This window comes from Bos javanicus, chromosome 6 (genome assembly GCF_032452875.1).
Source record: "Bos javanicus breed banteng chromosome 6, ARS-OSU_banteng_1.0, whole genome shotgun sequence".
Lineage (NCBI taxonomy): Eukaryota > Metazoa > Chordata > Mammalia > Artiodactyla > Bovidae > Bos > Bos javanicus.
In genome coordinates this window covers 21704932-21849110 of record NC_083873.1, presented here as the reverse complement: position 1 = coordinate 21849110, position 144179 = coordinate 21704932, and the positions used below count along the sequence as shown (strand labels likewise).

At 38.2% G+C, this 144179-nt stretch overlaps 1 protein-coding gene and 2 pseudogenes across 1 annotated transcript; 2 read left to right on the top strand and 1 right to left on the bottom strand.

Annotated features, from left to right (window-relative positions):
* The first annotated feature begins 35838 nt into the window (after positions 1 to 35838).
* LOC133250068 (ADP-ribosylation factor-like protein 2-binding protein) lies at positions 35839 to 36820 on the top strand (annotated as a pseudogene).
* Positions 36821 to 47257: 10437 nt separating this feature from the next.
* TACR3 (tachykinin receptor 3) lies at positions 47258 to 138425 on the bottom strand. Its single transcript, XM_061419531.1, has 5 exons — positions 136859 to 138425; positions 101787 to 101975; positions 99538 to 99688; positions 53278 to 53474; positions 47258 to 51650 (listed from the first exon to the last, which is right to left on the bottom strand). The coding sequence occupies exons 1-5, from the start codon at positions 137398 to 137400 to the stop codon at positions 51338 to 51340; spliced, it is 1392 nt and encodes a 463-aa protein (XP_061275515.1). The 5' UTR covers positions 137401 to 138425; the 3' UTR covers positions 47258 to 51337.
* Positions 102435 to 108924, top strand: LOC133250010 (14-3-3 protein epsilon-like; annotated as a pseudogene).
* Positions 138426 to 144179: the final 5754 nt, after the last annotated feature.

The window sequence follows — 144179 nt, the reverse complement described above, 5'->3', positions numbered from 1 at the left end:
AGAAGAGGTGGCAAGAATACACAGAAGAACTGTACAAAAAAGATCTTCATGACCAAGATAATCATGATGGTGTGATCACTGACCTAGAGCCAGACATCTTGGAATGTGAAGTCAAGTGGGCCTTAGAAACTACGAACAAAGCTAGTGGAGGTGATGGAATTCTAGTCGAGCTATTCCAAATCCTGAAGGATGATGCTGTGAAAGTGCTGCACTCAATATGACAGCAAATTTGGAAAACTCAGCAGTGGCCACAGGACTGGAAAAGGTCAGTTTTCAACACAATCCAAAAGAAAGGCAATGCCAAATAATGCTCAAACTACTGCACAATTGCACTCATCTCACATGCTAGTAAAGTAATGCTCAAAATTCTCCAAGCCAGGCTTCAGCAATATGTGAACCGTGAACTTCCAGATGTTCAAGCTGGTTTTAGAGAAGGGAGAGGAGCCAGAGATCAAATTGCCAACATCCACTGGTTCATGGAAAAAGCAAGACAGTTCCAGAACAACATCGATTTCTGCTTTATTGACTATGCCAAAGCCTTTGACTGTGTGGATCACAATAAACTGTGGAAAACTCTGAAAGAGGTGGGAATACCAGAGCACCTGACCTGCCTCTTGAGAAACCTATATGCAGTTCAGGAAGCAACAGTTAGAACTGGACATGGAACAACAGACTGGTTCCAAATAGGAAAAGGAGTATGTCAAAGCTGTATATTGTCACCCTGCTTATTTAACTTCTATGCAGAGTACATCATGAGAAACACCGGGCTGGAAGAAGCACAAGCTGGAATGAAGATTGCCGGGAGAAATATCAATAACCTCAGATATGCAGATGACACCACCCTTATGGCAGAAAGTGAAGAAGAACTAAAGAGCCTCTTGATGAAAGTGAAAGTGGAGAGTGAAAAAGGGCTTAAAGCTCAACATTCAGAAAACGAAGATCATGGCATCTGGTCCCATCACTTCATGGGAAATAGATGGGGAAACAGTGGAAACGGTGTCAGACTTTATTTTTGGGGGCTCCAAAATTACTGCAGATGGTGATTGCAGCCATGAAATTAAAAGATGCTTACTCCTTGGAAGGAAAATTATTACCAACCTAGATACCATATTCAAAAGCAGAGGCATTACTTTGCCAACAAAGGTCTGTCTAGTCAAGGCTATGGTTTTTCTAGTAGTCATGTATGGATGTGAGAGTTGGACTGTGAAGAAAGCTGAGAACTGAAGAATTGATGCTTTTGAACTGTGGTGTTGGAGAAGACTCTTGAGAGTCCCTTGGACTGCAAGGAGATCCAACCAGTCCATTCTAAAGGAGATCAGTCCTGGGTGTTCTTTGGAAGGACTTATGCTGAAGCTGAAACTCCAATACTTTGGCCACCACATGGGAGGAGTTGACTCATTGGAAAAGACTCTGATGCTAGGAGGGATTGGGGGCAGGAGGAGAAGGGGACGGCGGGATTAGATTTTTGGATGGCATCATTGACTAGATGGATGTGAGTTTGAGTGATCTCCAGGAGTTGGTGATGGACAGGGAGGCCTGGCATGCTGCAATTCATGGCATTGCAAAGAGTCGGACACGACTGAGAGACTGAACTGAACTGAACTGTGCACCAGATACCCTCTCCCCTCTTTACCCCTCTCTTCACACTAGGCAGCTGTCTTCTGTCTGTGGGCTCCTTTGCTCTCTGGCCTCAACTGGGAGCTTGAGTAGGGGATTGCTGCTGCCAAGTCGCTTCAGTCGTGTCCGACTCTGTGCGACCCCATGGACTGCAGCCTACCAGACTTCTCCGTCCATGGAATTCTCCAGGCAAGAACACTGGAGTGGGTTGCCATTTGCTTCTCCAATGCATGAAAGTGGAAAGTGAAAGTGAAGTCACTGAATCATGTCTGACTCTTAGGGACCCCATGGACTGCAGCCTACTAGGCTCCTCCATCCATGGGATTTTCCGGGCAACAGTACTGGTGTGGGGTGCCATTGCCTTCTCCTGAGTAGGAGATTAGGAGAAGGGAAAGTGAACGAGGTGTTGGCCTGGGAGAACTCTTGCTCAGCCACAGTGGGCTGGCTGCTTGTCTCCACCACAGTCCTGTTGGGCAGCCTGGCACACACTGTCTTCTCTGCTTACTCTTTAGGACTGAGGTCAGTGGTAGCAGTTTTCTGCTGTTACCATCCCTGGAGGTACTACACCATATGTTCTGATTTCCCTATACCCTGTACCAACTTTTGTAAATAGTCCTTTATTACCCGGCTGTGGTGAGCTGTCTGTCTTTTGCTGGGACCAGGGCTTTTTAAGCTTTCAGAGAACGTCTTTATGATACTTGTTTTGTTCTATCTCTGCTCCTGTCCTTGGTCTACTGCCCCTGTTTTGAGTCAGGAAGACTTGCCCATAAAGAAAGGAAAGTATGGAAAGAGACCAAAAAATAGACTCTTTCCTTGGGTATAATACCAAATTAGAAAGATAAACAGCTTGTAAAGAGGGTTAAATCATAGGTAATGATATTTTGGAGAAGGAAATGGCAACCCACTCCAGTGTTCTTGCCTGGAGAATCCCAGGGATAGGGGAGCCTGGTGGGCTGCCGTCTATGAGGTCGCACAGAGTCGGACATGACTGAAGCGACTTAGCAGTAGCAGCAGCAGCAATGACATTTTAGCCCTCAAAGTCTTTAAAAGAATTTATTATACCCTATCTATATAAAAAAAATATCCAAATCCTTACCTTCCCCCTTTTAAAATGACCTGTCATTATGGATCACATTTTTTGATAAAATGTATTTTCCGTTTTTTTAGCCTTTTTTCTCAATAGAATTTTCACATACATTTCTTCAAGTTTGCTTTTCAGAAAAGAGATTACTGCTTACATTTTTCTTTGTAGGTGGTATAATTCTCAGAACAATGAGATTCTTAAAAATTGCACATCCATGAAATTTGGTAATAAAATTTTATTTAATTAAGCATGCATTTTGGCCATGTAAATATCCTTATTTAAAGTATCTGTTCGAATCTTCCCATTTTAATAGAGTTGTTGCCCTAATAATTTTATTGCATCCTTGTCTTTTTATTCTTATTAATGTGAAAGAAGTATATATGTATTTTAGAAACTACCATTTTGTTTATTTTATATAGTCTCCTCCCAGTTTGTGGCTTCTTTTTTTTAGCAGTTGTTCCAGCACTGGGTATTTATTTATTGGACTTGGCAGTACCAAGTCTGTGGAACAATGGATTTCCATAAAGGTTTGAGTATGTCTCTAGATTCTCAGCTGTCTTTTCCAATTAAGACAAGGCTGTCTTAATTACTGAAGCTTTATTATTAGTCTCAATGTCTAGGAAGAAAATCCATGCTATTTTTGGTCCCTTGTTCTTCCATATAAATTTTAGAATTTGTTTGTCAAGATCTAAAAAATAATATTGGAGAAGGAAATGGCAACCCACTCCAGTATTCTTGCATGGAGAATCCCAGGGATGGGGGAGCCTGGTGGGCTGCCATCCATTGGGTCGCACAGAGTCAGACACAACTGAAGTGACTTAGCAGCAGCAGCAGCAAAAAATAATAGGAATTTTAATTGGAGTTGTATTGATTCTAATAATCATTTTAGAGAAAAATAGATATTTTTGCAGTTTTCTGTCTCTCAGCCATGAATTTATTTTGTCTCTATTTATTTAGGACTCCTTTAATTTCTTTCAATAAAGTTTCTTAATTTTCTTCATTAAGTTATTACACCTTCAATTTTGTTTATTTTCATTTTTGTATTTTTGTTACTTCTGTTAATATGAGTCATATTTATTATGTGTTAAATTTTATAGTTTGATTTTTCATGCCTTAGGTAAAATAATAGTAAAATTTTTGCTATCAAATTGATTAAAAATTAGCATATTAATTAAAGTTAAGCAGTTACTGAAACTTCCTATATGTAACATTTTCTTAAACTAAAATATCAGTAAAATAAATATTAATAACACTAAAAATTCTTATAAAAGGATTTCTCATGATATCCGTTAAAGACTTAATAAAGAAAGTGTGAATTAACACAAAGATTTTTGTACAATTTTTTTTCTTTAGTATGTTAAGTGTCAAAGGATGTTGGAGGTTTCAGAACATTTAAAAGTAATTTTTTTCTACATACTTCTTTCATTCTTCTTCATACTCTTTTATGGAAATCCATATTCCTTAAAAGGTACCCAAAGAAGTTAGAATTGGCTCTTTAATCTGTGGACTAATTATTGGTTCCATTGTTTAAATTTTTTTTTTTCATTTACAATCAATTTCAATAGCACACAGCACATTTGACAGAGTTGACTTTTTTTTTTTTTTTGAGTTCTATATTTAGCATATTGTTAAAGCTCAAGGTTGCTGTATTTCATCTTGACGTTGCCTCAGAAATCTTATCAGATATCAATATCACTTTGCTTCTGGATTGATTCCTAACATTATGTTTCCAGATAACTACTTTATGCATTAGTTTGCTCAAATGTTATTTTAAGTTTTCTACACTAAAATCATAGCTGTAGCCACCCTACATCTTCCTTACCTAAGCCTAACTGGTTCCTAGAGATAGATAACTATTTTTTTCTCGGTGACTTCAGTCATTCCACAAGTGCTTTACAAGGCACTCACATTTTGCTGGTTGGAAAAATGCCTATCTTCTTATCTGTTATGGCTTAGGTCTTGTCTGTCACAGGAATACTATACTCTGATTATTTGATTACAATTGGGTTTTTATGAAAAACTCAACACAGAATTATTTCTAAAGCGCATGCCTTTTTAGTGTTATTTATTATTAGCTCTTCCTATTACATTCTGGTACTACACTCTAGAAATGATATTAGAATTTTTTATTAAGACAGAAAAATCAGAAATTGCATTCTAAGTTTCTGATAATGGAATAGATACTTGTGAACACAATGAGCAAAACCAAATATTTAGGCTTTTGTATATTAAGAATTTAATAATAAAAGATTTCCACTGAAGAAATTGAAGCATTATATATTTTTGCATAACTTAATATGCTATCAAAATTTTCTCTGATTAGTAAATAATATTTTTAATGAGGACAGTGATATAGTTAGAAAGTGTCATGTTAAATGTTCAATGACAAAAACCAAAATAAAACATGCTGGAATGGACATTGCTCTAGAATGTAAACCATTTTCAGGTTATAATATATTCTACATAGCTAGTCAAAGATAAAATAAGATGAAATAAAATTTTTATTTGTATACAAATTTCTTTATTAGAACACATTTTTAATTTTCAAAAATACCTAAAACCTCTGGATATTAGCAAGTTTACTAATGCTAAATTAATTTATAGTTAATATAGATAACAAGAGAGCTGTCTCTAATTAGTGCTCAGTGGTTTAGTAAAAATTGTCAGTAGGATATCCTGGAAAAAAGAATCATTTACATTTTCAGTTAGCTATAGACTAGTCTTTCACAAAAGCAGTAAAGTTTTACTTATAAAACATTAGGCTCAGTTATAAGGATTTTGCCTATCTCATTTTATCTTATGAACCAAAGAGAAATAGAAATTGTTTGCAGCTATTTGACAAATTTTTACCAACCCATGGTGTACTAGAGTCATCTTATAATGAGAGTTGATGGTGCTCATCTCTAATTCTGTGTTTAGTGGCATTATATTGGTAATTTGAGATCAACCATGGTGGGAGGATTTATATCCCAGAAATTTATAAGTGCTACAAATCATGTTTTTTTTGAATCAACTAGAATGCTGTTTGTTAAACATTATTAGCACCTCTGATAATAATCCACATTTTATTAATTTAACCTTCATAATAAACTAACAGTGTGGGTTGTTATCACCATTTTGTAAAAGAGAAAATTGACAGAATAATTTTCTGAGGATTTTATGCACAGTAGAGTCAGGATTCAAACCCAAGTCTCTCTGATCCCATGGATAATTAATGTGTAAATGTAATTATTTATTAGTAAAATGAATAAATCAATAAAAAATTTATCCTATTTCCTTGTTGAGATGGATGTTTAGGCCATATTTTAATATTACTCAGGTAGTAGCAGTAGTAGTACTTTAGTTGCTAAGTTGTGTCTGACTCTTTGCAACCCCATGGAGTTCTCCAGGCTCCTCTGTCCATGGGATTTTCCAGGCAAGAATACTGGAGTGGGTTGCCATTATTTGCAGGATGGCTTGAAGAAAAGAGGAAACTAGAAGAAGAATACAGCATGAGGTTTATTTTGGTAAATCTATATGAGAAAGAAAAAGATGAGTGAAGAGCTGGCAGAGAACACATAGATCGTATCTCTTGATTGTTTGGAATATCCTTCTTGTTACTCAGCACTGGATGAATGATTTAGCAATCCAATGTAAAAGAAATCAATATTAATATTGAATTATGACTAACATAAGTATCAGTATTAATGCTAACATCACTATCATTGCTATTACTACTTCTACCATGTTTTGGGTGTTTACTGTGGCCCAGGCTTGTGCAAAATTTTTTTTTGGGGGGTTTGTATTTTGGATTTTGTTTTATTTATTGAGGTAAAATTGACAGCAGTGTATTGATTTCAGGTATGCTGCTGCTGCTGCTGCTAAGTTGCTTTAATTGTGTCCAATTCTGTGCGACCCCATAGATGGTAGCCCACCAGGCTCCCCCGTCCCTGGGATTCTCCAGGCAAGAACACTAGAGTGGGTTGCCATTACCTTCTCCAGTGCATGAAAGTGAAAGTGAAGTCGCTCAGTCGTGTCTGACTCCTAGCGACCCCATGGACCGCAGCCCACCAGGCTCCTCCGTCCATGGGATTTTCCAGGCAAGAGTACTGGAGTGGGGTGCCAGTGCTTTCTCCATATTTCAGGTATACCACATAGTAATTCCATATTTGTATACATTGCAAAATGATCACTACAATAAGTCTACTTATCACCCGTGACCAGTGGCCAAAAAATGTTTTTCTTGTGATGAGAAGTTTTAAGATTAACTCTCGTAGGTCTTTCAAATGTACAATAGAGTATTATTATTTTTATTTATTTATTTATTATTATTTTTTAAATTTAATTTTATTTTTTAACTTTACAATATTGTATTGGTTTTGCCATATATCAACATGAATCCGCCACAGGTATACATGTGTTCCCCATCTTGAACCCTTCTCCCTCTTCCCTCCCCATACCATCCCTCTGGGTCATCCCAGTGCACCAGCCCCAAGCATCCAGTATTGTGCATCGAACCTGGACTGGCGACTCGTTTCTTATATGATATTATACATGTTTCAATGTCATTCTCCCAAATCATCCCACCCTCTCCCTCTCCCACAGAGTCCAAAAGACTGTTCTATACATCTGTGTCTCTTTTGCTGTCTCGTATATAGGGTTATTGTTACCATCTTTCTAAATTCCATATATATGTGTTAGTATACTGTATTGGTATTTTTCTTTCTGGCTTACTTCACTCTGTATAATAGGCTCCAGTTTCATCCATCTCATTAGAACTGATTCAAATGTATTCTTTTTAATGGCTGAGTAATACTCCATTGTGTATATGTACCACTGCTTTCTTTATCCATTCATCTGCTGATGGACATCTAGGTTGCTTCCATGTCTTAGCTATTATAAACAGTGCTGTGATGAACATCGGGGTACATGTGTCTCTTTCCCTTCTGGTTTCCTTGGTGTGTATGCCCAGCAGTGGGATTGCTGGATCATAAGGCAGTTCTATTTCCAGTTTTTTAAGGAATCTCCACACTGTTCTCCATAGTGACTGTACTAGTTTGCATTCCCACCAACAGTGTAAGAGGCTTCCCTTTTCTCCACACCCTCTCCAGCATTTATTGCTTGTAGACTTTTGGATCACAGCCATTCTGACTGGCGTGAAATGGTACCTCATAGTGGTCTTGATTTGCATTTCTCTGATAATGAGTGATGTTGAGCTTGTTTTCATGTGTTTGTTAGCCATCTGTGTCTTTTTTGGAGGAATGTCTATTTAGTTGTTTGGCCCACTTTTTGATTGGTCATTTATTTTTCTGGAATTGAGCTGTAGGGGTTGCTTGTATATTTTTGAGATTAGTTGTTTGTCAGTTGCTTCATTTGCTATTATTTTCTCCCATTCTGAAGGCTGTCTTTTCACCTTGCTTATAGTTTCCTTTGTTGTGCAGAAGCTTTTCATTTTAATTAGGTCCCATTTGTTTATTTTTGCTTTTATTTCCAATGTTCTGGGAGGTGGGTCATAGAGGATCCTGCTGTGATGTATGTCAGAGAGTGTTTTGCCTATGTTCTCCTCTAGGAGTTTTATAGTTTCTGGTCTTGTGTTTAGATCTTTAATCCATTTTGAGTTTATTTTTGTGTATGGTGTTAAAAAATGTTTTTCTTGTGATGAGAAGTTTTAAGATCTACTCTCGTAGCTCTTTCAAATGTACAATAGAGTATTATTATTTTTTTAATTAAAATTTTTTTAATTTTAATTGGAAGCTAATTACTTTACAATATTGTGGTGGTTTTTGCCATACATTCACATGAATCAGCCATGGGTGTGTATGTGTTCCCCATCCTGAACCCCCCTCCCACCTCCCTTCCCATCCCATCCCTCTGGGTCATCCCAGCACACCAGCCCTGAGCACCCTGTCTCATGCATCAAACTTGGAATAGCAATATTTCATTTGAATCAACCATGTATTTAGCACCTGCTCTATGTAAAGCATTGTTAAAATCTGAAAACTTCATGAAGAGGTGTTAGGGACTGAATGTTTGTATCACACCCAAATTCTCTAGTTGAGATGGTAATCCCCCAATGTGATGATATTGGGAGATGGGGCCTTTGGAAGGTGTTTAGGTCATAAGGGTTGAGCCTTATGAATGGAATTAGTGCCCCTCCAAAACTGACCAGAGCAGTCTCTCTCTCTCCCTTTCTAAGATATGAGGACACAGTCAGGATGGCTGTCTATGAATCAGGAACTGTGAGAAACAAATATTTGTTGTTAAGCTACCTAGTTTATGGTATTTTTGTTATAGGAGTCCTAAATGACTAAAACAGTATGTATTATTGTACTGTTGTAAAATGGGACTCTAGTTTGTAAGTGAGAAAAACAAGCTTTAGAGAAACTTCCCAATTTGTTTAATATTGAATGGTCTAGACTTTCTTTTTTTGTGTGTGTGTGTAAAAAAAAAAAATACTTTTTTTTTACATTTATTATATATATATATATTTAAATTTATTTATTTTAATTGGAGGCTAATTACTTTACAATATTGTAGTGGTTTTTGCCATACATTGACATGAATCAGCCATGGGTGTACATGTGTTCCCCATCCTGAACCCCTCTCCCACCTCCCACCTCCCTCTCCATCCCATCCCTCTAGACTCTCTCTTAACCTTATCTTGATAATGTGTGATTTACTAAACTGCTAGAATTCCCTTGCAGTTTTCTCTAAGACAATGCAACTGTGCATGACTAATATGACATACTGACCTTATAGGTCTTGAAATGATACGGGGAGTACCATCCTGCCCACTTAACTTCTGAGAGGAGGATTTATAAATCCATGACCAAAGGGTGACATATTATAATACAAAACCTTCTCCTTTGGCTATATGAAGCCAAGATGCAAATAAAAATTCACCTTGACAAAATCCATAGCTTTTTAATCTCTGTCTCTACAGAGAATGAAAGGGACCACAAGGAGAAGATGACAAGGGGTTCAACACACGGGAAATGATTTAACAGCTACTGAACAGTTCTAATTGTTCTAAGAGCTGCAATGGAAATCAATATTTTAAACACTAAGAAGTACAGTAGGCATTTCCATTTCTAATTTTGATGGGATTCTGAATTGGAGTTTCGACTTCACTCTTTGGCACTATAGAAAATGCATTTCATCCAATGAAATTACACAAGATATAAGATTTTTATTATTTTTCTTTTGGTTTCTCATAATAAAAATGCCATATTTATTTCAAAACATGTGTTGTTACTTCAGCCAATACATACTAAATGTAAGGTTTTTGAGCAACACAGTAATGACAAACCAGGCAATTTAGTGGTCTCATGATTCAGACTTGAAGCAGCCCAGAGTGAATGCTATATAACACCACATCCTCAAACTATGGAAGACCATAATTAAATTGTCAATTCTAGGTTGATTTTCTTTCTCTCGGTATATGTCTCAAAAAATAATTGCAGTTTTGACTTTCAGAGGAGTTTTGATTGCTCTGTATCTATTGGAAAGCATACAATTCTTCATTGTTTCACAGCTCCATTAGAGATAAAGGGGAGAATGCAAGGCAATGATTTGAGAACAACATACAAGATTGGATGGAGCTGGTAGCATGATGTACTTACACTTTATAATACAAAAGGCATTGCAGACATCATTGTCCTTCTTTTGAAGCTCTGCATAATACTTATAAAATAACTTCAAAAACAAGCTAGAATAAACTAAAAGAAAACCAGAAAATGATTATTTTAAAGTTTCCTTTTTTTGTTATTAGTCAAAAGTATTAGGGCACATAAAACCAAAAATATGTCTTGAGTGCTTTTGAGTTTTAAAGTGTTATTTCTATTATTCAATAATTATGACAATTAGTATGTGTTAAATGATCATTACTTGTCAGATGCTGTTTTAAATAGTCTACGTAGATTTTCTCGCTTGGAATTTCAGTTGTTATTAGCAGAAGCCTCCATACTTATTTCTGTAAGAATATTATCATGAAACAGATAAAATAGATATTTTGAGTCAGAATTTATTTTTTCAACAAACGTTTATTGAATGTTAGCTATATAGGATATCCTATTTAAATTCTAGGTAATAAGAGAGAAGAAACTTCTGTCCTTAGGTACCATGTGTTCTAGAAAGTAAGACAGAAAATAAATAAATACATAATATTATAGGTAGCAAGACATAAAATAAGAGAAAATAGAATGGAGTGATGGGATAGTGAGTGATGTGGTTGCTATTCCAGGTAAATTAATGAGGGACTTTTTCCCCAGAGAGGTTCCTTTTGAGTAGAGGTGTAGATGAATATTTAGGGTGAGAGTGTTCAGGGAAGAAGGCTCAGCAAGTCCAAAGACTTAAGAAATTGGAATATACAAGGAAACTGGATGTCTGGAAGGGAATGGGCAGGGAGAAAGTGGGAGGAAATTAGGTCAGAGAGGCAGCCAGGAGTCAGTTGATCAAACACTTTGCAGGTCAGGATCACACAGACACATGCACTTTTAACTGTCTGGTCTCTCTTTTGTTTCTTTGCAATTGTTTGGAAACATCACATTCTAATTAAATAAAAATGTCTGTCTACTCTAAGACTGAATTATTTGAGCTGAAATTTGGAGAAAAACAAAAAAAACATTATTCTGACTGATCTCATTTTAAATCCATGGTCACCAGCTACAGGTGAGTGGGATCAAGAATTCTGATATGAACTTATTAACTATGAGATGCTTATTATAAATTCAGGTAGAGGTGCAGAATTGGATAAAAAGTAAGGAGTGTAGGGTTGGAGATGTGGGGTGATGGTAAAAATTTGAGATATTTCTATGTAAATGGCAGGTGAGGGGATTAAACATGGCTAGAAAATAGTCCAAAGACTGAGTCCTCAGGGACAGCAAAATTTAGAATGTAAATAGAAAATGTGCTTCCCTGGTAGTTCAGTAGTAAAGAATCCACCTGCCAATGTAGGAGACGTGGGTTCGATCCCTGGATCGGAAAGATTCCTGGAGAAAGAAATGCCTGGGATTTCCCATTGACAGAAGAGCGTGGCGGGCTACAGTCCATGGGGTGACAGAAGAGTTGGACATGACTTAGCCTCTAAACAACAACAAACAGAAGATGCAGCAAAGGAGGCTAACAGGGTGATGAGTTGAGTAGGAAATAATTCAGAGGTTTGTGGCATCCTCAATGTCAAGTGAAGACTTTTGAGTAAAATGAAGTGATTAACTATGTCATATACTGTGGGATAGTTGGGTAAGAAGGAATTGATCGTTAGATTTGGCAATGTGGATGTCTTTACAGGGGCCAGGTTTGAGAGGATATGCAAAGTGGTGAAGTAGTTTAGAATTTGGGCAACACTGAAGGAATAGTGTTAGAAAGGGGATTGAAAACAGAATGGCAGTTAGAACAACGTAGAGAATTCAGGAGGGAGAAGGCAATGGCAACCCACTCCAGTACTGTTGACCGGAAAATCCCATGGATGGAGGAGCCTGGTAGGCTGCAGTCCATGGGGTCGCTAAGAGTCAGACACGATTGAGCAACTTCACTTTCACTTTCCACTTTCATGCATTGGAGAAGGCAATGGCAACCCACTCCAGTACTGTTGCCTGGAAAATCCCATGGATGGAGAAGCCTGGTGGGCTGCAGTCCATGGGGTCGTACAGAGTCGGACACGACTGAAGCGACTTAGCAGCAGTAGCAGCAGAGAATTCAGGAAGGATGTTTTTTAATGGGAAACATTATAGCATATTTGTGTGATAATTGTAATAAGTCAGTTCAGTTCAGTTCAGTTCAGTTGCTCAGTCGTGTCTGACTCTGCAACCCCATGGACTGCAGCATGCCAGGCTTCCTTGTCCATCACCAACTCCTGGAGCTTGCTCAAATTCATGTCCATCAAATCAGTGATGCTATCCAATCATATCCTCTGTCGTCCCCTTCTCCCACCTGCAGCACGCCAGCCTCCCTGTCCATCACCAATTCCTGGAGTTTACCCAAACTCATGTCCATCGAGTCAATGATGCCATCCAGCCATCTCATCCTCTGTCGTCACCTTCTCCTGCTGCCCCCAATCCCTCCCAGCATCAGGGTCTTTTTCAGTGAGTCAACTCTTTGCGTGAGGTGGCCAAAGTATTGGAGTTTCAGCTTCAGCATCAGTCCTTTCAATGAATACCCGGGACTGATCTCCTTTAGGATGGACTGATTGGATCTCCTTGCAGTCCAAGGGACTCTCAAGAGTCTTCACAGTTCAAAAGCATCAATTCTTCAGCGTTCAGCTTTCTTCACAGTCCAACTCTCACATCCATACATGACCACAGGAAAAACCATAGCCTTGACTAAATGGACCATTGTTGGCAAAGTTATGTCTGCTTTTGAATATGCTATCTAGGTTTGTCATAACTTTCCTTCCAAGGAGTAAGTGTCTTTTAATTTTATGGCTGCAATCACCATCTGCAGTGATTTTGGAGCCCCCCAAAATAAAGTCTGACACTGTTTCCACTGTTTTCCCATCTATTTCCCATGAAGTGATGGGACAAGATGCCATGATCTTCATTTTCTGAATGTTGAGCTTTAAGCCAACTTTTTCACTCTCCTCTTTCACTTTCATCAAGAGGCTTTTTAGTTCCTCTTTGCTTTCTGCCATAAGGGTGGTGTCATCTGCATATCTGAGGTGATTGATATTTCTCCCGGCAGTCCTGATCCCAGCTTGTGCTTCCTCCAGCCCAGCGTTTCTCATGATGTACTCTTCACATGAGTTAAATAAGCAGGGTGACAATATACAGCCTTGATGTACTCCTTTTCCTATTTGGAACCAGTCTGTTGTTCCATGTCCAGTTCGAACTGTTGCTTCCTGACCTGCATATAGGTTTCTCAAGAGGCAGGTCAGGTGGTCTGGTATTCCCATCTCTTTCAGAATTTTCCACAGTTTATTGTGATCCACACAGTCAAAGGCTTTGGCATAGTCAATAAAGCAAAAATAGATGTTTTTCTGGAACTCTCTTGCTTTTACGATGATCCAGCGGATGTTGGCAATTTGATCTCTGGTTCCTCTGCCTTTTCTAAAACTAGCTATAGAGAGTATGAAAAAAGTGATGATGAGAGAGAAGGTATAATCATAGAAGCAAGTTCTTTGAGTAGGTGAAAGGAGGTGGGATCCAGTGCCCAAGTGGAGAAGTTGGCCTTACACAGAATCCCAGAGTTTGCCTTTGTAATTGGACATTCCTGATAAAGAGAATAGTGTGATCAAAGACCTTGTGTAATGGGAATGAACATGATCTGTTTGAGAAACTGAGAGAAGATTGTGTGGTAGGAACACAGAGAGAAAGGGAGCAAATCATTGGTGCTGAACTTGGACTGGCAGGTGTGGAACAGGTTATACAGGGTGCAGGTGTCTAAGGTGAGTTTTTTGGGCTTAATTCTAATATCAGTGAAAATCACTGAAGGGATTAACCATCCCAGCAGTCTGTGTGATGTAATCGGATCTGGCTGTTTTGTAAACAGATTGAAGGCAGAGGAGTGAATGAATGCAATGAGAAACAGTGGTGTGCTGTTGCACTGGTTTAGGTGAGAGAGTATGGTAACCTGGGAGTGTGGTCAGACTGGAGATGGTGAGAAGTGGAATACTCTAGCTGTATTTAGGAGGTAAAAATCAAGACCTGTTGATGAACTGGATTTGGAAAATGTCAGAGAAGAAGGAAAATTCCTTCTTCCTTATAGGTCAAACTGCTTCTTACCTATTAAAACTCAGTTCAAATATCTCCATTCATATTAGTATTTTCTGACTATCCCAGGAGCATTAAAAACAGGCTCATGTCCTTTAGGTTCTTTTGGGACAATATTTAGATCTCTTAATGGCACATAAAGTGATTTTTCTGCTGAAGTAACTGTATCTTCAGTTAACAGTGAGCTGCATGGGGGAGGTAGATGGTAAGATGAATTGAGAAAGTAGTGTTGACTTATATATGATGTTTAAAATGATAGCTAGTGGGAAGCTGCTCTACACCACAGAGAGCCCAGCCTGGTGCTCTGTTACAACCTAGAAGGGTGGGATGGGAGAAGGGAGGCTCAAGAGGGAGGCCTTATGTATAGAATTATGGCTGATTCACGTTGTTGTCGGAGAAGGCAATGGCAGCCCACTCCAGTACTCTTGCCTGGAAAATCCCATGGATGGAGTAGCCTGGTGGTCTGCAGTCCATGGGGTCGCTAGAGTCGGACACGACTGAGCAACTTCACTTTCACTTTTCTTTCATGCATTGGAGAAGGAAATGGCAAGCCACTCCAGTGTTCTTGCCTGGAGAATCCAAGGGATGGGAAGCCTGGTGGGCTGCCATCTATGGGGTCGCACAGAGTCGGACACGACTAAAGCGACGCAGCAGCAGCAGCAGCTGCAGCAGCAGCATGTTGTTGCACGGCAGAAACCAGCACAACGCTGTAAAACAACTATCCAATTAAAAAATAAAAATATAAAATAAAATGAATAGTGACCACTTAAAAAGTGGCTTCTTAAAAGCAATGACCACACTTCTTTATTTGTATTCCAACATGTGACATCATACCTTTCAAATAATAGATGTTTATTGAAATTGCTATGACTAGATGATAGAATAAATTAAAATGTCATAGATAAATAAAGCTAAAATTCATTAAGTAAGCACATATATATTTAATAACAAATAAAGTTTTTTTTTTTTTTTGGTAGACATATCTACAAAGACGGCTTAATCCACTAAAGGAAGATCTTTAAATCTGAATTCTTAGAAAAAAAAATTGGTAGTGTACATTTGCTATAATTATGGAAGACAGCAAATTCATAATTTTCAGTTTTCATTCATTATCCTATATCTTTTCCAGTTCATTTCAAAGAATTTTTTTGGTTAACTGCACAAATGGTTATTAATAGATATACTAAAGCAATTGTTTTAGAAATATATTAATAGAATTTATTCCACTGAAAAGTGATGTATAAAGTTTTAGTAGAAATATATCTTGAACATGCTTTGGGAATTCTATTAAAACTATGAAAAATGAAATATATGAGTGAATATTTTGTAATGATACTTAGTTTTTCCAATATTCATATTCCACTTAATTGTTTTTCATGTAAATTAATTATATCCCCTTTAAATATTAATTTTTATGCTCATAATTTTGTGAGGAATTATTATGTAATTTTGTCTAGCTTTCCATGTTGTATAAAATACAAGTTATTGAATATATTATGATAGATATTTTCTTGTTATTTGATATTTACTAGTTTGAATTTTATTCCCCCAAATTTATTGAGTGCCTGTTGTGTACAAGGTAGTATTTAGGTGCTAGAAGTTCCAAAGCTTGGAATCTCCAGGGCCAGGAAAGAGAGCCTTCCCAGCCAAAGGTCAGATATTAGAGCAAAGCATGAAGGAAGTGCTGTAGGAACATATAGGAGGGGCTGGCTGACTTGCTCTTCCTAGCGAAATCAGAGAAGCTGTCTCAAAGAGGTAACTCTTGAAATGTCATGAAGGAAGAGAGGTCTAGGAAGGAACACATATAGAAGGAGCAGCGTGGTCAAAGGCCTGAGCATGAACTGTGTCTGCTCAAGTAATTAGGAAATGCTAAGTATGACAAGAACAAAATGTTCATTTGGCTTAGTGTCAGAAGATGAGGCTGTGTATTATTTTGGGCTTCCCAATAAAATAAGCAACACACAACAATACTCATTGTTTATGAAATGGGATTTGTCCTTATCATTCAAAGACTTAATAGTAACAACAAAGATTGTCTCAACTCCACACCATTGACGATCTGCTGAACACTGTGAAAATAATTAAGATGTTATAGATAGAATATGCCAACATTCATTAAACATGCACTCATTTTTAGGATTAGTGAATATGGATATATATGAAAGGAGATCCTAAAAGATGATTCATAACTTCTTAGATCCTAAGTATGGTGATGTCTCTAAGAGGAGGTTCTTCAGTTCTAAAAGATTAATACTTCTTTTCCTAGTTTGGATCAACAAGATCTAAAGCATAAAAAGGGCTGTGGAAACCTGGTAATGTCTCTAAAGAGACTTAGCTCTACACCACAGAAACCACAACAACATTGCTGGGGATGTAAAGGGGAGGGACCATGTCCCCAGCACACCATTGCTGTTATCTTTAACATAGCCTGCACTGAAGGAAGATAAGCAGCGTCACTACATTGAACATGAGCAGAATGTGATGTGAGGAACTTCCCTGAAGTTGACCTCCTAAATTCTGAAAATCAAGGTAAGTTCTATTCCCAGGAAGAAGATGAAAGAAGTATGGTAGTACTAGGCCATTCCTGACTTCAGAACTACAGAAGAGAAATGTAGCTGCACTGTTTCCAGGCAACAATTCACCCCTCCTGCCTAATCCCACATTTGTAGAAATAGCCAAACAGATGTCTAGATGGAACAGGCCCTATTCAAAGAAAAAAAAAGATGAAAAATAAACAGAAAAGCACTCCCATAGAATCTATAAAAGCCAAAGAGAAAGTAAAATGAAGGAACATAAGCAGAAGGGACATTGAAATTTAAAGGTAATGATTTTGTTGTCTAGTTTTTAAAAAGTGATAATACTATAAGCAGATCTCATTAACAGTGTTTGAGTATTAAAATTAGACTTTAGGGTAGGGAACAGTTTTTGCTACTTGTTCTCATCTATACTTATAGTCCATTTTTGTATATTAAAAAGACAAGTCCTATCTAAATTGAAACCTCAGTCTCCCATTTCAAACCCCCACTGTGCCCCCAACTCAGCTCAGGCCAGACTGTGTAGTCCAGCAGAGAAAGAGGGTGTGATCTGTCCTTTCCCCCTTTGCACCTGTTCTATTCCCTCATCACCGCTGCTCTCACCTCCAGCATTGGGACAGGGAGGGGCTGAAGAGGAAATGATACGTTGTTATTTGTCTTTAGGCCTTCTGTCTGCCAGATGCATTAAAGTTAGCTTTTGTGGGTTCTTGGAGAACTCTACCCACCCAGCTTGGACCCCTCATACTCTACTTTCTTATGCATTGCCCTCTACCAGCTTCTCATTGCTCTAGCTCAGCAGCTGTTGGGGTGGCATCAGCTATGCTGCTTCTTTCTGCAGGTTGTTATCCACAGCAGATTATTATCCTAGAAGGGTATCCTTTGAAAACTGATCAAGCCTGGCTAAATTCTAGAGTATCTGTTTTGATTTGTGGAAGTTAAGCATTTTTCATGTTCCTCTACCAAGTCCTGGAAGTTCAAGCCTCTTCTCTATATAAGAGAATGTTTGTTGCAGAGGATATTATTAGGTTTGGGACTTTGAAAATTGCAATATATTAAAGTTATAATCTCTATTATATTTTCATAATTATGCCCTTTTTTATAATTTGAGAAACATTTTCTCTGGGTTTGTGAGAGGTACGATTAGCCCACTCAAAGCATCCACTGCAGAAAGTAAATAACTTCAGACGAGGCCAATACTAAGAAGCAGTCTTTTTTTCACACGCTTGGGAGAAGAGAATGCAATTTGGGAAGTTTGCAATTCTTATTAAAACTAAGCCCCAATATGTACTAAACTGCAGAGCAGAGGATGTAAAAAGCAGAGTAGGAAAACATTTTCTGTCAATGTATTTAGCAAAATTTAAGGAGAAAGAGCTTGGTGAACAAAGAAGAAAGTTTCTTGATCTATAGGAGTGTCTATTGGGTCACATGTATTAATTATCAAGCCAACAAATATGTAAATAAGTGGCAGTTCCCAATTTATGATCCACTTAGGAGCAATTAATGATAAAAAGAGAGAATTAATTGAACTACTATTTCTGTAATTACAGACAATTCACTGCTGTATATGTGCTTGCAGCAGGCTTTGCATACTTTGGCAGGCAACAGAAGGGTGCCAGAAGGACATCTCCAAAATATCTCTACCACCCAGATCATATAATGCCTAGAATTTCACTATCATGTGGTTTCTTCTTTTGAAGTCTTGCTCTCTCCAGGGAGAGAATAGAACTCTAAACTTTGCTGACTTCTTTCACTGGAAATAAGAATAGCCAATAATACCGTGAATTCACAAGGGGAAAACTCTGCAAGGGGAAATAACATAAAAAGAAAAGTTGGAAATTACTAACAACTCCGCTTTCTTTCTTATAAGTGGGACGGACATGCCCTGTGCTCCTAGCCATTCAAATTTTCTCATCATGCAAGACTGAGAGCCATGAAAACTCCAGGGAGTATAGACTCAAACAGTCTTCATGTTCTTTCTTAAAGCTAGAAAACTACTGGAATATGGGGCATTGTACTGGACTTAAAAGTATACCCAAATACTAGCTGAAACAAATAGGCAATAAGAACAGAGGTGGATAATTTATAACATGACATTTTCCCACTATTTAAAGTATGAATGCATATGGACCACAATAAGAACATAACATGGAAAAAGAAAGATATTAAGATAAAGCTAATAATTTTACTTTTCAAAAACAGTTTTTTTAACAGTAAAGCAAGTAAAAATATCTGAGGGATGCATAAGAAAAACTGAAATTCTCAAAAAATTCAGTTTCAGAGCAAAAAACCATCTATATTGAATTCAGTTGTATAAAGCAAAAGGCAGAAGGACAATTAAAAACTTCTCAATAAAATTCAGTTCTTGTTTTTTTCTGAACTGTAAGAGCATAAATATGAAAAATAAAAAAGGGACTGTTTCAGTGTATTCATGACTTATTATAGAAACCACTTAGAAGAATAAATATTTTGAAATATCTGCTGCTGCTGGAGTTCTGTTTTCGTTTGCCGTAATGAGCATCTTTTCATATGTCTGTTTGCTGTGCATGTATCTTCTTTGGTGAGGTGTCTGCTCAGATCTTTTGCCTATTTTTAAATTTGGTTGTTTCTGTATTGTTGAGTTTTAAGAGTTTATTTTTTAATTTTGGGTACAAGAGTTCTTTTCGACTTTGGGTATAAATCCTTTATTAGATATGTGTTTTGCAATATTTCCTCTCAGCCTGTGGCTTATATTCTCATTCTCTTTATAGTGTCTTTGCAGGGCAGACTTTTATTTATTTATTCAATAAAAGTAAATAAATAATTGGCTGCGCTATGTCTTAATTGTGGTGAACAAGCTCTTCATGGCGGGGCACAGGCTCTCTAGTGGTGGTGTGTGGGCTTCTCTAGTTGAAGCCGGTGGGTTTAGTTGTCCTGTAGCGTGTGAGATCTTAGTTCCTCGACCAAGGATCAAACATGCCTCCCCTGCATTGGAAGATGAATTCTTAACCACCGGACTGCCAGGAAAGTCCCCAGACTTTTAAACTTGATAAAATCTAATGTCAGTTTCTTCTTTCATGGATTATATTTTTGGTAGTTGCAAAACTTATCACCAAACTCAGGGTCATGCAGATTTTCTTCAATGTTTTCTTCTAGAAATTTTATAATCATGCATTGAACATTTAAATCTAAGATTGACTTGAGGTTAACTTTTGCATACAGTGTAAACTTGTAAGTTTTTACTTGAGCAACTAAGTATATAATGGTAGCATTTACTAAGATGGGAAGACCGAGAGAAAAGTCAGTTTGGGAGTTTGAGATCAGAATCAAGAAGTTCAGGTATACATATGTTATACTACCCTGTTTGACAAACATACAGTTATGTCAAGTAGGAAGTTGAATAGAGGAGTCTAATTTTCAGATGCCATTCTTAATATTAGGAAGTTCAGAAATCTGGTTTATACCTTAACCAGGACCTTGAACTCTATTCCTTCTTGTCTCTTCTCCTTCCTAAAGTATATTGAGACAAAGTACCAACTTTCTGCTTTCAAAAATTTTGTTGCTTATATGAAGTATGCAATAGGACTCCCATTCAAGCCCTATTTTTGTGTTTAGTATGTGATAGCATGCTTACCTGCCTCCTGCAAAACTTGTATGCAGGTTAAGAAACAACACGGAACAATGGACTGGTTCTAAATTGGGAAAGGAGTACGTCAAGGCTGTGTATTGTCACCTGTTTATTTAACTTATATGCAGAGTACATCATGCAAAATGCCAAGGTGGATTAATCACAAGCTGGAATGAAGATTTCTGGGACAAATATCAATAACCTCAGATATGCAGATGACACCACCCTTATGGCAGAAAGTGAAGAAGAACTAAAAAGCCTCTTGATGAAAGTGAAAGAGGAGAGTGAAAAAAGTTGACTTAAAAAACTCAACATTCAGAAAACTAAGATCATGGCATCTGGTCCCATCACTTCATGGCAAATAGATGGGGAGACATTGGAAACAGTGACAGACTTTATTTTTTGGGGCTCCAAAATCACTGCAGATGGTGACTACAGCCATGAAATTAAAAGAAGGTTGCTCCTTGGAAGAAAAGTTATGACAAACCTAGACAGCATATTAAAAAGCAGAGACATTACTTTGCCAACAAAGGTCCGTCTAGCCAAAGCTATGGTTTTTCCAGTAGTCATGTAGGGAGGTGAGATTTGGACGATAAAGAAAGCTGAGCACCAAAGAATTGATGCTTTTTACCTGTGGTGTTGGAGAGGACTCTTAAGATTGCAAGGAGATCCAACCAGTCATCCTAAAGGAAATCAGTCCTGGGTGTTCATTGGAAGGACTGATGCTGAAGCTTAAACTCCAATACTTTGGCCACCTGATGCAAAGAACTGCCTCCTTGGAAAAGACCCTGATGCTGGGAAAGATTGAAGGTAGGAGGAGAAGGGGATGACGGAGGATGACATGGTTGGATGGCGTCACTGACTCAATGGACTTGAGATTGAGTAAACTCCGGGAGTTGATGATGGGCAGGGAGGCCTGGCATGTTGCAGTCCATGGGGTCGCAAAGAGTCAGACATGACTGAGTGACTGAACTGAGCTGAACTGTATGGAAATCATTCCTGAATATGCATTGAAGGGGCTGATGCTGAGGCTGAAGCTCCAATACTTTGGTCACCTGACGGGAAGTGCTGACTCATTGGAAAAGACCCTGTTGCCGGGAAAGGTTGAAGGCAAGAGGAGAAGGGGTGACAGAGATGAGATGGTTGAATGGTATCACTGATTCAGTGGACATGAGTTTGAGCAAGCTCTGGGAGATTGTGGAGGACAGGGAATCCTGGCGTGCTGCAGTCCGCGTGGTTGCAGAGTCAGACATGACTGAGCAACTGCACAACATGTAATAGGGAAGCACTGGCTCATTGGTGAAATTTTACCAGTATTGTATAGTTTCAGAGACAAGGCATTTTTGACAATGATAATACTTAATAATGGCTACAATTTATTTATACAGGAATGAGTTTAGCACTTTATATGTAATGATTCATCTAATCTTTTCAACATTTTCCTTATTTATAGATGAGGACACTTAGGATTAGGAAATTTAAGGCCTAAGCACATGTAATTATCTATTAGAGAAGCTTTTTGATTGCACTCACATCTGCCATACCTCCAGGACAGAGATTTACAAAGCAGGCTGGCAGAGGAGTGACTGTCACAGGAAAGCAGTAACGGTGCTGTGAGGACGCCCTGGAAGTGCTGGTTCCTAGGGTCAGTTTGAGTTAAGAAGATATAAGTCCTCATGGATGCTTAGTGGGAACAGGTAGTGGTAAACGTAGGTATGAGCATTATATTTTCACATTTTAGATCAGAAGATGAATTTGGGAAAATGACAAGACTGGAAATATAGACCTTAATAATGTTTTGTCAGAGGGGAATGGGAGTGAAGATTGTTAAATGGCTGTCCACACGGGCATTGTCTTTCAGATTAATAACAGGAGTTGGTGGAATAAAAGACTATGATCAGGATACTAAAGGTGGCATAAGAAAATGGAGGACAGTTAATGGCTGTGATGAAAATGAGAAGCACAGAGTACAGTTGAATCTCTAGGGGCTCAAATAAGGAGGGATTTTGGGGTGAACAGCAAATATAATGAGAATGAAATTGCAGTGGATAAACAGGAGAAAGAGGAATGTATCTTCTCACTATAAAATATTGTACAAGGAGAATTAACAACTTCTGTGCAGGACCTTTATATCATTAGAAGAGAGCTGGGGTATAGTTAGGGCCAAGAGGTGAAGGGAATTGTTAGGATATTGTGCATTATAGAGAAGTTCTTTGAAACAGAATGGGATTCAATGTGGTTCCAGTAAAAAGAGGTAGAAGTAGAATCAGCAAGATAATGATAGCTCTGGGAGGGAGAAGAGATAAATTAGATGGAGGGCTTTGCAATGTGGATTATAGATCAAGGGCACTAGAAAGGCAAGGAATACAGAGGAAGATGGGATATACTTGAAAGTAACTAACTAGCCTCAGGGTTCCAGCTGGGGCTTTGATGGTAAGTTGTTTTGTTGCCACTGTAATTTCAGATCCAAGCTTTCTGGGGGAGCTAAAGAACAAGAGGTGAATTGCAAAATAATATTAAGGGCTACTAGATTGAGAAGAAGCTAGGATAAAAATAGAGAATAAAGTTTATCTAGGTGGAATACATTTTAAAAGGGTGTGGTGATTTGAGGGAAAAACAAGAAAAATAACACAATTTCTTTATTTTAAAAATTTATCTTTTGTGTTGCTCATTTACTTTTTAGTGGACGAGGTGGTCTGAGTGTTCTCCTCAGCTTGACCAAGTTTTAGACAATTGCTTTCTGCCTATGTATGTGGCTCAGTGGTAAAGAATCCGCCTGCAATGGCAGGAGACCCCGGTTTGATTCCTGGGTTGGGAAGATCTCCTGGAGAAGGGATAGGCTACCCACTCAATTATTCTTGCGCTTCCCTGTGGCTCAGCTGGTAAAGAATCCAGCCGCAATGCGGGAGACCTGGGTTCGATCTCTGTTGGGAAGATCCCCTGGATGAAGGGAAAGGCTACCCACTCCAGTATTCTGACCTGGAGACTCTCTTTGGAGGGTCACAAAGAGTCGGACACGACTGAGCGAGTTTCACTTCACTTCCTGCCTATAAGCTCCCTCTCTCTCATCCCTCCCTTTTAGGGAATCCACATGGCCTCACCCCCGGGGTCCCCCCTCTTCCTTTCTCTAGAGCATTTAATTTAGAACACGTGTAATTGTACATTCTTTTTCTGCTCTATTGAGACGTAAATCTTTAAAAATCCCTCTTGCCAGTTTTGACAGTTTCCAGTACTATCTTTTTCAAGGACCTGGAAGCTATGTCTTTGAAATATAATCATCATAAAAGATAGTGCTCCCACCTCCCTGTTTCTCTGGGAGGGCAAGAGCCTAATTTCAGTTGCCCCAAGTTGAAGAACTATCTCCTGTCATAAACATAGGAGAAAGTTTGCTTTTTCTCTGGGTGAGGTCAATTAGCAAACACAAATGGCTGATGTTCTCCTCTCACCCCAGTGATGAAAACGGTCTGACCCTGTGTTGCTGCGAGTTGAGCATAGCCGACTTCTGGTCGCTCTTTCCTATTGCAGTAGACTTGAGTGAAGACTTACACTGTTTAACTTTGCTCCAGCTTTTGCTTTGACAGTAGTTTGAGAGTATTTTCTGTCATTTTCTTAAAGACAGACTTTTCAAAAGTAGACTGTTTCCTAACCAAGGGCAGGGAAATAACAACTTGAAATAGCTTAGGAGATTTGATCATTCACAAAAAGTTTCCAAGCCTGCTAAAATTTCTGGAGACAATTTTCACAGAAAACCTCGAGAAGTATATATTAAAGTATTCTTCTTTCCCTGGGATAGAAGAATGACACAGAATATTTTCAAAGTTAAGAGGAATAGAAGTTTGCCTTTGCATTACTAGTATTGACCTCTATCTAATCTGGGCTTTCAATGAGTCTTGCAATGGGATGATTAAACCTTCTGCCAAGTGGGTCTCTGAGAACTTCAGTTGTATTTTCCAAAAGGCACCGCTGACCACACATTATTTCCTCCACGAATCACCCTCTCATTTATGCTTAGTCATCAATGGCACACTCGTGTGCCGCAGTCCATAGGGTCCATGAAGTCGTAAAGAGTCACATGACTTAGTGACTGAACAACAGCAACAATAAATGACAAATCAGGTGCTTAGCCAGTGCTTGATTGTGACAGTCTTTACCCTGTTTATAAAAGCAGGTGTTGGGGTACCGTATATTAGAAAACTTACTAATAGTATGCTCAGTGAGACTTGAGGTGGTGATTAGGAAGCATCTCCTTGAAATTCTTGTCTTGGAATACATGCTTAAAGGTGTGGTTTAGATATTTTAGACCATAACTGCTGCTGCTGCTGCTGCTAAGTCGCTTCAGTCGTGTCCGACTCTGTGCGACCCAATAGATGGTAGCCCACCAGGCTCCCCTGTCCCTGGGATTCTCCAAGCAAGAACACTGGAGTGGGTTGCCATTTCCTTCTCCAATAACTGCTACTAATACAATCTTTATCAATAGATATTAATTCCCTTTCCAAATATTTTTTCTTCTATTGAGAGAATATACATATGTACTGGGTGTTAGTTTGAAAAAATAATATAAGAATCAAATATCTGTGAACATGTGAGTGGATACTATTATATTTACATGAACCCTCCTTAAAGAAACAATAACAGCAACAACAGCAATAATACTTATAGAAAAATAATTATGCATTATCTGTTGCAAAGAGTCGGACACGACTGAGCGACTAAACAGCACTAATCTTTTGCTAAGAGTTTTGCACGCATTATTTAATTTGTACAACAACCAGATATTTAAATTATGTACATAATATGCATGCATGCTCAGTCACTCAGTCATGTCCAACTCTTTGTGACCCTTTGGACTGTAGCCCGCCAGGATCCTCTGTCCATAGGATTTTTCAGGCAAGAATACTGTAGTGGGTTGCCATTTCCTCCTCTGGGGGATCTTCCCAACCCAGGGACCAAACCTGCCTCCTGTATCCCCTGCATTGCAGGTGGATTCCATGGTGGTTGTAAATTCTGAGTTTCTTTTCCCTTTTCCAGCTCAGCTTGAGGGAGAAGGATAAACACCCCTTCCACTCTCCCTCAGGAGAGGAACCATCACAATGTCTCTATATGGATTTCCTTCATTTTTATCTAGTTTGAATTTGTCAAAGGATTCATTTTGATAGCTCTTATTAAGTTCAATGTGTTTATCATAATGTATCACCCATTTTCTCCAGCTTTGAAGTATTAGGTAAAATTTTGAGACAACAGAAAAAGTTCTATTCTCTTTTCTCAATAGCAAATTTGATTATAAATTTGTTCCTCCTTATCTTCTGAATGTACAAACATGCTTAATTTTCATTTCAGTGTAAGTAACTCACAAAGGGAAAAATCAGAAAAGATAAAAGAGTGATTAGAAGACAAACACATTAAAACAAAACAAAAACAAATTTAAAACTAAGTCTACTGCTCTGCTTGAATAAAATGTCATAGAACTGGATAAATGTCTAAGAATCAAGGATTAGGTTATATAATCTCCAAAAGGCATTCAGGTATTATTTTAATTATCTTTAAATCCTTTCTATCTTTATTTCACAAGGGTTGAGTTTCATAGAATTCTCCTACAAATCAGAGAGATTAATGTACTCAGAGAGGCTAAAAAAAATCAACTTCTGGGTGTCATCTCCCCAGGAAATCATTGGAGAAAACTAATGGGCTATTCTGTCCTAACTGAGAGTTTGTTTTGCAGGGAAACACTTCACTAGGTCAATTTCTGAGGCAAATCTGATTTAAAACCTATCTGGGGACATTAGCTGCTTTTTGAGTCTCCTAAGAAGCAACTAGAAAAGCCACATTTATTTTCTTTAACTGCAATGAATTTATGACATTTCTATTCTAGTGTTTCCAGTGTTCTATGAGCTAGATTACATTGGGCAATGGACCCAAGTTAGGACTTCTTGAAACCGATTGCTGCTTAGAATGAGATTTGTATGTGTGTGTGTATAAACGTGTTTATTTCTCTTGCATAAATAGTCAAAAGTGGGATTTTTGAGCCATACAGTAAGTGTGTTTTAACTTTATGAGAACCTGCCAACTGTTTTCCAGAGTGACTATGCCTCATGCATATTCTCCTTTACTTGGATTTTTTTCTCTATACCAACGGTACACTGATAACAAGGACCTCCTTTGTGGCTCAGCTGGTAAAGGATCCACCTGCAATGTGGGAGACCTGGGTTCAATCTCTGGGTTGGGAAGATCCTCTGGAGAAGGGAAGGATACCCACTCCATTATTCTGGCCTGGAGAATTCCATAGACTGTATAGTCCGTGGAGTTGCAAAGAGTCAGACACAACTGAGCGACTTTCACTTTCACAAGAATAAAAGAATTATGACAATGGGAACTATGCTATCTGTAGGATAGAATTAGAAGGGAAAACAGCTTTCTAGAGGTGGAAATAGTATAGCAATGGAAAATATATGCTCCTGATTTTCAGATTAGTTCAGACTTCAAGCATGAACCCAGGTCCTGATTTTGGCATTCAAAAGGACTCTGCTAAATTTTCTTTCATAATAATAAGTAGTACAAGAATTATAAAGTTATGTACATTTAATTTTTTGCTGTGGAAGACTATTTTATTTTTTAATTTAATGTCTTGAGGTCTGGTTCAAGATCCTGCAATATACATTTAGCCATAGTGAGGGTTTGTCTTGGGACTTATTAACTCAAAGTACTCAAAATGTGTAGTTATATAAGTATGCTTCATCTATACTAGAGTTCCATTGCATGGAGCTCCTTTATCTTGATTTAATGAACATTTATATAATGCTTAACAGTTTTACCCCTCAAAACACTCATTTTGTTATTATCTCTCATAAGAAAAGTAAAATTTTGGCTCAAGGTAGCTTCTGCTTGGAAGTCTTTAGCTGCAGGATCTAAGGAGGTCCAAAAGGAGGCCCTGACAAATGAGAACTAAAGCATCATTTGTTCACGTTGTGCTCTCGTTTCTTTGACCTTTAATGGGAAAAGGACGATTGCTGATTTCTGTTAGATTCAAACAAGGTCATCCATTTAAGACATCAGATTAGGGACTAAGGCACAAAATCAAGCCGTTCCCATGCTTAAACCCTTTACTCAAAGAAAACAATTGCAATTTTCTTCAAATTCTCCATTTTCATTTGAGTTTTCAAATCATCTTATTTTTGCTGCGGTGCTGCCTTCCCCTGTTCTCTGTGGCTAATTCCTTATTTGAAGGCAGAACCCAAGCTAAGGTTCATGGTGAAGCCGTAACTCCTCTGCAGATTGACCATATGCTGATTCATATTGTGCTCTAACTTTGATTTCCACTTGGTGAGATTAAGATTCCATGTAGTATTGAGCCAGCCATTATCTGTATGTAGAATTCACGAAAAAATATCACCCCCAAGACAGTCTCCAGCCCTTCCTCCTTTGCTGAATAGCAGCAACTTCAAGTTGTAGGAAAACAAAACAACAACAAAAGAAAAGGCTGGGCGGTAGGATCTGTGTCATTCCTACTTTCAAGCACTGATGAAGGATATGGGTATTTAATTTTAACAGCTTTCTATAATTTGACTCATTATATTTCGTAAATACCTTTATTGTATCCATGAATATCTATGGTTAGTCTGGAAAAGCTGCTGACTAGGAATGAGATAGTATTTAAATCTTTATTCCAAATTCAGGTTTACCATGGGTACCTTGGCTGCCTGGCTTTTATCTCTCTTAAAGGCTGTTCGTAAACTACATCTTTCCTTCAGTCTCTTTATTTACACTATATTAAAAATGACAAAATACTCTTTTCCCTAGCAATTATCTTCTTATCTCAAATTACATCTTTTGCAGAATGAAATTATCTAAGGAAGCAATTGTAATGTGTATCAGCTCAGATCAGTATGTAAGCTTATTAGTAACTTTACTAAAAGTTTTAATTTCCTAAATTAAAGTACAACTTTTAAATTTCTGTGAAGAAATTAATTATTGAGATAAGTTGGTTAAATGCAAAGAAATAGTTGTTTCTGCAGTTACTAAAATTTTAATTTTGAAATGTTAATCTCCATGTAGTGAAACTATTATTGACCAGATCTGCTTAAAAGGCTGTCATATAATTATTTTTGCTAGAAATTGCTTTAGTATAGCTTTAGTATAATACTGGTCAGAGAGAAATGCAATAAATTAGCCTATAAAGACTATAAAGCCTTAATTCAGTTTGGGGGCATCCTCAGTTAGATGACTTTGTTTAATGAGTATCAGTTCATTGGAGATAGGAGCTCTGGAATTTAATGCTTTGAATTTTACATGCTTATAATTTTGTGATTTTTGAAGTATCTATTTTCTCTGAAGCTACTTACTCTTTTATTTTAGATGTTTTTCTGGAGGATAAATTAATTGATATGTTTATAACCTTTGAAAATTATTTTCTCCAATAAGTGGTTCCTCTGCACTGAAACTGAGATTGATATTATCATTTTTCCTACCTTGTTGCAAAAAGCAGAATTTCATTCTTTTTTAATGACTAATAATTCATTGTATGCATATATACCACATCTTCTTTATATATTTATCTGCTGATAGGCATTTATGTTGCTTCAGTGTCTTAGGTACTGTAAATAGCGCTGCTGTGAATATTTGGGCACATATATCTTTCTGAATAAGTATTTTCTTTTTCTTTGGATATATTTCCAGCAGTAGAATTACTGGATCATATGTAGTTCTATTATTAGTTTTTGAAGAGTCTTCATACTATTTTCTGTAACAGCTGTACCACTTTATATCTGCACCTACAGTGTAGGAGGGTTCCCTTTTCTCTACATCTTTGCTGACATTTGTTATTTGTGTTTTTCTTGGTGATAGCCATTCTAACAGGTAATCACAATCTCACTGTGATGTTGATTTGCATTTCTCTGATGATCAGTGATGTTGAGCATCTTTTCATGTGCCTATTAGCCATCTGTAAGTCTTCTTCAAAAAATGTCTGTTCAGGTCTTCTGACCATTTTTAAAATAATTTGTTTTTTGATAATGAGGTGTATGAGTCTTTTACATATTTTGGATATTAACTCCTTATCAGTCATATTATTTGTGAGATTTTCTCCCATTCTTTTTTTTTTTTTCATATTGTCCATGGTTTCCTTTGCTATGCAAACTTTAAAGTTTAATGAAGTTTCACTTGTTTAGTTTTGCTTTCATTTCCTTTGTCTTAAGTTGTTGTTGTTGTTCACCTGCTAAGTCATGTCCAACTCTTTGCGACCCCCTGGACTGCAACATGCCAGGCTTTCCTGTCCTCAACTATCTCCTGGAGTTTGCTCAAATTCATGTCCATTGAGTCGGTGATGCCATCCAACCATCTCATCCTCTGTTGTCCCCTTCTCCTCCTGCCTTCAATCTTTCTCAGCATCAGGGGCTTTTCCAATGAGTCAGCTCTTTGCATCAGGTGGCCAAAGTATTGGAGCTGCAGCTTCAGTCTCAGTCCTTTCAGTGAATATTCAGGGTTGATTTCCTTTAGGATTGACTGCTTTGATCTTCTTACTGTCCAGTGGACTCTCAGGTGTCTTTTCCAGCACCACAATGTGAAAGCATCAATTATTCGGCTCTCAGACTTTTTGTTGTTCACCTCTAACATCTGTACATGACTATTGGAAAAACCATAGCTTTGACTATATGGACCTTTGTCAGCAGTGATGGCTCTGCTTTTTAATACACTGTCTAGGTTTGTCATAACTTTTCTTCGAAGGAGCAAGCATCTTTTAATTTCATAGCTGCAATCACCATCTGCAGTAATTTTGGAGCCCAAGAAAATAAAATGTGTCACTGCTTCCACTTTCTCCCCTTCTATTTGTCATGAAGTAATGGGACCAAGATCTGTTTTAGGTGGTGGTGTTTTGGTCGCTAAGTTCTGTCCAGCTCTTGCAACCCCATGAACTGTAACCTGACAGACTCCTCTGTCTATGGGATTTCCCAGGCAGGAATACTGGAGATGGTTGCCATTTACTTCTCCAGGGGATCTTTCAAACCCAGGGATTGAACCTGGATCTCCTGCATTGCAGTTGGATTCTTTACTGACTGAGCTACAAGGGAAGTCCCTCTGTCTTAGGAGACAGATGCAAAAAAAAAAAAAAAAATGCTGTGATTTACGTGTGTCCTACCTGTGTTTTCCTCTATAGGTTTTGAGCAAAAGACTCAAGCCAGCACTTACAAGAAGAATAGATCTATACAACCAATATATTTTTAAAAGGGTACTCAGCTTCACTGGTCATCAATGAAACACAAATTAAAACAATAAAGGATAGGACAGCTAATGTGAAAAACAGTCTCAAAGTGGTTGAGGACATGCAATAAATGGAATATTTGTAGACTGCCCAAGAGAGTATCAATTACTGCGACCACTTTTGACAGTACCTACTAAAACTGAACTTGCATATGCCCTAAAACTTATGACTAAGGCACCTAGAAACAAATATAAGAATATTTCATAGCATCACTGTTTGTAATGTCCCAACACTGAAAGTATCCAGTGTTCAAACATAGAACAAGGGAGTACCAAACAGAATTAACAAATTTCAAACCCCATGCAGCTAAAGAAGGTCAGTAGTTGCTTTCAAATGTTACTTAAATCTTTAGTTCACTGTTGGATTTTATTTTTGGTGGTGACCTATTGGACTTGACATAGTCATATAACCTAAAATAGAACTTCCTATCATCAAATGGTATATTATATGTTATATGTTGGAGTTTTCACTTTCATGCATTGAAGAAGGAAATGGCAACCCACTCCAGTGTTCTTGCCTGGAGAATCCCAGGGACGGGGGAGCCTGGTGGGCTGCCATCTATGGGGTCGCACAGAGTCGGACACGACTGAAGCGACTTAGCATAGCATAGCACTATAACTTTTGTATATTTCTATATAATTGTACTGAGGCTTAAACAGAGTTTGGGAGACATGACTTAAAAATAAACAAGACTAGAGCTCAGCCTAATAAAGTATAAAGGGCAAACTGTCTCTCTTACATGCTTATTTACAGCTTATTTATTTTGCTATAATTTTAAGAATGGATTTTGACTAGATGCTCACAAGGAAGTTATATGAGTTCTATTCAATCCCGTTTAAAACTGTCTAACAGTTGAGAAATCTGAGTAAATTAGAATTTCATAATTCCAATTTTACTTCCTTCTATGTGCTGTCTCAGAAGTTATTAGAGGCTGACTGCAGTTGACCATGTCTGTTTAATACTGGTTTTTATTATTATGTAGGTACTGCATTTTAGGAATTGTTTAGAAACATGAAACTTGTGATATGAGTTTCACAGGAAACACCTGTGAAACAGTTATTTTCCCCATTCTACAGAAGAAAATTAAGATTCAGAAAGATCACAAAGCTAACGGGATTGGAACAATGGCCTGTATTAATCCAAATTTTATGCTTTAACAGCTGCGTTCCTTTGCTTCCTTCATTTGTTCGTTTAACCATTTTATATTAATTTTCCTTATATGTCAGACATGGCCCTGGATACTGAGATTCCCTTGGTACGTAAGCCAGTCAAGGTACAGCTCCCAGTCTGATATGGGAGACAGTTATCAAGTAAATGAGTAAATAAATAAACAAGAAAGTATCAGATCAAAAAATGTATGAGTTGATAAGGTGGAAACTGAGAAATCAGGAAATATATCTAAGAAGAAATATTTTAACTGAGATCTGATGGACGATAATTAACCAGCCATGACAAGATCAGAAGGAAGGTATTGCTTGGCAGAAAGAAACTAACTTAAAAGCCCAAAGGCAAGAATTCTAGGGAGAGAAGAAGAATTTAGTTCTGTTGTTGAAACAGAGTGGATGATGTGAAGCATAAGGCCAGATGAATCAAGGAGGCAAGCGGAATGAAATCATGTAAGACTTTGTAAGTCAGGAGAAGAATTTATATTTTGTTTTACGTATGATGGCAAACTACTAGAATTTTTAAACTGGCTATTGCGTGAATCATGAATTTTTCATAGTAAGAGTTAAGGCTAAGAGTCCAGATAGGGGATCACTGTGTTGATATAGGTGAGAGATGCTGTGCTGTGCTGTGCTTAGTCTCTCTGTCGTGTCTGGCTCTTTGTAACTCCATGGACTGTAGCCCGCCAGGCTCCTCTATCCACAGGGATTCTCCCAGTAAGAATACTGGAGTGGATTGCCATGCCCTCCTGCAGGGGATCTTCCTAACTCAGGGATTGAACCCAGGTCTTCTTCATTGCAGGTGGATTCTTTACCATTTGAGCCACCAGGGAAGCCCTAGGTGAGAGATAATGCTAGCTAAATATGAGAGGCAATGCAGGTGGAAAGTAACAGATAGTTTTGGGTTACATTTCTGAGGCAAAGTTGATAAGACTTGCAAACAGATTAAATGTAAGAGGGAAAGAAAACTGTAGAAGTTAGCTTATTGACTTAAGCAACTTGTTGGATGGTGCACTATATATTAAAATGTGGAACAGAAGGAATTCATTTTGGAGATGTTATGACCATGTCCTATTCATTCCATGGCTGAAGGAGAGCTCCTATGTCCCAAATCATAGAAGATGGTAAAATAACAATACTGACACTAGATAGATGCGATTGACAACTTATCAGTCATGCATTCTCACAGCTCAGCGGAAGAGGATACCACATGCCATGCCAGGTCTAACAGGTGTTGCACTCTGGGCCACAGTGAACCAGAAGGGGCTGTGGAAGTAGGTCGTATAGTAACAAGAGGGTGAGTTGCCCATGGTTCCTGCCCTCTGGTTCCTGCAGTAGGATATGATTAGCTTGCTTAAATAATTTCATAAGTTGATAGGCAGGTGATTTTGTTAGCTTGAGAACCAGGTGGAGGCAACTGGTTCAGCTGATAGGGAACTAGTAAGATGGGAAACATTTTCTATTGGGTAGGAGCATTTCTGGCAAGAGCATGGAACTCACAGCTAGAACTTTGGGACCCTGTGAAGCTCGGAGATGTCATGGCAGCACTTAAGATATCAGATCTTATAATACAGCAGGAAAATAAAGTTCTCTTTGGTCATATTATGTTTTAGATGCTTGTGTGAAGATTCTATTCAAGTAGAGCTGTCAAACTGTATATACACATCTAGAACTATGAGAGGTCAAAGCTGGAAGCAATGATTTAGGAGATAGAAATATTTAAAATGATGAATCTGGATGGGAGAATATATTGATAGGGAAGAGAAAGGGGCCTAGGACTTAGCTTTGGATATATTTTCAAAGGTATCCAAATGTACACTGAGAGAAAGAGTGTCAAGCAGACTAGGAAGTGTAGATGGTGAGATTGGATGAAAACCAAATGGCTGAAGTTTCTTGATCCAAAAGAAGCATTCCAAGAAGGAAGGGATCATATATGACAAATGCTCCTGAGTTGTCTTGTAAGATATGTAGTCATTAGAATTAAAACATGATAACCACAACAAGAGTCTCTGTGGAGTTGTGGAAAATGGAGAGGATATTGGAGATTCTTTGTTGATCCTCATTTAGAGTTCATCTCTCTTTCAGAGACCGATGTAAGAATTTGTGAGTTGGGTTTTACATAAGTACTTAACACCTGAGAAGTCACAAAAAACAGGTAGAGCAGCCAGCTCACGGTGCTGCCTTCCTCTCATGTCATACTCCCTCAGTATTTACCTTTGGAGCCTTGATAACCTTCTTTTAGTTTCACAAGCAGGACAAGTTTCTGCTCCAGAGAATTTGTATACACTTTTTTTCTCTGCCTGAAAAAAGAAACTCCCATTTTCTTAAGGATAATCTAAATCAGGATCAACTTAGGTTTCTGTTTAAATGTCTCTTTTTTCAGGAATCCTCCATGTGCTTTCAAATGAGGTTATGTTTCTCCAATTGCATTCTCACTGTGAATTCTTCCTTCACAACTCTTCCATGGTAATCATTAAATGCATATCCATGTAATTATTTCAGTATTGTCTCCTTCACTTGACTATAGGTTCTATGATGTCTCAGACTCTATTTTGTTCTTAATGGTATTTCATGTGCTTGACACAAGTGCTGGTATGAGAATGAACAATAAATATTTCGATTATTGTCTTCCCAGTCATAAGTAAAAATGGAAGAGCTTCATTCAATAGGAAGGATAAGGACAGAACCCATTCTTTTATTTTTTTTATTTTTTTATCTTATGTCTAGGATAGCTTTTTAGAAAATTGAAGTATAGTTAGTTTACAGTGTTGTGCTAGTTTCAAGTATACAGCAAAGCAATTCAGTTATACATATATATCTGTTCTTTTCAGATTCTCTTCTAGTTATTACAAGATATTGAATATAGTTTTCTGTGCCATACAGAAGGTCCTTGTTGTTTATCTTTTTTATATATAGTAGTGTGTATATGTTAATTCCAAACTTCTAATTTTAGGATAGCTTATTGGAATAATTTTATTGAAAGTATTAGTATGTGGTGTGGAATTTCCATGCTGAACTTCATCCTTTAAAAATCTATTCAAAGTTTTAACTGTAATATTGAATTAAAAAATAATAATTCCAAGGAAGACTACCCTAGTTAATATATTTTATTATTATTATAAGTTATTTTATCTATCTTTGTAGCTATTTTTATATTGCATATATCTGTTAAATATTAGTAAATGACAAATATGGGAAAATTTTGTTGGTATTGGAATAGTGCCTTGGAATTATTTTTTTTTGTTATCTCATGGACATAAGTGTTAGTAATCTACTCAGGAGCAGTAGAAAAGGTTCTGAGGAAGGGCACTCTGACATGGATTCATTACCTTTACTTCATGTGTGATCTTCATCTCATTCTGAACTTGATGTCATTACATTCTTAATCTCTGTATCTTTCTTCCCCCCTCCACCTTAAGTCCTTGATCTCTTTACTCATACCTGACTCTCATGTCTTCCTTTATTTCATCCCTAATCTTAAGAAATTAGTCTCAGACATGCAGTAAGTTCATCTGTTTTACATTAAAGTCTTCCTGAAGCAAAAATGACTTTATTAATGTTGCTGGGTTAAAATAAAATGTTATGTATCCAGTAGCTCCGATAGTTTGTACAAATAGTGTAAAATAATTAAAAAAATTTTTTTGGAGCTTAATGAGGCCTTGCAGGGTAGGGAGGCCCAGCCCGCGTGTGGCCGCAGCCAGGGACACTGAAGCTGGGGGATTGCCCTCAGGCGCTACCCGGCTGGGCTGTGAGTTGGCTGCAGCATTGACAGTGAGGCCTCCGGGATGCCAGTTGGAGCTCTGCAGCGCAAAACAGAGGCTGTGCCCCGGTTACAGGCAGGGGTAGAAGGCCAGCGGGTGGGCTCTCCCATGCACAGTGGATGCAGATGCGACAGCGGCGATGGATGTCCTAGAGGAAGACAGCTTTGCTCTGTCCTCCTCTTGTGCCTCTGATGCAGAATTTGATGCTATGGTTGGATATTTAGAGGGCATTATCATGGATGATGAGTTCCAGTTATTACAGAGGAATTTCATGGACAAGTACTACCAGGAGTTTACAAGCCTTTTTAAAATAAATATATTTCTTTGGTAGAAAAGTATGTAGAAGAACAGCTGTTGGAGTGGATTCCTGGATTTAACATGGCAGCTTTCACTACAACTTTCAGTTCAGTTCAGTCGCTCACTCGTGTCCGACTCGTTGTGACCCCACGAATCGCAGCACACCAGGCCTCCCTGTCCATCATCAACTCCTGGAGTTCACTCAGACTCACGTCCATCGAGTCAGTGATGCCATCCAGCCATCTCATCCTATGTTGTCCCCTTCTCCTCCTGGCCCCAATCCCTCCCAGCATCAGAGTCTTTTCCAATGAGTCAACTCTTCGCATGAGGTGGCCAAAGTACTGGAGTTTCAGCTTTAGCATCATTCCTTCCAAAGAACACCCAGGGCTGATCTCTTCCAGAATGGACTGGTTGGATCTCTTTGCAGTCCAGGGACTCTCAAGAGTCTTCTCCAACACCACAGTTCAAAAGCATCAATTCTTCAGGGCTCAGCTTTCTTTTCTTTCTCAACTCTCACATCCATACATGACCACTGGAAAAACCATAGCCTTGACCAGATGGACCTTTGTTGGCAAAGTAATGTCTCCGGTTTTCAATACGCTAAACTTTACAGCACCATAAAAATGAAGTGGCTGGTGACATTTTCAACATGCTGCTCACATTTACGGATTTACTGGCTTTTAAAGAAATGTTTCTGGATTACTGAGCAGAAAAAGAGGGCCGGGCACTGGACTTGAACAGCGGTTTAATGGTGACTTCACTGTGCAAATCATCTTCTGTGCCAGCCTCCCAGAACAATCTGTGGCCCTAGGCCCCACCTCTAGGCTGTGGGCTCTTCCTGGAGGTCACCAACTCAATAGAGTGGGAGAGGCTTTGGCTAATGACGTCAGAAGAATACATGCTAACTCTGTTCTGCAACTCATTAATTTTAAGTATTGATGGGTCAGAAGAAAATTACTTGACCTTCCTGGGACAAGATGTTCTTGTTTTTGGTAACCCTAGTACTCCTCCCTGAGTAGACCCCTCTCTCAGACGTCGGAGTCTGGCTCCTGCAGCAAACCCAAGTCCAGCATTCCACCTGGGATTCCCATCCCCAGCATTCACGTCGGGGTGTCTGTGTTGGGAAAATCCACCATCACCAACTCTCTTGGCTGAGCTGGCCTTACATATCCCATCAGGCTTTTCGTGCACTCACAGCTCTTTATATGGATCATAGTCCTGCAGCCTCAGTGGGCGTTTTGACTGGGAGTAATTACCTAGGGGTTAACTTAAGTTAGCTGCCCATCTCAAGATTTCTGAAAATCCTACCATCATAGCTAGTAGGAATCAACTTGCAGAGATTTCCTTTACCTAAAAGCTAATGTGAAAATGAATTCCTAGTCTTACATGTGCAGTCTTTGTATCACTGTCTTCTACAGGTCCAGATGTTGTCCCATTGTTTCTATAACCCTCGTTTATATGTTTTTGAAAAAATATTTTCGTAGGTGTATACTCAGGCTAACCTAGTGGATACAGTCTTGGAACTTCTGTGATTACCTATTTCAAGATCAAAGTATTATATGCTGTGTGCTTTTTAGCTGTTAGTGTTGTGAAAGCTAAAATGCTTTCTACCTTGGTGGTCCATTTTACTGGGTGCCAATGAATGTATGCTGGAAGTAGTCTAAAAGATATCCTTTTCTTAGATCATGTTCGTGTTTGTGCAGGTTTGCTTAATACCCTTTCTATGTAAATCAGCTCCTTAGGTTTGGGGTAGGGACTCTGCATTTCCTTCTTGGCTGTCAAAATAATCCCACCAAGATAGTGTTCCATGGTCTAGCTTAGCATGAGTAGGAGATAACACACAGCTTTACTGGTCATCTGCTTAGATTCAGTACATTGTCTTATTACAATGTTTGATAGAATGTTGCTGGCCAGAAAACATGGGTGAAAGAAAAAATATAGTAGTTCAATTCCCAATGTATAATTTTTTTGTTTTTATTTTTCAAGTAAAAGAATCTCTAAAAAAAATTTTTTTTAATTGCCTTTACTGACCTAGGAAACACACTGGACTCTGAGTTTGATCTGAAATGTTACAGAGGAGAAAGGCCTTGATCATTTGTAATCAGATTAGCATCCGTTCTTATGATGTTGATGCATGGTTGGAAGAACCTAAGGAGAATGTGAGAGGGCACTTTGTGTGAATCTAAATTGATGTTATAAAAGGTAACTGGCTCTGCCTAGTGGAAGTGATTTATTATTTGGCATAGTCAAGCCTCAAAATAATTTTAGGGTTGCCTAATGATGTACTGTTAGCTTCCTTTATTTTTAACTTTAAAAGTAATTTAAAAGCTAGTGGGGAAAATGTAGATTATTTAGGCCTCCTTGGCCCTGTACACTCTGCTTTCTGTGCTTCACTTCTTCTCCTTGGAGAAGAGATTTATCCTTGAGGATTCAGCTCAAGCATCACCTCTCCTGTGAAAATTTTTTTCTCTATACATCTCCTTTTTTTCTTCCCAATTTTCCCACACAGACAGAGGTGCTCTTTCCAAGGCACCTTATAAATATATTCTTTAATCCTTTGCTATATTGTAGTGAAATTATTTGTTGGCAAATGAAACTGGGACATAGCATTTTGAGGATTCAACAAGAGAGATTCAAAAGAACAGGTGTTATGTTCGTCAACAGTGTCTTAGTCATAGTTAAAGAATTGTCCAAGGAGAAACATACAGAGAAAACTAATAAAAGAAAATGACTATAACTCTTGTTCTGATTCCATTCTCAATAAATTTCCTGAATAATTGTTTTTCCATGTAGGAAGCTAATATGCTAGTTAACTAGTATTCTGATATCTTCTCCAGTTGCTTGTGAGATTTGCTAATATTACTCAACTACTGAATTTGGAGTTAACTCTGGGATGCTGCAAGCTTAGACTAAGAACCAGGACTGACATTTATTTATTGAGGTAACCAGACCTCATAAGATGTTTCAGCATCTAACTGGTCAGGATCGTCTTTGAAAATTCTACATGTTTTGAAATGTTTGATGGTAGTAGTTCATCTACTTCAAAACCACCAAATGCAATATATACTATCCATTCTTTAAAGATTACAATATCAGAATGTGTCAGGATTCTTTGCTTCCTAAGATTATTAGCAGAGTCAGAGACAGACATACATAACCTTTATTTCATTTTATGTAGCTGGATCTCACAAATTACTAGTCAAAGGTATAGATAGCTTCTGGAGTCAAATACTCTGGATTCAGAGCTTTATTTTCACCAAAAGCAAGCTGCATAATTTGGGCAAGATGCTTAAAATATTTGTGTTTTCATTTATTTACTAAATTAGTAAATAAATACAAGTATAATATTTCACCTTATAAAGCTGTATAAAAATTAATGAGCTATGCATGATTTAAAAATAGAGTCTAAGTGCTTCAATTGGTAATAAAGAGGGTGAAGCTGATCGAAGATGAATTTTATTTGTTGAAATAAATATGTGAACTTTAAAAATATTTTAGTAAATTGGGCATGATTTTCTCTTGCCTTCACATAAGTGTTTTTTTGTTGAAAACAGACAAAATAAACTGAGCAATCTCTATGTCTACATGGCAAGGAAATCCTTATGTCTTTGGCATAAGATTATGGATTATTGTGAATGTTCTGTACCCTCACAGTCGGTATATACTCACAGTTTCTGAGGATGAGCATAACAATAAATTTAAAAATTATGGTTGTCTCAACCCTGTACTGAACAATGAAAGTTTGTATGATCATTGAGAAGTATTAGTACCAAAGCAATTATATAATGTTTAGATAATTTTTAGCTGCTTTCACCTTTATCCATACATGGCTATCCTTAATAGTCTGCTCTTCTGTTATTATGTGAGATAAGTAGACTACATTTTAAACTTGACCTGATCTTCGTGGACTCTGATGGGAAAAAAGGGAAATGATTGACTCATGTTTGCTGGAGGTCCTTTGATTACCGAGAGAAATTAGGAGGTGAAATCTAAGAGAAGTTAAGCCATGGGGAGGAGGCACTCATCTCTTTGAACTTGAGGTAGTTGGGGTGATAGGTTTTTCAGCTTGAGGAGAGCAGCTAGCTAGCACGAGTACTATAATTGTCATATCAGGCTCAAAAGAACTTTCCAAACAGTTGCTTAATTTTGGTTTACTATGAACTTGGAGCTCCAAGTCTGAAAGAAGGTTTCCAATAATCCAAGAACAAAAAGGAAAACTGCCTAAAAAATTCCTTCTTATATTCATACTTATAAAACCTAAAAACACAATTTTCTGAAATATTTAAATCTTCTAAATTAAAAGTTTTATTTTCAACAACTTAGGCAGAATGTTAAAATATATGTTAACCTAAGAAGATACAGTACCTTTCAGTATGTTAACATAAGCAATTAAATTGCCAAGCAGAAAATAAGTATAATTATTTATTTTGTATACTTATAATCTTAAGAGGTATTTTTACTTATCTTGTGTCTTAAAGACCATAGTCAATAGTAAAGGGAGCTGATAACATCTTGTTTTTACATTTGATTCTATACACGTATTTGTGAAGCATGTATTTTTAGATATGACAGTCATTAAAATCAGCTACTAAAATACTCCACTGCCAGGTAGACACAATACTTTTCCTCTAGAATTTTATCATTGCTAAAACCAGTGCCTGCTGCTTACTTCTATTTTTTCCCTTTTTTGAATTTAAGTTTGTAGTTATATTTGTTCTGTTCTTTTCCCACCACTGTACATTGGATGTGGGGTGGGACAGATGCTTGTCTTTTAGATTGTAGATTGCTGTGCCAGGAGTAACTCCAATCAGGTAGATGGAGAGGGCTGCACACCACCAGGATATCCTAATCTTTGTACTGGATGAAGTAACTGGGTATCACTTTCTGATGTCTACAATGGGGTGTGTGGGGAGTCTATTCCATTTTGAGCACAAATGGTGCTCATAGACATTTAGAGGTCAGATGGATCATCTGTGGCAGGGGCTAAATTTCCATGAAAGAGTTAGGCTATCCTCCCATAGTGCAAAGTTGTTGCTGAGGAGTGGCTGCCTAGCCAAGGTTGATATTTCTTTGGCTTCCTTGCATTTAGATGGTGCCATGTAGATTAGGAATCAGACATACCTAAACTCATTTCCCTCATGCTTTGATTCAAGATAATGAACTCACTTTGGAAGCTGGGTTTTGAAAATACTGATGCTGCAGAGGAAAAGAGCTCGGTTCATTCACTCAGCTTGGAGGAGAACCACATCTTCCTTCTCAAAGACAGAAATTCCATCTTTGAACTTTGTGTGAAAAATAAACTGTTAAATATATTTAATGATTATTTTATAATATACATTTTTTGGTTTCGTGCACTTAATTGATCATTACTTGTACTAATGCCAATATATGTTTGATATTTAGAAGTCAAATTCTTCAAATACAATATTTCGTGACTTTAAATTGGCTATGTTTGTGAGGACTATTTTTAGTTTTTGTTTCTCAAGGAATGCACATCTGATTTCTGAAACTATTGTTCATTTTTAATTTGAGGTAGTTAAGCTATTAGCTTTAATGCATCACAGGTCTGTGTTTTCCATAATATCACCTTGTTCTTTACATTTTAGAGGACTAACAGTCTTTCTAAAGTTTTTGAGTTTGCAGACAGCTATCTCTTTGCCATTTCCACTATTGGTATTGCAAACCCAACCTTGGGATAATGTAAAGGTAGGATAAAAGCAGAGCACTGACTTGCCCAGCGGTGGTACAGGATAACTGGGTTGAGGAGATGCAACATAAAAGGATAAAGTGAGATAAAATGGAATTCTTGTGTAGCAGCAGGGTCTACTTTGGTGAGTTGGGAGGTAAATTGCACAAGTTTTTTGAGCATATTAGCCTGGATGACTATTATTTAGTAAATAAACTGTTATTCTGTACCCGTACTTGCAAGGCTTTGGAATGAAAAAGGTAAAGAATATTGGCCAAGAATATATGTTCTTCTTTTCATACCTTTATTGTGTATGCAGAAAAAGTTTAATTTCAGTCAGATCCCTCATTCTTTAGTAATTAGACATATTTGTCAAGATTTGCATTTTAGCATTAATTCTTTGAATATATAAACTATTTTTAAGCATGCAACATTGTTTTTGAGATGCCTGTATTCCTTACCTTTGTGGTGTTAGTCACTCAGTCATGTTTGACTCTTTGTGACCCCATGGACTGTAGCCTGCCAGGCTCCTCTGTCCATAGGATTCTCTAAGCAATAATACTGAAGTAGGTTGCCAATCACTTCTTCATGGGATCTTCCTGACCCAGGGATCAAACCTGCATCTCCTACATTCCAGGCAGATTCTTTTCCATCTGAGCCACCAAGGAAGCCCATTCTTTCCCTAATACCCAACATTTTTGAGCCTGTTTCTCTTACTTAAAACCCTCATACAGCTCTCATTGATCCAAGGTCCCCACTGGACTCCCCCTTAATCTGTTGCACTTAGTTCCAACTTGCCTAATTTAGGTTCTTGGTGGCTTCTTGAGTGCTAAGAATTTGTTGCTAACATCAGTGCATATTAATCAGTTCATTCATCCGTGCATCTTGCAAACTATCTCTATCCCCTACACTTGCGTATTTTATTAATGGTGCTCTGCCAAATGAAGAGTCTTGTACTTTGAAGCTCTGCCTAAATTTTAGGAACACAAAGCTGAGGCTTTACATATTTTAGTGCTTCTTTAGTCTAGTGCATAAACATATGCTCAATGGTTAAATTCATTTAAAATTCATTTATCCTCTCAGGCTAACTAGGACTTCCCACCCAGATCAACTCAGAGTATTTGGAGGTTGGAGGAAGATGGAATCTAACAATTGAAACCTCTGGTATAGATAATGATTCTGATTTAGAACGTAGGACAAATTTCTGATACCTTTTATTTTATTTTTTTCAAAATGTTTTGTTTTATTTTATTTTTTTAAATATAAATTTATTTATTTTAATTGGAGGCTAATTCCTTTACAATATTGTATTGGTTTTGCCATACATCAACATGAATCCGCCATGGGTGTACACGTGTTCCCCAAATTGGAGTTAGTTGCTTTACAAGGTTATGCTGGTTTCTGCTGTAAAATGAAGTCATTCAGCTATTTGTATTCATATATCCCTTTCTTCTTGGACTTCGCTCTCACCCCTTCCACATCCATCCCACCCCTCTAGGTCATCAAAGGGCATGGAGCTGGACTCCCTGTGCTGTACAGCAGGCTCCCACTGGCTGTCTATTTTGCACATGATAGTCAATCCCAGTCTCCCAATTCATCCCACTCTTCCTTCCCCCTGCCCCATGCATCCATACATCTGTTCTCTATATCTATATGTCTATTCCTGCCCTGCAAATAAGTTCATCTGTAGCATTTTTCTAGATTCCACATACATGGGTTAATATACAATAATTTGTTTTCCTCTTTCTGACTTACTTCACTCTGTGTGATGCCTTTTTGATTCATACACTAGAATCCTTTTCTACATCCTTTCCAATGCATTTTAGAATGGGCTGTGGGCATCTTGTTATAAACTGAAAAGAATATTTCATTGCTAAAACAATGTAAAGTTAATTAAAAGAGGTCTTCATATCATCCTCCTGAAATCTCAGACCAGGCAGAAGTTCAAATTCTTCAGGAGGAGATTGGGCCATTCATCACTGCTTGTTTGGCTTGTCAGAGTCACGGGAGTTCCTTTCTAATTTATACCATTTCTTTAGGAATGTGACATTATATTTAGAGAGTAGTTATGTTAATTTCCCCTAATCGTGATATCATCTGCCTATCAATAGCCAAATATTCTGACCTGTAAAAACCTGTAGCAATTGTTTTTCAAGTTTGCAAGGTATGGTAACCTTGAAAAAATGGAGAGATTTCCTGTGAATTCCACTTAAATAGTTTTACTCTTCTCCTAATAATACTCTTAAGATTTTTATTACTTGTGCAGCATATGCTTATTAAGGAAAATATGATTAACACAGGAAAAAGAAAAATTGTAAACTGTGTCTTCAGATGAGGGAATGTGGTATGGTTGATATCTGATTGTTAAAGGGGTGTAGCATGGTTTTTACTGTTATCTTGGTGGCTGCATGGAAAGCTTGTGCTGGAGTTGTTGAAAGATGGTAGTGGTAGGTGTCAACTGTTTGCTGCTGCTAGAACGCAGCTGCCCAGAATCTTTCGCCTTCTATGTTCTGAGTTCCTTCTACTGACTCCCATTACAGACCCTAACAAATTCAGGCAATAAGACAATGTATACTTTTACCAAGAATTAGTCTTGGTTTCACAGTGAACAGCATACAGAAGAGGGGGCTTGGTGGTGAGAGACAGCTGGAAAATGTCATCTGACATACTCTTATTTGAGAAATGGTGGCTATATGAAGAAATGATGGCTTCAATCTCCACTATACTTTGTATCAAAGCTTTTATATTCACTCATTAATTTAACAATTATTTAGTGAGTCCATTCCCTAGTAGAGTTTATATTGATCTATTTGGGGGTAGGTAATAAATATAATGAATAAGTAAATTATATGGTATTCTAAACAATGATTAATGCAGGCTAATGTTAGCTCAGCTGGTAAAGAAGCTACCTGCAATGCAGGAGACTCCGGTTTAATTCCTGGGTCGGGAAGATGTGCTGGAGAAGGGATAGACTACCCACTCCAGTATTCTAGGGCTTCCCTTGTGGCTCAGCTGGTAAAGAATCTGCCTGCAATGTGGGAGACCTGGGTTCGATCCCTGAGTTGGGAAGATTCCCTGGAGAAGGGAACGGCTACTCACTCCAATATTCTGGCCTGGAGAATTCCATGGACTGTATAGTCAATGAGATTGCAAAGAGTCAGACACGACTGAGCGAGTTTCACTTTACTTCTATGAAAAAATAAAGAGCAAGGTGGATAATTGGGAGGAAACGGAGTAGGGGTGAAGATTTGTTGTTTTAAATGAGCTGATCAGGATTAACCTCACTGGGCAAAGATTAAAAAAAAAAACGATGGAGTTTGTCACGTGGTTATCTTGGTGGAAAACATACTGGACAAAGGAATATTCTGAGTAGAAAGCAGGAGCAGATTAACTGGACCATAGACTCAAAAGCCAGTTCCAGAGTCCTGAGGTTGTATCATGCTTGACACATTCCAGGAAAGAAGTTGATGTAGATGGCCCTGTGGATCCCATGGGATATGGGAGAGAAAAGCAGAAAAACTAAGAAGGGTCATATCACGAAGGGCCTTGCAGGCCATTGTGAAGATTTTGGCTTTTATTCTGAGTGGAATGGGAAGACATGAGATGATTTTAAGCAGAGATGTGAGATGATGTGATGCAGTTTTAAAAGAATCACTCTGGTCGCTTTCTTGAGAATAAGCTTTAAGGAGGGCATGGGATGGAGATTGTTGAGATAATCCAGGCAGGAGGTAATGGCGACATGGATCAGGTTAGTAGTGGTTGATGTAATGTGACTCTATAGAACATTGGATACCTTTTAAGAGCTTAGAAGATTTCTTGATGCTTTGGATATGTGGTGGCTGGTGAAGATATCTTGCTTTTTTCTCTCCTTCCTTCTTCATGATAAATTGTTGGGATAGGTAGCAATTGCTTGTATCTAAATGAGGTTGAGAGACTAAATCAAAAAAGATGTTCTTGCAGCTGGTGGAAATAGAATCAGTGTGGGTCACTGCTGTCCCCTGACCTGAAATTGTCCCAAAGCACTCTTCCTTGGAGCAGTCAGTGATGCTGCCAAGGAAACTGGAAAGGAAAAATTTCTGCTTTTCCTCCCTCATCTCTTATCTCCTGAAGTTTAACATTTTCATTATTCAACCTAAAAGGGTTGCACCATTCCTAAGAACTGAGTTTAGTTCTGTGTGTCTGAAGCTACTCCTTCTATTAATTGGCCATTTCTAACCCTTCACCTGTATAGCTTTCCATACTCAGGACCTACAGCCAGATGGCTAATTTCCAGAACACTCAGGTAATCTCTGAAATTTTGTGCAGACTCTGTAAACAGCCCAGAGCTCAGAGATAGGAGGCTATAAGCTACTTATGTCCCTCAGGATCTTTGGATGAAGGCAGAATGATACAGGCAACAAGGGTTTCTTTAATCCCCCCATAAACACAATGACACCAATGATGTTTTCGAACATTTATTTAATGTTTGACTCTGCCTTATTCATGTACTAGCTCATTCAAGCCTCACATTAGCACTTTGAAGAAATTACTGTTTTTTCACTGATGAATTAAGTGATGCTCAGAACAGACAATCACTTGCCCCAGGTCCCCTAGCTAGCAGATGGTGAGGCTTAGGTATAAACTCGAGTCTGTCACTTGTTACAGCTCTGATGCCATGGCTCTAAGATGCTCTGCTCCATACTCAGCTGCATGCACTTGTTTTATTGGAGTTGAATTGCTTTACAATGTTGGGTTAGTTTCTGCTGTACAGCATCATGAATCACCCGTATGTACACGTATATCCCCTCCCTCTTGAGCTGTCCTCCCCGCACCCTTGCATCGCACCCCTGTAGGTCGTCACAGAGCACCAAGCTGAGCTCCCTGTATAACAGCTTCCCACCAGCTCTCTGTTTTGCTCATGGTAGTGTATCTACATCAGTGCTACTCTCTCGGGTCATGCCACCTCTCTTTCCCCACTGTGTCTACAAGTCCACTGTCCATGTCTGTGGCTCTATTCTTGCCCTCCAGCTATAGGCACTTTTGAGTCTATGTTCCAGTTAATCTGCTCCTGCTTTCTACTCAGAATATTATTCTACAGTTTAATATCTTTGCTCCCCATAGATGCTTTTTCTGAACCAAAGTAATTTAGGAAAACTAGACCTTTATGGGCTTTCCTAGCTGGCATTAGTAGTAAAGAACTTGCCTGCCAATGCAGGAGACACAGGAGACATAGGTTCAGTCCCTGGGTTGGGAAGATCCCCTGAAGGAGGAAATGGCAACCCACTCCAGTATTCTTGCCTAAAAAATTCCATGGACAAAGGAGCCTGGCAGGCTACAGTCCATGGGCTCACACAGAATCGGACACGAGTGAAGCAGCTTAGCAGTAGCATTAGACATTTTATGAGGAAAAATAAGGGAGGAAGCACAAAATAGCATTGAGGGATGTTACGTATGTTTAGAGAAGATAGAACTTTCCATAACATATGTTTTGCTAACCAGTAGGAAAATATTGACTGCTTTTATTTTTAATATTATTTTTAATGATTTTAAAGGAAAATAAAAATAAATCAAATCTGTTACACATACCACACATACAAAGGGTAATGAACGTATTAAATCTATTAATGCTCAGTATAATTATCGCAACTTGAAAATACTTTATTCACTAGCTACAAACCGTATATACATTTATTTCTTATGTACACAGAATTTTTGCCAAGCTATTTACAACACACAGTTACTATTGGACATTATTCTCCACTGATGCTTGGCCCGAAGGAAAATCTCACAACCTGGCCGATGTCATGCTTGAATTTTCTTAACTTTTGGCACACTGTCAACAATAAGTGGTATCTCAGATTGTTACTTTTAAAAGTGTGAGAAATCGCTATAATTCTCCTGCCTTTATAGTTGATGGAATAATTTGCCAGACACTAATCAGAAGTTTTCTGATGGAATTCTGCATTGACAAAAATCAAATTCAGATTCTGAGCTAGCTAGCATTGATTTTTCACATTTATTTTGTGCTTCTGAGGTTTGATACTAAGCTTCTTGGCATTCTTCTGTGTGCTTTGTAAGGATGGAGCTCACTGTGAAGTACCTAGGATCTCTGTTTATGAGATTGGGCAGATCTGGAAAAGAATATGAATTTGGCTGCTGGGTCAGAAATGTCATCATCATGAATTTGGAAGACAGAATAATACAGCAGCATACTGAGCTTGCTAAAAAAATGAAAGCTGTTAGCTTGTATTCTGTAGTAATCACATTTGCTTTAATTTTTTTCCCATGCAGGTAATTTAAAAAACATTTTGTCCAGATGCAAAATAATGAAAATACAATGTTAGTTATTTTTTGTCTTTAAGAAGAATATTTTAATTGAATCTTTTCTTGAGAACTTTTAGAGTGCTCTCAAAATAGTTTGTATTTTTCTGCTGCTGATCTAGGTACAAAAAAATCTAGAATGTTTTGACCATCTGCTGGTATTTCCAGTCAGTGTTTGCCTACAAACAATGAAAAAGATTCACAGTGAACTTGAACATCAGAGAGTAGAGTGAACTTTGGAGGCCAATTCTTCCAAACCCTGACAAATATGAAAACACTGGCACAGCTTTATTTAAAATGACATCTACTAAAGCTGGTTTCCATGTGGTATTCTACAGTTCTCAGTGTGAAGATTCAGACAAAAGGACTAAAATCTTATCTCTTTCATTCTTTCATATTGTACTCATTTGTTTTATTATTATTACTTTTCAAATTTTTGAACTTAAAATATTCTGCTTTATAAGGTCTTGGTTTAAGAGTCATGAGCATTGAGTTAATGATGTCAGTTTTCTGTAAAAAGTATTAAGGATACTGTCTGGACCTCAGGTACTTCCATCATGCCAGAAGGATGATCCTTGGCAAGCAAAGCAACAACAACAAGAAAACATATAAAACAGCTGATTGGAGCAATATTTTCCCTTAGATGTCCTATGAAATTATGTTGAGTTTCTGTAATGTGTGAAGGCAGGAGCTATGTTTTTCAGATGTATTAATGTGCTTTGGTAATGGCTGATTACATTGAATTTGAGGGCGAGATTTCACATTCAAATCTACAGCTGAATATGGTCCCATGTATGAGAACATTCATTAATGCTGGTCTCACAATCATTCATAACTTTAAGAAGAAGAAATGTTTGCTTTAAAATGTTAGTGATAAGCATTTACATGTTTTGGAATGAACACTTAAACACTATATTCAATGATTAGGGACTAAATAATAATACATTTGCTTATCTAAAGCATGCATACAAGCTTCACAGACTTTATTGAGCTGTTTGTGGTAACTCTGTAATGGCCACTTACTATTTCAGCATTCAATTTTGAATTTAATTCCTTGAGGTTTTTTTTTTGCATGCATTAAACCAATTGTATGTGTCTGCACACTTGCATGTTTATGTATATATGTGTATCTGTTTGTTTATTAGTGTAATTAAAATAAATTTAGCTTAAACACTTATGATAGGGGTGTTTAGACATTTAAAACTTTGTAACAATTAGATACTTCTGATGCTGGATCCAAAACAGGGGAGGAAGATTGGAAAATTTAATGTTCTGGCGGCAAACACCATATATTCTCTTGAAATAATTGTTTTTGATCTTGTTCTTAAGAAAAATGGTTCTATATTGATGGAGGCATAACAATCCAGTACAGTGTCGCAGGTAATTGTAGTTGGATACCTTTAAAAATCTAACTGAATGTTTTGAATGAGAAGTTTGTCCTACACATCCACATTCTCAGAAGGTTACTGCTTTCTTGAGCCGGATTGATGATATCTCTAATTCAAGAAAAGATGGCTTTTGAGCACTGAGTCTGGAAGATAAATTCCACACTTAATGGTGTGCCTTGATTTGTTATAGCTCTCAGAAATGTGTCCGTATATTTTTTTCTTATAGTAAAACAGATTCTTCTTTAGGACTATTAGCTCATTTCTTTCTGGGGGAATTTCTGAATTATCTCAGCAGATAAAGGAAGGCTCTTTCTGTATAAATAGGTATATTATACTCCTGTTTGCCCGGTATTAGTTCACATGTATCCACATTTTGTCCAGCTTTTTATTCTAACAGTTGATTCCGTTTTCTACATCTTACTTGATTTACCTAGATGTATACTAGTATGTCCTGTGGAGGAGGGCATGGCAACCCACTCCAGTATTCTTGCCCGGAGAATCCCATGGACAGAGGGCATGGCAGGCTACAGTCCTTAGGATCACAAAGAGTTGGACATGACTGAAACAACTTAGCATACACTCAAACAAGTACTTATAAGTAGTACATAGACTTTTGTCCTAAGGCTTTGCATTTAAGTGTATTTTCTGGTACCTTCTCCTAGTCCTTACTCTTTTTTTTTTTCCAGTGGGGGAAGGGGAGAGAATAAGGGCACTGTACAGTTGTTAATACTCACCTTAAACTTTTCCCTTGGGTTATGAAGGAAAAATACATTTTCCTTTGGAGCTAATAGATGCTCTTGTCTGCTATCATAGCTATAAATTAGTGTCTTTAATTCTTGCCTAAAAATTGGTAGTCAGTTTCAGAGATAAATGAGATTCTTCCCTTCTTCATTAGAAAGCCTCTTTACTATTATGTAATCTATTTTTTTCTTAAACCTACAAATATTTGTGAAAAATAAAATAAGGAGGCACTTTGGCCACCTCATGCGAAGAGTTGACTCATTGGAAAAGACTCTGATGCTGGGAGGGATTGGGGGCAGGAGGAGAAGGGGACAACAGAGGATGAGATGGCTGGATGGCATCACCAACTCGATGGACGTGAATTTGAGTGAACTCCGGGAGATGGTGATGGACAGGGAGGCCTGGCGTGTTGCGGTTCATGGGGTTGCAAAGAGTCGGACATGACTGAGTGACTGAACTGAACTGAGGGATTTGCTTTGTCATTTTAAAGTTCTATCTTTGACTATTTCTTAGTTTGGCTCTTTAAAATATGTAATAGTCAAAAACTAAATGATTATGTTTTTCTTTTGAAAACACTTTCCCAGAAAAATAAAGAGAATAATGTGTGCAGCTACCTAATAATTTGATCAGGTTTCTTTTTCAATTATATTTCATGGCGAATATCTTTAAATCTCAAAAAACTTTTATCCTACAGAGTTAATTCTCTTTAGCAAAGATTTTCATCAATTTTTACTCTAAGAGGTTAATTTCCCATCATTTTAGTTGTAAAATAAGTCATATAACTTTTTTCTTTAATAGCTATAGATGAAAATTTTCATTTTATATAGATTTTATTTTTATTCACTCACATCATTGTATTTTTATGGTTCTTTAATCTTTTGGGGAAATCATATGTCACCTTAATGTCATAAATATATATTGCAATTTTTCAATGAGAAAAATGAAACTCTTTACAAATACTTGTCAGAAATATTTTTCTGTTACATACAATTACTAAATTTTTCAAAGAATAAATTTAAAGCCCATTTTATTTTTGAGGGGGCAAATTCCTTAATAGTGTCTTTGCTAAACTCAAATGCTACCTTTCTCAGTTGAAACACAGTTGCCTAAAAATTGCCCTCTATTTTACAGAGACTATGTAGGACAGGGCTGACAATCAGGAGAGTGTGGACACTATGGTGACGCCTTGATGGCCTCACTCTACTCTTTCTGCTCAAGAAATGAATTTAAGAATATTCATCCACAGAAGTATAGGGTGAGCTTATGAAACTTGAAGTGGTGGAGCCAGATTTGGAATTCTGGCGGGAGCAACCATTGAAGCTTGGGTCTCTTGGAGGCACTCTCTTCTTCCGACTGGATCTGGTGTTATCTACATCACTGGGGTCAAACACCACCGTCATGGACTCCATCCTGGTCACAGTGTACAGGCTGCTTTGCCGAGTCGGGTGAAACCTGGTAGTCTTGAGCTCCAGCTCATCATAGCTAGAAACTTCAATGAAAGGACACCAGCGGAATGCTCTCTTGAAGCCTGCTCGAAATCTGAGGAGAAGCAGGCCACAAGAAGAAAAAGTCATATTTTCAAGTGGACATTTCCTTCAACTTCTACAGAAAGCTCTGCTTAATGCAATTAAGCCCACTCATTTTTTATATTTAATTTTCTAGTCTAACTTTTAGAATTTATGCCACAGTATTGGTACTAGTTTTCTAAGTCCTTTTTGTTTGAATTGAATCTTAATTTCTCATTGATCAAAAGCAAGTTGTCAAAGAGTAAAAGTGCAGTATCAGTAATCAATATGCCAAAGAAGCAGTGTAGGTTTCTTCAATAATTTTATACATTTGCATAAGTGAATTAAGCTTTCTGGGTACCGCCCTGAAAAATGACATAGTTTGAAATAGATTCTTATGGTAATAATAACACATTTATAAATTAGTCTCATTTAATATTAAAATTAATTGCTCAGCTGGATGTTTTTATCTAATTGCATATGAAAGTGAAAAATCCTTGGCTTTGTAAGCCATTAAATGAAGTTGATTAAAAACATATGCTCTGCTTTTGGGTTATTTGAATTGATATATGGCTTGTGCAATTAGTGAAAAAAAGTAAGAATTAAATAATATTTTTAAGAAACTTAAGGAATGGTGTGGTAGAGGTCTAACTTTAAATAGAGCTGAGAATTTAGGTTGAGTAGTTACTTACACGAAGTCCCGTTTCTACTTGTGTACCATATTGGTTTATTAAGGAAATTATTCACCTTATGAAATTTAACACTACCCCCTCCATGTGCTGACCTTACAACTAAGGTGTTTTTAATCTGGAAACCAAAGTTTACCTTTTTTTTCCCAGTCTTAAATTTAATTGTGAATATTTCTCCTTTTCTTTCCAACTTCACTTAAACACTAGCTTCCCCTCTTCCAGAGGTTGCACCCTGTCTTACTCACTGACTTCATCATACTGGAGGGAGGTTTGGGATTCTTCTCCTTAGTGTTGCTTCTGTTACTCTTATGACACTTTCTATTTTGAAGTCTATTTACAAAACACCCTTCTTAATAGAGTCCACTCACATATGCCATCATCTCTCCATCTGTGCATTTTTACAAAGTGTCTTCATTTCTTTGAGGACTTGAGCACACCTTCACCTCACCTCCTTTAATAATAGGACATTTCTTTTTCTTTGACAAGTAAAATTCTGAAGGATTTGAAGAGAGAATTTGGCCTATATAGAAATCAGCCGTTTAGAACCCCCAAGAGCATTGTTTTGAGGGGGGAATTGTTAAGGTGAGATAGTTCATTAAATAGGGAGGAGTTGGGCTTCCCTGGTGTCTCAGCTGGTAAAGAATCTGCCAGCAATGCAGGAGCCCTGGGTTCGATTCCTGGGTTGGAAAGATCCCCTGGAAAAGGGAATGGCTACCCACTCCAGTATTCTGGCCTGGAGAATTCCATGGACTATGTAGTCCACAGGGTTGCAAAGAGTCAGATATGACTGAGTGACTTCCACTTTCACTTTTTCACTAGAAAAATACCTAGCTCTGTGCTTCTCTCAGTGAATTTTTCAATTTTCCATTCCTTTTGAATTTTAACTGGTTACCAAGAAGCTTAAACAATATTATATGCTTTCAGTGAAGCCAAAAGTGACACAGAACTTGCATTTGGTAATCTTGTTTTTACCTCTTATTCAGACAGCAGTAGATGATGGGGTTGTACATGGTTGAGCTCATTGCCAGCCAAAAGCTAGCCAGATAGACCTGCTGAATGTATTTCCACCTGTTTAGTTGTTGATAGATTGCAGTGAGGATGAAATAAATATGATAAGGCAGCCAGCAGATGGCAAATGTCACCACAACAATAATCATCATTTTTACAACCTGGAAAGAAAGAAAGAGGTCATTTTTGGCAAATATGGAAGTCATTATATTAGTTCTGATAGCTTACTGCAAATCATATTTTGCTACCGATACAGTTAAATATATGGCTTGCCTAAGAAATAGTCAATAAGTTAAAAAATGGCAAGGTAATATCGGGAGAGTTACCTAAGTTTCAAGAAAGCATTCTTGTGTCACCTTGTGAATGGGTGGCACTCACTCAAATATAAATATATTTTAATTGGCTTGAAGAAAATAAGTGTTTATAAAACAACAAAGAGCCTGGGAGCAGAAAGGAGAAAGAACTAGGATTTGGCTGTGCTAGCCCACACTATAAAAGAGTGAAGACATTCTATCTAGAGAAACAGACTGTTGAGTGACAGTTGGGGTGTATCAGACTGTAGGGGTTGAGCAAGTTCCTCCGTATTTATTATTGCCTGAGTATAGCTCATGACTATTCAGATTTCTTTACTTTAATGCCATGCCCACTGGGAAACCTTCAGAATGTTAATTTGGTTTCTTTTGTAATCGGATATTGGGAGAGGTTTCTCTCGATAGTGATAAAGGATATTCACGTTAGTCTGAGAAAATATCACTAACTTTAAATTTGTAAGTAGGCAGTTGGCTTATACACCTGGTCTATATATCGACTTCTGTGATTTTGGAAAGCATGGATTATTTCCTCTTTCCACACTTTTGAACTACAATATGTTTGAAAGCTCCTGTCAAAGTAGAATGCAATCTCTCCTCCGCTAGTCTTTAAATTCCTAAAAGGCATAGAGAATTCTTAATTATCTTAATATCCCTAGCATCTAGCACAGTGTCTAGTATATTGCTAGAGATAGATAATTAGATATAAGATGAATGAATAAGGAATGACTATACAGGAATTTGTAACAGGAAGTTGAGTGGGAGGATGTTTTGTATGTCTCCAAATCGGATAAAATAGGATAAAATTTGCTAGACTCAAAGTAATCAACACAGTGATTACTGTGATCACAGTGATCAATACAGTGATTAAGTGCATAGAAAGCCAAGTGGCTTGGCTTGGCTTTCTCAGTGAAAGGGAAAAATTAGTAACAACGTTCTAGAATAACCTCATTTAATATTTCTCACTTACTCAACCAATTTGTTGAGTAAATTTGTTCATACTTCTTTTGGGAATTTGTAAAAAGTTTAAAATAATACATATTAAACAAAATAATTTTGAGGTTTATCCAGGTTTATTTAGAACACAAATCAGAGAAAGTCCTGATGTAAATGACCTATGTAGCATCTTGAAACTATGAAAATACATTATTTAAGTACTGGGTTCATCATTTGATTGCAAGTGGGGTTCAGATGAAAGTTGACAAGGTTAAAAATCATGAGAGACAGGATTCTAGAAATAGACAAAGCATGAAATGGGTCAGGGTGGAAGGCAAAGCTTTCCCAAGGGTCTAATCATGGTAACATCTAGGTATCTAGTATTAGGTGATAAAAATTGGCCATCAGAGCTGAAAATCCAGATCAGTTCAGTCAGTTCAGCTGCTCAGTCATGTCCAACTCATTGCGACCCCATGAACCACAGCATGCCAGGCCTCCCTGTCCATCACCAGCTCCCAGAGTCCACCCAAACCCATGTCCATCGAGTTGGTGATGCCATCCAGCCATCTCATCCTCTGTCGTCACCTTCTCCTTCTGCCCTCAATCTTTCCCAACGTCAGGGTCTTTTCCAATGAGTCAGCTCTTCACATCAGGTGGCCAAAGTATTGGAGTTTCAGCTTCAACATCAGTCCTTCCAATGAACACCCAGGACTGATCTCCTTTAGGACGGACTGGATAGATCTCCTTGAAGTCCAAGGGACTCTCAAGAGTCTTCTCCAACACCACAGTTCAAAAGCATCCATTCTTTGGCGCACAGCTTTCTTCACAGTCCAACTCTCACATCCATACATGACCACTGGAAAAACCATAGTCTTGACTAGATGAACCTTTGTTGGTAAAGTAATGTCTCTGCTTTGTAATATACTGTCTAGGTTGGTCATAACTTTCCTTCCAAGGAGCAAGCATCTTTTAATTTCATCTTTTAATCACCATCTGTGGTGATTTTGGAGCCCCCAAAATAAAGTCTGATACTGTTTCCATGGTTTCCCCATCTATTTGCCATGAAGTGATGGGCCCAGATGCCATGATCTTCGTTTTCTGAATGTTGAGCTTTAAGCCAAAATTTTCACTCTCCTCTTTCACTTTCATCAAGAGGCTCATCAGTTCTTCTTCACTTTCTGCCATAAGGGTGGTGTCATCTGCATATCTGAGGTTACTGATATTTCTCCTGGCAATCTTGATTCCAGCTTGTGCTTCCTCCAGCCCAGTGTTTCTCATGATGTACTCTGCATAGAAGTTAAATAAACAGGGTAACAATATACAGCCCTGACGAACTCCTTTTCCTATTTGGAACCAGTCTGTTGTTCCATGTCCAGTTCTAACTGTTGCTTCCTGACCTGCATATAGGTTTCTTAAGAGGCAGGTCAGGTGCTCTGGTATTCCCATCTCTTTCAGAATTTTCCACAGTTTATTGTGATCCACACAGTCAAAGGCTTTGGCATAGTCAATAAAGCAGAAATAGATGTTTTTCTGGAACTCTCTTGCTTTTTCCATGATCCAGCAGATGTTGGCAATTTGATCTCTGGTTCCTCTGCCTTTTCTAAATACAGCTTGAACATCTGGAAGTGGGCAGTTCACGTATTGCTGAAGCCTGGCTTAGAAAATTTTAAGCATTACTTTATTAGTGTGTGAGATGAGTGCAATTGTGTGGTAGTTTGAGCATTCTTTGGCATTGCCTTTCTTTGGGATTGGAATGAAAACTGACCTTTTCCAGTCCTGTGGCCACTGCTGAGTTTTCCAAATGTGCTGGCATATTGAGTGCAGCACTTTCACAGCATCGTCTTTCAGGATTTGAAATAGCTCAACTGGAATTCTATCACCTCCACTAGCTTTGTTCATAGTGATGGTTCCTAAGGCCCATTTGACTTCACATTCCAAGATGTCAGGCTCTAGGTCAGTGATCACACCATCGTGATTATCTGGGTCATGAAGATCTTTTTTGTACAGTTCTTCTGTGTATTCTTGCCACCTCTTCCTAATATGCTTCTGTTAGGTCCATACATTTCTGTCCTTTATCAAGCCCATCTTTGCATGAAATGTTCCCTTGGTATCTCTAATTTTCTTGGAGAGATCTCTGGTCTTTCCCATTCTGTTGTTTTCCTCTATTTCTTTGCATTGATCGCTGAGGAAGGCTTTCTTATCTCTCCTTGCTAGTCTTTGGAACTCTGCATTCAAATGGGTATTATCTTTCCTTTTCTCCTTTGCTTTTTGCTTCCCTTCTTTTCACGGCTATTTGTAAGGCCTCCTCAGACAGCCATTTTGCTTTTCCAGATCAGTAGCTCACAAAATGTCATCATTAGCTACATTATGTAAAATGTTTTTATTTTTTCCTATGTTTTTCAATTGCATTTTTTTTTCTGAATAACTGTGTTCAGAATCTGCATTTTATCTCTCTCATTTTAATTTATATATTTGTAGAATACAAGTAAGGGGCATATTTAAATATAATTTACATTTATACAATGCTTCACACATCTAACAACTTACTAACTGGTTTTCAGTTGGACTTTAGGAAACTAAGGCAAAGGCCAAAAGACTTGACCACTGTGATTCATGAAATCTAAGTTATATTTTTTAAAACCCAGACTCTTAAGTCTGTTTTTTCTGCTTGCAATTAATAACACTTACTGAATGTCTACTGGGTCTAAAAAAACATAATAGAGAAAGATAATGGGTAGAGAACCAATTCCTTATCCTGAAATAGATTATGATATAATGAAAAATATTGAAATATAAATTAAAGTACTTAGAAATCTGAATACAAACATGTGTAAATAAAGTAAAAAATAATATTTATGAGACCTTGAGAGTGAAAGTCGCTCAGTCCTGTCGGACTCTTTGCGACCCCATGGACTATACAGTCCATGGAATTCTTCAGGCCAGAATACTGGAGTAGGTAGCCTTTCTCTTCTCCAGGGGATATTCAATCCAGGGATTGAACCCAGGTCTCCCATATTGCAAGCAGATTCTTTATCAGCTGAGCCACAAGGGAAGCCCAAGAATACTGGTGTGGGTAGCCTATCCCTTCTCCAGCGGATCTTCCTGACTCAGGAATTGAACTGGGGTCGCCTGCATTGCAGGCAGATTCTTTACCAACTGAGCTATCAGGGAAGCCCATTTAATCATTTATTATAAGCAGGAATGACTCAATGCATGTTACCTGTAGATTAGGGGAGATTAGGCTGAATGACATGGGTTTGGTTGATTTTTTTTCGTTCTTGAGTATGTGAACGTCATACTGTTCTTCCAACATGGTGCACAGAAGTCCTGTCCAAGATTATTCTCCCTAGCTCCTCCCTCTCCCTAGTTTTCCCCACTCTCCCTAGCTCCTCCCTTCCCTCTTGCCCCAGTTATTCTCATTGACTAACAACCTCTTCTCCCACAAACTTTTGCACAATTATCACTTTTTCTATGACCAGCCTATTCAAAATTGCAATCTGTCCTCCCAACACTCCCTAAACCCCTTAGCCTGTTCTTTATTTTCAGTGTATGTGTCATGTATATTCTTTACTTTGTGTCTCCTTATGCTAGAATACTAAAAAAAAAAAAAAAAGCAAGTATTTTCTGCTTGTCTTATTTACTTACATATTTCAGTCATGTAGACTAGATTGCACACAAAATTGGTGTTCAGAGTTTTGAAAAATAAGTTAATTAAACTGAATAAAAAAAGAAAGAAACTAAAAGACATATAGTTGATTAGGTGATGCTCATGATTTTACTCCATCATGAATTACTCGTATCATTTGTCCTCCAACTTTAGATGATCATATGTAATATATGTAATAAAATGAGTTATTTCCTTTTCCAGGCAAACAAATTCAAGTAATGTGTATGAGTACACAAGTAATATTATCAATATATTATTTTTGATGCATGAATGCATTGCATTTCATTCTGAATAAATGTTAAGAGCAAGAAAAACTATTTATGACAGTGTGAACATGGTTCAAGCTACTATGTTAAATACAGTATCAGCAAATATACATAAAATTGCTTTTATACAGATTAACCGAAAACTCCCTTTGCATGAAATTGTTTTCCAACAATAGCTGAAGAGCTGCAAAGGCTATCAGAATCTTTTAATGTAACTGCCAACCATCAATGCAGAAGTCCAAAAAGAAGGAAAATTAAAGTGCATGTGTAGAAACAGTATCAGATAACTTATAATTCACATACACATGGCCTTAAGGATTCTGTTGCAAGACATTTAGAAGCTTATTTGAAGATTTTTAGGAAAAATCTAAAAGAATCTAAGAGAATGGATCTTTTACAGTGAAACAACTGCTATATTTTATTTATTGCTATACAATGTTTCAATCATTACTGTGGGTTTCTGCTCATAAAATTTTGTGAAATGATTTCAGATATCAAACTCTCAGTCCTCCAGGTTTGATGTAAATGCAAAAGTAGTCTCTCAGGTGGACAGAATTATTTTGCTTTATGAAATACTGAAATCATGAAACTGTAATCATCTCCCTCATAAAAAGGCAAGGGAAAGAGCACTTGGAAGCACAAACCTTGAGCAATGATAGATGTGTAACTGCTCAGTTCCCCCCATGTCTCATGGTTAGAGAGTGGCACTAGCTCAGATAGGCTCTAAATGCTCTTCAGGAAAGTTGGTAGACTTAATATGTTTTAGGCAAGATAAGAGACTGGGATGGAGATTACTCAAATCTCTCACCATGTCTTAACAAATTTTATTGTGACTTGATACAAAGATGGGTTGGTGTGGGTATTTCTTGAAGCGGAAAGACATATCCAGCTTCTGAGGCAATGGGATTTATTTTCCATGGCAACATGGACACTTGTGGCCACCCTGTCCTTGGTACGGGCACTTACTAGCAGAAGAAAAAGGGAGGTGGGACAAGTAGCTCTTGTAACAACACTGCCCCTCTTTAATAGTTTAGAATCCACTTGACTCACATAGGCAGGATTGAATGCATATCAAAAGTTAGTGAGAATAAGCTTTGGGCACCTTTTATTCATGTATCTAAGGGAAAAATATTCTTTGATTTTCATATCTTGTGCAGTTTAGACTGGAATGCCTGCAGCTGTTCTTATCTATCATATTAAATTAATGCAGGATGGATGATTTTGAGGTTTTTAGTTGTAAAAGAAAAATGGATCAGGCTAGGAGATTAAATGAAATATTGCCAATGTTAAAAAAATCTGGGAATTATACTCTTCAAGGCAGAATTTATTCTTTGTAAATGTCTAGATTGGAAATGGTCAACCTGTAGTGAGAAGAAACATCCTGTTTTGATTAAAATCTCAGAGCATGTTTTAAAGAACCATCCCATGACTATACCCTACTACTTCTCTGTAACTTTTGTCTGCACAAATGTTCTTAAATTACAAATGTATCTCTTTAGGTCAAAATTACATGCTTGCTTATTCTAGCTTCATATTAGCAAATTATAATATTCTCAAGAATAATATACGGAAAAAATTAATGACAAACATCAAAATATAAAGTACTGCATCTTGGATTATTTAGGTGGGCTTTTCTGTGATTTCAGTTTCAAAGAACACATTTTAAAATGTCAATCCCAAGTGAGAAAATAAAACTAAGTAGTAACACTTGTGAAAAAAGTTGAGGGTAGTCCAGAAGATGAGTTGAATTTTCTCAATAATTTCAGAATTAAATGAGAATATTGTGTTAGTGTCATCCAAGAAATTTGACACTGTTGCCAAATCCAGCTATGTGACTATCCAGTTAACATTAGCTTAGAGCAATGATTGTATGGAATTATGTTGAGGCCAAACAAAAACCATATATGTATATGCATGCAAATGTGTAAAATGCTTCTCTGTGTGTGTGTATGTTTGTGTGTATGTGTGGTATTGTGTTTAGATTCCACTTCTTTACATTTCATTGGTTGTTTCACTTTTAATGTAATTTTAGTTTTCCAATGGAAACAGCCTTTTAAAGTATTATTAATTTCAGGTTAATGATGTTCTGAAGCCAAAACAAAAGGGAATGTCACATAAAGGAAGGCAAGAAGACATTAGAGAATAAAGTAAATTAAGGCAAGAGGGATAAAGACTGATGTTATGGGATCATGGCTAGAGATAGAACTTATAGAGGCTTACTAGGGACTGAATTATGTCCCCACCCCCACATTTTTAAAGTTTACTTATCCTTTAATTTATTAAATTTTATTGAGATATAATTAGCTCATAACATTATGCAAGTTAAATTGTACAGCGTGATGATTTGATGCATGTACATATTGTGTCACCTCACACAGTTACTTGTGTGTATATGTGTGTATGTGTGTGTGTGTGTGCTTGTTGAGAACATTTAATATCTACTCTGGTGTAACATCTATGAGGCATCCCCAGTGGCTTGTGAACTGGCTTCCTGATGGGATCCATGATGGGTTGGTAGGATCTGAATGGCTTTGACATGTTCAGTTTGGAGCCCTGCCTACTTCTCTCCCAGCTCTCTCCATCCCCTAGTTGTGCAGATCTCCACAGTCCTCTGGATAGAGGGAGACAGAGATGGGCTCTTTGGCAGGGCTCCGCACATCTGAGGAAGCTGAGAACTCATCCCTGACATCCTCTTATCACCACCACCCCCTCCCGCAGGGAGAAATCACAGCTCAGAAGACCCTCTTGGTACCAAGTTGCCTTGCCATGGGAAGGATGTGATGTGTACAAAGTCAGTTTGTTCCTCTTACTCTTTCCAGGACATCCAATCTCAGATTTTTTTTTTTTTTTGTACTGCAACTTCTCTATTGGAATCCTGGACTTCCACAAAGGTTCTCTGATCCATGGGTGACCATCTAAGTCAGTTTTTTCGAGGGACTCCTGGTTCACAGCTAAGGGCCACTCCAGGGTTCATGGAGTGAACAGGGTGCGAGGTCTGTATGTTTATTATCTGACTCCCAGTGGGCAAGACTCTTCCCAGGTTTGGTGCTGGTGACAGAACCAAAGCCAGATGGGGATATGGCCAAGTCCTCTGAGGTGTGGAGTTGTTTCTGGGTCTATAGCTGGGACCATGGTAGGTAAGCCATCCTCCAGGGTGTAGGTCTAACTTCTCAAAGTGATTCTGCTCATTCTTGTACCGCACTGTGGTTTTAGTCTCCTACCTGGATCCCCCAGCTACCAGAAAGGCACTATTGTTTATGGATAGATTTCCAATTGTTGTTGTTGAGGGGGGTATGATGAGGGACATCTTATTTGGCCATCTTTCGGATGTCACTCCCCCAAATTCATATGTTGAAGTCCTAATCCTCAGTACCTCAGTGTGTGACTGTATGTGGAGACAGGTCTTCTTTAAAGAGATAATTAAGTTAAAATAAGGTCATTAGGGCGGGACTTAAACCGATATAACTGGTGTTCTAAAAGGAAAAGACAATTAGAACACAGACACACAGAATGAAGACCATGTAAAGACAGAGGTTTGCAGCCATCTTCAAACATGGCTGACAGGTCTTAGAAAAACCACTCTTGATGACACTTGAACTTATACTTCTAGCCCCTGAATTGTGAGAAAATATTTCTGTTGTTTAAATAGCAGTCTATGTTATTTTGTTATGGCAACCTGAGCAGATTAATATTATGTTTGAAATGCTGAGGACAGTTTAATATGTATGGCTTCATTCCAGCAAAGTAGGAGGCAAAATACTATACATTTTCCCAGTGAAAATAGAGATTTCCAGAGAGATTCTGATTGCCTGAGAATTGCTTTCAGGGAAGTAAAGGACAGATCAGGATCTTTATTTCCATCAGTTGAGCCTCTCTTAGGTTATATATGGCCTTCCTCACAAGCGCTGTTTTCCATGATAATTCCTTTGCAACAGAAATGACAAGCACACAGAAAGCTTACTTGCTGGGCAAGGTGATGGGTTTTTCGTGGTTGTTATACAAATCAAAAATCCAATTGAATCTGTCACTTGAGCTTAGACTGAAGAGTGATTCCTTTGTTTAAGGCAAAAGGCTTCTTTGTTATACACTTAGATATTCTCTTCTGAAGGAGCAGATCTGGCTTGTTAGTATTTAGAGGAAAATAATCAAAATAGAAAATAGCCATAAAAAATTCTATGGTTTATAAAACAATAGAAGTAGATCTATTTGCCAGTATTTCAGCTATTCAATTAAGCAAGATGAATTTCAACAGGGATTAACAAAAAACAAATTGTCACCTATTATGAATATTGGGGCCAAGTCATGTTTTTGAGGCTTCTTTTATGGTAGAATAGGGAAGAATGTTAAAATATGGTTTAAAATGTGGTTTACTTTAAAGGCATACATCCAGCAAATAACACAAAAATGTAATGAAATTAAAAGTGTGTGTGTGCTCGGTCTGTCCAATTCTTTGAGGCCCCATGGACTGTAGACTGCAGTGCTTCTCTGTCCATTGAATTTCCCAAGAATACTGCAGTGGGTTGCCATTTCCTGCTCCAGTAAATGTTTAGGATCTTTTGACAAACAGAAGGGGAGAGACTCAAGAAAATTTCTGCCTCAATTACCCTTCTATGGAAGAGGAAAGAACTGAAATCAACTGCCAGGTCACCTCATCTTTCTGTGTTCTAGAAGTTGCAAGGAGAGATCTGTTTTCTTGAGAATGGGCCTGGCCAGAAAAAGGACTAGGCTGATATCATTTGCAAAAAAAAAAAAAAAAAAAACACAGATTTCATGTCTTGTTATGTGTTGACATAGCTTGTCCTTTAAAATATATTATTAATATGTTATTATTAATATATTGTGGTCCAAAATGTTGAGCCAGCCAGTGTCTTTTGCAGTTGACTTTTTATCTTGAAGGTGTGCATACTTTGTTTTTGTGAAATGGCATAAATCTGGAATATTTGAGATTACTCTTTTCTGTATTTCTGTAGAAAATATGATCAGTCACTGAAAATTAATTTTTTTTCTACAGTATATGACACTAAAAAATATGATTTGTAAATGATGCTGTCCTTATTTGTAGTTACCTTGAAATAAATCTGCATGATTTGTACATGCTTACCCCTGGAAAGTCCCAATCCAGTTTCTTTCCCTGTAAAAATTTCTACTGAACCTTTGGGAGAGTAGTACCTCAAGCTCACTCTTGGAGTAGCTTCCCTCATATTTCTTCATGCAGGTAGGGTTTAGATACTTCCTAATTAGACCTAGTGAGCTTCCCAGGTGGCACTAGTGGTAACGAACCTGTCTGCCAATGCAGGAGGTGTAAGAGAGGCAGGTTCGATCCCTGGGTCAGGAAGATCCCTTGAGAGGACATGGCAGCCCACTCCAATATTCTTATCTGGAGAATCCCATGGACAGAGGAGCCTGGTGGGCTACAGTCCATAGGGTTGCAAAGAGTTGAACACAACTGAAGCGACTTAGCACACATACATGCAGTTAATCCTAGCATATTATATCTTATAACACAGATACATATTATAGTCAAGCCTGTTTCTATTTCCTTCTCTCTGGATATGGGCACGTACATTATTAATCTTTGTGTCTCCAAAACTTAACATAGTTCTTGACATTCAATAAATACCTTTTGATTGAGGATATCTTAACTTTACCATCCATGTTATGAAAATTTTGATTGCAAGAAATATCATTTATCTTTTTCTTACCAGTGTTTTGCCCTATCATGCACATAATAAGAATTCAAAAATAGTATTTAAGTAAACTTAAAAGCAAAAATTATTTCAAATGTTTTAAACCTAATTAAAATAATTGTTATTGCCTTTGGTCTTGATATTTAGCTGGAATTTGGAAAGAACAGTTATAAGAACCATGTAAAGGTAGAACCTTAAGAAAGAAGTTCAGTTATCTTTGTTTACTTAATCAATTATATCCTTAAATTACAATTGTTCTACAATAATGCCATTTTTTCTAGAGAAACCTAGGCCCTACGCTCTAGAGATACAGTGCTAAATTAAAAAGAAAATATATTTTCTATTTTCACAACACTTACATTATACTAAGTTCAGTTCAGTTGCTCAGTCGTGTCCGACTCTTTGTGATCCCATGAATCGCAGCACGCCAGGCCTCCCTTCCATCACCAACTCCCGGAGTTTACCCAAACTCATGTCCATCAAGTTGGCGGTGCCATCCAGCCATCTCATCCTCTGTTGTCCCCTTCTCCTGCCCCCAATCCCTCCCAGCATCAGAGTCTTTTCCAATGAGTCAACTCTTCGCATGAGGTGGCCAAAGTATTGGAGTTTCAGCTTCAGCATCAGTCCTTCCAATGAACACCCAGGACTGATCTCCTTTAGGATGGACTGGTTGGATCTCCTTGCAGTCCAAGGGACTCTCAAGAGTCTTCTCCAACACCACAGTTCAAAAGCATCAATTCTTCAGTTCTCAGCTTTCTTCACAGTCCAACTCTCACATCCATACATGACCACTGGAAAAACCATAGCCTTGACTAGATGGACCTTTGTTGTCAAAGTAATGTCTCTGCTTTTGAAAATGATATCTAGGTTGGTCATAACTTTCCTTCCAAGGAGTAAACATCAATTTCATGGCTGCAATCACCACCTGCAGTGATTTTGGAACCCCCCAAAATAAAGTCTGACACTGTTTCCATTGTTTCCACATCTATTTCCCATGAAGTGATGGGACCAGATGCCATGATCTTCGTTTTCTGAATGTTGAGCTTTAAGCCAACTTTTTCACTCTTCATTTTCACTTTCATCAAGAAGCTTTTTAGTTCCTCTTCACTTTCTTCCGTAAGGGTGGTATCATCTGCATATCTGACGTTATTAATATTTCTCCCGGCAATCTTAATTCCATCTTATGCTTCCTCCAGCCCAGTGTTTCTCAAGATGTACTCTGCATATAAGTTAAACAACCAGGGTGACAATATACAGCCTTGACGTACTCCTTTTCCTATTTGGAACCAGTCTGTTGTTCCATGTCCAGTTCTAACTGTTGCTTCCTGACCTGCATATAGGTTTCTCAAGAGGCAGTACAGGTGGTCTGGTATTCCCATCTCTTTCAGAATTTTCCTCAGTTTATTGTGATCCACACAGTCAAAGGCTTTGGCATAGTCAATAAAGCAGAAATAGGTGTTTTTCTGGAACTCTCTTGCTTTTTCCATGGTCCAGAGGATGTTGGCAATTTGATTTCTGGTTCCTCTGCCTTTTCTAAAACCAGATTGAACATCTGGAAGTTCACGGTTCACATATTGCTGAAGCCTGGCTTGGAGAATTTTGAGCATTACTTTACGAGCATGTGAAATGAGTGCAATTGTGCGGTAGTTTGAGCATTCTTTGGCATTGCCTTTCTTTGGGATTGGAATGGCGGAGCATGTAGGAAGCATGGCCGAGAGGACCTACCCCATGCCCAGAATCAGGGGTGGTGACCCAGACTGCCAGGCTGGGAAGGCACAGGGGTGGCTGAGAGGAGCTACCCCACGCCCCAGGAGTGGTGGCTGTTATGGCGCAGGAGGGCTGAGAGGAGCTACTTCACATTTAGGTCAGGAGGGGTGGTGACTCCTCCAAGGTAAGGAGCAGCAGCTGTGCTTTGCTGGAGCAGCCGTGAAGAGATACACGTCCAAGGTAAGAGAAATCCAAGTAAGATGGTAGGTGTTGCAAGAGGGCATCAGAGGGCAGACACACTGAAACCATAATCACAGAAAACTAGCCAATCTGATCATATGGACCACAGCCTTGTCTAACTCAGTGAAACTAAGCCAAGCCATGTGGGACTACCCAAGACGAACGGGTCATGGTGGAGAGGTCTGACAGAATATGGTCCACTGGAGAAGGGAATGGCAAACCACTTCAGTATTCTTGCCTTGAGAACCCCATGAACAGTATGAAAAGGCAAAATGATAGGATACTGAAAGAGGAACTCCCCAGGTCGGTAAGTGCCCAATATGCTCCTGGAGATCAGTGGAGAAATAACTCCAGAAAGAATGAAGGGATGGAGCCAAAGCAAAAACAATACCCAGCTGTGGATGTGACTGGTGATAGAAGCAAGGTCCAATGCTGTAAAGAGCAATATTGCATAGGAACCTGGAATGTTAGGTCCATGAATCAAGGCAAATTGGAAGTGGTTGAAAAGGAGATGGCAAGAGTGAACATTGACATTCTAGGAATCAGCAAACTAAAATGGACTGGAATGGGTGAATTTAACTTAGATGACCATTGTATCTACTACTGTGGGCAGGAATACCTTAGAAGAAATGGAGTAGCCATCATGGTCAACAAAAGAGTCCAAAATGCAGTACTTGGATGCAATCTCAAAAACGACAGAATGATCTCTGTTCATTTCCAAGGCAAACCATTCAATATAACAGTAATCCAAGTCTATGCCCCAACCAGTAACGCTGAAGAAACTGAAGTTGAATGGTTCTATGAAGTCCTACAAGACCTTTTAGAACTAATATGCAAAAAAGATGTCTTTTTCATTATAGGGGCCTGGAATGCAAAAATAGGAATTCGAGAAACACCTGGAGTAACAGGCAAATCTGGCCTTGGAGTACAGAATGAAGCAGGGCAAAGGCTAATAGAGTTTTGCCAAGAGAACGCACCAGTCATAGCAAACACCCTCTTCCAACAACACAAGAGAAGACTCTACACATGGACATCGCCAGATGGTCAACACCAAAATCAGATTGAGTATATTCTTTGCAGCCAAAGATGGAGAAGCTCTATACAGTCAGCAAAAACAAGACCAGGAGTTGACTGTGGCTCAGACCATGAACTCCTTATTGCCAAATTCAGACTTAAATTGAAGAAAGTAGGGAAAACCACTAGATCATTCAGGTATGACCTAAAACAAATGCCTTATGATTATACAGGGGAAGTGATAAATAGATTTAAGGGACTAGATCTGATAGAGTGCCTGATGAACTATGGATGGAGGTTCATGACATTGTACAGGAGACAGGGATCAAGACCATCCCCAAGACAGAGAAATGCAAAAAAGCAAAATGGCTGTCTGGGGAGGTCTTACAGATAGCTGTGAAAAGAAGAGAAGCAAAAAGCAAAGGAGAAAAGGAAAGATATACCCATCTGAATGCAGAGTTCCAAAGAATAGCAAGGAGAGATAAGAAAACCTTCCTCAGTGATCAATGCAAATAAATAGAGGAAAACAACAGAATGGGAAAGACTAGAGACCTCTTCAAGAAAATCAGAGATACTAAGGGAACATTTCATGCAAAGATGGGCTCGATAAAGGACAGAAATGGTATGGACCTAACGGATCAGATCAGATCAGATCAGTCGCTCAGTTGTGTCCGACTCTTTGCTTCCCCATGAATCGCAGCGGGCCAGGCCTCCCTGTCCATCACCAACTCCCGGAGTTCACTCAGACTCACGTCCATCAAGTCAGTGATGCCATCCAGCCATCTCATCCTCTGTCGTCCCCTTCTCCTCCTACCCCCAATCCCTCCCAGCATCAGAGTCTTTTCCAATGAGTCAACTCTTCGCATGAGGTGGCCAAAGTACTGGAGTTTCAGCTTTAGCATCGTTCCTTCCAAAGAAATCCCAGGGCTGATCTCCTTCAGAATGGACTGGTTGGATCTCCTTGCAGTCCAAGGGACTCTCAAGAGTCTTCTCCAACACCACAGTTCAAAAGCATCAATTCTTCGGCACTCAGCCTTCTTCACAGTCCAACTCTCACATCCATACATGACCACAGGAAAAACCATAGCCTTGACTAGACGAGCCTTTGTTGGCAAAGTAATGTCTCTGCTTTTGAACATGCTATCTAGGTTGGTCATAACTTTCCTTCCAAGGAGTAAGCGTCTTTTAATTTCATGGCTGCAGTCACCATCTGTAGTGATTTTGGAGCCCCCAAAATAAAGTCTGACACTGTTTCCACTGTTTCCCCATCTATTTCCCATGAGCTGAAGATATTAGGAAGAGGTGGCAAGAATATACAGAAGAACTCTACAAAAAAGATCTTCACAACCCAGATAATCACGATGGTGTGATCATTGACCTAGAGCCAGACATCCTGGAATGTGAAGTCAAGTGGGCCTTAGAAAGCATCACTATGAACAAAGCTAGTGGAGGTGATAGAATTCCAGTTGAACTATTCCAAATCCTGAAAGATGATATTGTGAAAGTGCTGCACTCAATATGCCAGCAAATTTGGAAAACTCAGCAGTGACCACAGGACTGGAAAAGGTCAGTTTTCATTCCAATCCCAAAGAAAGGCAATGCCAAAGAATGCTCAAACTACTGCACAATTGCACACTATACTAAAGAGGTAGTTATTAAATAATAAATAGACATATATGTATAAAACTACAAATTATGATGAATTCTATAGAGAAAAAGAATGTCTAGGTTATAGAATACAATGGAAACTCTATTTGAAGAAGTAATATTTCATCTGGAATCCAGAAGATGTGCAGAGAGAAGTATCAAGTATCTATGTCCTGATAACAGTGTGAATGAAGGAAAGGGCAGCTGAAAGCAAGCATCATTGGAACATACTATGGGAATAATGCAGCTGCATAGGATTAGAATGAGAATAAATAGTAAGATTTGCAAGATTCTGCAGGACCCCATAAATTGTTTTTGGAGTTCGCAATTTTTTAAATCTATTTTTCTTAAATACATTGGGGAACCACTATAAAGCTAAGCAGATTGCAAGAGTTGATTTAGAATTTTAAAACATCATTTTTCACAGCATGATGACTACTGTTAATAATACTGTATTGAATATTTAAAAACTGCTAGGAGAGTAGGATCTTTGAGATTCCCATAAAAAGAAAAAATTATATGTATCAATGGACTTATTGTGGTATCATATAGTGATATATACAAATATTGAATTTTATGTTGTACACCTGAAACTAATATAATGTTATATTATAAATTACATCTCAATAAAAATTCTTGGATGTTGAATAGAGAATAAATCTGAAGAGAACAGGTGGAGATCTGGGGAAATGTTGGAAAGGCTGCTCTAGTGGACCTAGTGGCTGTTGTAGTGATAGTATCTTGGAGAGTTTCAGTGGAAGTAGAGAGAAGTACAGAGATGGGAGATATTTTTAGGGAGGAGAATCAATAGGATTTAGTGATGCATTAGGTGACAGTGAGAGGGATAGGGAAGTTTCAAGGATGACTCTTTGCAGAATTTAACATCTGGGTAAATGGAAGTAACAAGTACTAATATTTGGATGACTGGAGGAAGACTCTCCTTTATGCCAGATATGAAGACAAACTCAAAGATCAGTTTTGTATACTATAATTTAAAAATAGCTCAGAAATAACAAAAGCAAGGACATCAATTACGCAGCTGATTATTGTATAAACTTAGAGCTAATGGAGGAAGAACTGACTTGGAATAGACACATCAGAGTCAGTGATCTACAGATGATATTTAATGTCATGGAAATGAATGAGTATAGGAATGAATATAAAAATAGAATAATGAATATATTTTATATAATTGGTTCTCTTTCTATGGAGAACTCTAATATAGCTATAATATACTTCACAGTTCCCTATTATATACTCTATATGTTTTGCCATTCTAGAAGTAGTCCAATTTTTGGGCACTTTCATTTTAATATAAAAATATATTTGATCTAGGGGAGAATATATAATTTTCTGATCATCTATTCTATTGCTCATCAGTAGCTAATGCCATTTAGTTACTGCCTTTATAGCATTGCTTCATACTTTGTTAATCCATTGATTCTGCAAATATTTATTGAGCATTATATATATATATAGTATTGCCTCAAACAATTAGGAAGCCTGAGAATTTCCACAATTTGCCATCTGCAAGGTGGAGACCCAAGAAGGCTGGTGGGGAAAATTGATATAGCAACTCAAGTAGTCAGAGAGAGAGCAAATTCAACCTTCTTCTGCTTTTTAGTTGTATTCAGGCTCAATATGATGTCCACCTACACTGGGAAGGACCATCTGCTTTACTTAGTCTACCAATTCAAATGCTAATCTCTTCTGGAAATATCCTCACAGACACACCTAGAAATAATATTTAACCAACTCTCTGGGTACCCAGTGTCCCAGTCAAACTGACACATAAAATTAACCATTGCAATAGCATAGGGTTCCTTTATGCCATTGAATTGAATTTTAGTATATTACTGATCAGTTCAGTTTAGGCTCTCAGTCTTGTCTGACTTTTTCTGACCCCATAGACTGCAGCATACCAGGCTTTCCTGTCCATCACCAACTCCCAGAGTTTACTCAAACTCATGTTCATCACATCAGTGATGCCATGCAACCATCTCATCCTCTGTCGTCACCTTCTCCTCCCAACTTCGATATTTCCAAGCATCAGGGTCTTTTCCAATGAGTCAGTTCTTCACGTCAGGTGGCCAAAGTATTGGAGCTTCAGCTTCAGCATCAGTCTTTCCAGTGAATATTCAGGACTGATTTCCTTTAGGATGGACTGCAGTCCAAGGGACTCTCAAGAGTCTTCTCCAACACCACAGTTCAAAAGCATCAATTCTTTGGTGCTCAGCTTTCTTTATAGTCCAACTCTCACATCCAACCATGACTACTGGAAAAACCATAGCTTTGACTAGACAGACCTTTGTTGGCAAAGTAATGTCTCTGCTTTTTAATATGCTGTCTAGGTTGGTCATAGCTTTTCTTCCAAGGAGCAAGTGTCTTTTAATTTCATGGGTGCAGTCACCATCTGCAGTGATTTTGGAGCCCCCCCCCCCCAAAAAAAATAAAGTCTGCCACTATTTCCACTGTTTCTCCATCCATTTGCTATGAAATGATGGGACTGGATGCCATGATCTTAGTTTTCTGAATGTTGAGCTTTAAGCCAACTTTTTCAGTCTCCTCCTTCACTTTTTATCAAGAGGCTCTTTGGTTCTTCTTCACCTTCTGTCATAAGAGTGGTGTCATCTGCATAACTGAGGTTACTGATATTTCTCCTGGCAATCTTGATTCCATCTTGTGCTTCATCCAGCCTGGCATTTCGTATGATGTACTCTGCATATACATTAAATAAGCAGGGTGACAATATACAGCCTTGACGTACTCCTTTTCCTATTTGGAACCAGTCTGTTGTTCCATGTCCAGTTCTGACTGTTGCTCCTTGACCTGCATACAGATTTCTCAGGAGGCAGGTCAGGTGGTCTGGTATTCCCATCTTTTTAAGGATTTTCCATAGTTTGTTTTGATTCACACAGTCAAAGGCTTTGGCGTAGTCAATAAAGCAGAAGTAGATATTTTTCGGGAACTCTTGCTTTTTCGATGATCCAACGGATGTTGGCAATTTGATCTCTGGTTCCTCTGCCTTTTCTAAATCCAGCTGGAATATCTAGAAGGTCATACTTCATGTACTGTTGAATCCTGGCTTGTAGAATTTTGAGCATTACTTTGCTAGAGTGTGAGATGAGTGCAACTGTGTGGTAGTTTGAACATTCTTTGCCATTATCTTTATTTGGGATTGGAATGAAAACTGATCTTTTCCAGTTCTGTGGCCGTAAGATAGATATTTGTCTGCATTGCTCATTGCATTCTATTTCAATGGTGGCCAGAGAAACTATTTCCATACACAAACTTACTTTTATAACATGTGTGATTGTGTCAGTGAAGATTTATTTATACCCTAGGGTAAATATAAGTCAAAAATACATTTTCTAGAAGCTTGTACTTTCTTCTCTTAATAGAAGCAATGGTAAAAAAGAAAGAACTTGCTTTTTTATTTTTTAATTTTTGCAATGCTGTGTTGGTTTCTGATTGCAAATCAAAACTACAGTGAGGTATCAGCTCACAGCAGTCAGAATGGCCATCATCAAAAAATCTACAAACAGTAGATGCCGGAGAGGATGTGGAGAAAAGGGAATCCTGCTGCACGGTTGGTGGGAATGTAAACTGATACAGCCATTACAGAGAAGATTATGGAAATTCCTCAAAAAACTAGACCTTGCTTTTTATTGAAAGGAGTAACTCAGAAAAGAATAACACTATGTAGGTACATTTATTGTTATAAGACTATTTAAGAAAGAGGATGACCGATAGATAAATAAATAAATGATAAATAAAACCTCAAAAAGTAAAAGTAAGGGACAAACACTTGCTTCCTGAAGCAGAAGGGAAACTAAAACTTGTTGAGGCCCTTTTATGTGCAAGATGCTCTGCTTGCATTGTATGCATTATATGCTCATTTTAATTAATGCTACTGGTATATATTAGCAGTGCCTAGCTAGCCATGTTTTAATTAAATTGAAATGTCTAGTAGGTACAAATTTATTTTCTAATAGAGAGTGTTGTCAAGGAGTTGCAGAGGCTGATTCTGGCGGTAAAGGTAAATAGAGCATTTTTCTGTACATGAAATTCTATTCAAGTGAGTGACTCCACATTGCTAAGCTAGACCTCTCTTCTAACCTGTTATTTTTTGCCTTGTGATCCTTAGATACTTTGCAAATCTGTTTGTGTTTTGAAGTATTTCTTCACTTTTCCATGGTAACATCTTTCAACAACTGGAATTTTAAATTTGAAAATGATACATGTAATCTCCTTATTTTCATGCCATAATTAAGAGATCTTATCTTTTCTGTTTTAGTCCATGAAGTAAACTTAATCTAGGTACTCTGGTTCTTTGTCTTGTTTCTAGCAGGTAGATTCCTCAAGGCTTGTTTTTATTTCCTTTTTGTAAGTCCAGGCTCTATCACTCTTTGCCTGTAAAGATAAACTGAAAGTGTTCTTAAATTTGGACATCATAGAAGGAGCACAGGCTTCTCTCCTGCTGGACAGCTATGTGTCCTCAGAAGACTGAGCAATCTGCCCCATCTGTTCCTGCTGCTGCTGCTGCTAAGTCGCTTCAGTCGTGTCCGACTCTGTGCGACCCCATAGACGGCAGCCCACCAGGCTCTCCTGTCCCTGGGATTCTCCAGGCAAGAACACTGGAGTGGGTTGCCATTTCCGTCTCCACATGTGTCCCTAGTGGATGCATCAGCCCTGTCACAGTCTCAGGAATAATGAGGTTGTTGTATAAAACCCTCTACTTTTCTCCCCTTGATTGCAGCACCCACTTGGCTTTACATGCTCCTCTGAGCTCTGCCCACTGTCCCATCACAGTTGCTGTTTCACTCAGGAGATCTGGCAAGTGGCAGATGAGAAGGTAGAATTCAGGCCACCGTCTTCCCCAAAGACATCAAAGTTTTATGTATTAAAGACATCAAAGTTTTATGTATTTAAAAAGCTCCCTTGATTCTCCTGTCCCCCTCCACCCCACCTCCAAAGCTGTTCTTTCCGTGAACTTCCCTATCTTAGTAAATGGCACCACCACCCATCTAGACACTTAGAAGTCATGCTTGTTTCTTTGCATCAGCTCATTTTCACTGCCCCTCTCAATACCTAGGAAAATCCTGTAGGCCATGTCACCAAAATATCTCAGCCTTTTGTCTTAGCTCTATTACAATAACCTCTGACAAAAATCATTATCTTTCTCCTGGACAAATGCAATAACCAGCAAATTGGATTTTACTGAAAGCGTGAACTTTCGCTTCAATTTGAAGCAAACTTTGAAGTCTGCATTGCACAGTGGTATACAGCAGTGTCAAGAGCACTGGACTCAAATACTTTGATTTAAGTCTAGGCCCTGATTGTAAATAGCTATGTAAAATTGGGTAAATGACTTAAATCTTTCTGAACGTCAATAATCTTGTTAGTAAAGAAGAGATAAGAACACTCATCACACAGGGGATTGTGAGGATTAAGTGGAAATGAGACTGCCAGGCTCATAAAATACTCAGGGCATGCTGAGGTATTCATTTTTACTTCATTCCTGAGAACTGACTAACTTATAAGCATATTTTAAAGTTATTGGTACTATGGCCTAAACTGATTATGAATTTTGTAAAGGCAAAGGAGGGCTCTGGTGATGGGCTGGGGGACAAGAGGTAAAGTGAAGACTGGGTATCGAAGAACTCAGGTTTTCTCTTAAATTTTGTGATAGAAGGTATACAGACAGTAGGAGTTTTAAAAACAGCTCTTTTTAAGAATCATAATTCCTGCTCTCTGTGTTTATATGATTGTGACTAAAAGTAGAGATATATAGAGATGGCATCAAATCCATGTTTTAAGCCCAGTCATTTTATAGTTACAATGGCTTTATCACTTCTTTAATACAGCATATTTCTATAAAAGAGCAAGATAACTGATATTCCTTGAAAAGCATTTCTATAAGAAAAATGATTAAGATTTTTATAAGAGGCGGAAAAAGGAAAAATAAATATTCTCTTCTTGATATATATTTTAGTTTTATATTAGATAATTAACAAATTGAAATTTATTTAATAAAATATTAATTTAACAACAAAAAGATTAACCATAAATTAACCATGAATATTTTTAAAAGTTAAAAATACTTAGATTTACCTGGCCATTTATTTATTATCTATAATATTTACAGCATAAAATTAATCCAAGGCATATAATCTCAGTATCTTTTTATTGGTATTTAAGATTTCAATTTGTTTGCAAATTTATCGAACAAAAATAAAAATTAATCTGTCTATATATATATTCTTTTAGATACATGAATAATTTCTGGACAGAGAAATGTCCTATATTCTAACAATTCCAGAAATATATTTTAAAACATCAAATTTAAGTCCACGGGATATGACAGGAAAATTGGGGATGTTCCAGAAAATTAGCTTCTTAATCCTTAACTGCTCCTGCAATATGCAGGACAAAACTATGAGCAGTTAATTAGGTGAAAAACAGTTGAAACCTTTGAAGAGTGGAGATATTTTAGCAGCTACCCCTCATAAGGGAGATAGTATTTAGAGTTTGAGTCTCATCAGACTAGAGTCTCAGGAAACAACTTGAGTTTTCCTAGAAGTTCTCGGCCTTAGGAATAAATACTGTGCCAAGGATTAAGAGATTAACCTTAATACCAAGGGCAAAAGTAAAATTGATTCATCCTAAAAAAGTACCAAACCTCTGCAAATTTGAATGATGAACTGGCAATTTAAATGCCTGCTAAGAGAAAGCACTGCATTTTTCAGATGAACAGCAGTCTGTGTCTTATCATGTCTCATAGTATTCAGTATACCACCTCAGATGGGCATATATGCAAAGGAATTAAAAATGTGACCATAATCAAGAAAAAATGAGTCAGTAGGTTTTGCAGTTAATAGGTAAAGCCTTTAAATAACTATGCTAAATATGTTAAGTGAAGTATTTACAGAAACAGATGGTTATAGTGAATTAAAAGGTGGAGAATTTCAGGAGATAAGTGAAAATTGGAAAACTAAAAAATTCATGTGGAAATATTAGAACAATATCTTAAGTCATCTAATAAAGTCCTAGATGTTTCATTTCAATTCTGACTATGTAAATATTGGATAATACATACTAGATAATGCTTGATTCATTTTGTCAGTATCTCTTATCACTGTCCAAGATTGTACTCCCAGAAAAAGACATTACTTTTGTTTCCACTACTATTAGAAGAGAAAAACACTTTTTTAGGATCACTGAAGTGCTAAGTTCACATTAATTGATTCTCTTTCTGGCCAGCGTCTATTCTTGCTAGCAAGTCACAAAACTTGGTACATTAATCAAAAATAATTGCTTCTTCTCAGGAAAGCTATGGTAAACCTAGACAGGGTATAAAAAGCAAAGACATCACTTTGCCAACAAAGGTCTGTATAATGGAGGCATTGGTATTTCCAGTGCCTGCACTTGGATTGCTGCCATTTGAAGTGCAGAGTGACTGCCCAGTTGGGTGGGAACAAAACTCAGGTGATCGTGGCTGCAGTAGAATCGTGCCGGCAGGTTCATCTCATGGCCTTGGACACTAAGGCAGAGTGCCAAAGAATTGATGCCTTTGAACTATGGTGCTGGAGAAGATTCTTGAGAGTCCCCTGGACTGCAAGTAGATCAAACCAGTCAATAGCTCCAATACTTTGACCACCTGATACAAAGAGCAGACTCATTGGAAAAGACCCTGATGCTGGGAGAGATTGAAGGCAGGAGGAGAAAGGGATGATGTTTGGATGGCATCACTGATTCAACAGACATGAACTTGGGCAAACTCTGGGAGAGTTTGGAAGGACAGGGTGAAGGTGAAGGGAAGCCTGGTGAAGGACAGGGAAGCCTGGCATGCTGCAGCCCATGGGGTTGTAAAGAGCTGGACACGACTTGGCGACTGAACAATAACAACAACAAAAATGAAAACCAGATTTGGAGAGCCAAAATGAGTCATGATCTTTTAATATTTTGAGTCATAGATGTTAGAAGATCATGAATCATTTGAGTTGTGGTTTAAGACAAGCAAACAAAGAAACTTAGAAAACTTTCATTCATTTTGAAATATTCCATCCTTCATAATAAGTGTGACCTTTCACATGCAATAATAATTCTTTTTAAAGTAATGATTCACTTGAGCCCTTAGGCTTTGTAAAATTTGTTGGAAGAGCTAGTTAAGCAAATTGATGTTTCCTGTATAATGTTGTAAGTTGCATGCTAGAGTTTGCCATGTGATATAATAGAAGCACATAGACAAACACTGAATGCAGATTGGGGGTGGAAGTTTGAAAGAGGCTTTCTAAAGGAAGAAGTGCCTGTGATACAGTTTTAAAGACAAATAGGAAATAGCCAGGTGAGAGAACCAGAAAAGGAGTGGAAGAAAGGGGAGAGGAGTGCCCTAGTCACCGAAATAAAATATGCAAAGCTCAGGCCTCCCTAAGTACTACAAAGTTTGACGGTGATTTAGTGCGTAATATTATTATGAGATATGCTGATGGAGAAAGTGAGAGAGATAGAGTTAGACCAGGGAGGGCTAGAGAAGTTACTAAAGGACTTTTAAGGAGAGTATTAATAAATTTGGGGCTTCCTCGTAGCTCAGATGGTAAAGAATCTACCTGCAATGAAGGAGATCCTGGTTCAATCCCTGGGTCGAGGAGATTCCCTGGAGAAGGGAATGGCAACCCACTCCAGTATTCTTGCTTGGAGAATCCAATGGACAGAGGAGCCTGGTATTCTACAGTTCATGGGGTCGCAAAGAGACACGACTGAGCAACTAAACACACACGCATATTAATAAATTCAGATTTCAGAAAGATTACATTGAAGACAGTGTAGTATCATCAATTTTATTTGATCAGATTTAATGGATGCAGGAAGATCTTTAGTTGAAAAGCATATTAATCTAGGCAAGAAACTGTGGGTGTGTGCAAGTTGTGTCTGATGCTTTGCAACCCTATGGACTGTAGCCCACCAGGCTCCTCTGCCTATGGAATTTTTCAGGCAAGAATATTGGAGTGGGTTATCATTTCCTACTCCAAGGGATCTTCCTGATCTAGGAATTGAACCCATATCACTTGTGTCTCTTCCATTAACAGGCAGATTTTTTACCACTAGTGCCACCTGGGAAGGCCACTTTACTAGGCAAGAAACTATGTAGGTCTAAACATAAGTGAAGCAGGAGCTTAGGAAAGAAAAATATATATATTTGAGTGCTTTTAGAGTTAATTTAAAGGACTTTGTAATTAACTGGATTTCAGCCGAGGAAAGAGAGATGTTATAGATCATTTCCAGTTTCTTTTGTCTTTGGCTACTCTATGGAGTATTACTCACAGTGATATTACTCACAGTAATATTCTGTGAAATGTGAAGAGTTTCAAAGAATTTTTAAAAAATTTTATTATTATTATTACTTTTTACTTTACAATATTGTATTGGTTTTGCCATACATCAACATGCATCCGCCATGGGTGTACACATGTTCCCAATCCTGAACCCCCCTCTCACCTCCCTCCCCATACCATCCCTCTGGGTCATCCCAGTGCAACAGCCCCAAGCTTCCTGTATCCTGCATCCAACCTGGACTGGTGATTCATTTCTCATATGATATTATACATGTTTTAATGCCATTCTCCCAAATCATCCCCCCTTTCCTCTCCCACAGAGTCCAAAAGACTATTCTATACATCTGTGTCTCTTTTGCTGTCTTGCATACAGGGTTGTTGTTATCATCTTTCTAAATTCCATATATATGCATTAGTATACTGTATTGATGTTTTTCTTTCTGGCTTACTTCACTCTGTATAATTGGCTCCAGTTTCATCCACCTCATTAGAACTGACTCAAATGTAGTCTTTTTAATGGCTGAGTAATACTCCATTGTGTATATGTACCACTGCTTTCTTATCCATTCATCTGCTGATGGACATCTAGGTTGCTTCCATGTCCTGGCTATTATAAACAGTGCTGCGATGAATATTGGGGTACACGTGTCTCTTTCAATTCTGGTTTCCTCGGTGTGTATGCCCAGCAGTGGGATTGCTGGGTCATAAGGCAGTTCTATTCCCAGTTTTTTAAGGAATCTCCACACTGTTCTCCATAGTGGCTGTACTAGTTTGCATTTCCACCAACAGTGTAAGAAGGGTCCCTTTTCTCCACATCCTCTCCAGCATTTATTGCTTGTAGACTTTTGGATCACAGCCATTCTGACTGGTGTGAAATGGTATCTCATTGTGGTTTTGATTTGCATTTCTCTGATAATGAGTGATGTTGAGCATCTTTTCATGTGTTTGTTAGCTATCTGTATGTCTTCTTTGGAGAACTGTCTATTTAGTTCTTTGGCCCATTTTTTGATTGGGTCGTTTATTTTTCTGGAATTGAGCTGTAGGAGTTGCCTGTATATTTTTGAAATTAGTTGTTTGTCAGTTGCTTCACTTGCTATTTTCTCCCATTCTGAAGGCTGTCTTTTCACCTTGCTTATAGTTTCTTTTGTTGTGCAGAAGCTTTTAATTTTAATTAGATCCCATTTATTTATTTTTGCTTTTATTTCCAATATTCTGGGAGGTGGGTCATAGAGGATACTGCTGTTGACAAGCTTATTTTGAAGTGTCTGTTATACATATCCCTGGTGTGAGAGATGGTTAATAGGACTTAAATCTGGAGCTCAGAGCCTGAATCTTAGAAGTCTAGATAGGAACAGAATGCTAATGTCAATTTGGAAGTAATTTTCCGAAGGTGTTAATGTCCTGGGAGTGGATGAATTTATCCAAATAAGGCTGTATTTGAAAGCTATAAAAATGTGGAGAATTGGCTTCTGTGGTAAAGAACAGCATTTATGTGGTAGAGGAAGGAAAGTGAGTAAAGGATACTAAAGAGGAGTGGCCTGAGGAGAGAAAGGAGGTAAATAACACGGGAGGAGAGACTTCTGAAGTGGAGAGTGATGAGAAGGTTTCTATTGTGCCAGTCTGGTCAAGGACTGAATATATCCAGTGAGATTAGCAACAAAGAAGGCAAAGGTAACTTTGGCAAGACTGGTCTCAGCAGAATGGTATGTTGGAAGTCACCAGGCATTAACCAGAGGAGTAAAAGATTGGTAAACAGGAGAGAGCAAATGTGAGCAAAACAAGCTGGAAGAGCCGTGCTTACATTTTGAAACGGAAGTACAGTGAAATGAAAGAGGTCATGGTTCAGAAGAGAAATGGCTTAATTGAGGGATGACTGCTCTTGAGAAGGAGGTGCTAAGGATCTGGAACATAGGTAATGTGTGAAGGTAATGGATGAAGAACATAAGAAGACAGTGACAGAGGAAGAAGGCAGCCACTTGACGAGGTGTGTGGACAGTGAGCCTCGTCAGCAGTCCATGACCACTTGAACCCCCATCCCCACGCTGAAGGGAATCCAAATATAATACTGCAGAAGAGCTGTGTTGTCATGAAGATGTGGAGCTTAGTTGCAACGAGCGATCAGACCCAGAAGAGACCAGTGTCAAGGTGCCCGGATAAGGGTATTCATTAGCTTTAAGGAATCACACTTCCAAAAATAAAATGAAGCACATAGTTTTAACCAAAATGAATGGTAAGGAAAAATGATCAATGGGCATGTTGTGAATTCATTTGCTATATCTGTTGCTGCTGCTGCTGCTAAGTTGCTTCAGTCGTGTCCGACTCTGTGTGACCCCCTAGACGGCAGCCCACCAGGCTCCCCCGTCCCTGGATTCTCCAGGCAAGAACACTGGAGTGGGTTGCCATTTCCTTCTCCAATGCATGAAAGTGAAAAGTTAAAGGGAAGTCACTCATTCGTGTAGGACTCTTCGTGACCCCATGGGCTGCAGCCTACCAGGCTCCTCCGTCCATGGGATTTTCCAGGCAAGAGTACTGGAGTGGGGTGCCATCACCTTCTCCAATTTGCTATATCTACCTGCTCTGAAACAAATACCTACAATCTCAGGATAAAGGATTCAAACTGAATAGATTAATTATTTTTCCTAATACTTAAAGCTAATATAAATAAAGCTATCAATATAAGCTTTTCCCCACTCAACTAGTATAACCTGGTACTTTAGTTTGGATGAAAAAAATGACTGTGTGTGAAGCAATCCATTTCAGAGAAGTGAGAATCTGATAAGTGCTGTTAAGTCACCCAAAGACACAGACTCTGTGACTTTCCTCTAAAACTTTAAAATGCTATTAACAAATTCATGTGTGGAAAATAGTTCCTTTTGTGTATGATTTTTTTTTTGTTTTATTATCACAGAATATAATAGAGCAGCCATTGCTATACCTTTTATGTATTTAGAAATGAAATCATGTAGCAAAACTCTCCTAAACTATGCTTCTCATCTCAGGCTGTGAGACTTGCTGCTGCTGCTGCTAAGTTGCTTCAGTCGTGTCCGACTCTGTGTGACCCCCTAGACAGCAGCCCACCAGGCTCCCCCGTCCCTGGGATTCTCCAGGCAAGAACAGTGGAGTGGTTTGCTATTTCCTTCTCCAATGCATGAAAGTGGAAAGTGAAAGTGAAGTCGCTCAGTTGTGTCCAACTCTTAGCGACCCCATGGACTGCAGCCCACCAGGCTCCTCTGTCCATGGGATTTTCCAGGTGAGAGTACTGGAGTGGGGTGCCATTGCCTTCTCCAATGAGACTTGAAGAAGGTATAGGTAAACACCTTTCCCTTTGAATCATTTGCTCGAAACTGCCTAAATTCTCAGATATAGGAAACAGATAAGAAAGCAAAAGAAATGGCATTGTAAGGTATAGTGTCTCTCATTCATTGTATTATAGGTGATACTTAAGCAAATGTGTCTCTTTTATTTATTTATTAACTCAAAGCACCAGAGTTTGTGCTTATTGTACTGAATACTTCCTAGTGAAAATATGTGGTCTGGTAATGAGATGTTCCAGGAGATGCCTCATGAAATCTTATGTCTAGAAGATAGACTGTGATGTTCCAGGTATTGTAATGATGGAGATCTGGTTTGTATTTTCAATCAAGTTAAGGATCTTCTAGTTCTCCATAAAGCCTTGTCTAAAACAAAATACTCTCCCTTGTTCAAGCTGGATTAACTGTGGTATACAAATTTATGGTCACCGATCATTGGTTTTCAATTTCCAAATGATGCACTGTGTATGTAGGGAATTACTATCACTTGATTTTCTGCTTTTTAATCAGCATGGGTGGCATTTGAAGGATGTTTATTCTAATGAATACTGGGGTTCCTATTCCCTTTGGTATGCAACTACTATTCTGTCCATTGTTTTCAGTTCTTTTAGGATGCTGTTTTCCTTTACAAATTTAATATATGAAACATATTCCTTTAAGGTATCAGTGAAAATCCTTGTTTTCATCTGGGCTTAGATGGCTGTGGCAAAAAGGCTTTAGAAATCCCTATTTCAGAGGCTTATGTAATTTGTATGATTTATATTTCAGAGCATGTTGGAGGATGATGAAATAATGAGGGTAATACCTGAGAACCCAAAGTTAAGAAGTATCCATGATATATTACTTCACCAGTTCTAAATATTTCCATTTCTCTGATAATGAGTGATGTTGAGCATCTTTTCATGTGTTTGTTAGCCATCTGTATGTCTTCTTTAGAGAAATGTCTATTTAGTTCTTTGGCCCATTTTTTGATTGGGCCATTTATTTTTCTGGAATTGAGCTGTAGGAGTTGCTTGTATATTTTTGAGATTAGTTGTTTGTCAGTTGCTTCATTTGCTATTATTTTCTCCCATTCTGAAGTCTGTCTTTTCACCTTGCTTATAGTTTCTTTTGTTGTGCAGAAGCTTTTAAGTTTAATCAGGTCCCATTTGTTTATTTTTGCTTTTACATCACTCATTATCAGAGAAATGCAAATCAAAACCACTATGAGGTACCATTTCACGCCAGTCAGAGTGGCTGTGATCCAAAAGTCTACAAGCAATAAATGCTGGAGAGGGTGTGGAGAAAAGGGAACCCTCTTACACTGTTGGTGGGAATGCAAACTAGTACAGCCACTATGGAGAACAGTGTGGAGATTCCTTAAAAAACTGGAAATAGAACTGCCTTATGATCCAGCAATCCCACTGCTGGGCGTACACACTGAGGAAACCAGAAGGGAAAGAGACACGTGTACCCCAATGTTCATCGCAGCACTGTTTATAATAGCCAGGACATGGAAACAACCTAGATGCCCATCAGCAGATGAATGGATAAGAAAGCAGTGGTACATATACACAATGGAGTATTACTCAGCCATTAAAAACAATACATTTGAGTCAGTTCTAATGAGGTGGATGAAACTGGAGCTGATTATACAGAGTGAAGTAAGCCAGAAAGAAAAACACCAATACAGTATACTAATGCATATATATGGAATTTAGAAAGATGGTAACAATAACCCTGTGTACGAGACAGCAAAAGAGACACTGATGTATAGAACAGTGTTTTGGACTCTGTGGGAGAGGGAGAGGGTGGGATGATCTGGGAGAATGGCATTGAGACATGTATAATATCATATATGAAATGAGTCGCCAGTCCAGGTTCGATGCAGGATACAGGATTCTTGGGGCTGGTGCACTGGGATGACCCAGAGGGATGGTATGGGGAGGGAGTTGGGAGGTGGGTTCAGGATGGGGAACACATGTATACCTGTGGCGGATTCATTTTGATACATGGCAAAACCAATACAATATTGTAAAGTTAAAAAATAAAATAAAATTAAATTAAAAAGATAAAGATTTCCAAATAGAAACAGATTAAAGAAATGTTTGGGAGAAGTACAAATGTACAAATTTGAAAATCTGTAAGTTTGGAAATATACTGAGTGAAGCATATAGAAGAACAGAGAATCATAGTCCTTTGGGGATCTACTGCTTAAGCAAAGTAGTAGAAGAGGGTCTCTATGAAATCTTTTCATAAGTGAAATGAAAATGAAAACAGTAGAAGAAAAACCTATGGAAAGACTTGGAGCAAGTAGTTAGAATTACATCCATAAAGGGTTCACGTGCTACCTGGTATGACAGAAACAGTAACAACAGCGACGCCAGCATTAGTTTTCTATTCATAGTCCTCTCCTGACTTCAAGGAGAGTGAAAGTGGGTCTATGAAGATTATCTTGTTTGCTGAGAAGGGTAGTGGATATAGATGGGGATTGTAAGTTTGGAATCCTTTGAATTACAGGATCTGTGCTACTGTTTGAATTGTAGGAACTGTGCTGGATTTGTTTGGAAAATTATGGGTGAATGGTCTTTCTGAGGCAGAGAAATAGATCAAGGAGAGACTACAAGAAGGAAGTGTAAAGAGGGAGAAGGAAAGTGGGAAGGAGAAGAAGGGGGAAAGAGAGACATACATATTAATACAGTCGCCCAGGAGCTGACTAGAGAAGAAATGCCAGAGGAGTTTTGTGTTCTGAGAGGCAAATTCTTTGGACTAACATACAAAATCCTCAGTAAAATTTACATCTCTCATTCAGGTTACGTGAAAATGAAAAAAAAAAAAAGTGATAGACATGAAGTTAGTTAAAATTTGGGTCATATAAATAAAGGTAAGTGAAAATAGGTTATTGGGAACTAGCTATCCTACAAAATTAAGGGTAAGACTCACATAGAGCACTATGTGGAGGCAGACAGGTGTGAGTCTAGGCTCTTCTAAAGACTGCACTGTCCCCTGATGCAAAAAATAAGGAAAGATGGAAAGGCAGAATAATTTCAAAAAGAACTGTCTCCTTTAAGGCAGGAATGAAGAAAGAGGGGTCAAGGAGAAAGGGGAAATAGAACAGCTCTCAAAAGTAAATTGCCCACTGGGAATGAGATAAAGAAGTAAAACCTTCAAGTCAAACAAACAGAAAAGCAGTTTCGTCATTTTCTTTCTGCTCAAGGATATGCTGTTAGAATGAAGTGGAGAGGAGTGATACTGGTCTCTTGTTAAAGAGCGCTTGTGCAGGCCAAGGATCATGTACCTTTGTCGCAGAGCAGAAGTCCTCCTTGGTGGCCAGAAGCCCTTGACTCTATCAAACCCTGTGTCCTCGCGGTCAACCAGGGGGACACTAAGAAAGAAATGTACTCATGTATTCTTTACGTTTAGAAAGGAGTTTTGTTTTCAGGAAAATTATTTACACCAGATGTTACCAGCTGAGGGGCTGGAGTAGAATGGGAGGCTCGTGGAAATATTTGCTAGGCTACTAAAACTGTTTTGGGGATACTCACCACTTAAGCCCAAATGTATAACCCCTGCGATCCATTATTCTGTTAACTGAACCTCTCAATTATTTTCTCAACTCAGATCAGATCAGTCGCTCAGTCGTGTCCCACTCTTTGTGACCCCATGAATCGCAGCACGCCAGGCCTCCCTGTCCATCACCAACTCCCGGAGTTCACTCAGACTCACGTCCATTGAGTCAGTGATGCCATCCAGCCATCTCATCCTCTGTCATCCCCTTCTCCTCTTGCCCCTAATCCCTCCCAGCATCAGAGTCTTTTCCAATGAGTCAACTCTTCGCATGAGGTGGCCAAAGTACTGGAGTTTCAGCTTTAGCATCATTCCTTCCAAAGAAATCCCAGGGCTGATCTCCTTCAGAATGGACTGGTTGGATCTCCTTGCAGTCCAAGGGACTCTCAAGAGTCTTCTCCAACATCACAGTTCAAAAGCATCAATTCTTCAGCATTCAGCCTTCTTCACAGTCCAACTCTCACATCCATACATGACCACAGGAAAAACCATAGCCTTGACTAGACAAACCTTTGTTGGCAAAGTAATGTCTCTGCTTTTGAATATGCTATCTAGGTTGGTCATAATTTTCCTTCCAAGGAGTAAGTGTCTTTTAATTTCATGGGTGCAGTCACCATCTGCAGTGATTTTGGAGCCCAGAAAAATAAAGTCTGCCACTGTTTCCACTGTTTCCCCATCTATTTCCCATGAAGTGGTGGGACCAGATGCCATGATCTTCATTTTCTGAATGTTGAGCTTTAAGCCAACTTTTTCACTCTCCACTTTTACTTTCATCAAGAAGCTCTTTAGTTCCTCTTCACTTTCTGCCATAAGGGTGGTGTCATCTGCATATCTGAGGTGATTGATATTTCTCCTGGCAATCTTGATTCCAGCTTGTGCTTCTTCCAGCCCGGCGTTTCTCATGATGTACTCTGCATATAAGTTAAATAAGCAGGGTGACAATATACAGCTTTGATGTACTCCTTTTCCTATTTGGAACCAGTCTGTTGTTCCATGTCCAGTTCTAACTGTTGCTTCCTGACCTGCATATAGGTTTCTCAAGAGGCAGGTCAGGTGGTCTGGGATTCCCATCTCTTTCAGAATTTTCCACAGTTTATTGTGATTCACACAGTCAAAGGCTTTGGCATAGTCAATAAAGCAGAAATAGATGTTTTTTCTGGAACTCTCTTGCTTTTTCCATGATCCAGTGGATGTTGGCAAGTTGATCTCTGGTTCCTCTGCCTTTTCTAAAACCAGCTTGAACATCTGGAAGTTCACGGTTCACATATTGCTGAAGCCTGGCTTGGAGAATTTTGAGCATTACTTTACTAGCGTGTGAGATGAGTGCAATTGTGCAGTAGTTTGAGCATTCTTTGGCATTGCCTTTCTTTGGGATTGGAATGAAAACTGACCTTTTCCAGTCCTGTGGCCACTGCTGAGTTTTCCAAATTTGCTGGCATATTGAGTGCAGCTCTTTCACAGCATCATCTTTCAGGATTTGGAATAGCTCAACTGGAATTCCATTACCTCCACTAGCTTTGTTCCTAGTGATGCTTTCTAAGGCCCACTTGACTTCACATTCCAGGATGTCTGGCTCTAGGTCAGTGATCATACCATCGTGATTATCTGTGTCGTGAAAATCTTTTTTGTACAGTTCTTCTGTGTATTCTTGCCACCTCTTCTTAATATCTTCTGCTTCTGTTAGGTCCATGCCATTTCTGTCCTTTATTGAGCCCATCTTTGCATGAAATGTTCCTTTGGTATCTCTGATTTTCTTGAAGAGATCTCTAGTCTTTCCCATTCTGTTGTTTTCCTCTATTTCTTCGCACTGATTGCTGAAGAAGGCTTTCTTACCTCTTCTTGCTATTCTTTGGAACTCTGCATTCAGACATTTATATCTTTCCTTTTTTCCTTTGCTTTTTGCTTCTCTTCTTTTCACAGCTATTTGTAAGGCCTCCCCAGACAGCCATTTTGCATTTTTGCATTTCTTTTCCATGGGGATGGTCTTGATCCCTGTCTCCTGTACAATGTCACGAACCTCATTCCGTAGTTCATCAGGCACTCTATCCATCGGATCTAGGCCCTTAAATCTATTTCTCATTTCCACTGTATAATCATAAGGGATTTGATTTAGGTCATACCTGAATGGTCTAGTGGTTTTCCCTACTTTCTTCAATTTAAGTCTGAATTTGGCAATAAGGAGTTCATGGTCTGAGCCATTAGTCAGCTCCTGGTCTTGTTTTTGCTGACTATATAGAGCTTCTCCATCTTTGGCTGCAAAGAATATAATCAATCTGATTTCGGTGTTGACCATCTGGTGGTGTCCATGTATAGAGTCTTCTCTTGTGTTGTTGGAAGAGGGTGTTTGTTATGACCAGTGCATTTTATTGGCAAAACTCTATTAGTCTTTGCCCTGCTTCATTCTGTATTCCAAGGCCAAATTTTCCTGTTACTCCAGGTAAAAGGAAACAAGAGGGCATCGGAGGGCAAACACATTGAAACCATACTCACAGAAAACTAGTCAATGTAATCATACTAGGACCACAGCCTTGTCTAACTCAATGAAACTAAGCCATGCCTGTGGGGCAACCCAAGATGGGCGGGTCATGGTGGAGAGATCTGACAGAAGATGGTCCACTGGAGAAGGGAATGGCAAACCACCTCCAGGTGTTTTTTGACTTCCTACTTTTGCATTCCAGTCCCCTATAATGAAAAGGACATCTTTTTTGGGTGTTAGTTCTAAAAGGTCTTGTAGGTCTTCATAGAACCGTTCAACTTCAGCTTCTTCAGTGTTACTGGTTGGGGCATAGACTTGGATTACTGTGATATTGAATGGTTTGCCTTGGAAACGAACAGAGATCATTCTGTCGTTTTTGAGATTGCATCCAAGTACTGCATTTCGGACTCTTTTGTTGACCATGATGGCCACTCCATTTCTTCTGAGGGATTCCTGCCCGCAGTAGTAGATATAATGGTCATCTGAGTTAAATACACCCATTCCAGTCCATTTTAGTTCGCTGATTCCTGGAATGTCAATGTTCACTCTTGCCATCTCTTGTTTGACCACTTCCTATTTGCCTTGACTCATGGACCTAACATTCCAGGTTCCTATGCAATATTGCTCTTTACAGCATCAGACCTTGCTTCTATCACCAGTCACATCCACAGCTGGGTATTGTTTTTGCTTTGGCTCCATCCCTTCATTCTTTCTGGAGTTATTTCTCCACTGATCTCCAGTAGCATATTGGGCACCTACTGACCTGGGGAGTTCCTCTTTCAGTATCCTATCATTTTGCCTTTTCATACTGTTCATGGGGTTCTCAAGGCAAGAATACTGAAGTGGTTTGCCATTCCCTTCTCCAGTGGACCATATTCTGTCAGACCTCTCCACCATGACCCGCCCATCTTGGGTTTCCCCATGGGCATGGCTTAGTTTCATTGAGTTAGACAAGACTGTGGTCCTAGTGTGATTAGATTGACTAGTTTTCTGTGAGTATGGTTTCAGTGTTTTTGCCCTCTTGCAACACCTACTGTCTTACTTGGGTTTCTCTTACCTTGGGCGTGGAGTATCTCTTCATGGCTGTTCCAGCAAAGCGCAGCCATTGCTCCTTACCTTGGACGAGGGGTATATTTGATGTTGATAAAGTTAGTCTTGCAGAATTCTGAAGTGTTTTTTCCCCTCTAAGAAAGAAAGAGGCAAATTTTTTTCCCCCAATGTAGTTTGATGTTAAGGGAATTCGGAATTTTACAGTGACAAGTATATGCATGGTATAAATTCTTTTTACTAACTTAAATTTTCAGGTTACTGGAATACTATATCAAAAATTGTGTACAATGGGGGAGGTCCTATATATTGTTTTACTTGTGGCAGGCCTAAGAAATGTTTTTATTTAATGAAATATAGAAAACTTTCAAGAACAGTTTAATTTATTCAGCAATAGATGAGTAAACCTCATTTTTAGTTCTGAGGATATTAATATAATCCTGAAGACATGCATTTTGTCCTGAAGATTTAGACCAAAATCTTTCCTCTGTGTGCTGGGTCTAGGGGTAGAGCATCAGGTTAGAACTCAGGAGAGTTAGTTCTCCTCCTAATAATTTTTGACCTTTAGCAAATCATATTACATGCCTACATTTTCTCATGTATAAAATGAGAAAGTAGCTGATTCACAAAACTTCATTCTTTCAATCATTTATTAATTCACCATCCATCCATCCATCCAGAAAGCATTATGCTAGGCACCAAGGAAACCAAGGTGAGTACAGCATATCTCTTGATCAGTAGTCTACAACAGATCTGAGAATTTACCTGTGATAAAATGCCCCACATTTCTTAGGGGTATTACCAAGCATCATTTTAATTTAACCTAATTTTAAAGTACCTTATTCTTTCCTCCTCTATTTTTTGTATACTGTAACAGTACTTGAACTTACTTGAAAATGAGGTTTAATTATAAACTGAAGAAGTGTCGATGGTTATTAAATGATATATTATTGTTGACATAGTGAAATTTCAATCATTCACACATAATCTAGTTAAAACTATTTAAATTTACTTTAAGAACTACTCAAGCAAGGCAAAATAGGAGAATATGATTAACACTTAGCAATGGGCATTAGTTTTAAGAGCAGGGAAAAGACATCATGTTCGAGGAGATTTACTTTTATCAGATTAGAAGTGGAAAACATTGAAATGCATTGTCAAGAAGAGACTCAGAAGACCTTCACACTGCTGGGTTTCAAGGAAGATTTTCACATGGCCGTTTTTAAGGTCTTGGCAGCCATCCTATATCTGGGCAATGTACAGATTGCAGCAGTGGGCAACGAGAGATCGGTGATCAGCATAAGATATGTGACCTAAGTCAAGAATCTTGTCAACCGAAAACCTGCACTAAAAGCTCGATGAAAGAACATGAACAAAGAAAACCACACATTAAAGTACAAAGACCAATCTATTCCCATATAAGAGGTGCCATTGGAAAGGCAGAAAAGCGTTTTAGCCTTAAGTACAAATCTAACAATTGGGCTTCCTGGGTGGTGCTAGTGGTAAAGACTCTGCCTCTTTCCACCTTGCTAGATTCTCCTCAAGTAAATTTATCTTCTTCATCCAAAACCGCTATATTTTCTCACAGGCTTCATAATTCTTGTCAATAATGTCCTAATTTTCTCAGTGATTGAGTCTTTAAATAGAATCTGTCAATTTCCTCTCCCTCAGTCTTCTGATCAAACTGATTATTTTAAAAGTTTTTTTTTCACATAGTTCTTCAGTTGCTAAGTTGTGTCCTACTCTTTGACACCCCATGGACTGCAGCACGCCAGGATTCCCCGTCCTTCGTTATTTCCCGGAGTTTGCTCAGATTCATGTCCACTGAGTTGGTGATGCTCTCCAACCATGTCATCCTCTGCCACCTCCTTCCCCTTTTGCTTTCAGTCTTTCCCAGCAGCAGGGTCTTCCAGTGAGTGGGCTCTTCACATCAGGTGGCTGAAGTATTGGAGATTCAGCTTCAGTATCAGTCCTTCCAATGAATATTCAGGGTTTTCCAGACTGATCCCTTCTATTTTGCCATGAGCTTCTCTAGCTTCAACATTTCTGCTTATCTGTCTTTAAAATAAAACATTTTCCATCTATTCCAAAATATTATTATGAGGTAAAATAAAAAAATGTGTATAGATTGCATTCTATAAAAAATAGAATTGGCAAAAAAAAAAAAAGAGGAAAAAATTTTCCTCACAGATTCTGAGCTAGTTTTGGACTCCATGATTGCTCTCTTGCTTTGTCATCTAGGGCACATATATTTATTATGTGTATTTTACATGCATTCATATATACACATTTATAAAAGTAATGGATAGAGAACTACTATATGTAAACAACATGACATTGCACTATAAATTGATGCTCTACATATTAATATTTCCTGTGATTTTACTTCCTGTTTATGTCCCACTAGTGTGCCTATGAAACACCTATCTAAGCATAGATCAAAGCATGTATTTTTTTCTTTCCTCAAACTAGATAGGGCTAGAGGTAGGATAAGAAGGATGTGGAGGGGTGGCTGAGACTGGAGAGAAAAAGTGTAGGAACTGAAGTCCAACAAAGTAGAAGAAGAACAAATTTTATTTTTGAGTAGGGGGTGCTTCATGCTAAACTGACCTTAAGTGTTGATCTTCCCATCCCAATCTCTGCACAGTATCCTTGCAAACAACAGTATAATGAGTGACTGGTTACTTCAGTCAGTTCAGTTTGGTCTCTCAGTCATGTCTGACTCTGCAACCCCATGAACTGCAGCATGCCAGGCCTCCCTGTCCATCACCAACTCCCAGAGTCCACCCAAACCCATATCCATTGAGTCGGTGATGCCATCCAAAAATCTCATCCTCTGTCGTTCCCTTCTCCTCCTGCCCTCAATCTTTCCCAGCATCAGGATCTTTTCAAATAAGTCAGCTCTTCACATCAGGTGACCAAAGTATGGGGTTTCAGCTTCAGCATCAGTCCTTCCAGTGAACACCCAGGACGATCTCTTTTAGGATGGACTGGTTGGATCTCCTTGCAGTCCAAGGGACTCTCAAGAGTCTTATCCATCACCACACTTTAAAAGCATCCATTCTTTGGCATTCAGCTTTCTTTATAGTCCAACTCTCACATCCATACATGACCACTGGAAAAACCATAGCCTTGACTAGACGAACCTTTGTTGGCAAAGTAATGTCTCTGCTTTTCAGTATGCTATCTAGATTGGTCATAACTTTCCTTCCAAGGAGCAAGCATCTTTTAATTTCATGGCTGCAATCACCATCTGCAGTGATTTTGGAGCCCAAAAAAATAAAGTCAGCCAGTTTCCACTGTTTCCCCATCTATTTCCCATGAAGTGATGGGACCGGATGTCATGATCTTCATTTTCTGAATGTTGAGCTTTAAGCCAACTTTTTCACTCTCATCTTTCACTTTCATCAAGAGGCTTTTTAGTTCTTCTTCACCTTCTGTCATAAGAGTGGTGTCATCTGCATATCTGAGGTTATTGATATTTCTCCTGGCAATCTTGATTCCAGCTTGTGCTTCTTCCAGTCCAGCGTTTCTCATGATGTACTCTGCATAGAAGTTAAATAAGCAGGGTGACAATATACAGCCTTGATGTATTCCTTTTCCTATTTGGAACCAGTCTGTTGTTCCATGTCCAGTTCTAACTGTTGCTTCCTGACCTGCATACAGGTTTCTTAAACTTATGTTGGGTCAAAGGTGTGAAGGAAAATTTTGCCTCCAAGTTAAATCAACTATACAGAACCCGTTAGAAAATTTTCTGTAAGCTTTGCTCACTAATATTTATGACCTGAAATATATCCTCTTTTATAGGATTTTATAAAGTTTAAATAAAATCACTTGTGCACAATGCCTGGTCCACATTATATGTTAAATAAATATTTGATGATCTCAATCGTGGATATGTATAGCTGAAAGAGAACTTGGAAGTGATCTGCTTCAATCTTCTCATTTTACAAATATGACAATGAGCCCAGAGAAAAGTGATGATTCAAACAAAGTAAGTCTGAAATAAAATATCATGTCTGGAACTCAACTGTCCAGAGTCCCAGTTCTTCCACAGTAGTATCTCTTATATCTCTTTTGTTTTGTATCATATTTATCATTCTCTTTCCTAATATGTCTCTCTCTCTCTCAAGCACACACAAGACATTGTGCTCCTTTGGCTTTACAAATCTGAATTTTCTCCAGATATGAGAAACAATTACACTTATATCTGTCTATTGATATTTGGCAGTGGCGATGTAATTATTGTGGAATATTTTTAGTTGCAGCAAAACCATTAATATCATTATGTGTTAGGGTGTTATATTAATTGAGGAGAATTTGTTAAGGGAGGTTGTGTATGTTTTTATTCAGCATATGTTAGAGGAGCTTTAAAGTGTTTAAAAAACTCATTTGAACTAAAAATAAAAAAAGTACTCAGTTGAGCTGATTTATAATTTTTAACAATCAAAACCAGGTTTTAGTGTATATTTTTGCAGGTAAAATAGATGCCTCCTCACTTTGGTAATTGCATGCAGTTCTAGTGTACAGATAAACTGTTTTTTAGATGTAATTTTTAAGTTGATTGCTGGTACTAGAAATAAGTGTTAAGTTGACTAGTGGTACTGGAAGATAATTTTTTCTTAAAAACAACATTATGTATTTTGGTCAGTTTAATCTACAAGAGCCTTTAAACTCAGAATGTATCAATAAATAATACAATAATTTATTCAATTGTACTCCTGGTAATTAAACAACTAGAAAGATAAGAAAATAATTACTTTATCTTATTATCACCACCACCCAGCAAAGTACAGAAATGATCATTAAAATATAGAAATTATGATCACATTCTCTAGAATTAGACTTTCTGGGTTTATATCCTGACTCTGTCATTCAACAGACTAGGCAGTTACTTAACCCAGCTAATGACTGTTTCTTCATCTGTCAACTGAAAATAACAATGCGTCCCTTATGTGGTTGTCAGAATTCAATTGGCTAAACTATTTAAAGCACCTAAATCAAGTGTCTGGCACATAACACGCACAGTAAATGCTTGTTGCTTATATAGAGCTATCACAAGCATTGTTCTTTATATTAATGATAATAATTAGGTTTATTTTTGTCTCATAAATAGATGAAGATACATGCAGATTGGAATTGCATGTTTATGACATTAAGTACCAGACACATTAATACATACATTATCTTGATTAGCCCTCATCAAAAAACTTTCAAGAAAAGGGAAAATAAGTTCATATACTGTGAATGAGAAAATGGACAGGAGACTGGCTCAAGGTAGCTGCCAACTCTTTGCAGTTCAGTGTAATGGAAAGAATGTATTCCACAGGACTGAAAGGGCTTATTTATGCTATTACAGGCTGTATGAATTTGGGTCCCATTCATCTTCCCAGACCTTCAGTTTCCTGATTTGTTAAAAATGGAAGAAAATAATTTTCACTATGCCTACCTCCTATTGATCCGTTGGATTGTATAAAAAGCAAGAGAGTTCCAAAAAAATATCTACTTCTGCTTTATTGACTATGCCAAAGCCTTTGTGTGGATCACAACAAACTGAAAAATTCTTCAAGATATGGGAATACCAGACCACCTTCCCTGCCTCCTGAGAAATCTGTATGCAGGTCAAGAAGCAATGGTTAGAACTGGACATGGAACAACAGACTGGTTCCAAATCTGGAAAGGAGTATGTCAGGGCTGTATATTGTCACCCTGTTTATTTAACTTATATGTACAGTACATCATGTGAAATGCCGGGCTGGATGAAGCACAAGCTGGAATCAAGATTGCCAGGAGAAATATCAATAACCTCATGCAGATGACACCACTCTTTTGGCAAAAAGTGAAGAGGAACTAAAAAGCCTCTTGATAAAAGTGAAAGAGGAGAGTGAAAAAGCTGGCTTAAAACTCAACATTCAAAAGATGAAGATCATGGCATTTGGTCCCATCACTTCATGGAAAATAGATATGGAAACAGTGACAGACTTTATTTTCTTGGGCTCCAAAATTACTGCAGATGGTGACTGCAGCCATGAAATTAAAAGATGCTTGCTCCTTGGAAGAAAAGCTATGACCAATCTAGACAGCATATTAGAAAGCAGAGACATTCACTGACATAGGTCCGTCTAGTCAAAGCTATGGTTTTTCCAGTAGTCATGTATGGATGTGAGAGTTGGACCATAAAGAAAGCTGAGCACCAAAGAATTGATGCTTTTGAAGTGTGGTGCTGGAGAAGACTCTTGGGAGTCCCTTGGACTGCAAGGAGATCCAACCAGTCCATTCTAAAGGAAATCAGTCCTGAATATTCACTGGAAGGACTGATGCTAAAGCTGAAGCTCCAATACTTTGGCCACCTCATGTGAAGAACTGACTCATTGGGAAAGACTTTTGATGCTGGGAAAGACTGAAGAAGGCAGGAAGAGAAGAGAGTGACAGAGGATGAGATGGTTGGATGGCATCACTGACTTAATGGACATGAATTTGAGCAAGCTCCAGGAGTTGGTGATGGACAGGGAAGCCTGGTGTGCTGCAGTCCATGACATCACAAAGAGTCGGACATGACTGAGTGACTGAAGTTATTTACTTACTTACTTAGACATACCTCTTGGGACTACTGTGGTGTTAGTACAGTCTATGTATGAGAATGCACTTCATATAATATAAGTAATACTTGGATTTAAAATATCATTCTGAAACCTATTCCTTTGAGATAGCTCTCTGAAAGAACTCTAAAAACTTTGTTTAGGATTCAAGTCCAAGTTCTGCCACTTGTTAATTTTGTGAATTTGGGGCTCAATTTCATTTTTCTGTAAAACAAGAAAAAATCACATAGATAATGTGAGAATTCAATAATATTCATGTGAAAGTTATTTACAAACTGTGACTCATGTTAAAATGTAGGTCAATATTATGTTTAAATAGATAAATGACCCGTTTTATACCTCTTTACTTTTCTACCACATGATGCTTTCTGATCTTCATAATAAAGTGCTTTATATATTCAAAGTAAAGTGCCTATTTAATAAAGTGCATATATATACAAAGTGCCTTAAGTAACAGGTACAATTTATTGAGAACAGTTCTATGTGCCAGGAAATTTTTGAAGTGCCACTGGTATTATTTTCAAAGTATGCATATTGTTAGGCAGGACAAATGTAAATGTTGAGTGGGGGTGGTTAATCCTCATTTTTCTGACAGCTTCATGTTAGTTTAACTTTTAGACATATTAGGTTCTATATAGCTTAGACATGGAATTTATTTCCACTGGCTGTTCTTCATAGAATTTAATCTACAGGACTCAAAACTGAATACAGTTCCTGAAGACCTTAAGAAAAAAGAGAAATGGAAGCAATGCTTCTTAGTCGTTGCAAAGATCTTTTCAGTGTTCTGACTAAAATTTCTTAAACTTTTTTTTATTCTTATTCACATGTCTGGGGAGCTCAATCAGTAACTGCAGTTTTTTTATTAATAGTACATTGACTCAGAGTTGTTTATGGAGTTATTTTTTCCCAGCAGTCATGATGAATTTGCTCTCTTGTAACCAATACTGTCTTGTTTCTCAAGTCCAATCTGTAATATCAAAGATGTAATCTCCCATCCAGGGTAAAATTCATATCTTTCACCTAAACAGTCATACTGATATAAGAAAAGAGCATAATTACTAGAAATAACTGTATTCCAAACTATACTAGACAATATTCAAATTTTAAATAAAAAAATTAAGAGAAGAGCTATTTTTATTTTGAAATTTTAAATTTTGGGGCAAAATGAGGGTTACTTTCACAATACTAATGGTCATATCGGTAAGTGACTGTGAAAGAAACCTAAGGACAGGTGATTTATTATGAGAAGCCCATGTCATAGATGTCATTTTATACTATTTCAGCCAAGATCACAACCTGAGAAATAGAAATATGGATTAGAACTTTTATATATCTTAATTTTTGAAATATGCTAGAAGACTCAGTCTCTCAGTTTGAATTGATATTTATACTTTGAGAAGGAAATGGCAACCCACTCCAATGTTCTTGCCTGGAGAATCCCAGGGATAGGGGGAGCCTAGTGGGCTGCCGTCTATGGGGTTGCACAGAGTCGGACACGACTGAAGCGACTTAGCAGCAGTAGCAGCAGTAAAAATGAAATATGTATGCCATATTCTCATCTGCTATAGAGGGGCAAATGCAAAAATATTCCCTCTTTCTTTTGTTCCCTCTGGGATTCAACTCAAAAATAAAAAGAAACACTCAGATTAAATTTTTATCTCTTTCTAGAAAAATATTACATCAATATTAAGGAAAAGGAGCTATAATCTATAATTACTGAACTTATTTTAAGTTGTGTAGAATTGAACAGGGGAAAAGTATTTTAAAAATGCTTAAACTAGTAGCAAAGAAATAAAAGACAAGAAAGTAAGCAGGAAGTACAAAGACAAGTGATTCTGAAATACAGCACGTAGAATATTGGGCTCCCCTGGTGGCTCAGTGGTAAAGAATTCTCCTGCCAATGCAGGAGATGTAGGAGCCATGGGTTTGATCCCTGGGTCAGGAAGATCCTTTAGAGAAGAAAATGGCAGCCCACTCCAGTATCCTTGCCTGGGAAATCCCAGGGACAGAGGAGCCTGGTGGGCTACAGTCCCTGGGGTCGAAAAGAGTCAGACAGGACTTAGCAACTGAACAACAACCATGTAGACTATCACATCAGTTATTTAATGTGATTATGCCTAAAACATGTTAGAGAATATGCCCCCTGCCAAGAGTATCTTGCAGCATGATCAAGATGTTAGAAAGTGAGAATCAAAATAAAGGAGAAGGAGAAACTGTTCACTTAAGATGATCATGTTACTGAAGTTCTGCTAGTTCTACGATTCTTTTTTTTAAAAAGTGTGGTAAAGACATAGTTTGCTTGTTTGTGCACTTCATTTTTAAATTTTATCGAAGTACAGTTGATTTACAAGTTTTGTTAATTTCTACAACAAAGTGATTCAGTTATACATATATACATTCTTTTCCATTAGGTTTTATCACAGGCTATTGAATATAGTTCTCTGTGCTGTACAGTAGGATCTTGTTGTTTATCCATTCTAAATGGAATAGTTTGCATCTACTAACCCCAAACTTCCAGGCAATCCTCTCTCCCTCCCCCACTTTCCCTTGGGAACCACAATCTGTTATCTATGTCTGTGAGTCCATTTCTGTTTTGTGTGTGGTTGCGTGCATTCTAAGTTACTTCAGTCATGTCTGACTCTATGCAACCCTGTGGACTGTAGCCCAGCAGGCTCCTCTGTCCGTAAGATTCTCTGGGAAGAAATACTGGAGTGGGTTGCCGTGCCCTCCTTAGATAAGTTCATTTGTGTCATATTTTAGATTCTACCTATAAATGATGTCATATGGTATTTGTCTTTCTCTCTCTGACTTACTTCACTTAGTATGATCATTTCTAGGTCCATCCATATTGCTGCAAATGGCATTATTACTTTCTCTTTATGACTTAGTAGTATTCCATTATATATATGTCCCACATCCTCTTTATCCATTTGTCTGTAAATGGAAAATTAAGTGGTCTCTTGTCTTGGCTATTGTAAATAGTGTTGCAGGGAACAATAGGATGCATGTTTCTTTTTGAATTATAGTTTTCTCTGATATATATGCCCAGCAGTGGAATCGTGTACTTCATTTTTAAGGTTTTTTCCCAAAGAGAAATAAAGTGAAATTATATATATTATAGGCTGAAATAACTAAATTGATGTGAAAAAATATTTGCTTTCAAATACTCAACCTAATGATAAAATGCTAACCAAACATAAAATCTTATCTGTTTGTCAACAGAGAAAAACCTATTAATGTTAAAATAAAATCTATTTTCTATACTAGATTTTTAAAACCTGATTGATTGTTGTTAAGTGAGTATAGGTAAGTAATAGTTCCACATAAATAAATGAATCATAAATGGAATAATAATAATTGACATCATCACTTGGAGAGAGAAAGATGGAATAGAGATTCTAAGATTCCTTTTAACTATGCAAATTTATTATAAAAAAACTCACTCACTGAGTCACATAATAGTAGTCAGAAAAGGAAACAATGAAAAAATAATCCTGCTAAATAAAATATCACTATGATAATTTTTATAGGTTTTCTTGCTTAATGTCAATTGTTCAGAAATAAGTTTTATCATGTGACCCAGTAAGTTGTACAACAGTATTAATGTAACTTCATCTGTTAATCAGATGGCTGTGTAGAAACCAGATAAAGGATAGGGGTGGAATGTGGGGAGATGTGGGGAAGAGAAGAAAAATGGGATACATAAATGGATATTACAGAATTATAGCACATACTAAGAGAGATGCCTTTCCTGGGATAAATAAAACTTCTGAAAGATTATATAGTACATCAGAGACATTTTATTTAATAAAAGACTAAGATAACTAGAGCTGCAGAAATACAACCAACTGTGACTTCTACAGTGAAATTTCAGAAGTTTCTGGTGGTATAATTAAGACTATTCTGCAAAAGGTAATAGTCTTTCTGTAGGGAAGTGACTACTCTTATCATAAACTACTATTGTACATGACTAGTGGGTTATAGACGGAGAAAGCAATGGCACTCCACTCCAGTACTCTTGCCTGGAAAATCCCATGGATGGAGGAGCCTGGTGGGCTGCAGTTCATGGGGTCGCTAAGAGTCAGACACGACTGAGCGACTTCACTTTCACTTTTCACTTGCATGTATTGGAGATGGAAATGGCAACCCACTCCAGTGTTCTTGCCTGGAGAATCCCAAGGACAGCAGAGCCTGGTGGGCTGCCGTCTATGGGGTCACACACGAGTTGGACACAACTGAAGCAACTTAGCAGAAGCAGCAGCACTGGGTTATAGAAGATAAAAAGAAAGCAAAATTTAAAAAAAAAAGAAAAGGAGAAAAATAAAAGTAGGAGTAAAGCATCAAGTTATATATTAAAATGCCGTAACTAGATTTTTTTTCCCTTCTCTGATGCACCACAATTTACGCAAAATGCTGGGAAAGTTATACAGAACAGTACCTTTCTTTTAGCCTTTAGCTGCTCATGATACTTGTCACAGGTGTCCCCCGGGATCTCTCCTCCCCAGAGGGTGATTCCAACGATGGTATATGTGATACCCATGACAAGCAATGGGAAACAGTACACCAGTATAATAACAATAATATGGTAACTGCAAGAAATAAGAAAAATACATGCTGAAGAGCATATTGGAGTAAAATAAAGAGACTTTGAATTCATTCCATTTTAAGTCATAATTGAAAATGCCAATGCTTAGCCCACATTTTCTCTTCTAAGTCCTCATTTCACAATTTCACCAAAACACCTAGCTATTGTCACCTGTGCTGTGTGCTGTGCTCAGTCGCTTCAGCCGTGTCCAACTCTTTGCAACCCCGTGCAAAGTAGCCCACCAGGCTTCTCTGTCCATGGGATTCTCCAGGCGAGAATACTGGAGTGGGTTGCCATGCCCTCCTCCAGGGATCTTCCCGACTCAGGGATTGAACTCATGGCTTCTGCGTCTCCCACATTGCAGGTGGATTCTTTACCACTGAGCCACCAAGGGAAGGCCTAGCTATTGTCATCTACAATCATCCATATACTACCAGTTTAACTTTGTCAATTTTTACTTCACATATGAAAACTATAGCATTCTTACAGAGCTCGTTTAAACTGCACATTTCCCCTTGCCTAGAGGCTTCAAGATGAGTACTTTTCCTTTGCTTGGTAATCACTAGGCTAACCTGATTAAACAGATAATCAGAGGAAAAGAGATGGCACAGAGTAAACTGATCAACTGATACATTTTCTTCTGTGTAAATCTATTACATACATCTTGCAACATCAGTCATATTTGAAATAAATCATTTTTCATCCAAAGAGAAAAAATGTAACTAGATGTTCTGAGTCATATTAGAGTTTTTTCAAAGTCTTGGCACATTTTGATTGCATCATTAAATTTGGTAAATAACATATGGAGGTATTGCTGCTGCTGCTGCTAAGTTGCTTCAGTCGTGTCCGACTCTGTGCGACCCCATAGACAGCAGCCCACTAGGCTCCTCTGTCCCTGGGATTCTCCAGGCAAGAATACTGGAGTGGGTTGCCATTTCCTTCTCCATATGGAGGTATTAGTCACGTCAAAGTCATTATACTATAAATTATCAAACTAAATTTTGGGATTTCATAGCTTTCAATAAAAATTATAAAAATATTACTATGGTGGACTAAGATGGCAGCCAATAATATAATAGCCAAATTAGAATTTGTATAAACTTTTGAGTGACTTCCACTGTCTTAGGAAGGCTTTAAAGTAATTAAAGATTTTGGTATACTAATCTCAATATCTGTGTTTATTTGGTAAAGCTATCTTCCTGATAGCTTATTAAGTGTTAAAGTCAGTGGCGAATTGATTCAGTCAACAAATAATTTAATTTTATTATTATGAATAATTTTGTTTTGCTATCATACAAATAAGATATATTAGTATTACATAATGGAAAGAATGCAGTCCTCAGTTTAATAACTGCTGCCTGCTTTTCCTTTAATAAACACTCCTCAATCTTTTCCTTTAAAAATCTGGACTCTGAGTAGAGCAGAGTTTGATAAAATATCTGCTTTAAAAGATGATCATTGTATTTGCATTATGTGTTAGTTTGTAAAGGAAAAAAATAGATCACTAAATAAGAATTTTATTTGAAATAAAATTTAAATGGTCAGAATAAAAAACAAAATGGAAACAATTATTTTGCTAATTTGCTTTTTTAAAGGTGTGTCCAAAATATGAAATACCAAATTCTAACATGTAGCATTCCTATCTCCTTTCCGACCTAAGTGTTTAAGTTTTTAATGCTAAAACAAAGGAACACAACCAGGAACATACCAAGACTCCCTTTCCTTTCAGCCGGGCTTCTTACAAGAGCAATCCACACCTTTGGGTTTCAGTTCCACCCTTCTCACTCATTCCTTAATCCAGAACAATGCTTTCATCTCCAGTTATCTTATCATCTTCTCCGGAAACTCTCCAGAGCTACCCCATATAAAGGTCATCACATTTTTCCAGTTAGAAATCATTGTAACTTATACAAACTAATTGATCATATCATACTGTACTATATATAGATAGTATAGTATTTTTATGTGTCTTTTTTCCCAAGTAATGTTTGAGCCCTTGAGGGAACTGTCTATGTCTTATCTACTTAACTGTTGTTCCCAACCTATAGTTCCTTAAGTGTTCAATGCATTTAGTTGAAGATTATAATAGATAATTAACTTACGTGAAATGTTGTTTGGGGCCTTCTGGCCATTGCACGTAGCAAAGAGTACGGCCCGGCATGACTTTGGTTTTGGAATAAAGACACTGAGGGAGTGCAAGTAGAAATGCTAGAATCCAAATGCCTCCAATGACAATCTTGGTTGCGGTGGCAGACAGTCTGGGCTTCAAGGGGTCAATAATGGCCATATACCTGTATAGAAACAAACAAAACCATTTTGTTGGGTCTCTTGTTAGTGGAATTTAAAGTGAGTTTCAGAGGAGTTTCAAGGGCCATGGTTATCTCTTTTCTAGTAAACAAATTGATAAAAATTTCACTTGCATAGAGTAATTATGGCATAGTCTTATCAATCAGACAGATCAAGGTTCAAATCCTATCCTGTCACTTATTTAACTTTTGAGCTTCAACTTTATTATTTTTAAAATAGAAATAAGAACACCCCCTCCTAGTGGTGAAGTCAAGATCAATAGAAATAATACAAGTGAAAGGTATCGATTATTTGGTGTTGTGCCTAGCACATTACCAGAACTCTGCCAAATGGAATGGGAAACGTATGCATTAAGCACTTAAATATATGAGTTCTGTACTCCAAGACTCCCATTTTTCTTGTGTATGTTTAACTTTATAAAAAGAAAATTCTAAAGAACTAATATGGATAATGTCTACATGATTGACAAAGATGAGGAATACCTAGAAAAGATATTGTCAACATATCCATTGAAAAGCATCCAGAGAATCATTCAGGATTTAGAGGAGGATGAGTAAATCAAGTTTGACTAAGGTTATGCTGTTACCTCCAAAACTGAGTTCATACTACATCATATAAATCTTCATAGTGTCTATGTAACTATATATAACATAATTGTCATAGGAAAATATATTTAAGGCTTTAAGAAACATGCTGCTGCTGCTGCTAAGTCGCTTCAGTCGTATCCGACTCTGTGCGACCCCATAGACGGCAGCCCACCAGGCTTCCCCGTCCCTGGGATTCTCCAGGCAAGAACACTGGAGTGGGTTGCCATTTCCTTCTCCAATGCATGAAAGTGAAAAGTGAAAGTGAAGTCGCTCAGTCATGTCTGACTCTTAGCAACCCCTTGGACTGCAGCCCACCAGGCTCCTCCATCCATGGGATTTTCCAGGCAAGAGTACTGGAGTGAGGTGCCATTGCCTTCTCTGAAACATAAGCACATATTATTTTACAGTGCAACTTTTTGGGAAATTAGAAACTCTTTGAATACGGTAACAAAAGTCAAGCTTTATTCACTTGGTAAAATAGTAACACTATGTCTGGGAGAATCAAATTCTAGTTTTAAATTGGATAATATGGCTCATTGCCAACTTATAGCCAATAGTCAGGGTAGAAAATAATGTATGCTAAATCAATTGTATCTTGGCATTTCTCTCAATAAAGCATATTATTTAATCATACTAATTTTACTATTGACCATTTTGTGTTTCTCAAATGTAACAGTTTTATCAAAGAATGAATATTACTTAAACCAAAAAAATTTACTCTTATGAATAAGTATTTCAAAATAAGAGTAGTTCGTTAATTTGCTTATTGCTCTTTGCTTTTGCAACTATTAGGTAGAACTAGATCTTCAGTGATATATTGGTACTTATATACGATTCATAATATTAGCTTTAGTTGTAATTTACGTAGAGGAAATACTCTTAATTTATTATATATGACAGCTAATGTGTCTGATTCTTTACGATCCTATGGACTGTAGCCCGCCAGGCTCCTCTCTCCATGGGATTCTCCAGGCAGGAATACTGGAGTGGGTTGCCATTTCCTTATCCAATGACAGCTAATAGGCAAAAGTGAATGTTAGATATGACAAAAGTAACCGTAAACAGTACCTTGGTTTAAGCAAATACACTGCCTAAAAAAAGAAAATAAAACGCATATGTTTGAATCTGAAAACTGTTTAAAATTCACCTCTCATGCTTATGTTGGTAAAAATTAATTCTAGCAATGTGTATTGATTGCTAAGCATAACCAGGTGACTTATTACACACACACACACACACACACACACTGTATATATATATATGTGTATACATATATATATTTAACATCCAGAAAAGTTCAATAAATCAAATAATACTATCTCTATTTTATGGAAAAGAAAACTTGAGGCTTAAAGTTTAAGTACATTGTTTAAAAATGTCCTAGATGGTAAGAATTGGAATTCTAAGCCAGCTCTGCCAATCCTTGAAGTCTATATAGGTACAGATTATGGCTTTGAATTTAACTATTCACATAAGGAAGAGAAAGAGAAATATGTAAGGTAGATGTCTTCCAAAGAATCAGAAGTCACATTTTGTTTATAAATTCAAACATTTATGTGTAACATTAAAGACAAAAGTCAAATATATAAAGGCAATAATTTTGGTTGGTTATTTCTGTTCTGCCTGCCATGGACTGTAGCTCACCACGCCATTTCTCTTATTATATTGAAGTGTTGCTTTATGGTATTTACAGAGTCAGACACAGAACTTATCAGTAAATGTTGTACTGAACTGAATATTCCTCAATCCTATTGTAATCTTTGCTTTTTTTTTGCTTGTACTGGAAATTTATGAATCCAGTTCGAATGTTTAGACAGTTGCTATGTTGAAACTAAAATGAGAAGTTGAGTGACATGAGTAGGTTTAAAGTCCTGTACAGCCACTTCAGCATGGACAATTCAAAATAAACTGCAAAGTTCTCACTGATCTTTTTTTTTTTTAATCTATTAGTTTAGTGTTAGAGAAATTATTTCCTATAGGTAGAATACTGTTTCACTTAAACTGTATGAAAGCAAGCAATCAATTTATGTTCTCACCAACACTTAAGTGAAAGTAGAAATTTTGAAACTTCAAGCTGACATTTTTGTCATTTTTGGTTTGATCTATTATTCATTCATTCAACCAAATATTTATTGGATGCCTGCTATAACATTCCAGACACTGTAGTAATACAACAGTGAGAAAAAATGATCTTTGCAGAATTCACAGTCAAGTGAAGTAGGCAGATACTAATCAAATAATCTCAAGAATAAGTTTAAAATTACAAATATAATAAGTGTTACAAAGGCAATGTTTATGGCTGTTTTAGTGCATTTACTGGAAAAAGCATTTAGATGATCAATCAGTTCTCCCTGAGAAAAGAGTTCTGGGTTGAAATCTGAAAAGGTGACTAGGCAAGGTAGCAGAAGGGTGAGAGTTGTAAAAAAGATTTCTGGGAGAACAAACAACACGTGGAAAATTCCTGTGCAAATGGTGGGTTTTTCAGTTCTGTTCAGTTCAATTGCTCAGTCATGTCCTACTCTTTGTGACCCCACGGACCGCAGCACGCAAGGCCTCCCTGTCCATCACCAACTCCCGGAGTTTACCCAAACTCATGTCCATTGAGTCGGTGATGCCATCCAACCGTCTCATCCTCTGTCATCCCTTTCTCCCACCTTCAATCTTTCCCAGCATCAGGGTCTTTTCCAATGAGTCAGCTCTTTGCATCAGGTGGCCAAAGTATTGGAGTTTCAGCTTCAGCATCAGTCCTTCCAATGAACACTCAGGACTGATCTCCTTTAGGATGGACTGGTTGGATCTCCTTGCCATCCAAGGGACTCTCACGAGTCTTTTCCAACACCACAGTTCAAAAGCATCAGTGCGTCAGTGCTCAGCTTTCTTTCTTTTCTTTTTCAACTCTCACATCCATACATGACTACTGGAAAAACCATAGCCTTGACTAGACGGACATTTGTTGGCAAGGTAATGTCTCTGCTTTGTAATATGCTGTCTAGGTTGGTCATAACTTTCCTTCCAAGGAGTAAGCATCTTTTAATTTCATGGCTGCAGTCACCATCTGGAGTGATTTTATGGGTTGAATTATGTCCCCCTAATAAAAGATACATTCAAGTCCTAATACCCAGTATCATAGGAGGTGACCTTGTGAGGAGATAGTTTTATATAGGTAATCAAATTAAAATAAAGTCATCAGGATGGGCCCTAATTCAATATAAGGTATAAAGGAGAATTCTGGAAACAGAAAAACAGAAAGAATGCCAGATGAAGATGGAGGATTGAGTGATGTGTCTACAAGCCAAGGAATGCCAAAGACACCAGCAATCCACCAGAAGCTAGGAAGGTCAGGCAGTATTTCCTCATAGGCCTCAGAGGAGCATGACCCTTGCCAACCCCTTGATTTCAGACTTCTAGTTTCCAGAAATGTGAGAAATAAATCTCTGGTAAGTCACCCAGTTTGCTCTGGTTTGTTACAATTTGATAGGTAAGGGTGGGAGAACCATGTGCACTTGAGGAACTGCAGGCTAAAGTAATTGAAATGCTGAAAGTGAAGGGGGAAAGTGATTTGAGATGAAGTTGTAGTATAGGTCATGGAATTTTGTCCTCTCGAAAGTAATTGAAGTGATTCAATCAGGAAGGGAGAGTAATCAGATTTTAGCCTGGAGAATGGATTGAAAGAGGGAAAGAATGGAAGCAGGGAAGTAAGTTACCTCGTTACTGTTTTTGTTTGGGAGAGAGATGATTGCTGCTTGGGGCAGAGTATTACCACTGGAGACTGAATTACATTAATGCCTGAGGAAGATAAAGAAATGTTGAAATATTGTAGAAAGGGAGAGCCAGTTGGCCAAAAAAAATAGGTGGAACTGCCTATTCAGCAGTACCTAATAGGTACTGCTGAAGAAATTGGTGATTAGGAATTCACTGTGGCATCGATATTTCCTATTCTGCAACTCTCTCTAGAAATAATAATTCGTTCAACAGTGACATGAAGAAAATGGATCCTTAGGGTCTCCAAATAAAGACACTTTGGACCTTAAGGAGAAATGATCAAATCCAGGATATAATTTTACTCAAATGATTGTCAGTACTTTATTATTCCTTTAATAAATATATATCTTTGATATGATCACATTTGACTTTTCTAGGTGTTTGTTTGAGCTCACTACCATTCTTCCCTCACCAAACAGATTCTCAGTATATTAGAGCCCCCTTAGTATGACTTGTTTTCCAAAAAATAGCTATGATTGGATTCTTCACTCTTCTGCTTAGCATATCACCTAAGGAAGTTTTAAAGTCACTTTTTTTAAAAGATTTTTTTTTTTGATGTGGATAACTTTTAAAGTATTTTTTGAATTTGTTACAATATTGCTTCTGTTTTATGCTTTTTTTTTTTTTTTTTTTTGGCTGCAAGGCATGTAACTTAGCTCCCTGACCAGGGATTGAACCCGCACCCCCTGTGTTGGAAGGTAAGGTCTTAATCATTGGACCACTAGGGAAGTCCCTATATCCATCAGAAGCTCACATTTAATGCCATCTTTTATTAGTTTTCTTTTTCACTGCAATACTAGATCACTTTCCTTTATCATTTACTTCTTTTTCTGATATGATTCAAGGGGTCTTTTTCATCAGAAAGATGTCTTTTGCAAAATAGAATTATTTGACATAACTGCTTACTTTCAGTAAGTAAGCCTTTCCATTTTGTAATTGTTCTTGGTATATGGTATAATTCTTCCTTTTGTTAACCTTTTTATAAGCTCTGTTTCTGGATCTTTATATGCTTATACACACTTAAACTTTTGGGTATAAAGACAGTACAGCCTTCAAATGTTTGCTTGCTTATATTAAGTATTATTTACCTGAAATAATACAGATTTTACTATTTTCTACTTTGCTTCTGGCCAGAGTAGACACTGTTTTGGTATGTAAATTCAGGACCCTCTAATCTGAAGTGAAGAGATGAAGCCTTAGGAAGAAGTACTTGGTAAGAAATATGTGTACAGCTGGAGACTTAGCCAATTTGTAGCAAAACTGAAAGGCAAGAGTGGTACATATATCTCAGAAGTTATGTTCTTCCTGCCATGCCCGCCAGGGGTCTACATTAGGTAAAGCCAAGAAGAGGCCAAAGAACAAGGGATGCTATTGATATAGTCAGTCTATAGAAGTAGTCAGCCTGGTAGGCAGGGTCAGAAAAAAGAGTGGAATAGACAGTGAGTAGATCTGAATTGAAAAATGGAAATTATCCAGCTCAGATAGTAATTTCAGGTTTTTTCACATGCTGGTTTCCTTGCTGAAGTGATTTTCTCTTGCTCATACATTATTCTAAAGTTCTACGGCTGGAAAACTTCTATCCATCCTTTAATTTCCACTCTGATTACAGAACGACACTGCAGACTCTTTTCCTCTCTCTATCCAGAGCTTATTTTTATGTCTACAGTGCTGCAACAGAATTATGCTCATACTTTGATTTTAGCTCATCAGAGATGTGATTTATTCTTCAGTGTTCTCTAGCACCTAACAAATTATCCATAGTAGTCAGCTTGATTGTTGAATAGTGACTGCAAATAGTTGTTGAATATTTGGACAGATAGATAAGTGAATAATTGTTTATAAATGAAAACTTCAGAGTGTACACAATTTTAAAAAGGAAGAAAGAAAAAAACAAGGGAGGAGAAGACAAACTAAAAATGATTCGGGAATATCAACAAATGGTTGAGACTGAGCTAAAGTTAATCTGTTGTGACAATCTGGATGTACTGGACACCTCATTCCAGCAGCTAACACTGGTGAGTCCAAGGTTTTCTATTATAAAATGAAAGGGGACTACCACAGGTGTCAGGCTGAATTTGCCACAGGAAATGACAGGAAGGAGGCTGCAGAGAACAGCCTAGTGGCTTATAAAGCTGCTAGTGATATTGCAATGACAGAACTTCCACCAAAACATCCCATTTGCTTAGGTCTTGCTCTCAATTTTTCTGTATTCTACTATGATAGTCTTAATTCCCCTGACTGTGCCTGCAGGTTGGCAAAAGCAGCTTTTGATGATGTAATTGCAGAACTGGACATGCTGAGTGAAGAAAGCTATAAGGACTCTACATTTATCATGCAGTTATTACGTGATAATCTGACACTATGTACTTCAGAATAAGGAAGCGCTGCAGGATGTGGAAGATGAAAATCTGTGAGACATAAAAGTCAACAAGAGAAACCATCTCTGACCACCCTAGACCTTCCCATCCTACCCCTCTTGGAATTCCCCCATTGTCACTGAGAACCACCAAATCTGACTTTTACATTTGGTCTTAGAATTTAGGTTCCTGCCCTGTTGGTTTTCTTTCTTTCTTTCTTTCTTTTTTTTTAACAGTTTTCAAAAGTGCCGGGAGCCAGCATGGGAGTCCCCACCCATGACAAGGTCATGTGGGAGAGCTCTGATGGGCAAGACGAGTCAGAGTTCGAGGCCCCCGCCCCCCTGGACCTGCCTGAGTGTCTACCCCAAAACCAGAATCTGTCTGTTTTATTATTTCATGACTTCACCAACTCCTCTGACATTTACGGGGGCTATCCCCGACCACCTTTCTCTGTAAGAAAATCAACTTAGAGCTCTAGTTAATAAGTCTCCAGGGTATAATGGGTGTGTTCCAATTCAAATCCCTTAGAAAACTTTCTAACCTGCCTGAACAGGTTTCCGGACTCTTACAGCTACGCATGTGATTGTTCGCAGCCTCCCAACCATGAGAAACACAGGAAGTTCAAGATATCCTAACAATGCAGAGCCTCTTGGGGAGTTAGAAACGGTTATAATAGAACTAATAGAGGATTTCTTTGTTGAACCAATGCCTGCTGCCAAGTTTCCATATCTCCTACCCACTCACTGTACCCCTGGGAGTGTATTGATTAATATAGTTAGTATATAGAAATATAAGTAGTAACTTTAATGTTAATAACCTTAGACCTTTGAGCTAATAAATTCTTTCCTTGATTATCCCCCACTGCACCTTTTGCCCTATAGGAATGCAACTCTATCTAGTGTGCTCAGGGAGTGGTGCTAAACTCTATGAAAAATCACCTGAGGAGAAAATAAGTTTTTCTGGTTAATTAACCCTTATCAGAAGAAGAATGTTAGCAGGTCCCCTGACCAGAAGATGATGTAAATCACCTAAAGCCTTTGTTTATGATAAGTTTGTAGAAAGAAATCCTGGTTTCAATAATGGTCAAGGTCTGCTGACCTTGCATGACTCTGCATCCCCTATTATCTTCTATGTATAACTTAGGGTATAAAAGCTCCTTTTGAAAATAAAGTTGTGGACCTTGCTCAACAGGCTTGGTCTCCCTGTGTTGTTCTTGCTTCCTTTTCTCTCCTTTTCTTTTCTGTTCTTCTTTCAGGCCAAAATAATTGGAGCGTGGGGGTCCTCTGAGACCACTTACTTGCCTGGGCTTCTAAGACCCACTGGAGAAGGTGCCTAAGGTGGGGCATCTTCCGCTATTCGAGAGGGCGCCTGCAGCCTCTGTGGTCAGGGCAAACCTGGTGTCACGGGTTTTATTGATTTTCCACGTAAACCAGTTATTATAGGCCTCTGATCTCTCTGCTGTGATATCCCTTTAATCGCCAACGCCGTCCTCCCGAGGGAATCCCTGGATCCAACTGGGGCTGGACCCCGGTACAAAAGTTCTTAAAAGCAAGAGTGAATTTCTGTGGATTTTACTAGTTCCAGCTTTTAGGTTAAGAACACTAACAGGACTGCATAGAGGCTTTTTCAGCATTACTGTGTTGTCTCCTGCCAGACGTGGCAAGATCACCATTAGAATGGAAATTACATTCATTCGAAAGCCATTAGAATTTTACCTGATGCACGTATCTAAGAGAAAGGTTAATTGCACTATAGAGGTTATGTGGTATCATTTCCCCTTTTTCTAATTGTTTAAGTTGAATTTTATACCAGTGTTTAAAATTAATTGGATGTTAACTCGAGGTGGTAAAAGGTTGTTTGCGGAGTTTGTTGTAATAGTTTTGCTGTGTTTCAAACTCTGCTGAAATGTTGCTGAAAAGCATGGTGCTGGTAACAGTTCAACAGTCCATGGCTGCTCATTCTTGCCTACTTTTACTCTCCCTCTGACGCAGGTTAGCATTGAAGGTGGTATGGAAAAGCCTGCATGCATGTTCAATTCTTCGTTTCTTTTCTTTACCTCTCCCCCTGGGCCCTGCCCCTCCCCTCCTTGCTCGTTCAACGTCTGTCTTTTGTTCAATATGTGTAATGTGAAGCTAATTTGTACTGCTGGATATCTGACTGGAGTCACAGGTACAGAATCTGTATCATACTGAAATATAGCATGGATTAACATTAAACAAATAAAACAAACCTAAATTAAAAAGTAATAGCTTTCTTTGTTGCTGTTCAGTCATTAAGTCGCTTAGGTTTCTTAACTTTGCTAAATGGGAATAATAAACATAATGTAGAGTATAATTATGTGGTAAAAATGACATTAAATAACATAGTGTATACAAGGAGACTTAGATAATATCAGGCACAGTAGACCCTCAAATCACGCTAAAACTATGTTGAATACAATTAAATTAACACTTGAAACTTAAAAAGCAAGATGCTATGGTAAGCTTGAGATAAAACCAAGCAAAGATAACACATCTAATGTGGTTCTTAGCTAGTTGTGAATAGAGTGGAAAGAAAAATAAGTTCATGCCAAAATTCTGACCTAAGGATTAAAACAATTTCTTTTGATATTATCCTAGCTCTTCAACAGAAAATATTTAATCAGGGTAGTGCAATATGGGTTATTTCTCTTTCAAATCTCTCCCTTAGGCAATTTCCTGTATGGAGACTAGTAAGGTCTTTGCACCCTCAAGTCAGGGCAACTAATGCTCAGTGGTTCAGTGATTAAATAGAAAGGTTCAATGTTATATTTGGAGACTCTGTAAGTTCTTTGGGTGCAGTGGGAATTAATTTCCTTCCCTCAGTTTTGTTTAATATGCATCTATACCATCTTAAACTCCTTTTTGAAGTGGCCTGTGGCAATTCTCGGAGAAGGCAATGGCACTCCACTCCAGTACTTTTGCCTAGAAAATCCCATGGACGGAGGAGCCTGGTAGGCTGCAATCCATGCGTTTGAGAAGAGTTGGACACGACTGAGTGACTTCACTTTCACTTTTCACTTTCATGCATTGGAGAAGGAAATGGCAACCCACTCCAGTGTTCTTGCCTGGAGAATCCCAGGGATGGGGAAGCCTGATGGGCTGCCATCTATGGGATCGCACAGAGTCGGACACGACTGAAGCGACTTAGCAGCAGCAGCAGTGGCAATTCCACTCTGTTATCTTTAACATTAGAGAGACGGTGTTGTCAATCAAGCATAAGGACTTATACATCTTCAGGTAATTTGAGTTGTGATGATGTAAATGCTTACTTAAAAGAAGTATAGATAACTGTCACAAAGAGTTGGACTTGACTGAGCCACTGAACTGAACTGAAGAAGCTAGAATAATAATATACTCTTGGATATCATGCTCATGCTCAGTCGTTTCAGTCATGTCCGACTCCTTGCAACCCTGTGGACTATAGCCCACCAGGCTCTTCTGTCCATAGGATTCTCCAGGCAGGATTACTGGAGTAGCTTCCCACGCCCTCCTCCAGGGGATCTTCCTTACCCAGAGGTCGAACCCAAGTCTCCTGTGTTGACTGCATTGCGGGCAGATTCTTTCCCTCTGAGCCACTGGAGAAGCCCATTCTTGGATATATACTTAGATTATAAATATATTCATAACATCTGGGATAATACTGCATATATTTGGCACCCATAACATATTTATTGGGGGTTCCCTGGTGGCTCAGTGGTCAAGCACTCACCTGCCAATGGAGAATATGTAGATTTGATACCTGTATTGGAAGATCCCTGGAGCAGGAAATGGAAACCCACTCCAATATTCTTGCCTGGGAAATCCCATGGACAGAATAAGCCTAGTGGGCCACAGTCCATTGGGTCACAAGACTCTAACACAACTTAGCAATTAAACAACATATTTATTATATGACTAAATTAATGAATGAATGGAGGTAATTTAAAAAATTGTTTTTCTATCATTGAAAAATTTGTACTCAAATTAACTTAATAAGGTATTATGAATATATAATTAAAAAGAAAAATCAGCTAAGAAAATAATAGCAAACAGTAGCAACAATAACAGCTACAAAGAAAGAAAGAAAAGGCATCCAGATTCAACAGGAATACTGTGTTTATTACTGACAGGAGTAATACTAGCAGAAGTAATACTGCTTTTCTTAGCAGATGAAATGATCTTCCATATTTCCATTGCCTACTCCAATTGAAAATCCTAAGGAATCCACAAAACTCAAAACCCATTAAAATTAATAAATAAATTTAGCATGGTCACAGGATACAGGTTAAATCAACTGTATTTCTATATACTGGTTATGTCTTGCCCACACTAGTAGTAGATATGTGCAAGACATAACTAGTATATAGAAATACAATTACATCTATTACTGTGGGCAAGAATCACTTAGAAGAAATGGAGTAGCCCTCATAGTCAAAAAAAGAGTCCTAAATGCAGTACTTGGGTGCAATCTCAAAAATGACAGAATGATATGTGTTCATTTCCAAGGCAAGCCATTCAGTATCTAACTCTGTTCCCCAACCACTAATCCTGAAGAAACTGAAGTTGAACAGTTCTATGATGACCTACAAACTTCCTAGAACTAGCACCAAAGATGTCCTTTCCATCATAGGGGACTGGAATGCAAAAGTAGGAAGTCAAGAGATACCTGGAGTAACAGGCAAGTTTGGCCTTGGAGTACAAAATGAAGCGGGGCAAAGACTAATAGAGTTTTGCAAGAGAACACACTGGTCATAGCAAACACCCTCTTCCAACAACACAAGAGACGACTCTACACATGGATATCACCAGATGGTCAACACCGAAATCAGACTGATTACATTCTTTGCAGCCAAAGATGGAGAAGCTCTATACAGTCAGCAAAAACAAGACCAGGAGCTGACTGTGGCTCAGATCATGAACTCCTTATTGCCAAATGCAGACTTAAATTGAAGAAAGTAGTGAAAGCCACAGGCCCATTCAGGTATGACCTAAATCAAATCCCTTACAATTATACAGCGGATGTGAAAAATAGATTCAAAGGATTAGATTTGATAGACCAGGTGCCTGAAGAACTTAGGAGAGAGGTTCATGACATTGTACAGGAGGCAGTGATCAAGACCATCCCAAGAAAAAGAAATACAAAAAGGCAAAATGGTTGTCTGAGGAGCCTTACAAATAGCTGAAAAAAGAAGAGAAGCTAAAAAGAGACAAAGGAGAAAAGGAAAGACATACCCATCTGAATGCAGAGTTCCAAAGAATACCAACGAGAGGTAAGAAAGCCTTTCTCGGTGATCTATGCAAAGAAAGAGAGGAAAACAATAGAATGGGAAAAACTAGAGCTCTCTTCAAGAAAATTAGGGACACCAAGGGAATCTTTCATGGAAAAATGGGCATAATAAAGGACAAAAATGGTATGAACCTAACAGAAGCAGAAGATATTAAGAAGAGGAGGCAAGAATACACAGAAGAACTATACAAAAAAAAAAAAAAATTCGTAATGACCCAGATAACCACGAGGGTGTGATCACTCACTTAGAGCCAGACATCCTGGAGTCTGAAGTCAAGTGGGCCTTAGGAAGTATCACTATGAGCAAAGCTAGTGGAGGTGATGGAATTCCAGCTGAACTATTTCAAATCCTAAAAGATGATGCTGTGAAAGTGCTGCACTCAATATGCTAGCAAATTTGGAAAACTCAGCAGTGGCCACAGGACTGGAAAAGGTCAGTTTTCATTCCAATCCCAAAGAAAGGCAATGCCAAAGAATGCTCAAACTACTGCACAATTGCACTCATCTCACACACTAGCAAAGTAATTCTCAAAATTCTCCAAGCCAGGCTTTAATAGTACTTGAACCAAGAACTTTCAGATGTTCAAGCTGGATTTAGAAAAGGCAGCAAAACCAAGGATCAAATTGCCAACATCCGTTGGATCACTGAAAAAGCAAGAGAGTTCCAGAAAAACATCTACTTCTGCTTTATTGACTATGCCAAAGCCTTTGACTATGTGGATCACAACAAACTGGAAAATTCTTCAAGAGATGGGAATACCAAACCACCTTCCTTGCCTCTTGAGAAATCCGTATGCAGGTCAAGAAGCAACAGTTAGAACTGGACATGGAACAATGGACTGGTTCCAAATTGGGAAAGGAGTATGTCAGGCTGTATATCGTTACCCTGTTTATTCAACTTCTATGCAGAGTACATCATGCAAAATGCTGGGCTGGATGAAGCACAGGCTGGAATCAAGATTGCTGGGAGAAATATCAATAACCTCAGATATGCAGAAGACACCACCCTTGTGGCAGAAACTGAAGAGGAACTAAAGAGCCTTTTGATGAAAGTGAAAGAGGAGAGTGAAAAAGCTGGCTTAAAACTCAATATGCAAAAAACGAAGATCATGGCATCTGGTCCCATCTCTTCATGGTATAAGATGGGGAAACAGTAGAAACAGTGACAGACTATCTTCTTGGGCTCCAAAAATCACTGCAGATGGTGACTGCAGCCATGAAATTAAAAGACACTTGCTCCTTGGAAGAAAAGTTATGACCAACCTAGACAGCATATTAAAAAGCAGAGACGTTACTTTGCCAACAAAGGTCCGTCTAGTCAAAACCATGATTTTTCCAGTAGTCATGAATGAATGTTAGAGTTGGACTATAAAGAAAGCTGAATGCCAAAGAATTGATGCTTTTGAACTGTGGTGTTGGAGAAGACTCTTGAGAGTCCATTGGACTGCAAGGAGATCTATCCAATCCATCCTAAAGGAAATCAGTTCTGAATATTCATTGGAAGGACTGATGCTGAAGCTGAAGCTCCAATACTTTGGCCACCTGATGCGAAGAACTGACTCATTTGAAAACATCCTGATGCTGGGAAAGATTGAAGGTGGGAGGAGAAGGGGATGACAGAGGATGAGGTGGTTGGATGGCATCACTGACTTGACCGACATGTGTTTGAGCAAGCTCCAGGAGTTGGTGATGGACAGGGAAGCCTGGTGTGGTATAGTCCTTTGGGTCGCAAAGAGTCAGACACGGCTGAGCGACTGAACTGAACTGATACTAGTTATAAACAATCTGAAAATGAACTTCAAAAAATTGTATTCAGTAGCACAAAAAAGTAACATTTAGTAAAATTTAATAAATATAGGAAGAAATGTAAAAAAAATAATTGATACCTGTATATTGAAAACTGTAAATCATTGCTGAAAGGAATTAAAGAAGACCTCATAAGTAGAAGTCCATGTCCATGGATTGGAAGACTCAATATTGTTGAACTGATAATGCTTTCCAAATTCATTGAAAGGCTTAAGACAATCCTTATAAAAATTCTTACTCTAATTCCAGAATTTTAAAAACTTACCCTAAAAGTAATTTGGAAGTACAGTTCTTTTAGAATAGTCAAAAATTTTGAAAAATAAAAAGTTGAAGTACTTATACTTTCTGTACTTCAAAACTTACTAGAGGGCTACAGTAATCAAGATAGTGTAGTACTGGCATAAAAATAGTCATGTAGATCAATAAATCAAAAATATCAAGAGTCTAGAAATAAACACATTTGTGTTCAATTGACTCTTGGCACATACATCCAAGGCAATTTAATGGGATAAATAGTATTTTTTTCAATAAATAGTGTGAGGACAGTAGCTATCAAAAAAAAAAAAAAAAGTACAAGGCATGCCAAAAGACACACAGAAAAATTGAAGAGATCAAGCAATCTTCAGAACCAGTCATAGAAGGGATGTTGGAATTATCATACTGGGAATTTAAAACAATTGGATTAATATCCTAAGGGCTCTAATAATAAAGTAGATAGCATGTAAGAATTACTGGGCAATGCAAGTGGAGAGACAGAAATCCTAAGAAAGAAAGAAACAAAATTAGTAGGCTGAGCATGGCTGAAGAAAGAATCTCTGAGCTAACTTATATATAAGGTTCTGAAAACCTTAACAGACACCTCAGCAAAGAAGATATACAGATGGCAAATAAGCATACAAAAATATGCTCCGCATCCTACATCATCAGGTAATACAAATGAGAACAACAATGAGATACCAGTAGACACCAGTTAGAATGGTGAAAACCCACACCACCAGATGCTGGAAAGGATGTGAAGCAACAGAAACTCTCATACATTGCTAGTGGGAATGCAAAATGGTACAGCCATCTTGGAAGATAGTTTGGTTGCTTCTTAAAAAGCCAAACATACTCTTACCATAAAATCCAACAATTGTGCTCCATGATATTTACTAAATGGAGTTGAAGACTTATGCCCCACAACAGCTCCCCCCACAGCAGTGTCACCCCCCACAAAAAACCCTGCACATGGATGTTTATCACAGTTTCATTCATAATTGACAAAAACTTGGAAGCACCGAAGATGTCTTTCATTAGATGAATGAATAAACAAACTATGGTGCATCAGATAATGAAATATCATTCACTGTTAAAAAGAATTCTATATCAAGCCATGAAAAAGCATTAACAACCTTTAATCCATAATTGATAAGTGAAAAGACGCAATCTGAAAGAGGCTACACACTGATTCCAACTATATGATTACGGAAAAGATGAAACTATGGACACAAGAAGAAGATCAGTATTTGCTAGGGATTCAGGGAAATAGGGTTGAATAGGTAAAGGACAGAGAATTTTCAGGGTCCTGAAAATACTCTGGAGGAGACCATAATGGTAGATACACGTCATTATACATTTGCCTAAATGCATTGAATGTATAATACCAAAAGTAAAGCCTAATGTAAATGACAGGGTTTGGGTGATTATGATGAGTCCGTATAGGTTCATCAGTGCTAACAAATGTACCAGTCTAGTGGGAGATGTTGATAACAGGGAGGCTGTGCATAAGGGGGATGGGCAGAAGATATATAGGAAGTCTCTGTACCTTCTCTTCATTTTTGCTGTTAAACAAAACTTTCTCTAAAATAAACCCTTAGAAAAAAAAAGTCCTGAATCTGAATATTGTTTACTTATTCTTTCGTATAACATATACAGAGCCAGCATATTTTTTTTTGTACCTTTGTGAGTTTGAATTGACTTCAACATTTTATTCTTGAACTTGGAAAACGTTGAAATATCTCTGAGAAGTTTTGTTTTGTTTTTTAACATGACGATTTTGGCCAGTGTCTCCTCCTCTCAGACATCTTCCTCATTTGTCAGTATCATTTTCCTCATTTATGTTGATAAATTCACCTTTACTAATTTCCCCTGGCTGCATACTTTGAGTCTCTTGTTAAGTGACTGTCAACATTCACATATGCAGCTATTCTTCTTTATCTTCACCTATATTGAACTTGAATTTCACTTTTGGTGTTAATACTTTTTATTTCTTCACTACACCTTCTTCTTTGTTGGCAAGTCTTTCTTTTGATTAGCCATTTTTCTAAGATGTCATTTGAGGTTATCACTGAAGGACAACGAGGCAATGCAACTATGTGCTTTGCTGTGTGTGCAGGAAGCAACTAACAGATAATCAGGGACCAGTCAGTAACAGATTTTGAAAAATAGGAATATGATTGACCACTGATTATGAAGTGCATATGTTATTTGTGGAACAATTCATGGACTGAAAAGCTAACAGCTTTACTTTATGCAAATACAGTTGATATGACATGGTAACAAAAACTTGAGCTTGCTCTTGAGGGGACTGGTATTCTTTTATATATATATATATAACTATTATGTCTGTTATATTACTATATTACAAATAAATGTATAAATATATAACTAAATAATCTTGGTTAATTGAAATTCGTGTAAAGCAAGTTCATGTATAGAATTGTGCATGCATAGAATTTGTTGCATATGTGTGTGTTCTTTGGCATATGTGTCCTATTTTTGAGCTGCTAAAACTTTAAAATGGTATCCTTTTATATGTTTCTAAGGAGACCTGTTTCATTCATTTTCATTAAAGATAGTCTCTGCAATGGTTTTGTGACTAGTCAATGGGGATTGTCAGTAATTTCTTAGGTAGAAAAAATTAGTAATCTATTATTTTAAACATATTATTATACAGTTTTGTTTCTGAAATATCAGAGCCCTCAACATGAAATTTAGATTATGTTAATTTTTGTTGAAGAGATATTGAAAATATTTATATTTTTGGAGTAAAACATTTTAAGCTAATGAAACAAGAAGGACGTTTAAAAGTTTTGAATTTATTTTATACCATGTAGTTAACTTAATGGAGAAAATAGCCTTCATATATCCCTTTAGTTTGAAGATTTAAAACCACGGTACTGGCAGTGCTCTATGGGAGTGCTGCTTAGATCCTTCCAGGTCCTGGGCCAGTGCCTCTGCCCAGGTCCGCCACCATCTTGAACTGAGCTGTCCGAATTGGGTGCAGACGTTTCCACTTGGAACCCTGGTCTGAAGTGTCCAGCACAACGCCTCCACATGCAGTTCCTTAGGAGGAAGTGAAACTAGACGAAGCAGAGGGAAAAAAAGAGAGAAGAAATACAGCTCCACTCACCAGAACCCCGACACAAGCTTCCCTAACCAAGAAACCTTGACAAGCCACCTGTACAAACCCACACAGAGAGAGGAAATGCCACAATAAAGAGAACTCCACAAACTGCCAGAATACAGAAAGGACACCCCAAACTCAGCAATTTAAACAAGATGAAGAGACAGAGGAATACCCAGCAGATAAAGGAACAGGATAAAAGCCCACCAAACCAAACAAAAGAGGAAGAGATAGGGAATCTACCTGATAAAGAATTCTGAATAATGATAGTGAAATTGATCTAAAATCTTGAAATCAAAATGGAATCACAGATAAATAGCTTGGAGACTAAGATCGAGAAGATGCAAGAAAGGTTTAACAAGGACCTAGAAGAAATAAAAGAGAGTCAATATATAATGAATAATGCAATAAATGAAATTAAAAACACTCTGGAGGCAACAAATAGTAGAATAACAGAGGCAGAAGATAGGATTAGTGAATTAGAAGATAGAATGGTAGAAATAAATGAATCAGAGAGGAAAAAAGAAAAACGAATTAAAAGAAATGAGGACAATCTCAGAGACCTCCAGGACAATATTAAACGCTACAACATTCGAATCATAGGGGTCCCAGAAGAAGAAGACAAAAAGAAAGACCATGAGAAAATACTTGAGGAGATAATAGTTGAAAACTTCCCTAAAATGGGGAAGGAAATAATCACCCAAGTCCAAGAAACCCAGAGAGTCCCAAACAGGATAAACCCAAGGCGAAACACCCCAAGACACATATTAATCAAATTAACAAAGATCAAACACAAAGAACAAATATTAAAAGCAGCAAGGGAAAAACAACAAATAACACACAAGGGAATTCCCATTAGGATAACAGCTGATCTTTCAATAGAAACTCTTCAAGCCAGGAGGGAATGGCAAGACATACTTAAAGTGATGAAAGAAAATAACCTACAGCCCAGATTATTGTACCCAGCAAGGATCTCATTCAAATATGAAGGAGAAATCAAAAGCTTCTCAGACAAGCAAAAGCTGAGAGAATTCAGCACCACTAAACCAGCTCTCCAACAAATACTAAAGGATATTCTCTAGACAGGAAACACAAAAACAGTGTATAAACTTGAACCCAAAACAATAAAGTAAATGGCAACGGGATCATACTTATCAGTAATTACCTTAAATGTAAATGGGTTGAATGCCCCAACCAAAAGACAAAGACTGGCTGAATGGATACAAAAACAAGACCCCTACATATGTTGTCTACAAGAGACCCACCTCAAAACAGGGGACACATACAGTCTGAAAGTGAAGGGCTGGAAAAAGATTTTCCATGCAAATAGGGACCAAAAGAAAGCAGGAGTAGCAATACTTATATCAGATAAAATAGACTTTAAAACAAAGGCTGTGAAAAGAGACAAAGATGGTCACTACCTAATGATCAAAGGATCAATCCAAGAAGAAGATATAACAATTATAAATATATATGCACCCAACACAGGAGCGCCGCAGTATGTAAGACAAATGCTAACAAGTATGAAAGGAGAAATTAACAATAACACAATAATAGTGGGAGACTTTAATACCCCACTCACACCTATGGATAGATCAACTAAACAGAAAATTAACAAGGAAACACAAACGTTAAATGATACAATAGACCAGTTAGACCTAATTGATATCTATAGGACATTTCATCCCAAAACAATGAATTACACCTTTTTCTCAAGTGCACATGGAACCTTCTCCAGGATAGATCACATCCTGGGCCATAAATCTAGCCTTGGTAAATTCAAAAAAATAGAAATCATTCCAAGCATCTTTTCTGACCACAATGCAGTAAGATTAGATCTCAATTACAGGAGAAAAACTATTAAAAATTCCAACATATGGAGGCTGAACAACACGCTGCTGAATAACCAACAAATCACAGAAGAAATCAAAAAAGAAATCAAAATTTGCATAGAAACTAATGAAAATGAAAACACAACAACTCAAAACCTGTGGGACACTTTAAAAGCAGTCCTAAGGGGAAAGTACATAGCAATACAGGCATTCCTAAAGAAACAAGAAAAAAGTCAAATAAATAACCTAACCCTACATGTAAAGCAACTAGAAAAGGAAGAAATGAAGAACCCCAGGGTTAGTAGAAGGAAAGAAATCTTAAAAATTAGGGCAGAAATAAATGCAAAAGAAACAAAAGAGAACATAGCAAAACTCAACAAAGCCAAAAGCTGGTTCTTTGAAAGGAGAAATAAAATTGACAAACCATTAGCCAGACTCATCAAGAAACAAAGGGAGAAAAATTAAATCAATAAAATTAGAAATGAAAATGGAGAGATCACAACAGACAACACAGAAATACAAAGGATCATAAGAGACTACTATCAACAATTATATGCCAATAAAATGGACAACGTGGAAGAAATGGACAAATTCTTAGAAAAGTACAACTTTCCAAAACTGGACCAGGAAGAAATAGAAAATCTTAACAGACCCATCACAAGCATGGAAATTGAAACTGTAATCAAAAATCTTCCAGCAAACAAAAGCCCAGGTCCAGACGGCTTCACAGCTGAATTCTACCAAAAATTTAGAGAAGAGCTAACACCTATCCTGCTCAAACTCTTCCAGAAAATTGAAGAGGAAGGTAAACTTCCAAACTCATTCTATGAGGCCGCCATCACCCTAATACCAAAACCTGACAAAGATCCCACAAAAAAAGAAAACTACAGGCCAATATCACTGATGAACATAGATGCAAAAAGCCTTAACAAAATTCTAGCAATCAGAACCCAACAACACATTAAAAAGATCATACACCATGACCAAGTGGGCTTTATCCCAGGGATGTAAGGATTCTTCAATATCTGCAAATCAATCAATGTTATAGACATTAACATTGTGTTTTCACATTGTTAACACATTAACACATTAACTCATTAACAAATTGAAAAACAAAAACCATATGATTATCTCAATAGATGCAGAGAAAGTCTTTGACAAAATTCAACATCCATTTATGATAAGAACTCTCCAGAAAGCAGGAATAGAAGGAACATACCTCAACATAATAAAAGCTATATATGACAAACACACAGCAAACATTATCCTCAATGGTGAAAAATTGAAAGCATTTCCTCTAAAGTCAGGAACAAGACAAGGGTGCCCACTTTCACCATTACTATTCAACATAGTTTTGGAAGTTTTGGCCACAGCAATCAGAGCAGAAAAAGAAATAAAAGGAATCCAAATTGGAAAAGAAGAAGTAAAACTCTCACTGTTTGCAGATGACATGATCCTTTACATAGAAAACCCTAAAGACTCCACCAGAAAATTATTAGAACTAGTCAATGATTATAGTAAAGTTGCAGGATATAAAATGAACACACAAAAATCCCTTGCATTCCTATACACTAATAATGAGAAAACTGAAAGAGAAATTAAGGAAACAATTCCATTCACCATTGCAACAGAAAGAATAAAATACTTAGGAATATATCTACCTAAAGAAACTAAAGACCTATATATAGAAAACTATAAAACACTGGTGAAAGAAATCAAAGAGGACACTAATAGATGGAGAAATATACCATGTTCATGGATTGGAAGAATCAATATAGTGAAAATGAGTATACTACCCAAAGCAATTTATAGATTCAATGCAATCCCTATCAAGCTACCAACAGTATTCTTCACAGAGCTAGAACAAATAATTTCACAATTTGTATGGAAATACAAAAAAACCTCGAATAGCCAAAGCTATCTTGAGAAAGAAGAATGGAACTGGAGGAATCAACCTACCTGACTTCAGGCTCTATTACAAAGCCACAGTTATCAAGACAGTATGGTACTGGCACAAAGACAGAAATATTGATCAATGGAACAAAATAGAAAGCCCAGAGATAAATCCACGCACCTATGGACACCTTATCTTTGACAAAGGAGGCAAGAATATACAATGGATTAAAGACAACCTCTTTAACAAGTATGCTGGGAAAACTGGTCAACCACTTGTAAAAGAATGAAACTAGAACACTTTCTAACACCTTACACAAAAATAAACTCAAAATGGATTAAAGATCTAAACATAAGACCAGAAACTATAAAACTCCTAGAGTAGAACATAGGCAAAACACTCTCCGACATACATCACAGCAGGATCCTCTATGACCCACCTCCCAGAATATTGGAAATAAAAGCAAAAATAAACAAATGGGACCTAATTAAACTTAAAAGCTTCTGCACAACAAAGGAAACTATTAGCAAGGTGAAAAGGCAGTCTTCAGAATGGGAGAAAATAATAGCAAATGAAGCAACGGACAAACAACTAATCCCAAAAATATACAAGCAACTCCTACAGCTCAACTCCAGAAAAATAAATGACCCAATCAAAAAATGGGCCAAAGAACTAAATAGACATTTCTCCAAAGAAGACATACAGATGGCTAACAAACACATGAAAAGATGCTCCACATCACTCATTATCAGAGAAATGCAAATCAAGACCACTATGAGGTACCATTTCACACCAGTCAGAATGGCTGCGATCCAAAAGTCTACAAGCAAGAAATGCTGGAGAGGGTGTGGAGAAAAAGGAACTCTCTTACACTGTTGGTGGGAATGCAAACTAGTATAGCCACTATGGAGAACAGTGTGGAGATTCCTTAAAAAACTGGAAATAGAACTGCCTTATGATCCAGCAATCCCACTGCTGGGCATACACACTGAGGAAACCAGAATTGAAAGAGACACGTGTACCCCAATGTTCATTGCAGCACTGTTTATAATAGCCAGGACATGGAAGCAACCTAGATGCCCATTAGCAGATGAATGGATAAGAAAGCTGTGGTACATATACACAATGGAGTATTACTCAGCCATTAAAAAGAATACATTAGAATCAGTTCTAATGAGATGGATGAAACTGGAACCTATTATACAGAGTGAAGTAAGCCAGAAAGAAAAACACCAATACAGTATACTAATGCATATATATGGAATTTAGAAAGATGGTAACAACAACCCTGTGTACGAGACTGCAAAAGAGACACTGATGCATAGATCAGTCTTATGGACTCTGTGGGAGATGGAGAGGGTGGGGAGATTTGGGAGAATAGCATTGAAACATGTATAATATCATGTATGAAACGAGTCGCCAGTCCAGGTTCGATGCTCGGTACTGGATGCTTGGGGCTGGTGCACTGGGACGACCCAGAGGGAGGGTAGGGGAGGGAGGAGGGAGGAGGGTTCAGGATGGGGAACGCGGGTATACCTGTGGCAGATTCATTTCGATATTTGGCAAAACTAATACAGTATTGTAAAGTTTAAAAATAAAATTAAATTAAAAAAACAAAACAAAACAAAAAATAACTACGGTACTCTGATATATGGTACTGTGACATCTTTTAAATTCAGTTAAGTTTATTCATCTAAGAATTCTGAATTGTGATTAAGAGTACTTATGCAGAATAAACACTCCATTTGTATTTTAATTTCTTCAGAATTGTTCCTTTTGCTCATTTGAAAATCTAATCTTTTTCTTTATAGATAATTCAGTTTAATATGATAGTTACATATTAAGCTGTATAGTTATTTTAAATGTTTCATTTTTATTTAAATAGTAACTACTCATAGCAAATTTACTAGGAGAAATTTTCTATACTTTTGTAAAATAACTTTAAAAATGTATCTAGATATATTCCCAGTACTGGGATTGCTGGGCCATATGATAGTTCTATTTTTATTTTTTTAAGGAACCTCCATACTGTTCTCCACAGTGACAGTATCAATTTACATTCCCACCAACAGTGCAAGAGGGTTTCATTTTCTCTACACCTTCTCCAGCATTTATTGTTTGTAGATTTTTTGATGATGGCCAGGATGGGGTTGGGGTGGAAGGAAGGAACAAGAAGCAGCCAATATATGTATACATATAGCTAATTCACTATGTTGTACATTGTAAAGCAATTATACCCCAATTAAAAAAAAAATCAGTGTTTCGCAAATAAAAGTGATCACCATGTGAAAAAAAGTGCTTCTACATTTCTGTGTTTTTCTGTTCTGCTGCTGCTGCTGCTGCTAAGTCGCTTCAGTCGTGTCTGACTCTGTGCGACCCCACCAGACGCAGCCCACCAGGCTCCGCCGTCCCTGAAATTCTCTAGGCAAGAACACTGGAGTGGGTTTCCATTTCCTTCTCCAATGCATGAAAGTGAAAAGTGAAAGTGAAGTCGCTCAGTCGTGTCCGACTCTTAGCGACCCCATGGACTGCAGCCCACCAGGCTCCTCCGTCCATGGGATTCTCCAGGCAAGAGTACTGGAGTGGGGTGCCATCGCCTTCTAGTGCTTTCCCCTGCTATGTGTTCTCATACTTACCATAGACTCTATTATTCATTTACTTCATAGAGATGAGCTGATTATATAGTATTTTAGGAGGTGATACAGATACATGTGACAAAGAAAAATTTAAAGCAATTAAAACAAGAGTGCTCAAGGTCCAAAGTAGTACAGGTAATGAACAATGTGGCTGTCTGGAGGAAGTGTTTCACACAGAGTATAAGATTCTGAGGCAGAAATATGCTTAGCATATTGATGTAACAGAGAAGTCTAGAGATGGTTGAGCAGAGCTGTGACATGGTGAGTAGTAGGAGATAAGATCAGAGAGAAACAAAGGACTGCTTATTATAAAATCTTATAGACCATTGTAAGACTTTGATTTCTACCCTGAGAGAACTGAGGAGCCACTGGAGGACTTGCAGAGGGGATAAATGATCTGACTCATTACAGGATCACTTTGATAGTTGCATTGAGAAAGGGAAACAAGAGCAGGGATAGAAAAAACTGTTCAGTTCAATTCAGTCGCTCAGTCGTGTCCAATTCTTTGCGATCCTGTGGACTGCAGCAGGCCAGGCTTCTCTGTTTATCACCAATTTCCAGAGCTTGCTCAAACTCATGTCCATCAAGTTGGCGATGCCATCCAACCATCTCATCCTCTGAGAAAACTCTTAGGTGAGAAACAGGATTGACTTGGACAATGGCACCCCACTCCAGTACTCTTGCCTGGAAAATCCCATGGATGGGGGAGCCTGGTGGGCTGAGGTCCATGGGTCGAGGGGGGTCGGACACGACTGAGTGATTTCACTTTCACTTTTCACTTTCATGCATTGGAGAAGGAAATGGCATCCCACTCCAGTGTTCTTGCCTGGAGAATCCCAGGAACGGCCGAGCCTGGTTGGCTGCTGTCTATGGGGTCGCACAGAGTCGGACACGACTGAAGCGACTTAGCAGCAGCAGCAGCAGCAGGGAGGAAACAGTAGACATCTTAAGGAGTGATTAGATTCCATATATATATTTAAAGTAAAAGTGGTTAGATTTGCTAATTGATTAGACACAGAGTATGAAAGAAGAGATGACCTGAGAATACTTCCAAGAGTTCTGACCTCAAGACTGTAGGGTGAGTAAGTTTTGGAGGAATGTAGGGAACTCAGTTTGAAGCATGTGACTTCTGAGATGATTATTAAACATTCAAATGATGAAGTCCAATAGATTGTTGGATTTAGGACTATGGAATACAGCCAAGGGGTTCAAGTGGAGATGTTAATCACAGTTTCATTAGAATAGGGGACATGTCCTTCTTGTTTATCCCAGTGTGCCCTCTTTCTACACAGTGTTAATACTTACAAGGTTCTTAAGAAATACCTTCTGAGTGAGTGACTACAAGAATAGTGATTTGTGTGCTGGTAAATGTTTAACCACAGGCTCTCTAAAGAAAAAATGAACAGAACAAAGCAAAATTCATGATTTCTAGCATTTGCAGATTTCTGTGATGCAAATATTCCTACTATGATTTCAGGCTACCAAAGTAACATCACTGACAGCAGAATTGAGAAGAAATATACACAGTTGATTCCCTCTAACAAGTAATAAAGCAGCTCCAGAACAGAACTGAGCCCTTTGTTGCTTAGTGATATAATCAGATACATATTTTCCTTACTTATAGGTATGGAAAATATAAATAATCTTTGACACTTGGGCAGATTTGAAGGTAAAGAAATTCATAGATGATAATTCATACGAGCTCAAAATCGAGGACTTGAGCAAATATTTAAAAACCTTTGTCATATACCAGACTGAATAGTAGAAATACTGAGCTAATTTATCCCTGTGCCTTTAGGTAGTCTTCTAAATTACTCCACACAGATGTGATATCTTTTCATAACTCCTGAGAAAAAAATTTCAATTTACAAATTAATCCATTGTAATATTAACAGTACTCTCTTGCAAGAGTGTCTTCATGATTTCTAAGTTAGCCTAGAAAGTATGTTAAAAATGTTGCCATAAAACATTTATCAATAAAATATCTATACAAAGTTTAATCAAGTCACTATCTTCTTGAGTCCAAACTCTTTGGCTTGACTTTTTCAGAGTCATTATTGGGTTTTTAAACATTGTTTACTTATTTAATATTTAAAAAATTTTATTGTGGTCAAATATACCAAACATAAAATTTACTAGGTAACTATATCTAGGTGTACAGTTCAATGATACATTCGCATTGTTGTGCAACCATCAGCAACATACATCTCCAGGGCTTTAATTATTATTTAATTTTTTACTGTATTTTGTTTCATGTAAAAGAAGCACATTTTGTTGTAGATAATTAGAAAAGGAAAAGTATAAAATAAAATAAAATTACCCCAAATCTCACCATTGAGAGCAAATCAAATCTACATCTACCTTATTGTACATATAGAATTATATCAGACTGTTAAATTTATTGTCTAACAATTCCTCAGATCCTGTTAAGTCTAAAATGCCTTTCAGATTCTGACTGTATGACCTGAAGTGGTGGGGCTGCAAATCCCAGTTGTATGTTTTGCAGCATTTATTTAATGTACCAGTGAGCGAGCCTTAATTAGAATGGTTTATTCTCAGAGCAATGAAGCATAGGGAAGTAGGACAATCCCTCATCCTGGACATATGCTTTAGAGCTGAGCCCCAGGGAGAGAGAGTTGCAAGTAGATGAAGGAACACTGGTCATTAAGAAATTGTTAATGGAGCGAAGCTTAGGGACAAGATAATTTCTCTGAATTCTATATGGAACACAAATAGACATCACAAAAATATCAGGCAGAGGGTAGTTTGTAACTTAAGACTTTTGCAGGTTTGGCTGCAATATGCCCAAAACAGCCACCGGGAAAGGGCATGGCTTATTCCCGACACACTGTTATGCTCTGTACCAAAGTGTTGACATTGCTTTTCCTTTTTTGTCTCTTTCTCTGTCTCTGGCCAGAGCGGAGTAGGGAGAATGGAAATGCTAAAGAAGACTACGGATAAACTGTTATCAGACCTTTCTAGGGATTCTTTGAAATACTGGAGACTAGTTGTCTTTGAAATAACTAGCAAGAAATGGTTTATAAGTAAAGGTTATGGACTAAAAAATGTTGGGTATGTTAATGTTAGCACATTTATATATATGTACCTAGAGACTTGATTGGGATTCCTTGGTGGCTCAGATGGTAAAGCATCTGCCCACAATGCAGGAGACCCGGATTCAATCCCTTGGTGGGGAAGATCCCCTGGAGAATGAAATGGCAACCTACTTCAGTACTCTTGCCTAGAAAATTCCATGAATGGAGGAGCCTGGTGGGCTACAGTCCATGGGGTCGCAAAGAGTCGGACACGACTGAGCAACTTCACTTCACTTCAGAGACTTGATAAAATTGATGTTATATTCAAATGTAATTTCTAATTTGCTAGGTAAAATTTGATTTTTAAATGCTTCAACATGAATTTTGATTTGAAAAATGTTTTTGAACCTGTTGGAAAATTGCACCCCTGCAATTTGACAATACATATCCAACTACTAGATTAAATCATATAAAATAATGACATTTTAAGCTATAAAAATTGGCAGTTACATATGGTTCAATCTAAAAGCATGTGTAAAAATGTCATATTTACTACAATATAGCAATATCTGTAAATTTTAATGGAAAAAGGTTGTATCTCATCACTTTAATTTTTATTTGATTACTTTTATGATTATTTTATTCAGTAGTCTGGATTGTGTGCTTACCATGTGCCAGCTGGTATGACAGACTTAAGGACACAGTAAGGGCTAAGCACAGAATAAATATATTTTGATAACTCTGTGAATGGTAAATTTAAATGACACAATAATGTGATGCTATTTTAGTTAAGTTTAGTAATTAAAAATGTATCTTTATTTATGCATATGTATAATGTACTATGATCCAGCGGATGTTGGCAATTTGAACTTCCAGATGTTCAAGCTGGTTTTAGAAAAGGCAGAGGAACCAGAGACCAAATTGCCAACATCCGCTGGATCATTGAAAAGCAAGAGAGTTCCAGAAAAACATCTATTTCTGCTTTATTGACTATGCCAAACCCTTTGACTGTGTGGATCACAATAAACTGTGGAAAATTCTGAAAGAGATTGGAATACCAGACCAGCTGACCTATCTCTTGAGAAACCTATATGCAGGTCAGGAAGCGACAGTTAGAACTGGACATGGAACAACAGACTGGTTTCAAATAGGAAAAGGAGTTCGTCAAGGCTGTATATTGTCACCCTGCTTATTTAACTTATATGCAGAGTACATCATGAGAAACGCTGGGCTGGAAGAAACACAAGCTGGAATCAAGATTGCCGGGAGAAATATCAATCACCTCAGATATGCAGATGACACCACCCTTATGGCAGAAAGTGAAGAAGAACTAAAAAGCCTCTTGATGAAAGTGAAAGTGGAGAGTGAAAAAATTGGCTTAAAGCTCAACATTCAGAAAACGAAGATCATGGCATTCGGTCCCATCACTTCATGGGAAATAGATGGGGAAACAGTGGAAACAGTGTCAGACTTTATTTTTGGGGCTCCAAAATCACTGCAGATGGTAACTGCAGCCATGAAATTAAAAGATGCTTACTTCTTGGAAGAAAAGTTATGACCAACCTAGATAGCATATTCAAAAGCAGAGACAGTACTTTGTCAACAAAGATCCGTCTAGTCAAGGCTTTGGTTTTTCCTGTGGTCATGTATGGATGTGAGAGTTGGACTGTGAAGAAGGCTGAGCACCAAAGAATTGATGCTTCTGAACTGTGGTGTTGGAGAAGACTCTTGAGAGTCCCTTGGGCTGCAAGGAGATCCAACCAGTCCATTCTGAAGGAGATCAGCCCTGGGATTTCTTTGGAAGGAATGATGCTAAAGCTGAAACTCCAGTAGTTTGGCCACCTCATGTGAAGAGTTGACTCATTGGAAAAGACTCTGACGCTGGGAGGGATTGGGGGCAGGAGGAGAAGGGGATGACAGAGGATGAGATGGCTGGATGGCATCCCTGACTCAATGGACATGAGTCTGAGTGAACTCCGGGAGTTGGTGATGGACAGGGGGGGTTGCAAAGAGTCGGACACGACTGAGCAACTGAACTGAACTGAACTGAACTGATAATGTACTATGCAAGAGTTGTATATACATACACACACACACACACACACACACATATATATATATAAAATACATACATGTGAGATAAATATATCACAACAAATGAGAGTTAAAATGTGAATGTCAAGATCATAGATTGGCTATATTTGGGGTGTAGGACAATTATGGATAAATTTAACTTTCTAATATATATGTTTAATTTTTTCACTATGCCTGTATACTCGTTATAAGTAATCAGGGGAAAATACATTTAAATAAAAGATTGGTATAGAGGACGGATTAGGATCAGAAATTGGGGACTGGAATGAGAATGATTTACAGAGGTTTTACCATATGTTACAACTTTGAATTATTTGATTCTTAAGCTATATCCAAAGTTCAGGTAAAAAGATACTTTTGGAGGAAATGCATTTTATCCTTTCTGGCAGTTTTTTCAATTCAACAAATCAGACCATCTGGAAATTGTGATCAGATAGAGGTTTTACAGCTTCATTCACTGAGTTTGCTTTGGGATATGCCTGGGCTTGCCCGGTGGCTCAGTGGTACAGAATGGGAAAGAACCCACCTGCCAGTGCAGGAGACGCAGGAGATGTGGGTTCAGTCCCTGGGTGGGGAAGATAACCTGAAGGAGGAAAGGGCAAGCCACTCCAACATTCTTGCCTGGAGAATCCTGTGGACAGAGGAGCCTGGAGGGCTACAATCCATGAGATCGCAGAGTCGGACACGACTGAACTACTGAGCATGACACCAGGTAGAGAAGAATGAAGACGTTGGTCAGGCACAAGACTGATAAAGGCATTTAAAAAAATTTACTGAAGTATTTATAGCCATAATATTTAAAGCAATGGTAAAATTTACTGCAGTACATTTAGATAATTTGTTATCAGATTGAGGCCTCATGATTTATGATTATATATTTTTATCTGTCCACAGTAAATTTCAAAAGAAATCAAGGTTCTATGAATACTTTGCATAACAGCTCTATGAAAAGCAAATTTTAAAAAGTATAGCATACAAGGTAAAATTTTAATTTATTTGGATAAAACAGAAATTATTTCAGTTAGATTAAATATTTATTTTAATAATTATTTATGTCAGGTGTCCCTGGGTTTGAAAAATATAAAGAATTTTTTGCTGTGTTTGTTAAGGCTTTGGGACTATTAAATAAAACACATTAAATTACATCCTTAAGGTTACCAGGTAAAAAAACAGTGACTGTCACTTAAAAAAGTCTTTAAATATTTTAATTGATACTGGACTCTATGCTCTGAAATTGTCCTTTCAGTTCAGTTCAGTCGCTCAGTCGTGTCCGACTCTTTGCGACCCCATGAATCGCAGCACGCCAAGCCTCCCTGTCCATCACCAACTACCGGAGTTCATTCAAACTCATGTCCATCGAGTTGGTGATGCCATCTAGGCATCTCATCCTCTGTCGTCCCCTTCTCCTCCTGCCCCCAATCCTTCCCAGCATCAGAGTCTTTTCCAGTGAGTCAACTCTTCACATGAGGTGGCCAAAGTACTGGAGTTTCAGCTTTAGCATCATTCCTCCCAAAGAACAACCAGGGCTGATCTCCTTTAGAATGGACTGATTGGATCTCCTTGCAGTCCAAGGGACTCTCAGGAGTCTTCTCCAACACCACAGTTCAAGAGCATCAATTCTTCGGCACTCAGCTTTCTTCACAGTCCAACTCTCATATCCATACATGACCACTGGAAAAATCATAGCCTTGACTAGACGGACCTTTGTTGTCTTTTACTGTATATTAATAAGGGCTTCCCTAATAGCTCAGTTGGTAAAGAATCTGCCTGCAAAGAAGGAGACCCAGGTTCAATCCCTGGGTCAGGAAGATCCCCTGGAGAAGGAAATGGCAACCCACTCCAGTATTCTTGCCTGCAGAATCCCATGGACAGAGGAGCCTAGCAGGCTATAGTCCATGGGGTCACAAGAGTCAGATATGACTTAGGGACTAGACCACATATACTAATACACTTTTCTAGAGTTTCTAACTTAACTTGAAAATGTGCTTAGAAAATGGAAGAAAATATTTTCTAATATCCCTATATATCAAGTGGTATACCATATACTTAAAAAGATAATAACTGTTCTGTTAATAATTTTCTAACATCTTAAAATTCTAGCATTCTCAATTAAAACATGTAAATATATGTGAGATGTTTTATATATACATGTGAAATAGATAGCATAGACAAGTGCTAAATTTTAATATTAACCTATAGTTATCACAACTAGTTAGGAGTCATAAGAAAGTGTAGAGGTTAAGAACAGTAGGGGTCCTGGAGTGGACTGCAGTGGTTTGAAGCGCTACTGCGTGATCCTGTGAGAGCCAAACATCTTTCAGATAAAAGTTGTGTTCAAATGTTACATTTCAAAATGCCAAATTTGGGAAGGATAGTGGAGAGAAACAGTGACTCTTCATTGGCACTAATTCCACTGTGTGTGTGTGTGTGTGTGTGTGTGTAAGGATGGTGAAGTAGCCTTATAGGCAAGAAGGAACTGTGTAGAACTTAAAGATGATGTTTTGGTCTATAGAACATATATAAGATTTGCAAGAATTTCTAACAAAGCAAATACATAGGATGTTTCAGGATAAGATCAGAACCTGTGAACTCACATTCAAATCTTTAGTAGAATTATTAATTACATTAAAAATGTGAAGTTAGAAGTCAAGCAATTCTTCCAGTGCAGAATGAGTGCAAAACATTTAAAGGAAAACACAGTGTTTTTATTTAAAATGTGGGACTGTTGGTTTGAGGTTTTCCATGTGTAAAATACAAATGTTTATTAGGGAGGATCTGCAATCCTTTTCAGGTCTAAGATTTCTGAGGTCAGAGGAGGTTGTAAGCATTTTGCTACAGCTGAAGCAAAGCTATAAGTGCCTGCCTCAAAGCTGAAGTAGTTTTAAACCTCAGAAGATCTTTTTGATTTTAGGCAGACGGACACAAGGGCTTCCCAGGTGGCGCTAGTGGTAAAGAATCCATCTGCCAATGCAGGAGACACAGAGATGCAGGTTGGATGCCCGGGTCGGGAAGATCCCCTGGAGTAGGAATTGGAAGCCCACTCCAGTATTCTTGCCTGGAAAATCCCATGGACAGAGGAGCTTTCAGGCTATACAGTCCATGGGGTCACAAAGAGTCAGACACGACTGAGCGCACACACATGGAGAGGGACACAGTGAGTTCAATACATTTTTCATTTAGGCTGGGAAGACGCAATTCAATTTATGTTAAATGGGAATAGAGGGGCTTCCCAGGTAGCACTAGTGGTAAAGAACCCACCTGCCAATGCATGAGACATAAGAGACATGGGTTTGATCCCTGGGTTGGGAAGATTCCCTGGAGGAGAGCATGGCAACCCACTCTAGTTTTCTTGCCTGGAGAATCCCATGGACAGAGGAGCCTGGTGGGCTACAGTCCATAGGTTCCCAAAGAGTCGAACATGACTGAAGAAAATTAGCACAACAAAGCACATGGGAAATTATACTCAATATCCTGTAATAACCTATAATGGAATATAATCTAAGAAAAAAATGGGAATAGAAAACACTCACAATTCAATAAGCCAAGTGTTACTATCACAATCTAAATGATGTAATCCTTTACCAATTAAGACCCAATTAGGGCTTATGTAATTTTATGGTTATTTCAATAAAGCATTAATTATATTGGAAACTAAAATTTCTTCAAGCATATTGCACTGAATATGCCTCAGACTTTATTGCAAATTGTATGATCCTTAATTTTGAGTAGTTTTGGTAATTGAATAATGTTTTCTAGTAAGGAAATAGTAAGGTGTAAGTAGTAAAACATTCATTGATTTCAAACCAGTGAATGTGATGAAATAGCATTACATTATCAATTAGAATAACTCCAGTGTTATTTCAGATTTTACATAAATATTGGCAGAAAGTAACTGGGAAAATGACCTTTTTTCCCCCTCACATACTTGAAACACTAAATTTTTTTTTCCCTCACAGCCTTCACACACTAAATTTTCATCAAATTTCATAATGTATCATTAACATTTTAAGAACATTGTGAGAATCTTATAACCTGATATGCTAATGCATATCTCCTCCAGATTAGAGCAAAGAATAAATCAAACCATAACAAAACTAAAGACAGATTCCAAACCAAAAAAACATTCCTTTCTAGATCAGTGGAGCAAGATTAGAGGTGCTTTCACTTGTTTTCCAACTTGGAACTGACTTTGTTTCTTCTTTGTACTCACCTTTGTGCCTACAAAAATGAAGGAGTGAGATACTTGAAAACTAGACATAGAGGGGAAAAGAAGACTGGCAGTGTCAGAGGCTTTAAAAAAATGTGGTTTTGTGCTTACATATCCTAGTCAGTGGTAACTAACCACTGCTCCTTCAATTTAACCCCATGGGCCTGGCATTTGAAAATTGTTTCTAAAGCTTTATGCCTTCAATACCTTCAATTTCAAAACAATAAAGACAGAGGATGGACTGATGGAAAAAAGTCATTTTTTTTTCTTATTTTTTTTCATAATGGTGACTTACTGTAGTAAGAATTAATATTAAGCTACATTTTATTTTCAAACAAGTTTGTTAATATAGAAAAAAGTATTCTTTCCTTTTCATGGATGAGAACATTAATACTTGAAATTAAAGTCACTTCACCTCCCCTACCCCCATCAACCCCACGCAAACTGCCAATCACAAAATGGAGACTAAAAGCCACTAATGTGGTTCATTTTTAGCATACTATTGAATTAAAGTGTAACCATCAGTAACAGGGCTTCCCTGATAGCTCAGTTGGTAAAGAATCTGCTTGCAATGCAGGAGACCCCGGTTCAATTCCTGGGTGGGGAAGATCCACTGGAGAGGGGATAGGCTACCCACTCCAGTATTCTTGGGCTTCCCTTGTGGGTCAGCTGGTCAAGAATATGCCTGCAACTTGGGAGACCTGGGTTCAATCCCTGGGTTGGGAAGATCCCCTGGAGAAGGGAAAGGCTACCCACTCCAGCATTCTGTCCCGGAGAATTCCATAGCCTGTATAGTCCATGGGGTCTCTAAGAGTCCAACCTGATTAAGTGCCTTTCACTTTCACTAGTAACAGGTAGATATTTACCACTGTCTTAACACAGTCTGCATTGTCCATAATATTCAATATGAGGAAGCAAACACACACTGAAATTTCATAAACTGGTTTATGAGAACAAATGTTGGATGTCTCTCCAGCTTCTTATAATTGCTTAAGAATCTCGGGATTCCCAAAGTAGATGGGGGAACATTCTAAAAGATTATCTTTAAACAGTTATCAAGTGGCATGCCTCATTTCCTAACCACTTAGTCTTTGGGCTTTTTCTTGCCTATCATCTGAAAGAGTCAGATACCATCTTCCAGGCACAGGGTCTCCACAGATTACTGGAAGTGAAAGCTAACCTGGAGAACTGGAGAAACTGCTGGATGCTAGCAATCATTTGGAGGGAGCTTACTGCCTCTGTTGGATCCTCCATAACTGGGAGACCAAACCGGTGCTGGCCTTGGGGCAAGGATCGGGCACAGGATGGATGGCACTAAGAATCAGCAAACCAGAGACAGGAGGCAGGTAGCATTCATTTTTCTGACAGAATAGTGACTAACGGAGAGGAGGAAACCTCCAAAGTACAAGTTAAAGGTCACATAATTTTTGTGGCAATTGTTTGAAGCCATTTGAGAAAATGTACTAGTGTTAAGTGTTTTTAGTTGAGTTTGTCCTACTTGGAATGACAGGTTTTCCCATCTCTTTCATTCACCTTCTTCATTCTCTCTAGATGACCTCAATGGGGATTAGGGGTTTAGGGTGGGAGTGGGGTGGCCATAGAAACAGAACAAGTTCAGCCATTGATGGACCCATTTGTAAATGGGTTCATCATCATCAGTGTTAGTCACTCAATCGTGTCTGACTCTGTGACCCCAAGGACTGTAGCCCTCCAGGCTCCTCTGTCCATGGAATTTTCCAGGCAAGAATATTGAAATGGGTTCCCATTTCCTTCTCCTGGGGATCTTCCCAACCCAAGAATTGAACCTGAGTCTCCTGCATTGCAGGCAGATTGTTTATTTTCTGAGCCACCAAGGTTAGTGACCTGCTTTAAGAACTTTCACCCAGTCCCTTTCCTTTCATCAGATCCATTTCTTTTTAACCTTATCCCACTGCCCAGCTTCTCTGTCTGTCTCCTCCTCCTCCTTCCTCCCAGTGTTCTCCTCACCTGTCCACCGAAATGGCTGTCATAGAGTAGATGCTGGCGAACACCGCTGTGATAGGAAAGAAGTTCTGGAAGCGACAGTAGTTGGCGCCGAAGTACCACTCGCTGTGCAGCGCATAGATGAAGTTGACCAAGGTGTTGAAGGCGGCCATGGAGGCGTCGGAGAAAGCCAAGTTCACGAGGAAGTAGTTGGTGACGGTCCTCATGCGCTTGTGGGCCAGGATGATCCAGATGACGATGAGATTCCCGAAGACGGCCACGGCCACCACCACGCCGTAGGCGAGGGACCAGAGCGCGATGCGCCAGGACGGCTGCACGAACTGGTTGGTGATATTAGACCGGGACTGCGAAGGCGCAGGGGAGGCCGCAGCCAGACCCAGCGGGGAGAAGGAAGCGGAAAGATTGCCGGCTTGGACGAGCAGTTGCAGCCACTCAGTCTCAGCCTTTCCCGCGGCTGCCCCAGGCTCGAGCGCACTCAGGTTCCCGATGTCCGCGCCGGCCGTTCCCCCGTTCGTCCAGTTCGCGGCTACGGGGAGAGAGGCCATAGCGATGGGTGTGCAACCTGAGTCCCCTCGCTCACCCACCGTCAGCCCGGCCCGTCTCCCGCGAAGTTCTTCTCCGCCTCCCAGTCGCTTCGCTGCTGAGCCGACCTCAGCCCCGCCCCGAATCGAGGTGGAGAAGGTACCACAGCCCTTGCTAGTTAAGGGATGCTTTGACCCTGTATGTGATGGGGAGAAAGGAGGCGCTTTCTCCAAAAGCGACTTTGAGCATCTATCGGGCAAGACGGATGAGACAGTCTGAAAAAAGTGATGTTAGGGACTGGCGCCAGCGGAGACCCTCCGGGAATCACTCCTGCTGGAGTTCCCGGGGCACCAGCTGAAGCGCTGAGGTTCAGGAGCCGCTGCGATCTTTATAGTCTCTTACAGGGCTCTGCTTCGGTGACGTTGTGGGGGCCGCGGAGCTGACAACCCCTTTTTGGAAGACGACTGCGCTCCTTTCCTCCACCCCCGCCCTCTGGGTTTCATTCATTCGCTACTCGCTGGAGCTTGGCGGGTTGACAGGCTCAAGGAAGGGCTGCACTTTCTTATATGTAATTAAAATCTTGACAAGATTGTTTTTCGTCTTTTAACTTCAAGATATTTTGCTTAAGTCCCTGCTTTCAGCTGTATTGTGGACTCTTATTTTCTAAACCAATTAAACCATTCACCCCTAAGGCATAGGCAAAGTCCCAGAAGATTTTCTGGCAAGATCGCCTGTGGGTGCAGTTAGCTGAGGACTGTGAGAACCGCTCGTTTGTTCACTGGCTTTTGGAATTTCACTCAAATTTCTGCTTGTGTGTTTCTGTTTTCCCTTCTCAGATCCCGTTGCTTTTCCCGCTTCCCAAATCCACCCATTCCCTCTCTTCCTGTAATCTCAGTCACCAGAAATTTGTCCCCTCCTCTCTCCTAACCCCCAGACAGAGAGAGACTTTGGCCCAGAGGATTCTCTCAGCTTGGAATGCCATAACATACTGAGGGTAAATCAGAAATATTGAGATGTAGGTCTTCTTGAAACACAAGGACAAGACTTAAATTTCACCATTTCTCAGCAATGAATGTATCCTATGAACAATCTACATAAGTACACAGGGCTATAGTGTTTTGAACATTTGGAGCCTTGGCTTTTAGGGCCTGATCATGTGGATACACTGATGAGAATGAGACAAATGAGCTTTGGCTGTCAGCAGGTGAGCTGGAGTGTTCTGTGGAGTGTGAGCTGGAGTCTGTGCTTAGGTGGATCTCACCAGCCATTTATCAGGAGAGCCAAGACTCTCTTTTATATTAGTCTCTTGTGGAAGGGATTTAGGGCTACACGTATTTTAGCAATCTCCCCAAAACACTTGAAATCTTTTTCCCCCTGCTTGAGCTCTTTTTTCCCCCACTTGAACTCTTTGTGCCTTGATTTCTTTACTTGAAAGTGAAGATTATTTTTTTAAATCTACATTTCAGGGTAAACAGGGGGATGATAACAGCTTTTCAACAATACCAAGCAGGAGAGAGACCTCAATAAATGTTAGTGCCCTTCTCTCTTGTTACAATATGCATTACATAAAACATTTTCAGATAAGATGTATTGGAGAGCAAGTTTGATTTGCTTCAAGAGAACGTAGCTTGTGATTTGTGAACACTATTCTTTGGTGTAAGTATCTATTCCTTAAAAACCCTAATTATTGCATATATGGACTTAGAGTGATGAATAATATTCTATTTTTTTAGTTTTTATGACAAAAAGTTAGTGTATAGAAATAAATTTGAGGCACCCTAATAATAATTCTATGGACACAGCACTGCTTCAAAATAAATGCATGCTGAAAATGATAATTATCAAAGGTTATTATTTTCTATTTTTTCCCAGAAAGACCTGAAAAACATGTGATAAATCATAAGTTAACAGATTCCACACTTCCTGCTAATTAATTCTAAATTAAATTGTTTTCTTTTGAAAGGCAAATTACTTCTGTCAATTTACCATCTTGAAATTACTTAAGTTAAAATGAAAGTCTTCCTTCCCTAATGAAATGAAGGAAGAATTTTTTTTTAAGTTCTTTCAAATGACACACACCATTTATCAAGATTATGAAATGGACCACGTTGTGGTTTGGTAATTATAACTTTAAATATTTGATCAAAATATGCATGCTGCTGCTGCTGCTAAGTTGCTTCAGTCGTGTCCGACTCTGTGTGATACCATAGATGGAAGCCAACCAGCCTCCCCCATCCCTGGGATTCTCCAGGCAAGAACACTGGAGTGGGTTGCCATTTCCTTCTCCAATGCATGAAATGAAAAGTGAAAGTGAAGTCACTCAGCCGTGTCCGACTCTTAGCGACCCCAAGAACTGCAGCCTACCAGATTCTGCCACCCATGGGATTTTCCAGGCAAGAGTACTGGAGTGGGCTGCCATTGCCTTCTCCACAAAATATGGATAAAAGTTACTTATTCGTGTAAAAATCTATTCAGTTTACACTACTGTTTTACTTTTTTGTGTTAGTTGCTTCAGTCATGTCCAACTCTTTGTAACCCCATGGACTGTATCCTGCCAGGCTTCTTTGTCCATGGGCTTTCCCAGGCAATAATACTGGAGTGGGTTACCATTTCCTTCTACAGTTACTTGTCCATACAGATCATCATAAGTCTGTAATTTTGTCCTCATTGTACTTACACAGAAGTAGAAGTGATATGACAGAAAATGATTGACAATGGAATTAGGAGAAGATACAATAACAGGCATTTAAAAAGTTGATATATGGCAAAACAATACAATATTGTAAAGTTAAAAAAATAAAATAAAAACAAACAAAAAATGTTGTTTTCTTTCAGAAGAAGATAGGGATCCAATCATAGCTTTCCTTTTAGATCTGCCTTACATGGAAAGACTTTCCATGTGTCCTAGTAGAGTAGTTATTGTTCATGCATTGCTTCAATCATTCCTTTAATGTGTATTGAGTGTACTTCTTTCTAGTTCAGTTCAGTCACTCAGTAGTGTCCGACTTTTTGCGACCCCATGAATCGCAGCATGCCAGGCCTCCCTGTCCATCACCAACTCCCGGAGTTCACTCAGACGCACGTCCATCGAGTCGGTGATGCCATCCAGCCATCTCATCCTCTGTTGTCCCCTTCTCCTCCTGCCTCCAATCTCTCCCAGCATCAGAGTCTTTTCCAATGAGTCAACTCTTCACATGAGGTGGCCAAAGTACTGGAGTTTCAGCTTTAGCATCATTCCTTCCAAAGAACACCCAGGACCGATTTCCTTTAGAATGGACTGGTTGGATCTCCTTGCAGTCCTAGGGACTCTCAAGAGTCTTCTCCAACACCACAGTTCAAAAGCATCAATTCTTCAGTGCTCAGCTTTCTTCACAGTCCAACTCTCACATCCATACATGACCTCTGGAAAAACCATAGCCTTGATAAGATGGACCTTTGTTGACAAAGTAATATCTCTGCTTTTCAATATGCTATCTAGGTTGGTCATAACTTTATTTCCAAGGAGTAAGCATCTTTTAATTTCATGGCTGCAGTCACCATCTGCAATGATTTTGGAGCCCCCAAAATAAAGTCTGACACTGTTTCCACTGTTTCCCCATCTATTTCCCATGAAGTGATGGGTCCAGATGCCATGATCTTAGTTTTCTGAATGTTGAGCTTTAAGCCAACTTTTTCACTCTCCTCTTTCACTGTCATCAAGAGGCTCTTTAGTTCCTCTTCACTTTCTGCCATAAGGGTGGTGTCATCTGCATGTATGAGGTTATTGATATTTCTCCCGGCAATCTTGATTCCAGCTTGTGCTTCTTCCAACCTGGCATTTCTCATGATGTACTCTGCATATAAGTTAAATAAGCAGGGTGACAATATACAGCCTTGATGTACTCCTTTTCCTATTTGGAACCAGTCTGTTGTTCCATGTCCAGTTCTAACTGTTGCTTCCTGACCTGCATATAGGTTTCTCAAGAGGCAGGTCAGGTGGTCTGGGATTCCCATCTCTTTCAGAATTTTCCACAGTTGATTGTGATCCACACAGTCAAAGGCTTTGGCATAGTCAATAAAGCAGAAATAGATGTTTTTCTGGAACTCTCTTGCTTTTTCAATGATCCAGCGGATGTTGGCAATTTGATCTCTGGTTCCTCTGCCTTTTCCAGCTTGAACCAGCTTGAACATGTGGAAGTTCACAGTTCACGTATTGCTGAAGCCTGGCTTGGAGAATTTTGAGCATTACTTTACTAGCGTGTGAGATGAGTGCAATTGTGGGGTAGTTTGAGCATTCTTTGGCATTGCCTTTCTTTGGGATTGGAATGAAAACTGACCTTTTCCAGTCCTGTGGCCACTGCTGGGTTTTCCAAATTTGCTGGCATATTGAGTGCAGCACTTTCACAGCATCATCTTTCAGGATTTGAAATAGCTCAAGTGGAATTCCATCACCTCCACTAGCTTTGTTCATAGTGATGCTTTCTAAGGCCCACTTGACTTCACATTCCAGGATGTCTGGCTCTAGGTCAGTGATCACACCATCATGATTATCTGGGTCGTGAAGATCTTTTTATACAGTCTTCTGTGTATTCTTGCCACCTCTTCTTAATATCTTCTGCTTCTGTTAGGTCCATACTATGTCTGTCCTTTATCGAGCCCATCTTTGCATGAAATGTTCCCTTGGTATCTCTACTTTTCTTGAAGAGATCTCTAGTCTTTCCTATTCTGTTGTTTTCCTCTATTCCTTTGCATTGATCGCTGAGGAAGGCTTTCTTCTTGGTATTCTTTGGAACTCTGCATTCAGATGCTTGTATCTTTCCTTTTCTCCTCTGTTTTTCGCTTCTCTTCTTTTCACAGCTATTTGTAAGGCCTCCTCAGATAGCCATTTTGCTTTTTTGCATTTCTTTTCCATGGGGATGGTCTTGATCCCTGTCTCCTATACAATGTCATGAACCCCATCCATAGTTCATCAGGCACTCTATGTATCAGATCTAGACCCTTAAATCTATTTCTCACTTCCACTGTATAATCATAAGGGATTTGATTTAGGTCATACCTGAATGGTCTAGTGGTTTTCCCTACTTTCTTCAATTACAGTCTGAATTTGGCAATAAGGAGTTCATGGTATGAGCCATAGTCAGCTCCTGGTCTTGTTTTTGCTGACTGTGTAGAGCTTCTCCATCTTTGGCTGCAAGGAATAAAATCAATCTGATTTTGGTGTTGACCATCTGGTGATGTCCATGTGTAGAGTCTTCTCTTGTGTTGTTGGAAGAGGGTGTTATGACCAGTGCATTCTCTTTGCTTCTTTCCAGAAGCTATACCAAATACTAGGGATATAGCAGTGAAACGACTAGATACGAACCCTATCTTCACAGAACCTGCAGTCTAGTAGTATTTTTGACATTGAGGTGAGAATCATGAGTAATAGAATGGGAAGGCACAGAGAGCAATGGAACTATGTCACCAAGGAAGTGGATGCTGTACCCACTGGATTCTTTTAACTTTGTTTAAAACTTTTCTTTGTGAGGATAAAGTGAAGTGCTAAAATGAAGATAGACTTAGCAGAAGCTTATGCCTTGAAAAATAGGAAGGCTTAGGAGATAATGGTTAAGGAGGAAGTTTTCCAACTAAGAGAATTTGTTGAATAATCTGGCCATCATAGCTCCAGAATCTGAATCCTGCTTTTATCTAAGCCCACTCTGCTGATTTCCTAATTCTTCCTCATCCTCTTTCTCTTAAGAACTCCAAAAGTCTTAGCCTTGAACTACCAAGGAAAGAGGCCAAGAGATCAAGATGCACCTTCTAACACACTAGAACGTGACTTAGAGAGGTATCCAATGCTCCCACAGCTAGAATCGGGAAGTATGTTTGAGTATTTGCCTATGGAAATATCTGAGGATCCTGGGAAGTAGGCCAAGCATGGTACCGAGGGAGACATTAATAGGTTTTAGATTTAGTGTGTAAATCTTGGTTTGATGGAATAAATGTAATACAAATTATGATCGTTTATGTGAGTGTTTATAGTTTGTTCCTAAGAACCAAGAAATGTTTGCCCATTTTACTGTGCATAATAGATTACATTTTTCCAAATTTTATTTACTCTCCATATTTTTATTTATAATAGTTACTGGTGATGTGCCTCATTAATTTGCTAACAATTTATATTAATAGAATGGATCCTGGCCATGTATTATTTTTTTCCTCTCTTACAACTCAAGGAAACAATATGGCATATTTCATGCTTCTAGTTTTTTTTTTTAACAGGCCTCCCCAAAATAAACATTTCAGGATAGAATTTCAGGCACCGTTGCTGGCTAATGAAGGAGTTATTTTCAGAAAGGAAAGGTTGTCAAACTTCCAGATTTCTGTCTCTGGCAATAATCTGTTTGACAGTTCTCCAGCACTTTTAGTTTCAATATGTTCATTATTCCCCATTATGTTGAGATATTATTTTTCATCAGTATCATTTCCTGGTAAGTCTACTCTTTGACTCTCGCTTTATTGGTTTCCCTTTATTATTTCATTGTACCTGCTTGGCAGTTACACTGAGGTCATTTCCACCCTCTGAGTTTTGGGCTCCTAAAATCAGAGGGCTCAGTATTGCTGGCAACCCACCAATTAATCAATAGTAGATAATCTCCACTTAATTGTGCAGACAGCTACTCAGCAATATTTGCTGTCTACCAGACACCCTTTCTATGATCGGTCTATGATCGGTTCCCAGCCATTCTTCAGTTCTCTTTCTTCTCCATCTTCCTCTTTGTGTTTAACAAATTATGTTGTTTCCAAAGTATCTGACAGAAGAATTTCACATTTCTGTGCA

Coding starts and splice junctions, on each gene's coding strand:
- TACR3 (XM_061419531.1), bottom strand. CDS start 137,400: ATGGCCTCTCTCCCCGTAGCCGCGAACTGGACGAACGGGGGAACGGCC. Junction 101,976..136,858: donor ACAGCCATTTCGGTGGACAG/GTGAGGAGAACA, acceptor GTTTCTATACAG/GTATATGGCCATTATTGACC. Junction 53,475..99,537: donor AGCTAAAGGCTAAAAGAAAG/GTACTGTTCTGT, acceptor CTTTCTTTCCAG/GTTGTAAAAATGATGATTAT.